The sequence below is a fragment of the Battus philenor genome, unplaced genomic scaffold, assembly GCF_028537555.1.
Source record: "Battus philenor isolate CCGP_79_NKW_IND1 unplaced genomic scaffold, ilBatPhil1.0.hap1 SCAF_12, whole genome shotgun sequence".
NCBI lineage: Eukaryota > Metazoa > Arthropoda > Insecta > Lepidoptera > Papilionidae > Battus > Battus philenor.
Window position 1 is genome coordinate 2,918,612 of NW_027181674.1, and position 144,179 is coordinate 3,062,790.

A 144,179-nucleotide genomic window follows, 5' to 3' on the forward strand; every position below is an offset into this window, starting at 1 on the left:
GGTAAAAGGGTAAAGACACGCAAGAAAGAGAAGAAAAATAGCAATAGAGAAATCATAACTGTCAAAATAGAGAAAAAAAGAAAGAATAAAAAAAAAACTGTAAATCCATTTTTCTATTTTTAAACACTACCAACATTCAAATTTCTGGAACAATTCCTAACCTACGTATTATCTTAAATATGAAATAATATTATCATTAACATCTTAATATATATACCGACATAACTTTTTATTCATTTAATTCTAAAATATGTTTTAGAACAGTTACCTTTCAAAATTACGGGTAAGGTAAATGATATAGAAGTTTCCTTGCAAGGATCCACATAGCAATAAGCTCATTACAAACTTTACATATTTATGACAATTTTTATAGCAAAGAATTTAAAAAAATATCCTACATATCTGAGATGTTTTTATTGGGATATAATAAAAGGAAATATTATAAAATGTTATAAAATTGTAATTTTATATAAATTACAAATAAAGCGGAACAGCATAGACTTTAACAGATTAATAAGTCCACAGATAATAAAACGCGATAGAATATCTCAGTTGAAGTATTTAACGAAACGATTGTCTTTGCTCAAGTGATTGCTTCGAAAAAAAACTCATTAACAAATAATTATTCAGATGTGATTACTTCTGTGTTAAATGTAATGATATGCTAAATGCAAGAAGTAACAGATATATAAAAAAATTAACTGGCTAAATAAATCTGTTTATTAACTTTTAAGAAGTTTCTCTGGACGTCAAAATTTGAATAAAATATACTGTACTAACATTTTAAATGTAAAAACTTTCTTGGATTTTTATGTTTTTTTTTTAAATAAAACCATATACGTGCAAATGTTTAAACACATTAAAATTAAACTTAATAATTTTTTACTTACGTGTCGCGCCGAAAAACTTCTTAAATAGTTATGAAATATCAATTTGAATGAAATCGTGCTAATTCAAGGGCAAAAATTGATATTGAATAAAACATACGGTTCAGATAAATTGTAAGACGATATTTCGCCTTACATGAACACTTGAACAAATACAATTGTGTACGTATGTCAGTTTATTGTAATAAAGTTACCTAATCTTCCCTCCCCCTACTTAAACTGAATCTGCGGTGGAATTTAAAAGGTTTCTTCTTTTCTTGTTTTTCTTCTTGAGGTTTACCATCTAGTAAATTGTCGGCACTCTTAGCAACTTGCACACTTTTCCTTCTATTCTTCATCGATTTTACCAATTTGTAGAACTTTCCTTTCTTCTTCGTCGGATCTAGTGCTTGGTCATCTTCTTCTACTTCGACGCTGAACTCTGATGACAAGTCTCCTAGATCTTCAACACTGTGGCTTTCAGTTTCTTTGGGTTTTGGTAAGTCGAGTTTTACTTTTGATGTGTTCGGTTTTGGTTCTGGTGGTGGTGGAGGTGCGTCAGGATCTATGCACTGCAAACAGCGTTATTTCAATTTATGCACTTTTATAAAATATAAGCATTGCATTAATCAAGCACTTTGGATTCTTAAGTGATAATAAAGCTTGGGAATGAATTGCACTTCAACTGTAGTAAGAACATAGTAAAAATGACTACAAAAAAACTCGTAAGACTTTGTTTTGAGGTCTTTTAAGATAAAGGCTGGTTTGGAACCTTCGTAGCTTAATGTTGAAAGATGTCTCTTTCAGAGAGTTCAATATGATTCCAGTTTTCTTCGAATTGGATTGGCCTAGACTGTATTCTATTTCTTGGACCATTATGCATAATGATATGAATAAACAAATCAATTTAAAATTTGTTTATCTTTACGAAATACGCGGCGTCCACTTACAAGATGCTCTGATAATATTGTAATTTTAAAGCTTGTCGGAAATCGCTGGATGCTGATCGCTTTCAGTCGATTTTGTTGGTAATTTATGTGGGAGGTCTATATCGAACAGTAGACTTCCTTCTTAATATTTACAAGAACTGTAGCCAAAATGACATTTCAGTTTAATCAATAAAATTAATATTTAAAATAGTAACAGTTTGAGTGTTTTTATTGTATTTTAAATATTTACAATCAATCTAAAATCATTATTACCCAAGATCTATGTAGAAATTCTAAATTTGACAATAATTTCTTCTTGTTCTTTTACAATACAGTGTGATTATAAACAGGTGTAAAGACTTAAAATAGATGAATGTATAGCTCAAGTGTCAATTAATGCATTATCGTCGGTGGAGACCATAGACCTGGATCGATAAGAAACGGGCAGTCAACTGGACGCTGGCAGCGCAAGACTGTTCATCAACGCGATCTTCAGAGGAGGGGTATGCCTTGTGCATCTATCAGTTGATATGATAAGAGCTCTTACATCTTCTAAGGAGATCCTGTAAGGAGGAACTTGCTCAGGATGCCTCCAGGGCTTGTGGTGCGGTGAATCTGTCAGGGCCTTCCAACCAGGGTACCGGCGCGCTGCTGCGTGCAGCTGATGAACCAGTCGTGGTGCCAGTTGTGCAGTCACCCTGGAAGAATTAAATTTTTTATTTTATTTATTTAAATGCTCACCAATAAAATTAAATCAAACATACATTGGATCCTTAAACTTGTTATCATCATCACCGTCATTTGTCCATAGACCTTCATTGCAAGGCATGGCTTCTCCCTCCACCCCGTGAATAAAACTATTGTTTACTTTTATTAATTTATTTTAAACAGACACGCCTACAGCAATACATAATTTTTACATTCGATTTATATGACTTAGTACAAAATTAAAAAAAAAATGTTTGCCCATTGTAGGCGTACACAATCCTCGTCTTAATTATGCCAGCGAGTATTTAAGCATAAAAAAATGGATAAGAAAAATAATTTCTATTAAATTATTTATACACATATGATTTTTTATTTTCGCTACAGTAATATTATATAAAAATAAACAGAGTCCATATTTTTTATTTTAATCTCGTGTAATATAAATATTTTTTTACCTCAATCGTTTACCTCATAAATAAAAAGAAAACATAAAAATAATTCTAAGAATAGAAGCTCAGTAAATAATAAAAATAATATTTCATAGCGAGTTCTTTTTGAATAAACAACGTGATCCGGTCATGAAAAATATCAAAGTCAAGCAATCTGTGCCAACTGTTCTGTATAAATCCGACACTTAAGTACTTTAAAGAATGATAACATACTCTCGCTTTCATTCTAGCCTTTGGCCCTCATTGCAAGCTCACAATCGCTCAACGAGCTATGAAGATGCCCGGGTTTTTTACGAGATCCGTAGAAGAACGACAGTTACCGACATAGCCTTGCAATTCGCAAGTGGCAGTCAACAGGCCACTTAGCCCGCAGAACAGGTTGCCCCTGGAGCTTTAAGGTTCCGGAGTGGAGACCAAGCGCAGCGTAGGATGTCACATGGAGAAGAATTTACCTTGGACTCGTCATCGGAAAACGCTGGATGCGGACCGCTCTACACCGGTTTTATTATAAATCTATAAAGGAGTAGTTTCCAAAAGCGATCCTTCTACTGCTAAAATTATTACGAAATTTTTGTAGTTCAATATACGATATAAAAAATGTGTACGTAAAAAATAAATTTAATACTTACAGTTATCTTTTTATATCAACTACATTGAAATTAAAAATATCTTTTATTCATTGCATTTAAAAAGAGAGTAAGGAAATAATTTAAAAAGGAAGATCTATAAGAGTCGACCAGAAACTTTACAGTTGCTCTTGTTAAATGAAATTTTAGTATGTTTGATATATACATTATAATATAAACCTAGTACCAACAAATAAAGTTCCATACATTTATAACCTAAAAACTTGACTGCTATAATAAGATTTATCTTATTAAATACTATTAATATTGACTAAATTTGAAACTGAAAGAAGGAGGTTTTATTTATCTTTCAATTTTCGAATTATGTTATAAGTAATACGATATAGTTTTACCTGTTTACCAGCCAAGCGGGCAATGCACCGCGAGGGTCGGAGCGGGACACGTATCCAAGCCAGCTGCCTTTACCTCCACGGGTCCTCACCACAAAGCCAGTTAACAAGGAAATCGCCCTGTATATAAAATATACACATATGTTAAGCGTTCACAATAGAAGGTTCTTTATGACTGGCCACCACAGCTTCAATACTTTTTAGTTTTAAATTATTCTTGCGCGTTCCAATTCGAATGCCAATTTGAATTTGGAAGCCATGAATGATGTAACAGAGGCGTTTGCTTTGTTTGAACTCCATTTACTCGCAGGAATAAATACGCTTATGATTGTTATCTCATCTACTTCTGTTTAAAAGCGTATAGTATATATATATTTACCGGAACAAATGATTGTTATATTTACACTGAATGTCAATACAAATGGACACTATATTAGTAAATAACATTTTAATTTAAATTAATACTTTGCCATAAATGGCCTTTCGAAAATTCAAATGCTAGTGTCAGAAGTTTACCATAGATGGCGTTGTAAACTCTCTTTTATAATGGTCTGCAGCACACACTTATTAGTTTAACTGTTTTATTTTGTTTTCTTTACTTTTGGAATTTTCCTGTTGTTACGTTTTTATATTAAGTCAACACTATCAATTTTAAAATACGGAGGTGGTCGTTACCATTACACAGAATTCTTATATCTAAATTAAAAGGAATATCTAAGTCTATTTCGCTGAAGAATTTTGTATTGTTTTTTATTATTATTTTGTGTTATTTTGAATTAAAATGTATGTGTGTACATATATAAATAACAGTTATAACATAATAGCATTAATGATTCAAGTAATGCTTAAGGGATTTCAAAATATTCAGCCATTTGAAATTTCGAATAGTTTTTTTTGATTGAGTGTTTCTTAAGACATTTTTAAACTAATGATACATTCAAACAGTGCATGCTTAGTTATAAAGTTATAATGATCATCGAATCACCTTAACGCCAAGACAAGTTAAGACAGAAGTTTAAGTGATCACTTACTGAAATGAAATGTCGTCTATCACTCTAGAATCATTTAAATTCAAATTCACTTCCATTTGCCCATGGAGATATCTATGCTAAGGTTTTCTCTACTAGTTCAAATATGAAATGAGGAAATGCGTAGAAGAACAAAAGAGACCGATATAACCCAGCGTGAGGATTCTAATATTCTGGAATGAAAACCAGTAAGCGTATCAGAGAATCTTGTTAAGTTCGTCAGAAGATACTGGATAATGGTCGATCCTATTGAAAATATATGGAAAAGGCGAAGCAAATTTTCTACGGCTGAAATGAGTTTGATTGATTATGATGAAAAGGTAGCGAGTTGCAATCCCGTTCTGATATTTTTTTTAGATACGTAACATCGCCACTGTCCACAACTGCTGTAGAAAATCATTGAAACATTCGAAAAAAGTAATTTTAAATTTATTTACATATGAAATTACTCAATTTCTAATCGTTTCGGCTAGTGGTTTACGACCTTTATTCGACTTAATTTCAAATCACTATGTGTTCAGTGATCCCTTTGAGATTCCACCCGAACGCGACAAAATAATAACTTCTGACTTTTTAACTTCATTTAAAATGTATAAATTCTATAATAAAGCAAAAAAAAATAAAAATAAACCAAATAAAGAAAATGTAATTCGTTGAGTGAAGGCGACGTAAGTGAAGCGAGGTATGAAATGAATAACAAAGAATGAAATGGAGAACAAGAGAGACGAACAAAAGAGCAATGAATAGATGAGATTAAGATGAGAGAAGATTATAGAAATAAGAAAATTTAGGGAATAATTTTTTATTGTAACCCTTATCCATGTGTACCCAGGACAGGAGTAACACGAGAGCTCTTTCAAATAAATGACTTTTGGCATAACAAAGTCTGCAGGAACAAGCTGTAAACGTTTATTAATTTCAATAGGAAGTTATCAGTACATTTTTTGTTATTTCTGAAACTCGTAATTTTTACATGCTCTTTACCGTTTGACGGCAAACAAGCATTTACCCCTTTTTTGCTTTTTAACCTATAACCAAACACCGTGTATAAAAATCTTTATAGTAAAACTAGCTGATCCCGCAAACGTTGTTTTGCAAAAAAATTAAAGTTTTTAATTAACAAATTAAAGATAAGGATTGATCGTAGAGGGGTGAAAATTTAGGGTTGTGTGTATTTTTATATGCTGTATCATAATAAAATAAAAACCAAAAAATTTGTATAAAAAATAAAAAAAATTAGAGGTGGACCACCCTCATCACTTAGGGGTATGGAAAATAGATAGTAGCCGATTCTCAGACCTACTGAATACGGATATAAAATTTGGTAAAAATCGGTCAAGCCGTTTCAGAGGAGTTCAAGTTTGAACACCGTGACATGAGAATTTTATATATTAGATGTATAGAACAAAAACCTTTATAGAACATGATGCTGGAATATGGCCATTAGTCGATATGTACATCGATACATCATAAATCCGTCCAGTCACCGTTCAACCCTAATTTTGGTGTTGGTAATAAATCAGCTCGCGATGTTCCACGGCCTTCGCGGTCGCTCGGTCGTCACGGGTTGACGCACAAGTCTTATCTAATCGTTGGAGTGGCAGTAAATTTGTAGATAGGGCTGCCACGCACCGCTTATCGATTTAACAATAGGGTTGACGTACGATATCGATATTGTACAATGTTTAGTGTTAATCACAAGCATAACTAACACACTGTTATTTTACCCTATGTGATTAATAAGTGCTAGCAATTTCAATTACTGGTTGCTATATTTACTTTTAACTATTCATTTAAATTTCACTTCGGTCTATATTGAAAAGAGGGCTATACTCTGGATGTCTGTTTTTCTTCTTCTAAGATACCCTCGTGTAACCTGTTCAATTCATCCAGTTCCAACAGTTTCTCGTCAGACCGCAACGTCCTCACGTTATATATTTAATGGAATCAGGCGTTACCTTGCGGAAGTCCATCCTAAGTAAGAAAAGGACCAATATTTAGCCACTTTTGCATATGCAGTTGTAGTCGTGCAACAAAGTGCACCGCCCGCCAGCTCGTTGATAAATGCATATGCGTAATCGCCAGTGGTTGTCATGTTGGTTGGGTCTATGCGGGGGATTTTTAACACGCCTTGCTCTGCTTTTAGCCTTGTCGTTATTGTAGGCACAAACAGGCCCTTTAAAGATTAGGAGATGATTTTTTGTTCATCATCGATATGTCATGTGATGGCAGTTTGAGGTTATCATATGCAGAAGAAGCTGCTACCTATCCTATGGAGAAATTATTCCTCTGCTACTTACTACGACACCCCCGGAAAAAAATGGCGTGGGCCTATGGTGGCGACAAATGAACTATACATTCACACCTCATCTATTTATAAACACCGTGTTCTTGTTACACAATCACTGTACATACATAAATTTTATATCACCCTGTAAAGCTGATACGAACCAATGATAACACGTGTAGGAGCGCAGAGTAATAATTAACTAATGTCACACTTATAATACCAAAAAAGGTCTAGCTAAAGTCCAATAAAAGTCTTCCTAAAGAGTAATTGTGTAATTTTTTTTAAATAATAATTATCTTACCTGTTGTTAAGGACTAGAAATTTCCACACCCTGGCTATGTCTTGGTGATTCTTAATTTCGGTATACCTTTTCCAATTAGCATCATTTTTAGCTATATACGATAATAATTGTAAACCTAATTGCAACAAATTGCGATGAATATGGAATAATGTTTTGTTAGCTTTACCTGACAAATCCTTTTCTCGGCGGGTAGTCTTTGTGGTAAACCGAGTGATTCAGGATCATCTTCTCGTCTCCGGTGTCAAGCCAGGAGCGTTGTAAAACGAAGTCACGGTTCTTGAGAGGCGCTGGACATGACACTGAAATAATAATAATGACAGTAATAATACTAATAATCATTACAATAATTTAAAATAATGATCGTAGTTCTCTTCTCCTTTCTCTCTTCTAGAAATAAATGAAGATGGCGACCAATGAGAAGTGATATTTATGGCAGTTTAGATGTGCAAGTAAGAGATTGCTTTTCTGGCGTTATTAATGTGGTGATTATATATAAAAGAATTGTAATTAAATTGAAATTACTAAAAAAAAGTTTAATTTTAACGGTATTACACTATTGTTGCTCGCCCATGATATAATTTATTTATGTCGAGTGTTTGTTGATTCTTATTAGTTAATCCCGGCACTATATATAGTTATATTTGATTGGTTATGGGCGCTGCTAGCCTTTCTGGCTTTTACAGCTTAGTCGGAGTCACGGTTCGAGTTAAAGTAAAAAAAAACAACGTCAAATGTGATACCTGGCATAATGTTTTAACTAATTTATAATTAATGAAATCAGGCGTTACCTTGCGTAAGTCCATCCTAAGTAAGAAAAGGACCAATATTTAGCCACTTCCGCACATGCAGTGGTAATCGTGCAACAAAATGCAGCGCCCGCCAGCCCGCTGATAAATGCGTATGCGGCAAACAATGCGTATTACACAACTGCCACCGTTAAATCACTCAACACGTGTTTCATCGCTCCACAGGGCATCTTTAGGAGTTAAGTTTCTTACTTAACTGAACTTAAGCTGTGACCCCGATACTATTTGATATGTTTATTTGGCTGCCAACCTCATTAGGCTCTGTGCAGTTACATCGAAATTCACGAAAACACAGGTCCATAAGCTAAATTCCGACACAACTAAACGATATATATATATATATATATATATTAATAATTGATAAAAATTAATTTGATTATGACATCTAACTTGTGTAAGGCAGAAGTACATCGTCGATTATAGTAAGCAAAATAGTATAATATTTAAAATTAATACCAAAGACAAATTTAAACTTGAAGATTGAGAAAAATTGCCTTTCGTAAATATTCTAAAACATTTTTTTATTAACAATAATTAAATGTTAATTAAATATATTTAATAATGTGTTACCGTAAATGAAATTTCACTATTCTTAAACATACATTTTTAATATTAAACCATGCTTAATAGTCGCCACCCTACTTCCAGTTTTGCATAATTTTAATAACAGTCGAATGGGGAATAGGGAATATTGTGGGGTTTCCCCGATTAGTAATTTTAAACTTTGTTCGACTTATACCGGGGTTTTACAAAGTTATCGACCGTTGCTTTTGTCCAGTCATTAAATATTTAAAACTACTTTGAAAGTTATACGCGATTAGCGTGTAGAAGTAATTTACCACCGGAACACGTTTGAAAGAAAGATGATGGCCAAGAATGATCGAAAAGTGTGTATTCACATATGTACAAAGAATATTTACAATTTACATGATCTTAACACAACGGCAGCGACCACATTACTGATGGCATCCGAATTCAAATCGACGTTCTAATTCGAACGAGTCGACGTTTAAATTTGAATTCTAATGCGCAAAATGATTTAATATAAAAATATTGTGGCTGCAATGGCCAGTGATACGGTGTCTGAACGCTACAAAGTTAAATTTCAGGAAAATAATTTTGGTTTTACCTTTTATATATACAATACATAAACAGTTATCGCCTTATGTAATTTAGGTACCATTTCAGTTTAATTTTTGAATGCTTTGAACTTAATAAATAATTGGTATATATTCATTACATTATTGGTATATATTCGTGAAAGTGGTGCCAATAAAACAGTCCAAACTTTTTGTTGGGTTCCTCTCAAATAAAACCTCTTTAGGAACTCACGTGGCTTACAGTTAAGAAGTAATTGCAGGGGAGTGTAATTGAATTCTAATGAATCTAAACAAGTGATCGCTTTAAGTGATGGCAAGTGGATAATGCTATTGTATAAATAACATAGCCAAAATTAAAGAAAACCATCATAAGGTAGCTCAATGTGATTCTAATTTCTATTAAATTGCTCTCTTCTAGCACTCTTCTTCAGATCAGTATGACTGATTGTAATTGAATATTTCTTAATATAATTTAATAAATTTTATAGAAAAGAAATAAAAATAAATACATTGACTGTAAATAGATTAATTTGTTTTATATTAAAATGGTATTGTATATGAGGCAGTTCCGGAAAATACATATGGAAACACTAATATGAAGAAATTCATCAAGATGGCGACCAATGGCAAGGAGTATACAAGACTGTCGAGGGGGGTGGTGTGACATATCTCTCCCAACGCGACGCACGCTATAAAGTTTATTAGGTTAAAAAGATCTCATTGTATGATGAAGGTAAAATAAGATAAAGTACGTTTATTCAACTTTTAACAGAACTTATATTTATTGATGGTTAACTTATTATCCATTTTTGATTCTTATATATATTGTTACAGTTGTTGACAAGGAGCAGAAAGAAACTGAACAACAACACACACAACACAAATATATATGTATGTATGTATATATATGTGTATACGCGGAAATGCCAAATAATAAAGGCGGCGATCCTGAACCAAAATGTTTATAATATTCTTAGCAGTTAACAATCGTTTCACTCTATATTTCTCAGTACATTTATAAAGTCATAAGTAATATGTATGTATTTATATAAATATATATATATATTTATATATACGTAATCATTATTAATAAGAATATTAATAAAAGCATTCCTCGCCCGTTAACCCACACATTACGGCTACGGGCATCAATTTGACTGAACAGCCTATTTATATCCTTCTATGTACTGTTGTAAATATGTTCAATGTTCTCTTCTACGTTCGATATAAAATATAACACATTAAGCATGCCGTATTCACCTTATATAATAAGTGAAACGATTTATATACGACTAGAATAATTAACGATGAACATGTAATATAGTCAGTTCAGAAATATATAAAGTTCTCGTTCAGAAACATGTAATCAAAATTTAACATACATTTAAAAAGTATCAAATACCATAATGTTTTTCATAAATAATCACATATAATAATGTACATCTTATAATGTAGTCAACACAAAAATATAATAAGCGTAGAACGATAAACATGACAACGTAACATATAGAAATATACATGGACAGGGCATATATTAAAACATATTGAACAAAGCTGGCGAATTGGCAAATTGAAGTGGCAGTGACCTGACCACATAGAAAGTAGAACTGCTGTAGCCTTTTTTTTGGCCCCGCTATTCGGGACCTCTCGTTCCACTCCCTATTTGGTTGGGAACAGAGATTTACTTTCTTTATTAAATTATTCAATTCCTTTTTATTATTTTCATACTTTCCTTCAATTCTTCACAATCTCTATGGTTCTGTTCTTCATTCCATAATTCAGTTTATTTTTCCCTTACGCTCTAATATCCTTTCATTCATCCACAATTACTGCAGTTTAATTTATTTAAACATTTTATGTATAACAGATATTTTAGTTAATTTTACTACTTTTACCTATATATCACAGTTCCTTTATTTTTAATATTAGTACTGCTGTATCTTTAAGGTGTGGGAGCGTAGACCATGGTCTATTAAACCCAGCGTAGGATGCTCAGACAAGAACAGACGACCATGTTAAGGTCATCGAAAGAAGTCGGATTAAGGCTGCTTTAAATCGGCCTTATTTTAAACCTATGGAAGAGGTCTATGTCTATTAGGGGTCGTATCATCAGTTGAAACTAATAATGATGATATAATATTAAAATTATAAAAATGCCATCAACGAAACGACAAAAAAACGTAATAACAAAACCTAATGACTCTGTGTTTGGCACTAATCGGTGTAACATAACTCCTGAAAATGCCCCGTGGAGGGGTGAAACACGGGTTGAGTGATTTAGCGGTTGTAGTTATGTAATTCGCATTGTTTGCCGCAAACGCATTTATTTATAAGCGAGCTGGCGGGCGGTGCACTTTGTTGCACGACTACGACTGCATGTGCGGAAGTAGCTATATGTTGGTCCTTTTCTTACTTAAAACGTAATGTACCTGGCCAGATAGAAATATAATAGCTGATGTAAATATGACCGCTGTGCACTAATTAGTTGATTGTCTAACATAATTAATTCAATTACCGTATTTCCAATAATATGCGGTCGAAATTGTTTTAATTAGGAATCATTGTTTGATGTTAAATCAATAACATAAATAATGTATAAGATAGGTTGACTAAAATGTTTACCAATAAGAAATTAAAATTAGACCAGGAGAATATAAAATGTAAATTAATATAGAAGAGCTTTCAAGCCGGTCAGTTACGAAAATAAGAAATAGAATAAATAAAAATGTAAATAAAGCAAACTGAAAATTGTTTTACATATAAAAAGCCTTTGATATTTGACAGTAGAGGTAAAAAAGTGTCAAAAAAATAATAACATGTTTAGATGCCTTTAATGATATTATTTTACTTCAAAAATATTTAAGACTTTGGTAATTCAACTTAGAAGTCTTGGACTGTATATCTGTCTTTGAAAATAGTCTTCACCATAAATTTTCTTTCTTTCACTCTTTTTACTCTAAAATCATATATTTGAGCCATTGTTCGTCAACATTCCTATGGTTTGTATTCCCCTCCACAAATTTCCCAGAATACCCGTAATGTAGGTACATCCAGGGTAGATGACCAGTGCCCTTGCCAGTTCATGGTCTCCAATCCAGATCCTCCTGAAGAAATGAGAAATGAATTCTCTGAGCTATGTTCGATCTGCAAACCTTCCTATTCCGGGTTTGTAAATAAATCCCGAATATAGCCATGTTTTTTTATCGTTTATCATGAGCATTTTAATTTTGCCCAAAGTGACCATTTTCAGATTCAAGTGTAATTCAATTGATAATATAAGTAAATTAACAAATAAACAGCGACTTTTACATCTGCCATCAAACAGTGGTGAATAAATTGTGTTCTCATTTGTAGAGATCATTATTTATAAAATCTCATGTAACATGGCTTTATGATGGCATAGATAATTTAGTATAATATGACTTCTCACTGCAGCGAACAAGCAAATTTACAACCAGCCGATTCGCTTAGTAAAATTATTTTTAATTAAATCACGAAAATAAATCACTCCGTAATTAAAAGTCAACGTCCTGAAAATGGAACTTTGAATGGAAATATGAATTTCAAAAGCTGAAAAATATAGCGTGAAAGCTTCTACCGTGTCAAGTATAAATAACCGGAAGTGAAACGAAACAGCTGACGCAATCGTTCAATGCTACGGTTGTTTTTTAACGTTGCATTGTACAGTGTTGTCAGGCGCATGATTTTGTGGTCAGTGTTATCAATTTGAAGATAAAAAAAATTGTGAAACACATATAATTTTTTGGTGACGAAATCATATCATCCTCGTTATATCAGCTTGTAGATGCCTCCTGTCCGCGTTCAGCGACCTCCCGCGACGTTAACCAAGTCGTTGATCCGTCCACTAGCACCTTCTCTCGAAAACCTTTCAGCTCCATTAGCACTTGCATGACCAATGTACCCTACTATCACTTTTAGACGAGGAATTCTACCAATGAATTGTAGTATGCGGCATATATACCGATACCTCACTTTGCGTCGTGGTTACGTTCCAAAAAACACGACGCAAATTGAAACGCCGCAAAGTGCATTAAGATTTTCAATAGCAAACCATGTAAAGATCGAAGATAGGTTCCAGGGTTACGAAAATACTACTTTTTAAAAAGAAAATTGAACAAATTAAACATTTAAAAAACAAAAATAATATGACTCTGCCAATAAATAAATTGGAAAAACATTTACCTTTTTTGTAACCAGAAACAACTCGTAAAAAATTATATAAATTTATTATTCTCTTTTAAAAAAACACAACACACTACATTACAACACACTACATAATTGAAACTGAACTCTAAAATTTGCAAAACAAAATGAAAATAAAACTGTATTCAAATTGCGTTGTTTTGAGTTAGAAAGGGAATCCTCGAGTGTTGATGGCATGCCGCAATTAGAAACAAAAGTGTTGTCATCTTTTAGAAAAAAAAAGAAAATTTCAACAAAAAAAGTCGAATACAAAACAACGCAACCTCGAAAATCTAACGACGCACAGTGAAAATTAGTACTAATTAAGCAACGAAACAACTTCAAAAAAAAACGCGAAACGAAACGACGCTAAGCGAGGTATTGGTGTATAAAGAGTTCGTGCTTCCAAAATTTGTTGGCCAGTTACAATCCACTATAAACAATATATAAATATAGCATATTTGAAAGTGACCATTTTATCTATTGACTTAAGAGTTTTATATCAAAAAAGGTTACATACAAAAATAAATTTACTATATCCAGAAGTACAAACATTTTTTGGCTTCATGTTACTTCATTTTATCTATGATACTTCCTGGGGCAACAGGTAATGTTTTTGTGGATATACAATATACACCAATACCTTACTTTTTATCGTTGTTACGTTCCAATAAAACACGTCGCAAAGTCAATTAAGATTTTCTGTAGCAAACCATGTAAAGATTCGAACCCAAAACAACGCAACTTCGAAAAAACATAACGAGGTTTCGGTGTATTTTCAAACACTTATATAGAGACGCATTAGTCAAAATATTTTTATTTTTCTTTCATAGAAACTTTCATTATTATTTATTATATTATCATCACCATGGCAGCCGATAGATGCCCACTGCAAGGCCAAAGGCCTTTCGTAAAGTTCACCACGATGGTCGATCTTACACTGACTGCAAAGATCTTTTACAACTGGAATTATAAATAGTATGTACGGCTATTTTCTACAAGATGTTTAATATGTTTATTACAATAGTATTACCCCTTAGTACAACCAAAAAACGGAGATTATTAATGGTAAAATATTCTGTAGTTTTATTTTATATTCAGTATTTACTTAATTAAAGTTTAAACCCAAAGTAAGTTCACATGAAAGTAATCAAGTAACATTCGAGCGAATTCTCGGAACTTGTAATTTAAGATTATTTCTGACGGTTGAACTTTGTAGAAGCCGAATGTTAATAGGCTTAAAATGAACCGAGTAATATTCACTTTGACTTATCTAACTTGCCTCCGCAAAATTAGTTGGAATTAATGATCGAATCAGAGAAGTGGTAGCCAAGTGGTTGAAGTCCGAGACTTGGGAACGTAGGTCGCGAGTTCAATTGTCGGGATACGATATTGTATAACTCACACTCTGCGCATTAATTATATAGGATTTTCACTGATCACAAACAAGTTTCCAGAGGATGGGCATCAGTGTCATCTGCACACCATAATGCTACACTGCGATAACCAACCCGACAAACGTAACGATTATGATATATTCCATATATAACTTTGGGAGAAGCTTATTCATTGCAGTGGAGGTCTATGAGCTGAAAAGACGACAGCGAAATATTTGGTGTGGTTCAATTTTTTTCGCCAAAAAGAAAAAAGAATCTACTAAACCCTCTAGTGGGTTGAACTTGGTATTAAAAATATCTGGTATGCGAAAAAATAATGTCCCCCATGGCTTAGAGTAAACCTACATAAGGTTTGACTCTAAGTTTTCTTATATCTACATTCCTCGCATGCTTGGACACATTGCAGTTGCTTACTAAACATATCCCAGTAGAGAAGTAGAATCTTATTTCATTTCATCAATTTTCGAGTCATTTATTTATTGATAGTAGGTCACTGTTCCTTATTCCACGGATTGCCTTGATTGGCATGGCGCTGAAAGCTTTTTACTAATCATAAAGACTGACTTGAGAACATAAGTTCGAGCCGTTACTCAATATTAATTTCGGCTCTTTTTTTGTACCCGCAGCAGACGTACGCGCGGGGTAATTGACTGCCAACGCCATCTATTGGCGCCGTCTACCATTACCGTGTCCTATATAAATATAAACCGATTTGAATTACGCTAAAAGTTTGATTAAGTTTTGGTAAAGATTAGCTTATTCAAAACTAAATTATTAAGTTTAATTTGAAACAAAATTATTATGTATCCTTGTAGAGAAATGCTTGTGATCTATTTATGAATTCTTATTTATAATGACTATAGAATTATGAAAATAATGATGTAATTAATACAATATAATTTTGTTACGCCCATGATGATTCCTTCGTCTTAGTTAACATTTGCCCACTAGTCCCCTCTACTCTCGCTTTCAGTGGCTGAGTTGCAAAATGTGCCGATTGATAGTAAGTGACAATTGCTGGTTGGTCGATTGGGAATGGCCTTGACACTGCAATTTGCCTGGGGCTTAGCAGATGCCTCAAACTCCACAGGTTCTCGGCCGTCATTATCATCATGTCAGCCGTTGCCCACTGTAAGGCAAAGTCCTCCTAAGAACGCTACAATGATCGGTCTTGCGTTGACCGCATCCGACAACTTCTCATGACCATGATAATGCCGTTGGTCTACCTAGTGAGCGGTCTACCCATGCCATGTCTACCGATTCGTGATCGCTACATAAACATTTCTCTATTGTTATAATAAATAATTATTATAATGTGAGAATAGTTTAATAATAGGCTATGGCTACGAGTATATTGTTTTTCATTAATTATTATAACATAAGAGAAGAATATATAACATGTGTATAAACTGTGATAATCTGTATTCACATATTATAAATAGTGCAATAAAAGGTGCAGACGGATTAGGACTCTTAAGTACCTTAGTAATGATAACTTAGGCCTCTAGTATAAGTTCCAAAATAACTTTTGAAACAGATGTAATATCATGTTGAATCGAAATCAAATTTTAAATAAAAAGTTAAAAGGAAATTCACATCAAAATTGTGCAACTCTGTATGATACCTAAAGAAAGAAAATAAGAAACAGTGCGAACGACGTCACCCGACCTATATCTGCTGATTGGTTGGCAATGAAGAGATGCCAGGATATTGGGTCTTAAACAATGAACCCTAATTGAATGTAGCGCCGAGGGAATCCAATTAATTGGCAGATCAAAACCAGAGCGCTCCGACCTCCACCGAGCATCGTTGAATAAAGACCACTTTCTTTCATCTTCGTTATTTTCAATTGCGGCATATATTGTGTTATATGTGTAATATAACTTTATTATCTCGTATATTGACTGAATAATTTGTAGGAGCAACGTTACATCGACGTCATCACAGAAATAAAATGATTTAATAAAAAGAATAAATATGTATGAATATATAAAACAATAGATATAATAATGATACGCCGCTGATTGATGATTTGATCTAATAGGAATTATTCGACTTTTTATTTTAAACAAATGTCACTTAACTTCAATTCTCCAGCCAGTATCATAGAAGAAATTTCTTAGAGAAATTAAAAAGTTTGCAAAATATAAAAAAGTTTTAAGTTTTTAAAAACGAAACGATTTAATAGTTTCCAGATATTGGCTTATTTATTTTAATATCTAGCAGTTCTTTAATTTTCTCATTTAGTCTTATTTCAATTATCTCGACGGTTTCTTTAAAATATATTAGACAGCTCAGACAGACAGTTTTGAATCCGTAAAAAGATGATTAAATATCGACACGCTTGCTATGTAGTCTCAATTTACGTTGTGCGAAAAATGAATATAAAGTTTGACCTTTTTATTTCAATAGAAAATTCTCTTACTCTATTATCTATTATAAGAAGGCACTGTTAGCTTTATAGGGTTGTTACAGCTTCGTCGGTCATGAGGCTTGCGGATTGTAGGTCCTTGAGCTAAAATTTAAATTTCTTCCGCTATTGCTTCTGTCCATTCTAGTGCGCTACTTGGATGTTATGTGGCGCGTCTGTGTTACTCGGGTACATTGTTTTCTCCCTCCGGGTGGGGTTATGGTGGGTATTCCTCGTTCCTTAGCTCTTGCAGTCTTTCTGGCTGCTTCTATATACCTGGGTGTTGAAGATTTAGTTTTCTGTTCACAACTCCATCGCATGGGCATGTCTACTTCATGTGGTGACTCATGTTGATGGCCTTCCGGCTTTTGGTAGACGGCGCTAGATGCCTTTCGATGTCGGTGCTTCAGGTGGAGGCAAAGCGAGGAATAGCAAGCTCATTATTTTAGGATTGATAGCCTCTAGTGTGTAATTGGCCGCTACAACAACTAGTTTATTAGTGTGGTGTTCAGAATCACAGTCAATTTTTTTGATTTATCAAATAATTCTCCCAAAATTTAAACATTTTCATTTCAAGAACTACCTGTTCCGATAAATTTCTCATGTCAAAGAGCCGTAATCCCAAAGAAAGAAATTATAGATAAAACTTATTTCACAGTGACCACTACTTTTTGATTTCATATATAACTTAAATAAAGTATACTTTTAAACACAGTTACACGATATTTAATGTTTGATTACATCCTAAAATACCATTGTTGGTTTATGGATAGACATTTATCGTTTCACAGATAGAGGCAGAATTGTTTTAATTTACTCTGTGGTTAATATGGGAAAAGTTATGGTTGAAGTTTAAAAAAAAATCTTCAGTTCATAAACGGGTTGAGGCAGAAAACAAATTCTGGCACAGATTGCGAGTGTCATGAATTATGAATAAGTCGAGTCAGTCACGTTTTACAGCGCGTCGTGACAGAACGTCCGCGCCATAGATTAAATATTACATTTTTATGTACGCCATTTCTTATTTTATCTTTTAATTTTACATAATCGTGCAATTGAAACAAATAAAAAGACAAATATCCTTTAGATCGATATATTTAAGCCGAATTCGAAATAGCTTTATTATATGAGATCATTACAATCATTTATAATAGTCATCTTAAATTAAGTATACGATAGTTCGTCACACGCCACTTTCTGAGAAGAACTAACAAAAGAACTATTGAATTTCTCAGTGGGGTTGATATTTATTTTAATTCTTGATGTATTAACAATTTTTTTCCTATAAAATTAAAACAATGAATTTCCAAACATCTTTATCGTGAACATACTCTGAACAGAGTTATATACCAAAAAGCCAAAAGGCAGAAGCCGTCTCATGAATTTCTTTAATTTACCTTGGTAAGTTATTGGACATCATGACTTTAAGTTCGATTCTATTATATATAAATATATATACATTTTATAGTTATTATGGATTGTATTGAAATGTTTTCCGCTGACTGGTCGACATCTTTTCATCTATAATTTAAAAATACAAAAACAGCTAGTTTAAACTGCGAGCAAACAGTAACACGATTAAAATTTTTACAGAAAACTGCTTAACAGGCGGCACCACAACGAAAGCCTCATAAACCCTGCGACTTTATGAAACCTTATCGATTTTATTCCCACAGGTGTATAAATAGTAATGTAACTTTGACAATATAACCTCCGATTCGATTCCGGAGGCTACCTCCAGCCCACGCCACGAGCAGCGTGGGCGAACTGAGGTAGAATCCGAATCCTTCCTTATATCACCGAGTACTCCACGTAGCCATCTGAAGCAACACACACACGTCACACTATACACTTACACGTGTACAGCGTCTATCCAGCTAAATACTCTGTAGGTACACAGGACTCTTTCACACCATGAATTCAACATTGACAATATGATAGCTTTTCGAGTTAACAGCGATAATATCATCAGAAATATTAGTACAATACAAACATTTCGTAATAGCGTTCCGTACAGACGAAACATACGGCTTACTTCTCACAACAGTATTTTATTTCATTTAGGGTAGAGAACACTTTTTTACTCCTAAACCTATTTAATCTAATATATAAAATTCTCGTGTCACGGTGTTCGAACTTGAACTCCTCTGAAACGGCTTGACTGATTTTTACCAAATTTAATATGCGTATTCAGTAGGTCTGAGAATCGGCTACTATCTATTTTCTATACCCCTAAGTGATAAAGGTTGTTCACACTTAAAATTTTTTTTAATTTTTTTAACAAAAGTTTTTGTTTTTATTTTTTTATGATACAGCATACAAGAATAAATACAACCATAAATTTTCACCCCTCTACGACCAACTCTTATTTTTTATGTGTAAATTAAAATATCAATTTTTTTTTGCAAAACAACGTTTGCGGGATCAGCTAGTACTTATATAAAAAGGTGAAATATTATTATTATAATTATGCCAATATTATTACAACCTGAGATAAACATTGTGAAAGAATCAACATTTGTTTGTTAACAAAGCACCATAGTTTACGTTTTTAAATTGTTGAACTTAAAAAGTAATTATCATATGTTATTAACAAAATTATCAAAAATACATACTTCCAGTAACGTTTGGTGTATCATTTTAAAAGTCCTTTTTTAAAAGGCTTTAGTTTGCATAGCTTTTTAAAAGTTATCTCGTTATAAAACGTCACGCGGTGGAGTCTAACGACTCGGGTCGCCATATTGCAAGTTTTTATTAAATTTCAATCTGAGCACGCTTTTAAAAACTTCGCTAAAATTAATTAGTTTCACGTTTAAAAATATTTAATTCTTTATACTATTTCATTAAAAACTTTTAATAACTGTTTATTTTCTAAATTTATTTTTTCTTCTGTCGATTTTATTATTTGTGTTCAAATAACCTATTGGTTATTTTTATTTATTTAATTAATAACCTAGTGAACTTCGTTACGCTAATCAGACGATGAATAAATAGATTTCGGAATTTTAAATTAAAACAAAATTAACAAAAATATTTTTCTACACGGCTAGACTGATATTTTTACAGGTGCTATTAATATTTTTTTTATTAATCATTAAAAAAAAACATTTTCTTTTTAATGCTTCTTCAATCTCATGTCGGTCGAAAGACGCCCAATGCTAGCCCAATTCAACGGTGACAATAACGTGAAATATATTTATAAATTACATTTTAATTATTTTAAGCATCATTAGTAAAACATCATTAAGTTAAGTTAATGTTGAATAAGTTAGTTTAAATGACCTATGCTCTTAACCACAAGCGATATCGAACGTACATAAAAATACATTATATTTAAAAAAGACTGGATTAATTCTGTATAAACAGCCAACCACAACATTTGTCAAATTAAAAAATAACAAATACCGAAAGCAATTTTCAATAATTGTTCGATTTTTGAAAATTAGATTTCGTCAGTACATCGCCGCTTTCAATTGCCATACTGACTAGGCCCCGCAAACATTAACCCTTTCGTTTCCAGCGCCGGAGTAAGTCTGCTTCTATTGGACGCCCCGCGTGTACCTCGCATTTAAGTGGCATCCATTTGCCATTCCTTATTGTTGTTGAATTGATTCCTCTAAGAGTACAATCTTGTTATTGAACGCGCCTTTACTCAAAAACAATTCTTCAAAGGTTAATTATGTATTGGGAAACTAAAATTTAAAACATAAAAAATTATCACCGCAATAATAATCTAGTAAGCCAATAATATTTTACATTCAATTTATAAAACAGTAGGAATAAATCATAGTAGAAGGTGTGTTGTTTGCAGTGAAATTGGCAAAAGACGAAAATATAAATATGAACATAAAAATTAAAATGTGGGCTTATGGGTATATCCCTGTTTTAAGATTCATCACAGCCAAATAAATTACTAAGAATTATCCTAACTTCCATTTTTAATTAATATACCAGTAAAATCTATAAATATGTAAGACTTAAATGAGAAAATTCGAACATCAGCCTACCGCCATGCAATGAGCACACTTCGCGGTTCAGTAGCGTCACTTCGGCGGAACGTACTGCGGTAAGGAAAGGTTTAATAAATTTTAACTGCCACGCATCACATTGCTTATTTATAAAAGCCCAGTTAGCCGTTTGCCCAATGTACACTTTTACTTAAAATTTTCGACCTGAATCTTTTATTAATAATTTGAAAATCACACATCTGCGGTCTTGGAGTTTTTCACCTCTGATGTAGTGTATAAAGCATGGTTGCACAGACTTATTAAGACTAGGGGCCACTTGGGCAAATCATCAACTGATGGCGGGCCTGCCGCCAGAAGTATAGGTAATAAAATTATTTTGGTTTTATTCTGGAATAGAATTCAATATTTTTCGAATGTACGAAAGTATTATTTTTGCTGTCGGCGGGCCACCAGTATTTGACGGGCTGCGGTCTGTGCATACATGGTATAAAGAGATGAGAGTACCGTATAGAATTGAAGGCATTGGGTAAATCCTATGACTAATAGTATGAGTAAACAAATATATATATCTAATATATAAAATTCTCGTGTCACGGTGTTCGAACTTGAACTCCTCTGAAACGGCTTGACTGATTTTTACCAAATTTTATATGCGTATTCAGTAGGTCTGAGAATCGGCTACTATCTATTTTATATACCCCTAAGTGATAAAGGTTGATCACACTTAAAAAAAAAATATTTTTTAACGATTTTTTTTGTTTTTATTTTTTTATGATACAGCATACAAGAATACATACAACCATAAATTTTCACCCCTCTACGATCAACCCTTATTTTTTATTTGTAAATTAAAATATCATATTTTTTTTTTGCAAAACAACGTTTGCGGGATCAGCTAGTAAATATATAAAATAGTATGAGTGTACACTGATAACGATGAAGTACTTACTTGCGTAATATCCGACGTCATTATTGACGTTGATATGGCCCGCGTCCTCGGCCGCCAGCATGTGGGTATCCCACACAGAGCGGTACTCAGGGTCATGGAGCACGTCGTACAGCGCCTCCGGTTCCACATCTTCGAACTCCGCCACCACCTGCGAATAAAGTCAAATCAGAATACAAAAAGAATCATAGTGACGGAAATAGAATACAGTGAGAATCGTATTACAATACATGAGGTTCATAAATAGTACAATTGATTACTTTTTTATTGTAAATTATATAGTATACTGTGTATGTATAATTGATGTATATCTTACGTACTCCTATTTAAGTATTGTAGTCTTAATTAATTATTAAATTAACTTAGTAAATATATGAACAAGGCAACAATGTTAAAATATTAATAAAACTATTTCACACCAAAAAAAAAAACAAATTATTATGTAATAAATATAAATTAAGGTAAAGAAACGTGATATAACACGAATTTGAAATATTTGAGGAGCGAGTCGAAGGAAGTGAGTATGAAAAATAATGAGAGAAAATTGTAGAATGAAAGAAGAGGAAAGATAGATCATAAGAATGATAAAAGAGTACAAAAATAAAAGAAAATTAATTTGAAAAAATCATTAAAATATATCAAACCCTGTTCTATAACAAAAAAGGTCACAAATAGGTGTGTTAGTACGAGAGGTCACAAATAACGGTGGTCATAAAAGAAAATTTTCTGTGACGAGTGGTAGTTAAAATAATGTAATATTCACGGGACGCCAGGCCAAATCGGACTGGCATTTGAGTGCAGCCAATTACAGGGCTGCCTTTCATAACGCCCATAGCGGCACCGACATCTGTTCTTTTAACAACAGACTCCTACATCTGTTAAATTTAAAAGTATCACTCATTCTGCAGTATGTATTTATTAGTTTATAGCAAACATTTATTTATTTTAATATGTAATGATTCGAATTTTAAAACAATTTTCCTTACTATATTATAATTACGTTAATTATAATTTCTAAAACTATCGTTTTTTGATAGACTCTCGTCGTCGACATTTCAGGCCATAGATATCTAATACAAGACACAGATCTGCTCCAAAGATAGATAGGTGGACATACTATAATCGCAAAGCTTGGCGAGTGATGCTGCACATCCCCTGATAACTTGTTTGTGATAAGTAGCAATCCTACACAATTAAAGCACAAAGTGTGACTTCTCTTTCTTATATAACTAGCTGATCCCGCAAACGTTGTTTTGCAAAAAAAATTAAAGTTTTTAATTAACAAATGTAAGATAAGGGTTGATCGTAGAGGAGTGAAAATTTAGGTTTGTATGTATTTTTGGATGCTGTATCATAATAAAATAAAAACTAAAAAAATTGTCTAAAATATTAAAAATAAAATTTAGGGGTGGACCACCCTTATCACTTAGGGATATGGAAAATAGATAGTAGCCGATTCTCAGACATACTGAATACGCATGTAAAATTTGGTAAAAATCGGTCAAGCCGTTTCGGAGGAGTTCAAGTTCGAACACCGTGACACGAGAATTTTATATATTAGATAATGTTTATTACATAAATTATATCCCAGGAATCTCCCCCGCGACCTACGACAGCAAGTTTCAGTCGCCTGCCGCTCGGATATGGTGTACCTTACATTAATTGACATGAAATAAGATATATATTCACCTATTTACAGATTTTACACCTATGACCAATCATTTATTGGTATTACGTTTTATATTATTTTTCTATTACATTTAAACATCTGCCTTTTTGTTATCTCTGCACCAACAGGAGGTAGAAAATGCCTATAACGCATTAAGTCCGCCATTATATACATATATATATATATAAATATATATATACATATATGTATATGTATATCGTTTTGACAAGATTGTAAAAGTATGGTGAATATATGTTAAATGTAATTGCATTTTAATTTAACTAATGATGTCTATAAATAACAAAGACATTCATTTAGGGAATTAAAAATACAAAGTAATTTTTCTCAAAGGTATTTAAACGATAATGGAGATACTGACGTCAATTATTCATTTCGAGTCCCTCCATTTGATAGCGACTAAGGTTCGAATTTTAAATTTATGAACGTCCATTATTCTCACGAGTCAAGTTTTTAAGCATTTAAATTGTACATCAAACAATCGTAAATTGTCGATTTTATCAGTTTTAATATACTTTGGTTTTAATTATATTGCCATAAGGAATAAATTAAATAACAAAATTAAATTGTCAAATTTTCGAATGACATAGATCGAATATATATTTTTACTAGCCGAAAGTTAAATTAAAAATTCGATTAATTGCAAAAAAAAAGAAAACAAAATCATAATTTTTGAATTTAACAATGATTACTACGAAATTTTATAAAAATTTAAAATATTAAAAATGACAATACATAATATTGACAATAAATACAAGAAAATGTGTCAGTCACCACATAACCAAAAAAAAAGTAACAGGGGTTATATGTCACTTTGACAATTAAGAAATATTTAGTAACTTCAATTTTTTTTATCGACTATAGACAAAGCATCAGACCTCTATCTCGTCTTAAATGACGACAAGGTCTATGATGCTACATGCTTGCCTGGAAGAAACCTATTCCCTCTTATCTTGAAGACCACCTAAGTTATAATTAAGAGTAGAAAGAAGTACAAATTGTGAGACTATGGAATAAAGAACTAAACAAAAATATTAGGAAAAATGTAAAATAAAAACTGCAATGCTAAAATAAATAAAAGTAAATTTATAACTAAACCAAAAAAATGAAAAACGCGATAAGATATTCATATAAAATCATATCGTAAGCAAGTATTAAAATTATTCCTATTAACGACCGCTTAGTATAGACATTCATTGTAACGTATCCGATTAGCTTAATAGCGCATAGCGTTCACACGAGGTGCTAAATCTCGCCAAAATAAGCTATTAGTTATAAGTTACTTTACGACTATATTTAGGTTATTATCTACATATATCGCATATACCAAAAGAGTTGTTGTTTAGCTGCCACAAATGTTTTTAAATATACTGAATTAGCCGGATAGATCTAGATCCATAAAATACAAGACTCATTTCGTTGATTAGTATATATAAATATATATATATATAGGCGACGTACATACGATTAGCAATAAAGATGAAGAAAGTTTGTTTGGCCTTTTTCTAGAATTCATTATATTAATAACTAACTGTTTACGTAACTGTTTACAGTATACAATACTCTTTTTTTGTAGTCTCTGAACTATCATGTAATTTAAAAACTTTATTAAATATAAACTTGTAAAAATAGCCCTGTTACAATTTGGAATATTTTTAAGTGTTTACCAATGCTGTAAATAGCTCTACTATTGAATTAACAATATTTTTACTGTTACAATTTCTATTTTTGTCGTGGACAATTTTCAGATAAGAATGCTTTTGGAACCCATTAACAGCCATTATAGGGGAGCTTAATCTGATTACAGTTTTTAACAAGTTAGACCCCACTGTCATTCCTCTAGCGCCTACATAGGTGATCAAAATAAATGATAGGTGGACTATAATATGAATAAATTTATTAAGGATGTGTTTACATGGCAAAAAAGTCTTTATTTATTTATTTCTACGACTACGATAACAACATCGGGAAACTTAACAAAGAGAATTTAAAATAAACAACAATACTACAGACATTTATTATTGAAGATACAATGTAATAATTATACAAAATCAAATACAAATTTGTAAGGCAGAATATTAAGTCTAAGATGGATTCCAAATTTAAATTATTATTATTCCGTTATTTCAACAAATATTTGTGAGTTTATTGTAGATAAATAAGTTAATGTACAAGGTTTACTTAATTAAATTATATTTATTCATATTATACACTGCAACAAATTGACCGGTAGCCCAGTGGTGGAGGATTGTGGCTTGCGATCCAAGGTCACGGGTTCAAATCTCAGGATACAGTCTTATATAATTCACACTGCATTCATTATGTACGATTATAAATGCTAATAAACTAGTTTTCGAAAGATGGACTGCAGGATCCTCTGCGTACCATAAGACTGTGATCGCCAACCCGCCTGCTAAGTGTGGCGATTATGGTAAATCCTCCCATAGATATCTTTGAGGGCGGCTTATGTCTTGCAGTGGGCGTGTATGGGCTGAAACGACGACTAAAAGAATTTGCTAATAATGCGCTTATAACATTGAGAAACGATAAATCATAAATAAGTTCTAAATTAAATATAAAACTAAATGAAATAAAATGTAAGTGTAGAATCAAAGTATTAAACAAAAATATCAAAAAATGTGGAGAAAGAAGAGAGGCGATGTGTATAAGGATTTTAAATGAAAGTAAAGAGAATGAAAGATAATGTGAAAACCGATAGAGGATATAGCGGTATTGATAAAAGAAGAGAATACGAATTAAAAAGCTTTAAGATAGGGGAACAAGAAACCCAAAAAAGGGCCATAAAAAATTTCTGGTGATAATCTAATATATAAAATTCTCGTGTCACGGTGTTCGAACTTGAACTCCTCTGAAACGGCTTGACCGATTTTTACCAAATTTTATATGCGTATTTAGTAGGTCTGAGAATCGGCTACTATCTATTTTTCTTACCCCTAAGTGATAAGGGTTGTTCACCCTTAAATATTTTTTTTTATTATTTTGACGAAATTTTTTGTTTTTATTTTTTTATGATACAACATACAAAAATACATACAACCCTAAATTTTCACCCCTCTACGATCAACCCTTATTTTTAAATTGAAAATTAAAAATATTTTTTTGCAAAACAACGTTTGCGGGGTCAGCTAGTGTTATATAAAACACAAAAAGGTAACAAAAATCAAAAAACTTTCGTGCATAAAATTTGAATTTAAAGGATTATAAAACGTCTTACAGAATATTCAAGAAACCAGTTGAACACTACAATCCGTATTTAATACTTTTGAGCGTTTCAAATTGAGCGCCGGCTGTATTTGACTGAGCTGTCGTAGAACTTTCTAGAGCACTTATGGGAACTGACACCACCTGGTCTGTTAAAATGAATTCGTTAAATCTTAACACCTTGCAGCACACTAAAAGCGAAGCTATCACACGTTTAGCTATGACTTTAGATTTTTAATTTATTGTCATAAAACATTAATGTAATTGAATTGTCTACCTGTATATACATGCATAGCAATAGAAAAATATATGTTTTATATCTCTCTCTAGGCGTCATAAAATTACCAGTTAAAAATTTTTTGGGAAAACTGTGTAAGATATAATAATAAAACCCCGTGTTATAAGTCGAAATTAACTTGTAAAAAAAATATTAAATTCATTAAATAAAAATATATCAAAAAATTCTATTATTTAGTTAATGATTTATTAAGTAAAAATAAAACTTGAAAATGAAAATTACTTTATTAATAATATTGTAAAAGTGACCTAAAAAACATCCATCTCGATTTTTTAGGATATTCTTAGCTTTAACAGTGAAATATAGGAGAGTTCAAACTGATTTTAGTTTATATAAAAATAGATTTTTCTAGCATTATTTTCATAACATATACAATTGGTCTCTGTAAATAATTTAAGTGAATAACAATATAAATAAACTAATTTAATATATGTGAGGCCAGGGCTCTCTCCCGAACACCTCGAGTTACAAGCATATTCGCACACACAATAATAGTAACATAGCTTTGCTAACGAGGTTTTTTCTATTACTTCACCAGCTACGTAGGCAATACAGAGCGCAGAACAGATGGCCGCAGGGGCCTAAAGGCTTTAAAGTAAAGACCACAGACCAACAAGAAGCGAAGTACGGCCACCTACAAGGTGGAGAAACGAAATGTCAAGGTTGCAAGAAGATGCTACAACTGCTCCTATAGAAAATGTTTGGGAAATCTATGGCTGATAGACGATATTGATGATGTAGGTATGGCGGTGTATGTGTATATTGGTGATGTATTCAAATACATGAACAATTTAATCACCTTTACTTTATAAATATCGAATTAGGAATCACATGATCTGGGAGGAGCCGCTGAATGAAGATGCGGCAAGTGCGGAGCAGACCCTCCAGCCACAAGATCGACACTACCTTGTTAAGTTCGACGGAAGAGACTTACTTGAAGTAATTATTAACTTGAAAAAGATTATGAAAATAGGCACACAAGCATAAAAATAAAAAGTAAACTATACGACATTGTGTTCCTTCCCTGCTTGATGGCCACCAAACGTGATCTATACGTAAGAAAGATGTAAATAAATTGTCAGTACACCAAAGAAAAACAGAGAAACGCATGCTTGACGTAAAATAATCTGACAAAATAAAAAACAAAATAATTACTAAAATAACTTACATACCGAAACTGGAAATCTTAAATGGAAATGAGTGGGTCATGTATGTGCAATGCCATGTGGTAGACACTAGGAAACGCATGGAGTGGATACAACTAGATGGAAAAAGAAAGAAAGGTAGACCAAAAAGAAGAAGGAAAGATACTTTACAGGAAAGAGAGAAGCAGGTAATAAAGACGGATGTAGAAAACTGGAGGAGGTCTATGCCGCAGAGGCGATTTCCACAATCCAATAACAGATAAAGAAATTTCAATTACAAATAAAGTTAATTATTATAATAAATAGATACATACACTAATAATAAATTTAATAAAATAAACCTTCAAAATACATGATTTAAGGAATAATAATATTCATAGATGTTTGCAATGCACGTTTTTTTTTATTTTATTTTGAATACCTATTAAAGTTATATGAATAAAAGTTTTCTGTTAAAACCTTGCCTAAATAGAAATCTTTTTACGCTACAGGGATTCTGATTCGCTAACTTTTTAAAAGCATAATTTAAAATTTATCTACGCAGCCACTCTAGGCGAAAGTCTGAAATTAGCGAACGCGGCACGAAGCGCACATTGCCTCCCCCATTCCAAAGCAACATGCAAATGGAGTTCCCTGGAAATTCCCATTTTAAAGTTGCTTAAATAACAGCATTTTCATAACAAATGTAGAAGCGAAATAACGCTTGTTAAAAAATAGACGCGAAATAGTTCTTTCAGGTCTATATGTATCTGAAATATTGAAATAATGTTAATAGGTTGACATTAATAAAAGTTGTTCGAAACATTCTAGTCTTTAGAAAGCTGACAATAACAATTATTTGTGATTGGCCTCGGTATTGGACCACACGTTTACAAACTTAAAGTATTGAATAAGCTGCTTGTTCCACTTACTTTAAGTTAAATATTTAACAATTTACCTTTGACAAGCGCTTCACAAACATTTATATAAAATTTAGAGGTTCTCACAAAGAACACCTAAATCACGATTTATAAACTTTTTAATAATTTTTTAACTGTATTTACATTAAAGATATTTAAAAGAATAATACTGCAACACGTTTATATACTGTAATTTTAGTTTAGTAAAACGGAATCTAGCAAATAATTAAAAAAAGTTAAATACACTAATGAATAAGTAATTAAAATAATAAAATTATGTCGACTAATAATTAGCTTGAATATATAAATTTAAATTATCATATGAAACGCTATTATGATGTAAGTAACTTCAAAAGAAGAGTTAAATGCGTGTCTATAATATGTAAAATAAGACACCAATACCTCGCTTTGCGTCGTTTCGTTTTGGGTTTTTTTCGAAGTTCCGTCGCTGCTTAATTAGTACTAATTTTCATTGTGCGTCGTTAGATTTTCGAGGTTGCGTTATTTTAGGTCTAATTTTTTTTAAATTTTCTAAAAGATGACAACACTTTTGTTTCTAATTGCGCCATGCCGTCAAAACTCGGTGATTCCCTTTCTAACTAAAAATCAACGCAATTTGAATTAGTTTTATTTTCACTTTGTTTTGCTAATTTTAGAATTCAGCTTCATTTACATACATGTGTTGTGCTTTTTTTTTAAAGAGAATAATAAATTTATATAAATATTTACGTGTTGTTTCTGGTTACAAAAAAGGTAAATATTTTTTCAATTTATTTATTTGCAGAGTTATATTATATTTGTTTCTTAAATATTTACTTTGTTCAGTTTTCTTTTTAAAAAGTAGTATTTTCGTAACCCTGAACCCTATCTCCGATCTTTACATGATTTGCTACAAAAAATCTTAATTCTAATCTACAGACGGTGGAGGTATTTAAGTAGATGACAATAAATAACAAGTAATTTAGCAGAAACGAACCCGAGCTCCTACTGAATATCCATTGAGAGGGAACAAAGCTAACCATGTAGAAAAAAAATTAAATTCACATTGCGTAGACGAGATTTCGAATCATTTCGTCATACTGTCATGTTAAACATGATATATAACCAACAATACAACGCCCCTCGAGAACTAATTAAACTTGGTGTTAAAGAAGCAAATAGAGATAAAGGCCGTTTATACAGCGTGTTTTATTATGCGCTAACGACATATATACACACGGCTTTTGTCTTGATTCGTTAAAAGCTATCTTCACTGAGATATAATTTGAAATCTCATATTATTTTTAACACTTAGAAATAACGAAGATGCTATTTATAACTGTTATAATATAGCTAATGTTAAATAACAATAATATAAAGTATATGGTATTATCTGTCGATAGATTCAGAAACAATAAATTCAATAGCCTTCAAAATTTGGTAAATTTTTTGAAAAATAGATTTTAATTTTTTTTTTATCAGTTTATGTTTAAGTTATCAAAACTACATTTTAATTGTACGTATAACACATCAACAACACATGAACAAGTATACCTTCTATCTTTTCTTATCTGCTATCTAATTATCTATAAATGTCAATAGTGTGTGAGTTGATATTTTCGTCGGAAGACGCTAGGAGCTTCCAAACAGTCCTGTTAGAAGTATGTGGGGGTTTATGTCAAGCATCGGAAATATACGACTGAAACGAAGATGTGCACATAATAAGATACAAGTGAATAAAACTGTATGCATATTACAAGACCATGAAGGTAAACGACAAAGAACAAGAAGATTGACAATATTGGTAGCTGTTCTTATTATAAACTTTAGCGTCATTAAACTGCGAAATAAGTCAATGATACATTCGAACATACAACAGAAGAAAATATTTAAATCCGTATAAAAAATTGTGTTACCATATATGCAAATAATATTTAATTATGTGTGAAAAAATCACTTTTATTCCTTGATACAAACCACAGATTATAGAACAAGGAGTATAGATAGAGAGATAAAACAGCTTTCCCTAGCTGCCAAATATTAAATATCAAACCGACAAAAAAGTCAGGTTAGTTTTTCATGAAACAAAAATCATCAAATTAAATATTCCAATGAAAATATAATCATATATTACCTTAGTTAAATCATGCAGCTTACGAAATAAAAAAACTTGATATTAACTTAAAGTAATCAATCTTTATTATTAAAACATTAAATTAAAAAAGTATGGTTAATTTATAAAATGTTTTACTTGTTTATTTTTTACAATTAGAGCGCCAATATCTTTTGATAATACGATATTTAAAATGAAGTTACCGCCATATGTCGTTAAAATATTAAACAAGCGAAGTGTGACTAATTTGCTGTGGTTTTTGTTTGGTGTTTACTTAAGTGAAAAAATATTGTAATAGATAGATCACAACTCTTTTTTTAGGGAAGTCACGCACGTGTGAATAATTATAATATAATGGGTTTATTATTAAAAGTCTACAATACACAGATATTACACGACGTGTACATAATGTGAGTAAAGAGGTATCAGGAAAAATCTGTGAAATGAGCAGTGGTAGCCCGACGTAGGTGAACCGAGAATTGCGGTCGTAGATTGCAAGTTAGATATAATGGTTAGAGACTCATAGCCCAAATGTTACACACATCTGGCGTTAAAATCAGGAAGGAGTCAATAGCCTCCCTGATAGGCGGAAAGGATACTAGGGAAGAATTCCTCTCATACTGCAAGGAAATAATTAAAAAAGTGATACAAAAAAATAAAAATTAAAGAAAATAAGAATAATTTTAAATAGACGGTAAGAAAAAATGTGATTAAATGTAACTCGAAATGTGATATAAAATGTGAACAAAAAGAAATAGAGATAAAATGTAACATGTAATGAGGGAGGAATGAAAGGTCACAGAGTAAAAGGGATAGCAGAAATGTGGCATGAAAGAATGGATTGAAAGAATATGTATGTATAAAGATAGGGGTACGAGAGGCCCCCAATAGCGGGGGCCATATATAAAAAAAATGTTACACACATGTGCGCTATTGCGTGCGCTCCCTTTTGTGAGTGCGTGCGCAACACACACGTTTATATAGCGCACCTTTATATCCGAAGCAAATACTAAATGTTTTATTTCATTTGTTATATTGAAAATTCTGTTTAATTTGGTCTTACAACGTAACTTCGCTGCAATGATTTCCTAAGAGAGAGCGAGTTGTATTGATTATTTGAAAGTGTAGGTTTACATAGAACAAATCACGATCGAAACTGTTGTAGAGGGACACATAGTTTCCTCTTAAATTGATATTTCTTTAAAAACCTTGTATTTCAGATTTTGCCTGTGATTAGGGCTTACAATACCGGGATTCCGGAATCCCAGACGATTTTTGTCCGTTATTAAAAACCGGTATTCGTGTAAAAATATCGGTACTTTGGTATTACATCAGTAAATAAAAATGAATTTATGCACAGTATAAATCTAATTTAATTTGTACATAAATTCGGTCCACGCTTGATGATAAAACGATTGATTGTTTATGTTTTTTTAAGAGCATACGTTAATAAACAAAACGCAAGATACTAATATTATTTCATAAATATTCTGAATTTAATTATATTTTTTGCTTCTTCAATTATGTAATGAGCATGTTACATGTAAAATGTAACATGCAATTTAATGTGTATTTATTTTTTGCTTCCACGTTTTTTGTACCTATCTACTCCTACTATGTAATAGAATAAATAAATATAATAATAATTAAGATATATATAATAAAAATAATAAATTCCATATAGTATTTGTTAACAAATCAATATAACAACTGAGATAAATAAAAACATAACTAGTAATTCTTTTATTAATAATACCGGTTTTAATACCGGTATCCCGATATTTCAAATTTCAAATATCAAACACTGGTATTCAGATTTTAGTTCGATATTGTAAGCCCTATCTGTGATATAATAAGCTATTACACAATTTATGTCTATTATTCCGTTATAGTTTTTGAGTTATAGAAGTTACCCTTTTATACCATTTCATTACGTGATTTGACTGGAAAATTATTATATATTATAAGTATATATATATGATAATATGCCTAATAAAGCAGTTATTTTAATAAATAAATAATTTGCTTGAAACATGATTCAATTAATGAATTAATGAATAAAATATTAATGAGGTATTTGAACGTTAATGATTGTCTTTCTCTGATTAGTTATTGGTATAAAAGCTCCTATGGAGTGAATGTCATCATCACTATGTACCATCCACTGCAAGATATAGAAGTGCATGCTATGTTGCCGGTCCACCTAGGGGAACCCCGTGGACGCCACTTAAGAATCTTTCGGCCCCAACGGTCATCTGCTGCACGAGCAATATGCCTGCTGCCAATTCAGATGAGCAATTCTTTAAGCTACGTTAGTTACCTTAGATATTTTACGAATCTTCCTATTTCTGATTCGATCTCTCAGCGAAACTGTGAAACCTTGAGTGAATTTATAGCAAACTTTTAAAATAGATTGTTTTTGAAAAAAATGGCAAAATTAGTTTTGATTGAATACGTTAATTATTTTATCATTAAAAGAAATTGACAATATTATTATTTACATTGTCAATTTTTAAAATTCACATCTTTATTTATTGAGCCATGCGATTGTTTTATTCGTAATAAGTTTGAAAAAAAAAACGACTATCTTATAAATATGTATTTTTGATTCTATATTAAAAAATAAAGGCTTAAGATTTTAAATTATTATAAAACCGAAATCGCAATTATTATACATCAAATCTTTACAATTTTCCTTCTATTCGATAAAAGAAAAGTCAATATAGCCGACTCCATTACCGACATAAGAAAAAAGAAATTCGATTTAGCAAAAAAAAAATCCCTTCGAATAAATAATAATTTCGCTGATTTTAAAAGATTCGACATTTCACGTCGCGTAAGTCGAAAGTAAAAAAGATTATTTGTAAAGGAAAGGATAACCTTTTTTAGGTAAAAGGTTCCCACTTTCATGAAATTGTTTTAAGACTAATATAAATTTTGGCCTTTCAATAATCGTAATGTATGTTTCTTTTCTATCGTCTATATTTATACCAAATGTATTCATGTTTCTTATACTAAGAGTCATCTGATATGTCAGCTGATCGTCCCACTACAACACAGGGCGCCAATGATCGTCACGTCTCATCATCATCACTGGTCTTCCAGTGACTTCTGACCTCGAACATAGGTCCACCTAATGACTGCCAAGCTTTTCCTGACCTCAACGCGCCTATAAGGACACGACCGCCACTCGAGAAACTTTTAGGCCTTTCGGAGAGACATGCCCCTTCTAATGCTACTGCGAAGTGTAGACATGGAATACACTATGTTTTTATACAGAACTACAAAAATTATTAGTTCATAGACTTAGTCACAACTTACGGAAAAATGAGCTTAGTATGTTATTATAAATATTCAAATTCAAATTTAGAATTAATTAAAAACAAAAAACTAATTAATAAAACCAGTAGCACAAATTATAAAATTTTTGTGTTGTCTATGGATGTAAATATCTTTTGTTTCCTCCTGTTGTTAAAATTGCGAAAGTTGTTTTTTAAACGCTAGCTTCGGACGAAAAGCTTTTAAAATACGCTTCGGGCGTTACCCGTCGACTCGCGTTGAGAAAACGGAATAGAAACGAAACTACTCAAATGTTTCCGACTTTAAAGTTTGAGAAGACTTTTGTTATTTTAAATTCTTGTAAAATTTACGCTCTAGGTATTTTGCAAACAATTTTAATCTGATATAACGGAATTGAAATATGGCCTTTCACTCTTAGCCACATTATCAAGCCCGAGATTTCTTTACAAGATTGTATTAGATATAAAGAGTTCCATAGAAGAACGAATGTAACTGACATCGCCCAGCGAATATGCAAGTTGTGGTGGTAGTGGACAAAGACAACTCGCACTATCTTCCACGTATAAGCAAGGAATTAACAATAAATTTTTCATAAAATATTGTTATTTACATTTTCTTTTGTTCTTCCTAGCACCTCTCATTCATTCCTCTGTTTTCTTTCCCATTCTCTTTTAATCATTGTTACCTTTCATCTATCGCCTCTTCCTTCGCCTTCCCTCCAGAATACTATAACGATTCTAAATATTAATTTTTGATCTTTATTTTACAATTTATTTAAGTTTTGTTTCACAGAGATTTTTTTTTGTTATTTATTACTAACTTTTTTTTTTCTCTTCTATTCATAAGTTGTCCAACTTGTTGGACAGATGTTCTTGTTACAATCATCGGAAGACGCAGGATGCAGGCCACTTCCAGCTTATTCATAAAAAAATCTCCGCTGGGGATTTACCTATTAGATCGAATAATAAATGAGGGGATCCATAGACGAATGAAAGTAAATGACATTAGCCCAACGGATTGGCAAATTGAAGTTGTAGTGGCCACCAAACGCGTTGAACTGTAAGCCGCTGGGACCTTAAAGTCCTGCGTAGGACCTCCACTTATAAGGTCAATGGACTATCTTATTAAGGTCACTGGTAGACGGTAATTTTTTTCAAACTAGTCCACATTGAACATACATAAAGTACTGTATAATATTCATAACTGTATTGTCAAATTGTAAAAATCTAAAAGTAGTATTAATATAAACATTTCGTTTTACATTATCTTCACGATTTTCATAATGTAGCTAATAAAAAGTAAAAATCGCAATAAAAACCAGTACTAAGATCAACTGCTATATAGCAGCATTATAAAAATCTTCATAGATCCGCTCACCGGATAATCATAAAGAGAAGTTATTACGCGATAAAGAAACCATTGAAGCAACTGTTATAGGCAATAACTTACAGTTTAACAGCACACCATAAAAAGGTGTTTAGGCCTCTATAAAGATAAATTATGAAACTCTTACTATTATTCACGGTACGTGACATTTTTGCGAAGATTTCGTACATTATTTACTTGTGGTACAGATACTATTTACAGTATTACATGTATTGGTTATAGTAGTATATATACTGGTGAGGTACATTCTTTTCACTGGTAGTTCAAGATCTGGATTTCGAGGGTAGCGTTAACGATAGATATCATGGGTCGGGTTATTTAAAATATAACAGCGCTAGACTATGGAGAGCTTAGAACGGAATTATCAGGGACTTTCACCAGCGTGCACGACGACTGGCTATGGTAATACATATAATGGTTATGATAGTATATATACAGTAGTACATATACTTGTGATAGTATACGTTGGTTAATATAGTAAACATAATAGTGACAGTAATACATATATTTGTAATATCGAAAGTACAAGTGACCATAAATTTCTCATTACAAAAATAAAGCGTTAAAAATCCACCTGCTACAATGGAATTACTGTGAATTATATTATATTTATAATGTATTAATAACTGCCTTAATTTACTATAAATTAGATGTTTTAATGCCTGCCATCGTGATACTCGTATGACGACGTATTTCACTAAATTTTATCTATTACATCTATTTGTATTTATGATGTGTAATGATATACACATTTTAATAATAAAAGTAAATAAAAATTATAAAGCAGAAATATTAAAATATATCGATAAATAAAATAACAGTATAAAAATTGTTAAAAAAGCAGTCCTAGAGGAAATGGTGAAAGAAAATAGGTCATACATCATCTATATACATCACCTAATGGTAATGGAATGAAAAGGAATTCAAGATTATGTCAGAGAAAAAACAGGAAAAATTGTAATAAATTCAGAAGCATGAGAGAAGACTGGTGAAATAAAATTAGACAGTGAATAAATTATTTTAAAAATCGTTTCTGCGTACCAAAGACAGCGGAATGTACAAGAGACCCCAATAACACGGGTTTTTGAAATAGACATCCACATTTTTAACAATTGATTGTAAAACATTTAAAATACAATATAAAAATTAAATAATTAAAGTGTACAATTTAGCAAAAATTAAAAATGTACTATATTATCAAATTATTCATGAATAATAGATATAAGTCTTTCGATAAGTATCCCACTGAACTTAAACATTGTTCCGATAAAATGAATTTAAACGTTCCAATTTTAAAAACTAACAACTTAATTCATTACTTTAGTAATTTATAACTTTATCAAATGGCAATATTATAAAAGATAGTAGCGATAAGTAATAAAATAGGGGACCGTACATTGACCATTATTCTAATTAAACCCTTTAGGTTTAATTAAAAACTATAATTAGTGAAATTACTTTTCATATTATTTACGACACAGCTGCAATGAAACACTCGCAGACTATACATTATTAGGTATCGAATTTTAAAATTCTAATTCTCTTATTCATATTATCATTCACTTAAAATCACTTACAATCACTAATGAAAATTATGTGAATCGAAGATAGATCAATTTCATTGAATTTAGAATCAGATTAAGGCTTATATTTAGCTGTAAAGGTCTTACAGCTGAGCATACGCCTTTATTTAATGAGAGTATCCTTCGACTTAAAGCAACAAAGGTTTCAATAGCTTCCTGAAAAAAGCCTACAGTAAACACTGATGATATTTAAAATGATCACTTTCATATATCCTTACTACAGTAATAGAGCGATTAATTCTCTTTATTTTTGCTTGAATAACTGTCTAAATTTAATGTATGTAATTGAATAAAATTACATGATAATTGAAAGACATCAGCGTGCATCATATCTTCCACATTTGCCCACAAAAAAGAACAGAAGAGAAAAGAAAAAGAAGAAAAGTCTTACAAATTTTAGTAAGCTTAGAGAAAAACATAAAAACTTATTTTTATTTCTAGAACTTACCTTATATGTGTCACTATTTTTCGTGTTTCTTTAGTGTTGTTATGCACATAAAGTAGATTTTCATATAGATATCAACAATTTACTAATTATGTTATACATTTTAGTCCACGATTTTTTTTTTCTAAAAGTTTCTTTAGATCTTAATCATTTTATATAACAGTGTAGTTGGTTATAGATATAAAAGCCTTAAAAAGCGAATATAAACCTTATTTGATGTCAATCAATATATGGTACACTTATTTAAAACTCAAAAGATATTGATTTTATGATAAGAAAAAACGTTTTCAGAATTCTGATACATATTAAAATTAATTATGTCTTACTTTCTGTTATTTTCCTGTTGCATTCCGATGTAAAGAATCAATTAATGTAACTTATTTCACAGTGATCACTATATACAGTATAATTGTAAAAATATTTAAAAGCAAAAACCTTTAGAATGTACATTCACCTATTTAAGGCTTTCACATCTATAACCAATCACCAGTAAATTTAATTTTGTAGAGTAACATCACATTATGATGATCAAAACGTTTCATGTTCAGTTATGAAAGTGAAAGAAAAACTATTTGCCGGTCATTCGTATTAATTAAATCTCATTTGAATTGTGTTAGTTCGTAGCAGTCGTAGAGTACAAGCGTAGCATAGTTGTAGACTTGGCGTAGAGCTTCAAAGCTCGCATTTGATGTTCGTGCTTTTGTCGAAGTGGAGTTATATTTGTTTTGTTAACACTAAAGTAATTGAGTTCTAAATTTACATAATTTAGTGTTTATTAACAAAACAAAATAATTTTATTATTTATTAGCTCGTGAATCGAAAACTTGTTCAAAAAAATATAATAAGTATTATCGATGTCTTTTGACGACATTATTGTCACCTAAGCGGTATACTGGCTGCTGAATAAAATTCTTCTGAAAGATTTCCAACAGAAGCACTAGGAAGTGGATTAGATCCAGGAACTTCCGACGTTCCGTATGGCTCGATTTCCAACGCCGTGCTTGCCAAGCCATGGTCTTTATTCCAGAACCAAAACGCAAAATTAGGTGTTTGTTCTGTGCACTATATGGCATGGAACTAACACTTGTACTTACCAATTCGCTTGACTACGTCCATCACTTATCATTACTGATTTGATCACTTATAGAAATCTCAACAAAACTTCGTCTTTAGAAACTGAATGATGTTAATTTTCATTAAATTATAATAAACAAACACCCTTTTATTACTTAGAACAGCACTGTATTTTAAAAGTATTCGTTTATTAAATAAATCTAATTGTTATTATTTAATTGTGATAATTTTTTAAATAATAATGGAAACTACATCACTGCCTATAAACTCATTATCATAATTTCAGCCGTAGTACATTAACTGATGGTCAAAAGCCTTTTCTATAGATTTGCAATAGCACCTCTTGAAAGCGGCCTGTATCCAACATATTCCGAGAATCTTTACATGTTCCTTTGTCCACTTTCAGTGAAAGCGCTATCGTCATATTAAAAACATAAAATTAAAAAAAATATATTCTACTATTGAAACTTTTTTCAGAACTCTTATCGATCTTCAACTTATTAGTTTTATTTTTCACTCTACTCTACTTCACAATATGTCACAGTTGTGAAGATGAAGCATTATAAGAGAGACTAATGTGACATCAACACTTATTTAAACTTGATTCACATAAAAGCTCTATTCATTAAGTATATCTATTACTCTGTTGTAACTACGTCATAGCAACTTGAAATAACCAACTGGAAACGAGCTTTTAAATAGTTAGGCAAAGTAATCATATTTCGAATTCGTAGCGGCGAGGAAATGTCTTAATGAAACTTGAGTTATTTCCAGATGACATCATTTAAATAAACTCCTACTTAATAGACTTTATTTATCTTCCCATGTTCTATTTGTATGATAAATCTTATGTAAAACATTGTGACAGACATATAAATACAATAAATAAAAAAAACTCATAACGCTTAAATTTCTTCTCCATAAAGCTAAGAAATCCTTTACGGGTTTAAGTGTAGGCATATATAATAAAGTTACACAAGATATCTTAGTACTTCTTTTTTTTACTTTTAAATCTAAAACTTATTTATTACACAAAACTTATTTCAAGAGGTTTTAGTTGTTTGAAATGTATCTAACTCGGATTGTTGGCCAATTAACAAAGTTCATATTATATTTATACATTAAAAAAATTTTAATTTCTTTTAAAAATAGCAACTGTTTAGTTTCAGGCCGGCTATTCTTAGCAGATCAATAATCCGACCCAGTGGTAGCTTACTAATTATAATGTTAAAATAATCGATGATTCAAAATTTCATGTAAATATAATTAAAGTATGTTTATTTTTGAAAAAAATATATTTGTTGGGGCTGCATGTATGATAGTTTAATCATTACAAGTTGAATTAAATTCACAAATAAATATATTTACAACTAAGAGTTTTATTCGTTTATTTTATAGTCACACAGATCAAAGTTACGACTTTAACGAAAGCAATAATAAAACCAATGCTCATCTGTTGAGCTCAGATATCAGGAAATCAATGCACCGGAAGCAATATACGCGGCACGTGTGGACTTCAAATGTGTGTCCTCATATATAACTTCCTTTTCCCTTACTTGCGATAGAACGAAGTGGCCATAAATATGACAGGAAAACTTATTACCTTGCTTAAATGATAAGGTAGATTTTATTAAGGTAAAGAACGGAAGAAAGGTTTGCACGTTTTATTATACCAAGTTCTCAGTATAGAACATAAAATAATTAATTATTTAGGTTTTAATTTGTAATTTATTCGGTAAAATATTGTATAATTCTGGCAACATAGAAATTAGCAGCAAAACTGACAACTGTCACTTTTTTCTTTCTCTAATTTTGCTTAGTAACGCAATGCGTATCTTATTTTAATAAACCTATTTTTTTTTCAATGTAACACATTTTTTATAGTAAATAGCTTTTTGTACTTTACAATAGTAAAACAAAAATGGTCGTCACATTGTGAGATGTTTTCCCAGACATGGTCTTTGTATTTTTTTTAATTTGGTAATCAATAACGAATGTTATATGCCAATATGGTTTTTAAGAAAACATTTAAGACATTTAACACACACGCTTGCTAGCCCACAAACACACATTCGCTATAGCTATATGCCAAATAATTATTAATGTTAATAAAAAGCTAATTGTTATAATTACTACAATTATTATCGTCAATTACCGCTTAATAATATATTTGCTATTGTACAAGCCGAAATGTAAGTTTCATATACTTTTACTTTCATTTTCACCTACGTAACAATTTAAAATGTAATACAGTGACATGTTTTATTATTTAGCGATGAAAATTTATTTAATAATTTTATTCGTATTAATATAGGCTATACGACAACGGCAGAGGATTCAGGCTTGCGATGGGAGATCGTGGGTTCGATTCCCGGGAAACAATCTTATATAAGTCACATTTTGTGCGTTAATTATATAAGTTTGTCACTGCTCACTAACAAGTTTTCAGAAGATGAACAGCAGCGCTATCTGCGTACCATAATACCACACTGCGATCACCAACGCTCTTGCCAAATGTAGTGATTATTGTACATTGGCCCTGTAGTACCCACTAGGAACTTTGTATTATGTTCGTAGTGATAAAAATACTAGAAGGGGCAGATTTTATAGAAACTATAATTAAAATAAACCCTTCCGTCATGGCATCGTTCAACTGAAAATAGACGGTTACGTGTGTTCCAAACGCCAATCAATAAGTAATTCCAAATTTAAAAATTTTTCTAAAAATTTCGTTATAATTATCCTTCAATGACGTCACAGCAAAGAGGTTACATCAGAAGTTTCCAGATTTTTTTTTATATATATATAACTTCTGAAGGATCCCCTGCAGCTAAATTTCTACCATCTTCCTAAAACTCGACAAAACATGTAAAGATTCAAGTCTTGTAACTTTGTACTGACAATAGAAAGTATCACAAACAGATAAATTTTCGTGGACCCCAGCCTGCGAATTGTGAAACCTCTTTTTGGCATGCCATTGTAAACCCTTGTCGAGTTCCCTGTGGACCCTTGGTGGTCTTTTAATTGTTACTAAGTTAGATCATTTTCATTCAGAAGATCGTTATAAATCACACCGCACATATGTGTACACGTACAAACACTCGCACACTCGCATACGAATTATTCATAATCACTGTCATTCCAAATTTAAAAATATTTCCTGTCAAATTCGTTTTAAAAGTTTTTCAATGACGACACACGAAAGAGGTTAGATCATTTTCTTAAAGGAGATCGTTACGTGTTTAAATAAACATATTAAAAAGGACTTATCTGAAAAAATATTACTATATACTTGGCTCGTATTGTGGGCATGAAACGGGGCAGACTCCTAAACAGGACATGCGGTTACCACAATAGCGCAGCCAATAATCGATCGCGAGACCGGACCAAACAGCGGTTTTGCATTACCACAATAACTCGCTTGTAACAGCTTACGCACGACCCATTTCTGGCCAAAGGCCTCGATTCTAAAGAGGTTACGATGGTATATTTTTTTTAATTTATGCCTGTCTAGTTATATAAATGAACGTAAATAATATCTCTACGAATATGACGTACTGATAATATATTAAAAGCGTTTCCAAAATTCGGATTACTACATATTAAAACTAATTATTGTTTACTATCTCTCTCCACATATTTTGTTCCGTCAAGAACTGGCCAGTTATATTCTAAAACAAAAATATATTAATGTAACATATTTCACAGGTGTTTATGTATAAGTGTAAAACTATCAAAGCATTTAGTTGACTTGACTTTTATCTTACTTTTACTAAATTTAAATTTATTACTGAAATTTATTTATATAGACTTTATTGTATCCTATACTACCACAGATAATAACTAAAAGAACAGATAATAACAGAAACAATTTAAATAGAGATATAAGAGTTGGTATTATCGGTTGAAATATGCATTAATTGACAGGAAATGAATACACTAACTTACTATAAGGCTTTTGCACCTATATCTAAACACAATACATTATTGTTTATAATACAAGTTAATTGTTACTACTGGCGACTTACTGGATCATTTAAAAATTCTTTACATTTTTATTTATTTTTTATACTACTTATATTGAAATTTGTATCGCGATACAGTTTTGCTTGTTCGTTTATTATATCAGTCTATTGTTACGTATTACTTTATTGTTATCTAATTTTGTAAAAATATATTTAAGTTACTACCATAATTTGCATTTATTTAATGTTCATATAGTCTACACGCTCACCAACAGTGATGATAATTACTAGTGCCTTTCACCAACGATGGCTTTATCATCACGTAATATCTGAGGAGATAGCTTTTGCGACGTGGTCACTTACGATAGGCCTGCTAGAATGCTCTGAATTTCATTATGGGATTGAATCTGAAATTAGGATCCGTAGAAGAACCAAAGAACAAACTAATCCCTGCACGTTTTTCTTCGATGTTAAGGTAACTGAAAGCTTGATATAATCTATGTATTGTGTATTATATGTACATATATATACATAGACTATTTACTGATACTATTTACCGCTGGGATACCACTGCTCAGTGATAGAGGTCTAAGAATTGCGATTGTAGGTCGCGGGTTCTTCTTCCCGTCCTTCTTCTTATAAAATTCACACTTTGTGCGTTAATTATATACGATTGCCACTACTCACAAATAAATTTTCAGAAGATGGGCAGCAGCGTCCTGTGTATTATATTGGCGATCTTAGTGTAGTATTATAATACTACACTAAGATCGCCAATCCGACTACCAACTGTGGCGATTATGGTATATCCCTCCATAAATATATTGGGGGGAGGCATACGCCTTCCAGAGGGCATTTAAGAGTTAAGCGAAAATTATTCAGAAGACCGATGAAAATGAAAATAAAAATTGTTTATAAAATTTAAACTTTAAAATTTTTCTGGTGTAAAAATCAGGGAGGAAACCATAGCCTCCCTGATATGCGACGAAAAACAAAGACTAAAAAAGTAAAAAAATTGTAAACAAATAACACAAAGATAAAATAAAAGCAAAATAAAGTAATGTGATATAGAATAATAATAGAATATAAGTAAAAAATGTGATATAGAATATATGAAAATGTAAAAGTAATGAGAAATGAATGAAAGGCGATACAGAGAGAAAGGGAAAGATAGTGGAATAGTGGAAAGAAAGAAATGAACGACAGATAATATGAAGTATGAAAGAAGAGAAAGTAAATAAAAAAATGTATGTGAAAAAATAAAATAAATGTAAACAAAAAGTCCCTGACCCACACCAGATAGGGGGTACGAGAGGCTCCCAATAACGGGAGCCATAAAAAAAAACTTTAAAATTAAACTTAACTAACTGTAACTGAATGTATATTATCTGTTTTTATTTAATCTGTTGCGTAAAATTCTATAAAAGCTCCTACACCCGAACCAATAAGGACCCAAATGGCTATAAAAGCCCAATACAACCTAAGTCAACTGTTTAAATGCCCGACTTGGTGCCGCAAATATTTACAAACCGTATCCCGTAACCCTTACTTCGGCTTTCATGTGAATTTTATAGTAACACAAAAAATGTTGATCGTTTACTATGTAAATGTCATGTTGATATGGTTTTTCTACAAGAGCTTTGTTTTTTACATATGAATATAAAATATAGAGATATACAAAAATCGTTTTTATAGTATTATTACTAGCTGATACCGCAAACGTTGTTTTGCCATGTACATTATTAACAAATTAAAAATATGGATTGATTGTAGAGGAGTGAAAATTTAGGGTTGTAGGTATTTTTGTATGCTGTACCTTAAAAAAATGTATAAAAATAAAAAAAATTAGGGGTGGACCACCCTGAACATTTAGGGGGATGAAAAATAGATGTTGTCCGATTCTCCACCCTGGCGGATATGTACGCTAAGATTCACGAAAATCGGTCAAGCCGTTTCGGTGGAATAAGTCAGGTAGAGGAGCACCGTGACACGAGAATTTTATATATTAGATAAAGATTAAGGTTTGGCAATTATTAAAAAAAACTATGACTAACTAAATATATAATTATGGCGACTAAATAATATTGAAGAAAAACGTCAAGAGGACGGAGGGAATAAATTTTACAGATATCACTAACATCATCATCATTTTAACCGAAGAATATTTACTGATGGTCATAGGCCACCCCCATAGATTACCCAAAGGACCGGTGGAACTCCAGCAGCCAGCCTTCTGGCATTTCAACTTACCAATCCATTGAACTATGTACATAAACATAACTTTTATTTGTCTGTGAATCTTCTCATACATTCTTCTCCATGGCTTCTTCGGCTACTTTGAGTTTGCTAATAAGACAATGGTAAATATATATATATGACGCATCTATGTCAGAGAATAACAGCGTCTCGAAAAAAAAACGTAAAAGTGTGGTGAATGTAGTAAAACAACAAAAAATAGTTAATACTAGCAAGGTTTTATGAGAGATCTTAAGGAGAAATCAACGAATGTACTTACCTTTTGCCATAACCCTTCATTTGCTTAACTGTACGAAACAATTTATTAACATTTACTGTACCATTCCTTTTGTACATCCATGAACTTTTTACGATTTCGATCAGTTAATTCTATGTGTAGGGTAACCATAATTAAACATTTATTTTCGGTAATATTTACAAACGCAAACTTTATTTATTTTATACCACGCTTTAATAAAAGCATTTTATTTTAACAAAGCACTTAGCAAGTTGAATTAACAATGATCAGGGAACAAAGCGCAAAGAACACATGGTCGCCAGAACGTTCTGGTGTGGTGACCATGCACCGGCAAGCAAAAGGTGGGACATCTATCCATAAAGTGAACAGACACCGTAGTTAAGTTCGTTGGAAGACGCTCAATGCAGAGCGCTTCCAACTGCTTCCATTGGAAATCTGTGGAGGAATCTTTTGTCCAGCACTGGACGTATTAATGCTGAAATAATTATGCTATCTTACATACCTCTGCACATACACATACATGCACATCTTAACACATCCTTACGAATACGCGCATACGTCATTCCAAATTTAAAATTAGTTTCTAACAATGCAGTATATATAACTTTGAATGACGCCACACGAAAGATGTTAGATCATTTTCTTCAAGGAGGTTGTTACGAATATGAAATAAACATATTTCACAGGAATGTTATTAACACAGTGAAGGATGTACTTAAAAAGAATTGTGTGGAAAAAATTGCCATACATTTGGCACGTATTGTGTGGTAACTAACACTAAATATAGCGTCGTCGTTTCAGTCCACAGACGCTTACTTGCAGTAAACTTCTATGGACTCCACCGTCATCTATGGGCATCACCCTCCACCACAAATTTCTATGAGGTGAATAAAGGTAAGATAGATGAACTCGTTAAGATAGTCGGAAGACGCTGTGTGCTGACAGCTTCCAACCGGTTCTATTGGAACCTCTCAAGCGAAAAAAAAAATAAAACTTTTTCATGTAATAAATATGTCGTAAAAATAGAAGAACCTTTCGTTTAAAAAAAAAATTTAATTAATCATAAATAAAAATACATTTATAAACATTTTTAAATATTTTTCATTTTAATTTGTATAACAACGAAATTGGATCACGGCTTTATTATTTCAAGAATTTCATCATCATTAACATTTCAACCGAAAGATGTCCACTGATGGACATAGGCATACCCTAAAGGTCTAAAGATTTTTTTTCTTTTGTTTTGTTGGGTTCAGAAGAACAGTTCTGCTAGACCATTTATTCACATTTTTTTCTCACTCTTACTCTTTAATATGTCTTACTCAAAAATCTTTTATCCGTCACGTTATTTTCCATTCCTATCCATTTCTTTACCTATCATACCTTGCCTTTTATCATTTTATTTTCTACCTTCTGGCAGTAATCCAAAAAGGTCTTTTTTCCTCTTTACTTATCAATAAGGCGGTGTTCCTTTCTTCTATTCTTTCCTGCAACCGAAACTGGCATCCAATCCGTAACGCGCCATTATTATATCTTCACAGCCCTAGGTCCACGGACATCCTGATTGATACCAGAGATGGCCCAAAAGCCTATTTGGTAACTGCTAGTCTATTGACAGAGTTGCAAGCGTTCTATTTTTTTTTTTAATATTTTTATTACCAGTAACTGCTTTGCAAAATACCATCTAACTTTAATCTCTACTGCAAATATGTTTAAGCATTGCTCTGTTCGTACATATACACGATTTGGAACTATAATAATATTAATTATTAACAAAAAATCTGAATAGCTTTGTTTGACTGTAGGCATATGATGCCACGTATCTTTAGGTGCCTTGTAACCTGCCGTGATATTCTGCCGACGAATCAAAGTTATACACGCTATTATTTTTTTTAAAATAGCAACCCACAGCAACGTTAAAGGTACATATACAAACCTTTATTATTTATAACAAACATGCACGCTTTGTGTTTATCTTCAAAGCGTGTCTCTGTATATAATACAAACGCATAATATCTTTATTCAATTTGGCATTATACACAATTCCTTATCTAGCACCGGCTCGAAAAGTTGATCTATTGAGACGAGTCGGCCACAGAGTCAACAATTGCTCATTTTAAATTAAATTTTGCAATGTTTGATGTATACTTTGTAATATCAACTATGTAATCGTCTCTACAAACCAAGTGCGTCACGTTTCGATCAACTAAAAACTCTTGAATTATATTTAAACATTTCTTTAATTATATACTTATTTGTGTATTAGTTACTACAAAAAATTACAGTAATAAAAACCGAAAAATGTTTAAAATGTTATGTAAAGATTGATTGATTGATCATATCTCACTGTACCTGTAAAATTTATAACTAAAATTTAAAAGCATTGTTAAATTTAATAGTATTGGTAACGTAGATGTGGAATATTTAAATATAATAGTGCATGGTTCAGAAAGTAATAATTATTACAGCACAAGTTAATCATATAACAAATGATCTATGGAAGGTTTAACAAAAATATGCATACAATTTTAAAATATATATACCGTTACAAACTTTTTAATTTATTAATAAAATATATACAGATTGAGCACAGATAAAAAATAATGAATCTTTCTTTATAATAATTCTATACACGTACTTACTGGCGGGTTAACGAGTGCGGAAAATAAAACTTACCTTAACGGTGCGCAAGGCGCCGTGGGCCGCGTCTTCTGCCCAAACTTTGACGCCGTCGCGTTCGTACTCCAGGTTCCATCCATCCTCGGAGGCGAGGAGTTGCTTCAGCGTTTCGAAATCGGAGTCGTCAGCCACACGAGCTTCGCCTCGCACCCAGCCCGCGCCTCCCATTCGACCGCGGACATCACAAGCGACTGCAGGGAGCTCGCCTCGTTGTCGATTGTTACGCATGCGCCAAAACTCCCCCGCCATCGTTTTCGGGTTACGCGGCATGGAATTGACAAACGGTAAATATTAAACGTATCTATAAACATTGACAAAGAATCGCTTTTTATTTATTTTTCTCACTTTTACATAGATAATCCTTTATTTCCGAACACATTTTTAGTTACACTATTATCAAAAAAAAATTTTTTATCTTCAAAAAATTTAATTCAAATTAATATTCTAAAATTCTTTTTTCAACATACGAAAGATTACACTTGTTGACGTCTAATTGAGTATGCCGCCCTTTGGTTGTAATACCTAAAACCTGAGAATAACAAGCGAAAAGAACTCAACAAATCTTTCATGTTCAACAATTCTGTGTGTACGCATATATAGTAAACTCCTTCAAGATATCTTAGACAATCGTTTTCTTAATTTAAATTAAAAATTCAGAGCATATCGTTATATAAATATTATACTTATATAATATACAACATTCAAGAGTTTTTAGTTGTGGAACATGGTTGATAATATATGTATAGATCAAACTTTGTTAATTACATTAAAAAAGAGCAAATTTTGAGGAGCCCGGCTCTTATCAACAGGTCTTATCAGAAGATTAAATTAATTGACGGTTCAAGTGTTTATAAATATCTACTTGAATTAATATACTTTGAATTCTAACTGCCATAGAGTCAAAAGTATTTAAAAAATCAATTACGCCCATTTTTATTTTCGAATTACGAGGCATCTAAGTTCTTAGACTAGTTAGGTGGACGCTATATGAAAAGAGTTGACGGATAGTCCTTCGAAAATGTACCACAGCTTTTTATTTATTTTATTCTCTTTAATTGTAATTCTGCATTCTTTATTACAACCTACCAAAGGAAGCCGTATCTCAGCTCAATTACTGTTGCCAGATTATCTTAATTAAGGTTCTAAAAAGCAGACCACGTACAGCGTAAATGTATAAGCGTGTTGTAAGACGTTCAACTTCAACGTAGAAGACGCGGTGTGCAGTCCGCTTCTAACCCCTTCTATTGAAAATCTAATAATCAACAGGTATAGGGTAGACCCAGTAGTGGATATCATATGGCTGAAACTATGGTATTTTGTATAATATGCTCAGCGGTTTTCAATCCCTACCTAAGATACTTAATACCCCAGCGGCTATTCGCTTGCGTTATGTTGTCAATTCCATTGCCTATTCAAATTGCCAATTCACTGATCTATGCCGATTAATTTAGTTCATCGGATTTGAATTACGAATCCCCTCATTCCATATTCCATCTCCATTCCTTTAGTGATTTGTTATCATAATAATAACAATGCTCCACTGTCTGGAACGAAAATCAAAAACAATATATATTTTATTGCAATTTATATACATTTTATTTTAAATTAACACTGATTTCAGTGTGCCTTTTAACAAACTCTTGATGTTTTTTTTATTAATACTTACCTTTCGTCCTTATTGTGTAATAAAGTTAATTAATTTAATTTTCGAACTACTTATTCATTTACCCTCATTTTCATAACTGTATTTATTGACTACAAAAATATTCCAATTAAAATAATTCTTCTCCTTAGTCGCGTTCTAATTTTGAAACGACTTGACCGTTTTCATTTTTCGAATACTTTTTTAAATGTATTAATGAATTAAAAAGCTTTAATAGTAATAGCTTTAATAATCCTTATGAAAATCTAAAAATATAATGAGTATTGACACTAAGCATTTGACAGTTCACTGTGAACATCGCGCGTTTGGCATTTTGAGGTTAAAATTATTTTGTTTTATACAAAACAAGATAACTACCATCATGCCAGCTAGTAATTAATAAAATAACTTAATGAATAGTAATAAATCATTATAATATACATAAATTTATACGTAATAATTAATTTAAAATTGTTAATAAAATATTTTTAATATATTGTACGGAACCAATGATATTATATAGTTCGCGCTTGGCTCATCTCCGTCGAAAAACACAAAGCGTGCCTGGAGTATGTTTAAGTTTCTCTACAGCCTACTCTCTCAAAGCGCAGGTGTGGTTGGAGTGCGTCTCATAAAGGCAACGAATATATCTCTAGGATTCTTTAATATTAAACGCTTGGAAGTACTGCTAAGTTTATCATCAATTATAATTTACTCAGTTTAGTTAGATAATTTGTTAGGTTAGGTTCTTGATTCTTGTCGCATGTTTTTTTGGTACTGTTTTCCACGCAATTAATTTATTTTTCTACGAGATTGTCTATCATAACCTAACAAAAATTAAAAAAAAAAATATTCGCCTAATTGGCCGAGCATTTACAAATTATACTCTCAGCGACGCATTTACTAATTCATCTTTAATTCACTAAAATATTTATAATGACAATTATCAACAACTACATTTCACTGAAAGAGAAAAAAAATTGTTTACCTAAAATTAGCTATATCCCTCGCAGTATCAAGCTGACTGCGGTTTTAAACATTCAAAATTCTGCGTAACCCTAACTTAGTCCTTTTACTAGCTGGTTACTAACTTCAATTCGCCAAATTCAGTTTTGGCGGTGAAGATATGTAAAAATATATAGAAGGATTTTTTTAAGAACTTTTTTATCTACACCCCATAAAATCCTTCGAGGTTGACCTCGATATTTAATAGATGCCTTAAAATCTCCTTCCAAACCGATGACCTTTATATAAAAGAAAATTTCATATTTAATACTCTTCGACACGGAGAATACGAAATATCTTTCTAGATTTAATAGAAATATGACGCCATGATATGAAATTGTCTCAGAAATAAAATTTAATCACACGACACTACTTTAATATAAGAGAATATGACTGGAATATTAAACCATATAACGCTATATACGCTTTCGTGCAAATTTATAATACTACAGGATGATTCATTATAGCCGTAAATGCTTCGAGGTGAATTTTAACTCATTATCTGTCAATTATTGTAAGGTACACTCGATACAAAAATTAAACAATGAACATTGTGAAAAAAACGTTTTCAAAATAAGAAATACTACAAATTATAATTAATTATTGTTGACTATCTGTCATTGAAAACTGTACTGCCAGCAGTCATTGGCTTGTGTCAATTCAATTAAAAACAATTATTGTAACATATTTCAGAGTGATCATTTTATGATGCAAATAGGAATAAAAGCTTTCGAAGCTTTTGCTTCCAAATGAGTTACAAATGAACACCTTAAAGCTTAAGTAATAAAAAGACCAATATTTAGCCACTTCCGCACATGCAGCGGTAGTCGTGCAACAAAGTGCACCACCCGCCAGCCCGCTGATAAATGCGTATGCGGCAAACGATGCGAATTACATAACCGCCACCGTCAAATCACTCAACACGTGTTTCACCCCTCCACGGGGCATCTTCAGGAGTTATGTTACTCCGATTAGTGCCAAAGACAGAGCTTAATCGGTGTGCACTTTGTTGCACGACTACCGCTGCATGTGCGGAAGTGGCTAAATATTGGTCTTTTTCTTACTTAGGATAAACTTCCACAAGGTAACGCTTGATTCCATTAAACATTAAAGCTTTTTGCTTCCAAATGAGCTCTACAAATACCCCAAAGCTTTTATATCGTATTTAATAAAGAATATTTTATCATGATAGTAACCGAAATAGCAAAGGTTCAACCCTCTCTTGCACTCTTAAAAATAAAATAGTCTGTTTTACTTATTTTCACACGTTATGCTCTACGGGTTATTTTTATGACGTAATGCATACAGAATAGCGTTGTTCTTGCAATTTATACAAGAGAACAATAGAATGTCTTAGAGAAAAGTTTCGTGAAGTCGCTAAGAGAGCAGTTAAGTGCATAAGAATATAACATAAGAAAAACGTCGATGTAATACTGTGATCAAAAAGTAAGGTTAATTTATTTAAGAAATTTATAATTTTCCAAATCAATTTCATCCCCTTCGAAGCAATTCCTGTCCGATAAAACGCATTCTTGCCAACGCTTTTACCAGACCTCAGTCAGTCGGGATAGTCTTTTTTCCAGCCAATCAACGTCTTCAGCGCTTCGCCATCTATGGTGCAACTATCAATGCCAAGAAAGAAACAGTGAAATCAATTACATAAAAAAAGATTAAAAATATTTTGGAACTATCCTTACTGAGAAGAAAGGGAGTCCTTCCTCAGATTCAGCAGGGTTGCGGCGGAAAATGCAATAAATAGAAACAAGGTGTATACAGGCAAAGAAATGTAAATAAAAATTAAAAGAAATAAAAATATTATGAATAAATTAAAATGTAATTAAACTAACTGTGATATATTAAAATACTGTGTGTATATGTGATAAGGGAATTCATAAACAAAAATCTGTGATAAACTGTAATATGTGAAGATGAATGGAAAGATAGATAATGTGACGCATGGAAGAAGAGTATGGTAATAAAAAATGAAATGTGGAGGAATATATAAAAGAAAAATAAAATCCCTGTTCCCACACAAATAGGGGTGAAAGGAGAGATCCCAAATAGCGGGGGCCCAGAAAAAAGCTATCCTTACTGACTTTGTACTACCAGAAGGTACTGTCGCATTCAAAAATAATTTCATTGATTTTGTTTCGATCGATATAAAGCAAACGTTAAGGACGCAATATTCATGGCGAACTGTCAAAAGTAGAAATTAATGGCGGATCGGCATAATGTGCATTTTCAATAGTCATTAAATTTTAAAAATATGATAGCCAAGTGATCGATGAAGCTGAATTCACATAGGTACAAAGAGTATTTTAAATTTATAAGACCCTAACGCAACGGATGCAAACACATCACTGATGGCGGCAGAATTCAAATCGGCATTCGAATTTGAAATTGGAACGCCCAAGAATGATTTAGCATAAAGGTATTGTTGTAATACGGAGAGTAAACGTTACATTTATATATGAATCTATAATTTTATAAGACATTTTATTGTAATATATTTTCGCTTACACTGCGTATCGTTATAGAATTTCTTAAGTATAAATATTTCTTTTATACGGGGTGAGCGGACAAAAGTGTAAATGGTTAAATTAGGTGAATTCATGAAATGCATTTACATCTACTTCTAATCACCCATATAATGATCACTCTGAAGTATGTTACATTGATTATTTTTTTCTATTAGAACAAGACAAACCAATAACATCTGGCAGCGTAAATTTCTAATAGTAAAACAATAATTATTTTTAAGACAGAGTATTCCAAATTTTGAAAACGCTTTTTCTCACATTGTTATCATTACGCTCTGTATATTACTAAAATCATTGATTTTGGGTAGGGTTTACCATACATTCATTGACAGCAAACATGGTATAAATTTAAATTTTTAAAGATTTTATATCTATCATCCTATATACGTTACAATTTGTTAATAAAAATTACACAAACATCTAAAGTATTAATTAAATCATTAAACTATGTTTGTAATATTATAATTAAACTAATACAAGTTAAAAAAAATTAACATGTAACAGACGATTTTAAAAAGGAAAAAACGAAGTGAAGATTCATTGCTATAAACGACATGGACATTAAATCGTGTGATCGTATGTGGGTACTCTAATAATCTAATAAATCCAGCCCACTCAGAAAAGATCACCGCTGGGACCTGAAGGTTCTGCAGAAGAGACCACAGCCTGGCAAGTATAACATGGGACGTCCATCCATAATGTGGACAGACGCCCTTTTTAATATCAGAATAACTCCAATTCACAACACAATAAATTCTTTTATTCTACTTTAAATACTCTTATAGGCCAACTAGCATAGTTTCACTAGACAACTTATCACTTCGATGGTTATCGAACGAGTGACCGAGCTCCCGACTCAATAATCAAAACGCTATCAACCCCACCACTCTCAAACTTTTTACCGGAAGTTGTCACAAAAGAGTGACGAGGTCGAGTAGTGTTGCTATTAAAGAAAAATAAAACTACCTTTTATAAAATTATTACACGGAGTACACTGAATACTGGCCGCTGCCAGCCGGACTATTGTAAGTAAGAAAAGGACCAATATTTAGCCACTTCCGCATGCAGTGGTAGTCGTGCAACAAAGTGCACCGCCCGCCAGCCCGCTGATAAAGGCGTATGCGGCAAACAATGCGAATCACACAACCGCTACCGCCAAATTACTCAACACGTGTTTTATCCCTCCACGGGGCATCCTCAGGAGTTATGTTACACCAAATAGTGCCAAACACAGTGTTTGCACGACTACCACTGCATGTGCGGAAGTGGCTAAATATTGGTCCTTTTCTTACTTAGGATGGACTTCCGCAAGGTAACGCCTGATTCCATTAAATATATGGACTATTGTATAATCTATAAAGAAATAACAGATACGACTATAAATAGTAGATAATAAATAAATTTTAATTTTTTCTCTATGTTAAAGAGAAAAAGCTTATAGCAACAAAACTTCTTACTTAATTAAATACACGATCTCTCGAAGCGCGTGTTGGCGGATAAATGAGTTGAAGAAAAATAGGTTACGTTGACATTTTAATAACGCCATTGACACCGTCCAGACGTTATCTCACATTAGACGTTGAAGAAATGGGTTTTCTCATACTTTAATTTCCTGTAATATTTCTGCAGAAAAACTTTGTCATATACTATATTGGCATTCTTACTTCAAGATAAGATGGTAAGAAGCGCAGAGAAGTAGATAGGTTTACGTTTGTTCAATAAAATTCCACAATCAAGATCAGATATGTCACTGGAGATATTTAAAACCAATATTAAAATAACCTTATTCAAAAAGTACATTATTTCATCCAAAAATACTACACTGATGTTAATGTATGGAATAAATTTTTGTTAATCCTCACTCCGGAAACTAATTATTGTCCTGGTTCTTTATAAAACTATATTTGTAAAGAGCAACTGCTGACTTTATCATCGATTCCTCTCAGTATAATTGCCTTTTGAACCGATGGTACCTTTCGTTAATGATAACAATGCCGACATTTTATGTTGACGATTCGAATGTTAGAGCCTATTCGAAAAAGAATGTTTTGATTTTGAATTTGTAATTAGCCAGTAATTTCATTTAATATCTTGCTTCTATTCTCTTTCATATCTTCTTTCACACATCGCCTTCCTTCCCGATCTCATTCCTAAATCAGACTAATACGGCATAACAGTTTATTTGGCTCGTATTTAGTTTTTATTTACATTTTATTTTAATTTTATCACTAATAATAATTTTCTTTACAGTAAAACTCTTATATTTAATCTTATTGGCTTTATTAATGTACCTGTTTTTGCTTGGCACAACTTACCGTGGGTCTTATCCCTTCTTCTTCAGAAGCTTATCTTTATTAAGAGTATGTACATTGCAATTATTCTTATATATATCAATACAAAAACATTTAATTAAACTTCATTCACGATTTATCAGGGAATTTTAAAGGTGACCTATGACATAATAGATAAGCATTCACATAAACATATTAAAGCAATCTTACAGTCATTAGCTAATTTGCAAACAACAGTGTAATATCTGTGAATCCCCTTTTATATCACATTCTGAAGATATAATAAACCGTACATAAATCCGTTTGTGTCATATTTAATTTTAGTGTATCAAGAAGTTGTTATATATCATTTTTAAATTATAAATTATATTTTAAACCAGAATGAAGTGTCTTGTGCTATTGTTGACATTCATCGTGTTCCATTGCGAGGCTTATCAGATGAGTAGGTGTGAATTGGTCCAGAACTTACGTAACCATGGATTCCCTGAAAAGAAACTTCGAGATTGTTAGTATATATTACGTCAATACATACCATAATTTGTAATCAAAAATTAAGGTGAAATTCTCATTTAAAACCGACGAAGGCCAAAGATTTGGTGCTTGAAAATCGTCGTCTGACAAAAACATCGCTGATAGGGTTGGAATATCATTTGTTTCAGCCCAAACCATTTTGAAGGATGTTTTGTGTTTGAAACGCGTCAATTCTTGATTGGTTGATGTCGCACTGCATTGCTTCTGCATTGGTTTTGTACATTCATTAAATCAATTATTAAAGTAATAAATATAATTCATATAACTTTATAATTATAATATATAAACAATACCTTTCCGTACCTCGCACCGTCATGAATACATCCCGTCAATTACCAGCACTCCCTGCTGCTGCCGCCGGACCATACCTGAGAAATCCTCCGGCTGCTTACCATCATCGCAGGAGTACCGAACTGCGGTATAAAATCAGACCAGGCCTTCTGCTCATTACCCATTTAATTTAAGATATATTTTTTTTCTTTAACCATCTTTAAACTTAAATGTACAGTAAGTTTTTGTTAGGATCGAAGAAAGACGTTAGGGGCATGTCGCTTATCATCTGTTAGCTGATACCGAACATGTACTTCGCACAGAGATTTCGGTAAGGACCAGTTGGTATACTTGCATCTAGAATCTTTTGACGTCAGTAACAAGGTCGTCTCTCCAGCTTGGTGGACATCTCACGCTGCTTGCTAATCTGTGATCTCCACTCAAGGCCTGGTTAAGATTCAAGCGAGCATAAATGTGGTCACTGTAAGTGATCCTAGTTTAATAATAATATAAATAAATAAATGATCTGGGTCATGATAGTGTTATAGTATTAAACTTCTGCTATAATCAATGGATTTGTAACAGGGGTGTGCCTGGTGGAGGCACAGAGCTCTAGTTGTACTCACCTCGTGAGCAAGTTGAACAAGAGCGGCCACCGAGAATACGGCTTGTTCCAGCTCAGCGATAAATACTGGTGCAGCAACACTGGCAAGCCAGGGAATGACTGCAACGTCACCTGCTCAGGTATGCTATTTGAGTATCAAAACTTACCACCTTGATACCGTACACACTGTCATATATATTAGCAGTATTTCAGAGTGAACAAGTTATTACTTATAAAAGTCAAGTAATAATTCTGTCGAGGTTATACAACCTTGTTTTGTTACTACATACAAACTCTGTGTTTGGCACTAATCGGTGTAACATAACTCCTGAAGATACCTCGTGGAGGGATGAATCACGTGTTGAGTGATTTAACGGTGGCAGTTGTGTAATTCGCATTATTTGCCGCAAGCGCATTTATCAGCGGACTGGTGGGCGGTGCACTTTTTTACACGATTACCACTGCATGTGCGGAAGTGGCTAATATTGGTCCTTTTCTTACTTATACAACCTTGTTAAGGTCATAAACAAAACTGGATACAGGCTGTTTTAAACCAGTCCTGTATGAAGGCCTAAATCCAGCGGTGGATAATGAAATGGTGATGATGAAGTTTTATATTTCATATACTGATATAATTATAATGTTCAATTACATTTTCAATGTAATGCTTTACACTAAAAGGTTTGCCACTGCTCACAAACAATTTTCCAGGGGATGGGCGGCGTCCTGTGTATACCATAATACCATCCTGCGATCACCAAACCGCCTACCAAGCCTGGTGATTATGGTATATAATCCTATAGATTTATTTTAGGGAAATCTATGTGCTAAAAAGATGAACAGAAAAAGATATTAATGTAAGATCATTCTATTTATACAGACTTCAATGTATGGAGTTTGAATCCATTATTATTATTTTACATTCAGGTTCTTATTAATCCAATCTATATGGAAACAGTTATTAACCATTTATATATACTTCAAAACATGTCAATGCACAAATAATATTTGGTGTATTGGTTAGTTCACTAAATCTAGTAGCGCCATCTAGTATTCAATAAAGGAACTGTGTGCATCTTTAGTTGACATCTTACATTGTCATTTTATTTTCAGATCTTCTCTCTGATGACATTACCAAAGCAGCCAGGTGCGCTAAGCTGGTCTACAAACGGCACGGTTTCAATGCTTGGAACGGATGGAAAAACAAATGCCAGAACTCCTTACCTGATATCAGTTTCTGCTGAAGAGAATACGTCATTTGATCCAATAAGAATTTATTTTAATAAAATTACAAGTACGAATAAATAATAACTCTCTTTTAATTACATTTTTACTCCATCTTTAAATTGTTTATTACGTATATACGCAATCAGAGAGTGATAGAAAATTACCACCCGTACCAGTATTTGTACCTCAACGTTGGAAAGAAAGGTGATAGCGAAGTGTGATTAAAAAGGTGTATTCACATATATACAAAGGTTATTTACATTTACACGACTAAACGCTACGGCGGCGACCACATCACTGATGGCGTCCGAATTCTAATCGTAGTTCAAATTTCAATTCAAACGCCCAAGAATGATTTTACATTTAGTATTCTGACCATGTGTCTGCCAATGTGAGCCCGTCATCAACCTCCAAAGTTGTGGAGAAACTCCAAAAAAAAACAGAAACACAAAGATGATAAAAACATTAAACATGACAACAAAAAATAAACAATGTTCGGTTTAAAATAATATTACAACAATGAATACAGTAATTACAAATAAAATTGTCGATGTTCAATTGTTATATGTTATATACATTGTCAGTTGGTCGTAGCGAACGCCGATCGTGTCACAAGATGGCGCCAAATGAAGGACGCCTTAAGTATTTTGACAGATGGATGAATGATACCGCTAATATGACGCCATTAATATAACATTATTTACATTATACAATTTTTAACTGTTAACATACGAATTATTTATTTACACTAAATGGGAGTTGCGACATAATTCCGTTGTGGCTCGGCGAAGCTAGATGTCCTAGCAGTCGAATGGTGGAACTGTTGCACAAAGATAAAGTAGACGAAACCTGCGTAGTTAATTGTGACAACCTGGTCAGATATGGGGTTATTCTGCACATTTACGATGAATCTACTAATCTACGCCGTCGTTGGTTGCGTGTTGTTCGAAATAAAGATGGGCAAAACATATCCCTGACAAGATAAGAGTAATTTATTTATTTTCGATCTTGGGATAAATATCACTCTTTAATATATTTAACTCATTTAGTTCAGTACGGCTCAGAGAGAGAATAAGGCAGCTAACACTAAAAATATATACTTTATATGATTGGTTCGTTTAACTTGGACTTAGAACTCAGTAAGGCGGAATAAAACGTGTGAAATATTCCTACTAAATATTTTATGTCTTTGTCATAAAGTACAAAAAAAGCTAAACGCACGCGCGTGTAATGTCATTCTGAAAATCCGTAGTTTATATTTTTAATACAAGCTTGAAATAGCTATCCTTCTCTCTTTTTCACGTGTAAATTGGTCTCTCTAACTCTGAACGAGCCGTAGGTCATTATAAGTAAGATGTAAAAATTCAATAGAAACACACGCGAGCTGGCGAGTTACTATCTTTTGCAAAGATACATATCATATCTTTAGCTCGTGAGCCATCTCTAGTTCGAAACGTGTCGATAATCTCAAATCACGACGGAGTTATACGAGATCGTATTTGATACTGATGATGATTTTATATAAAAGTATTATGACCGTCATAGCCAAATACAAGCTGCACTTATATATCTACTAAAATATGACAAAATATATTATCATTTTTTCTGTATACGTATTCCAAGAGCATACTGTTAGCAATATACCACATTCATTTTCTAATCTTTGCTTACATATATACGAGTACAATATTTATATATTCATATTGGAATCCAAAATGTCATACACTCTCTTATAACGACATTCTTTATATTAAAGTTACAAGCGTTTCGAACGCGTTTTAAAATGAGAACCCACAAAAAATTCAAACATTTCTTTTCTCATCACTTCCACAATATATTCTATATTTCTTTTTAGCTGATGGACTCCTGCAAGGCATAGGTCTTGCACTGCCTGCGTGCATGGACTTCCCCGGACCTTAACAATGTCGTCAGTTTACCCAGAAGGGGGCTTCCCACGCTGAGTCTACCAGCTTGTTGTCAAAGGAAAAATCAGGCGTTAACTTGCGGAAATCCACCCTAAGTAAGAAAAAGGCCAATATTTAGCCACTTCCGCACATGCAGTGGTAGTGCCAAACACAGAGCACTAATCCGTGTAACATAACTCCTGAAGATGCTCCGTGGAGGTGTGAAACACGTGTTGAGTGATTCGACAATGGCAGTTGTGTAGTTCGCATTGTTTGCCGCATGCGCATTTGTCAGCGGGCTGGCGGGCGGTGCACTTTACTGCACGACTACAACTGCATGTGCGGAAGTGGCTAAATATTGGTCCTTTTCTTACTTAGAGATACTTTCGACCCCAACCACCCTCGGTTACACGAGCGATGTGCAACTGATGACCCTATTACGGTTTTAGATGTACTAAGACATGTATACAATTTTAATTATGTGTACTACATATCAAAAAATCTAATAACAATGGTAGCCATGTTTTTTGGAATTAATGTCACGTCGTGTTTCAATGGTTCAACACCGAATGATGCAAATATCGAACGGTATAAGAAAACATATTAATAAAACTAGCACACGAGTACTTTGTAACCATATATATGGAATTGTATATAAAAATATCGCTATTCTCTATGAAATTGCAGCCAGTTTAGACAAATTCGTGACTGAGCAATTCTTCGTATAAAACTGAAACAAAATTACTGTCACATTTGTATATATATAAAAAAGTTATACAACTTATACAAATAGTAACATGAATATATAAATTATCTTTGAACGATATATTTGATGGGTAATACGGGTAAAGAAATAAAGAAATTCATTATGAAAAAATCATTTTTATTGTTTTAATCAACACGACTAATGTATATAGTTCACGATATATTTTATGTGAAATATCATTACATGTGTAGTTTATTATTAATTTTATTTCTATGACTATAAAAGCGAATGTTAGTTTATAGATAAATGTCAATGAATTCTAGGAGTTTAATGTATCTATGTCAGGAATAACATCGAAAAACTTCTATTCAAAAATTGCCTTAAAATCTTTGTATTAACTCTTTTCAATTGACTACACAATATCTATGATAAAAGCCTACGAAGCTAGTACAAATATCAATAGTAAATTATATTTTCAACAATCTAAATTATTTGTATCAAGATATGAGTCGACAACTAGATTATGATAATAATTGTAGATATTTAATAATATTTAATGAATTCAGGCGTTACGGAAGTCAATCCTATCTAAGAAAAGGACTAATATATAGTTACATCCGTCAATTCAAACAACAAGTGAACTCGGTGTTTGGCATTAATCGGTGTAATATTACCCCTGAGAATGCTCCGTGGAGGGGTGAGACACATGTTGAGTGATTTAACGGTGGTAGTTGTGTAATTCGCATTGTTTGCCGCATGCTCATTTATCAGCGGGCTGGCGGACGGTGCACTTTATTGCACGACTACTGCTACGTGGCGAAAGTAGCTATATATCAGTCCTTTTCTTATTTAATGATTTTTTGAAGTAAATAATAATGTTAAATAGTTGATCATCATTATTTCATCCGTAAGACACCCACTGCATGACATAGGCCTCCGCTGAAGAACACCTCGATGAGCAGTCCTATGCCCGTATCCCGCGACTTCTTTGTGTAGTCGGCCAAAACCGCAAGGCCTGAAGACAAAAATCTTTGACTAATACGTATTGCAGGAGATGGTTGATGGCTCCGTGTTATGGTCGTTTACCTTTATCCTGATAAGAAGGCTCAGGTCAAAGAGCAATGGAGCAGGATATACTTGGAGTGTCGCTGCATTATCTAATTAGAAATAGGAAGATCCGTAATAGAACCAAGGTCACCGGCGTAGTTTAAAGGAAGTAGCAGTAGATGGGGCATGTCGCTAGTGCCACCGACGGCTTTTGGTTGTCAAGTAGCAATCACAAGCCGGTAAACGCGACGTGCGTAGATTTTCATTAGGAGAACCGCCGAATCAAGGTCAAATAAATAAATAAAAATAATTTCTTCTTTAGTTTTTTTGCGTTAAAAATGCAGCGTCATCTCATTATCTTTAATAAAGTGGTCAAAGAATTAGAATTTGACATTTTAGTGCCATTTCATATGCATTAAAGCGCAAGTACTTGAACGATTACTTTGGTTCTCGAATTTTAAATAACAACTTTTTTATTTAATTATATATTGTATGTGTATATGTATTCGCATATGAGTCTATGTTTATATGTATCTTGTAAGACTTTGTTGCACATCCTGTATGTGCTGTAAAGTTTATTAAGTAACTTTCTTATATATAGGATTATGATCCTTTTTCACATCCTCACAATCTAAATAATACGCGGAAACTTGTAATGATCGCTTGTTGTATAATTCGCTTGTTATAGTGTAACTAGTTTTTGAGTTTCCTGAACAAGTAAAAATTAAAATAAAAATGACAAAATAACATCAGCGTTATTGTTTCAGTCGAAGCACATTTACTGTAGATATAGGTCACCCTGTACATTTCTAATAAGACCGCTTGGAAAAGGCCTGTGTACACTGTCTTGTAACGTTTCAACTAGGTCGTCTGTACAGCTTTTACTAAGTCTGTGCTTACCAATCTGTGGTCTCTTTATGATCTGCCCACTGACATTTCAATCTACCAACCTTCTGGACTATATAACCTTCTTTCATCTAAAGATCTCATTCCTGATTCAACGCTGGTTGTGCGACTCATACATACCAACCATGTTCTAATGCTGTATCTTCTTTGTTAATTATATTAGAAAAATACTTTCATAATTAAAGGTATTATAATCACTCTTACGTTCTAACACTTGTTAATATTTCTAAGTGAAATAATGGCTTGAAGGCTTAAATAAAAACTTATGCTTAAAGAAGAGAATGAAAAACATTTATTATTTAAGTATAATTTATTTACAACAATACAGAACTTTCAAAAATACATATATCTTTGTTTAACATTTGAATTTCGAATGTACTTATAAAAATATTTGTTTCTTTCTCATTTCTTGCAAGAGCTTATGTCAGGCAGGGGCTTGCCTTTGCAGTGATCCTTCCAGGCGGACCAAGCGTCGAAGCCTTCACGATGATGGATCTTCTTAGCACATCTCGCCGCTTTCATTACGTTGGCACTGCTGATTTCTAAAAAATATATATTTTTTAATTAATATTGAATATTAAGTGATTGGAAATGGGGAAATGGGAAATGCTTTGGTGATTAGTGATACATGATTTATAATACAGAATCTGTACGTGATACAGAAAAAATATTTTTAATAAAACAATTGTTGATTCTAATATCTTTAAGAATACGGCTACACCCAAATTACAAGCCACCACTATATCAGTAATTTAATAAACTTTGCAAATGCTACAATAAGAATTTCAACAATATTGATATATTTCACTATAAAATCAACGCGTTTGTTTTTAAGTGTAAAATATTTATATATACAGAGTGAATGGTTATAGACGCAAAAGTTTTAAACTTATGCTTACAAATAATGTATTGCATATCTACGGAATACATTATTTGTAAGCAAAAGTTTTTACACCTGTTTATATCACCCTGTTTAAAGTTATTACGTACACGTTACATTATTCTTTCGTTTTTTTTTTTAAATATTAGATAGGCCAATAATTTCGGGCAGTAGTTTGCAGAAACAGATAATAAACAACATTTTTTTTAATTACGGGAAGTCGCTAGATACTGGCATCGCAAGAACAGTCATTGTGGCAATAATTGAGGGAGACCTTTGCGTTAAAGTGGGCGTCTATCGGCTGCAAAAATAAAGAATAATTAGTTTTAATATTTAGTAATCGGAATTTTTTAATATGATTTCTTTTAATATATCATCATTACGTAATTTGTTATTTCTGAAAACATAAATTTTTCGATTAAAAATACATCCTGTATTAAACAATAATTGACAGAAAATTAGCTATAAATTCACCCCTTTAAAGATTTTTATACTAAGAACCAACCAAAAAATACCAACGCTGATTCAATGTGACGACAAAGCTCAATTGGCTACCATAAGGCTTCGCCGGAATGCTCACATACTTTATCTCACATACTCTATAATATTCTTTTCAATCCACTCACTCCCTCTTATCTCAAATCAAGGTTTCAATTTTTTTCAGGATACACATGAGAGGTCTTTTTTCCTATTCCTCCTTCTCCTTCTATTCTTCCTCTTTTATGGACAAATCTTTCATCACGCAGGCTGTTCGATTGTGGAATGATTCACCGCTGAACGTGCTAACTCACTACCTATTTTCAAGAAAATGGTTGAAAACCATTTACTACACCGATAATTATCTATCTGTTAATTCATTTCTTCTTTTTCTTCTGTTTCTTTCTGAGGCAAGGGCGATCGTACCAATACTGATCGAAGTCAGTTAGTTGTTTTTATTTATTATTGTATTATATTTATGATATGTATTAAACCTTAGTTATTATAAGTATATATGTTATATACATATGTTTAAGTATGTATGTTTATGTTCGTTTGTTTGTAAATATGTATTTTTTGTACACGTAAAGTACCCATTTTTAGTACTTTTACCATTTCCATACTATGGTTGTCTGTAAGAGATTGCCTTGTGTGATAAGACCGGCCATTGTAATTTTTTGTATATTATTGTTAAACTTATTATACATATATATATATATATATATATATATATATATATATATATTTAATTTATCTTAACGTGTACAATAAAGAATATTAAATAAAAAAATAAGTAACTCAAGCAATGAAATATGAACTGTTCAACAATGAATTGTCAAACGACTGACACTTGATACGTCTTGTCCTTATTTGTACAATAATAGTATGATTAATAGAAACTAACGTTTGCAGGTGACGTTACACTCCTTGCCGGGCTTGGTGGAGTTGCTGCACCAATGCTCGTCGCTGATCTGAAACAATCCGAATCTCCGGGAGCCGTCGCTGTGTTTCTTACTGACCGCTCCAGTCTGACGCCTGCTCGACTTCTCCACGAGGCACACCCCTTTAAATTGCAACATTATTATATATTTTATACATGTCGTGGGTTGTCCATAGCTGGTCATATGCCTAACCCTTATATTTCCAATACGACTGGTGAAAAGCAACCTGCATCTAAGGTCTTCCAACGATTTTAACAAGGCCATCTGACCTCCATGTACCGTCACAAGATGCACTGGCCGACCATGGTCTCAACTCCAGAACCTTAAGGCTTCGACGTCGTTCGTTCTGTAAGGCGTACTCCTAGCTAAATGCCACACTAGGTTACCAACCTACTCGACTAGTCGAAAGTCATCCACTGCCGGATAAAGGCTTCTACCATGGTGCTGGTAAAAGCGGCTTGTGTCCAGCGACTTTCGTGAATTTTAACTGCGTCATCTGCCCACATTGCTGGTGGATGTTCTGCGCTGCAGGCCCATGATCTCCACTTGAATCTTCATGGTCATCAATTTACTCGATGTAATTCACCATCACTATCATTTCGGCCGTAAGACATCCGCCCACAGCTGGACATAAGTCTTTCCCAGAGACTACCAAAAAAAACCGGTTAAAAGTGGCCTGTATCCAATGTATAATGACGACATTAATAAAGTCTCCTATCCACCGTGTGAATCCATGGTTTTCACTCTAGAACATTTAAGCACCAGTGTTCATGTATTTACTATTTAAATAATAGTATTTTACTACTAAGTATTTTAAGGTGAAAAGGTATATTGTTAAGGACTTATAAGGACGTATAAGGCTTTATGTAAGGCTTTAATCTTAATGGAAATATATGAGGGAGGTCTATATCAAGCATAAATGATGATAAAGATGATTTTACTGACGAGAAGTTATTTATTCACTTATTTGTTTTTATTATGATCCATATTGGAACACCAATAGTGAACACTTGCATGTGTGAAATCAAATTGAACTCTATAATGTCATTTTAGACTGGTGTCGTTGATTTTAAACGCGCTCTAACCTAAGAACGCGTAATACTTAGTCAAGGTTTTCTTAATCAATTTCACAAATATCTTAAATACAGGACTTTGTATCGTTCAGAAAACTTTCACAAATTTTATGAGATATTCTAACAATTTTTTTTGTTTAATAAACTCTTTCAATTTATTATTCAAATATACCCTATATTTGTATAACACACAGTTTCACAAAAGAGAATCGCTACTTTTATGAATCCTAGGGAAATGTATTGCAAACATATTTTTATATCCATTTTTTCGAGTCTTTATGTATATGATTTGTTTATATTATACACATATTAAACCTCTTCATAAGTGTGTATATATATATATATATATATATATATATATATATATATATATTGGAATTCGACAATAGACACGAGTTTAACTCATGTTACACAGTGGGACATAAGAATTTGTGTAGTAGTGAGGTGAAGTTTAGGTGAAACATGGCACAAAAAAGGTTGGTAAACACTGCTTTAGAGAGATATTAATACAAACAATTTATTCACAATTGAATACTTTCTAGAATATACCAGAATTAATAATAGACTGACGAACTAAATTAATAGTTATTCTTTATACTTACAATCCCTTATTCTACTTTCATGAAAATTGTTTTTCCTCAGCTCTCGCACCAGGCCGCACCTTGAAAGTTTCCTACATTCGCAATGATAGAACAGTGCTAACATAAAAACGATTACAAACACCTTCATTTCTACAAAGACGATATAACCTTTATATAAAAAGATCTGTTCTATACCAGAAGTCGCGAAAGAATGTTATCGAAGAAATAAAAATATGTCTTTAAATAACACTATTAAATTATCTATGTGTACATATACGTTAAATGCGTTAGTGTGTCTGTGAATCAGCTGATATTGCAACCAAATGCACGGTAAATATTGCAACACTGATGATATCTATAATACATTAGTTATGTCGACAGATTTTGTACTAGGAGTTATTGCTTTGTCCTTATTGCAAGAGAAAAAAAATGTGATGTATTTGAGAATTTTCCTTCTTTTCAGCCGATGGACGCTGCAAGGGATAGGCCTCCCCCAAAAGCGACTTCCGCGACCTGAACTATGTCGTTTGTCCACCTAGTGGGACGTGCCCACGCCGTATCTACCGGTTCCTATGTGTTTAAGATTTATCATTGCTATATTATAGTTGTAGAGCTGTGGTAGTCCAGAGGTAAAGATTTGAAACTTGCGATTGCAGGACGCGCGTTCAATCTTCGTGCAGCTATTTTTATAAGCGATATTAAATTCGAAAAGACTAGTTCAGAAGTATCTGCGTAATTATAATCTTTACTATTAAAACCTTCTAGAAAATAATATAAAAATCATAAGAATATTGAAGAAAATATATTAACAAAGGAAACACGGAATTAATTTTTATATACATAGCGACTGATTGATTCGTTGTCGTTTCAGCCCGTGGATGCCCACTGCAAAATATAAACCTTACCTAAAGATATGTATATACACGATACATATGGTATTTATAAGATATGTATGTATACGATACGATTTGCAGGAAAGTTGACAATCGCAGTATGGTATTATGGTATGCAGAAGACGCTGCTATCCACCTTCCGGAAACTTGTATATGTTGTATATGAGCACTTGTATAAACTTGTATATGAACAGTAGCAATCCTATACAAATAATACATAAGCGTGAATTATGTAAGATTTTATCCTAGAACCCGCGACCTGCGATCCCATGTCTACCACCGCTCGATTGGTTATATACGTAAAAGCTGAAAGAGAATGTATAACTCTTTGGTTAACAAAAAGATTTAAAGCCTTTTCATATATTTCCAATCGACACTTCAAAAAGCGTTCACCACGAAATAGGTTATATTAGTTCTTTTATTGGCATGTAACAGCCACTTGTGCCAGTAACTTCTGACAGTTTACAAGGATTGACAGAAGACAATAAGTATTAATTGATTTTAATACGTGGTAATCCAAATTTTGAAAAGTCTTTTTCTTACTACATTTTCATAACGTTATTTGATTTTTGAATTATTGATTTTTATATAAGACTTATCGTGTATTAATTGACAGAAAATGTGCTACACACAGCCTTTTAAGGTTTTAACGTCTATTATTTATTATAAGTCGTCATAAGTATATTATAATAATAATTACCATGTATACATAGTGAAACTAACAAAGATAAATTACAAAATATGTAACCAGAAATAAGTAAAATTATTTTTTAATATTATAAAAGTATATAAACATTAAACAATCGTAAAATAGCCGCACGCGTGTTTGGCCGATCAGCTGATTTCACAGCGCGATCAGATGTTACATCAGCTGAGTCTCTGATACAAAAAGCAATAAATTTAACAGAGAATTAAAAAAAAAGTTTTCAAAATTAAAGGTTTATTAAGTTATAATTATCGAGGCTTATAACTTTTATGTTAAGAAAAAAATTGTGACATTATTAAGTGTATGTTTGAAAGTAATTATTTATGTAATTATTTTAAACATAGTATGTATTTAAAACCATATTTTTATATTACCAATTAACTTTCTTATAACGTTTGGTCACCTGCCCACTAATTGTTTTTGCACCACCTAAGGTTAACTGGCAAATAATTCCTAAAAGTATTAAATCCACCCTTATATAAATTTTTAAGAAGGGTAAACAAATAAATAATTATTACCATAATGTCAGCCGATAAATACCTACTGCAAATAATAGTTGTCTCCAAAAAACGCTACAATTTCTGGTATCAGCCCTCATCCAGCGAACCTGACTATGTCGTCGGCCTGCCAGATTTTTGTATGAAATATTTATTAATTTGAGTCTATTTACAATTCCACAAATTTATTGTGAACCACACTCACGGGTTCGGTATATGTTGTACAGCCATTTATAAAGAAACAAAAAATGAACGCAAACAAAATATAAAAAAATTATGTTAAAAATGGACAACAAGTTGTAGTCATGGGTTCAATCTCTCATGATCAGAATCTAAAAAGAACACTTTACTAATTATTGTAAATGTTTGAATGATGAAAGGTTTGTTTGGGGGCAGTCGCAGAAACTACAACAGATAATATCACAGAGAAGATTTTTCTAGAAAAGCCGTTTCGTGGATTATTACATAAACTACTTTTATCCGAGTACCATGCCCTTTGGATGCATGGAGTGTGGTGGGATTCCTACTAAATTGGAAGGGACCCAGGGATCCCCCAAGCCTTCGTTAGTGGTCGTCTTCAGTACTTTAGAAGAGATCCGGGATCTTCTTCGAACACGACGATGGCACTCGATAATTCCGATGATTCTGTATTAAAATAACTTCTTACTCATATAGTTATTAAGGGGCATAAAGAAATTCAAACAACGAGCTATAATTACTACAAATTTATTATTTTATAATCAATCTCCATCATTTATAATATTACAAATGAACAATCGTCATTGTTAAAAAACCTATAAATAGTTCGTTCGCGTTAAGAATGCTGTAAATCATTGTTTGTTCACCTAGAAACCAATCGTATCGTTCCTATTTAGAAAGTCAATCTCACAATCACAGAAACGATTTAGTTGGTTACTTTGCATGGTTAAGTCAGCGGACAATTATTGTTTTCTTAACGCGACCGATCAATAATCAAAAATATTAATGTTAAAAATTTTAGCAGAAATGCGAAAATGGCAACGACTTGCCCTGACAATTAAGTACCCAGGTGTTCCAGGCGATAAACCCATGACGCTGGTAGACCTTCTTGGCGCAAGCTGCTGCCCTCGTTATGTCATCGCTCAATAGTTCTAAAAACAAATTTAAAAAAACGTCACCACCGATTTTTTTTAAATATAACATAAGAATAATCTCAAAACATATAAGCAAATGTCAAAAACACTTTTTTTATCTAAGTTTTTATTGCACGATTAAATTGATTATATATATCCGAAAAAAGATAATTCCGACTCGCCAAATCGAATGCCGAGTACAATACCAATTTTTTTTCTTTTAGACGCTTCCATTGCTGCTCTCAAAGCAATGAATAGTAAATCGCTGCAATATATAAAATAGCAAACGCCAGCTTGTACACTTTAAAATATATAATTTTTTTTTCGCTTATTAATTATTCCAACCACAGCTTTATACATCCTTTTTCGTCCTCGGTCCAAGGTATTTTAGAAGAAGACCTTAGGGGTAGATGTAGCTTTTCTATTCTAAGTAAAACAAAAGACTGTGATGTGAAGGTAACCGCATGAGTGTTCCATATGGAACGCTATTACGGAATGCTTATGCTGACAAAGACACATGACAAAGTTACATAGCTATTTATCACCGTTTCAGTCTATAGACGCCCACTGTAAAGTATAGGTAAAGGTCGTCCATAGATATTTATAGGGTTTAGTGATCACTGTGTACTGTGTAATATGGTACGCAAAGAACACAGCTGCTCATCCTCTGGAAACATTTTTATGAGTAGTAGCAATCATAAATAATTATTGCACAAAATGTAAATTATTTATGATTGTATCTATCTTCGACCTAAGTCTCAATCTTCAACCGCTGGTTTAGCCAGAATGATTCCATAAAGGTCCCCTTAGACCATGGATGCACAGACCGCGGCCCGCCGGTCGAACCTTGGTGACCCGCCGACAGCCAAAATAATACTCTCGTACATTTGAAAAATATTGAATTCTAATCCAGAATAAAACCAAAAATTACCTATACTTCTGGCGGCCGGCCCGCTATCAGTTCATGATTTGCCCGAGTGGTTCTTAGTCTTAATAAGTCTGTGCAACCATGCCTTACACCCTGTTGGACTTTAGCCGTTACTCGAAGTCTGTCGTCTATCAACAAGACAGCGGCTTAGCATTCAGGCGATAAAATATGAAGTTTCAAGTTTGTTAGCAAGTATATATATAATTAAAAGAAAACAGCTTACGTCTGCAAGTGACGTTACACTCTTTACCAGGACTGCTAGTGTTACTGCACCAATGCCTGTCGTTGACCTGGAACAAGCCGTAGGTTTTCGAGCCATCTTGGCGAGGTGGGCTGACGTGATGGGTGCGCCGGTCACTTGCGTGCTCCACTAAGCACACCCCTTGAATAAATATCATTCAATTCAAAACAAAAATCAAAAATTGTATATTCACGTTTAATATATTACATATAGATGTATCTACCTCCTGTTCGAATATTAAATACTTCAGACCTTGGAAGAACAGGCGAAAGAAAGTCAGTGGAACCACATATATTATTAATCAGCTTATTAACATTGTAATGCCATAAAGGTCGCATCAATTACAAGGTATGCTTTCTTCTATGAAGTCATTAACACAGTTAAGGTGTTTTAAACACTATGACCTCATTGATTAGAAACAGCTGACTGTTAAACGAAGTAAAGGTTAAAAAAATAAAAGTTACTACACTTAATGATATTCTTAAAAAAATATTTAATAACACCAATAAGGGGTATCTGAAGAATATAACATGTTGAACAGGACACATAGCGTAAAAAACAGAAGACTGGTGGATCTTTGCAGTGTTTTTATGGCCACCGTTATTGCAGAACTCTCTTACACACCTATCTAGGAAGGAACAGGGTATATTTATTGTATTAAATAATTATTTTAGTCTTATTTTACTTCTTACTTTTATTTATCTTTCTATCTGTATATTATTAACAATATCTTTCATTTGTTATCTATTTTTCGTAGGGTCCTTGAGGTTAAAGGAAGCTAAGAACTGGCAATTGCAGCGTGCAGACTCACCAAGTGAAATGACATCCTTGTAAGGTCGTCAGAAGGCGCTGGATCAAGGCTGCTTTTAACAGGATTTATAAGAAAACTATTGGGTATTCCTATGTTCAATAATAGACAAGCGTACGACTAAAATCACGATGTTGATAACACCGGATTAGTTCAGTAACGACTGATAAAGAAGAAAGAATATCTACTCACAATCGCTCATCAGTTGCTCCGGGAATCCGTGTCTTCTTAATTCATAAACCAGCTCGCATCTCGAAAGCTGTCTGCAATCACTTTTCGTAAATAATAACATAATAACAACAGCCCCTGCCAATGATATTATTCTATACATAATGTTATCTGTTGTATGTCCCTCAAAATTCCCAATGAAAATAATAATTCCTTTGTCCAATGACTGATTCACAAAAGCATTGACAAATACCTAGCGGTTAGCAAAATGGCGACTGAACTACTCCGGCAGTTCGTTCAAAACTTGTAGGGTAGTGAAACTTACAAATCAATGGCATATAGTTTCCAATTTTTGTAGCAACCCTCGTATTTATTTTTAATAATTACGATAATACAAGCGAGTCATTTAACGTCCTTGTGGCTTACAACCAGTCCTATTGATAAGGGGACGTATGATGCAGCCACAGATCTGCAAGGATACTGCAAAGAGGTCATAAAGAAAGTCATAATAATGAACGAAAACTAATAGTAATAAGAAATCAAATTTTAACAGATGGAATAAATAAATGTCATAATAAAAATAAAAAATAAAATAAAAATGTAAAGTAAGATACGTTGCGACGGATAAAAGATATAAGTGAAAGATACCGTAAAAGAAGGAAGAATTCGACATTATGTGAAGAATGTAAAAAGAAAAATAAAGAATAAAATACTGAAAAAAAATATTTCGTTAGCCAAGTCCCTGTCATAGTTTAAAATAGGGGAAAGAGAAGCCCCCAATAAAAGTTGGCAATTATAAAAGGAGCAATCCGTTAAAAAATCTATAGGAGATTCCTGTGTCCAGTTGTCGGCGTTATGCGATTGAAATAATAATGATGATGAATTGCTATCTATGACGACAAATAAATTTAGTATATATTATAATAGCCTATCTCTAATCCGTATCCATTTATTTTAAATTTGAATAAATTTTATTAAGGTTTAATTGAAGGTTATACCACAAGAATTGTTATTAATAACATACTGTTATAATAAAGATAACAACTCTTGTGGTAGACCGAATTGGTTTCTATAAATAAATAAAATTAAATGACAAACATATGACAAAAATTCCAATTTTTATATCAAAAACAACTTTGATAAGTTGCTTCTGGCGGGCGAAGTAGATGACACATAGTGGCTGATTAGCTACCTAATCACCATCATCATTTCAGTAGTAGAACGTCCACAGATGGGCTTGAACCTTCCCCAATTAATTTCAAATAGCATCGGTTGGTAGCGGCCTGTGAACGCTTTGGGCATTGCAAGCATTCACTCTAACACAGTATCCAACGTTCCCTACAACGTGATGAACTTAGCACCACGATTACTCCATGAAATGTTAAGAGATAACGTATCAAGTGCCTGTCCAGTCTACTCTAGTCAGAGCTGTAGGAAGATGAAAACAAACTTAAATAAAAGAGTAGAAATAATGTGTATTATTTATATTAAATACGTGTACATAACAAGACATTATATATGGTTATACTCGTTCAAGTTTACAAGAACGTATTTATTTTTTGCAAAGGCTGATATCAGGGAGGGGTTTCCCTCGGCAGCCATTCTTCCAGCCGTACCACGCGTCGAAACCATGTCGCTGGAATATCTTCTTGGCACACGCAGACGCCTTTGTTATATCATCGGTCACCAGTTCTGGAATACCAACGTGATTTTCTTATTAAAAATTAATTTAGTTAATTCTAACGAAAAAGAAACAAACACCAGATTATAAGTGATAATGTACTAAAAGCACTTTACCGTAACTTATTGTTACCAATCCGAAGAACTTGATGGGAGGCTCGAATTGACGCTAGAATAGAATGCTGTCCAGCTCTTGGGATGTTAAATAGCGTTTCTATAGTTTCTCTTCAGTTTCTTTCTCTTCATCATCATTTCAACAGTTGGACGGTTACTACTAGACAACCTCCCCCCTTCACATATTTCCAATTGGATGGGTTGAAAGCAACCTGCACCCAGCGTCTTCGAACATTAACAAGTTCGTCTATACACCTTGTGACCAAACCGCACTCTATGCCTGCTGTACCGTGGTCTCCACTTCAGAGCTTTAAGGTCCTTGCGGCTACCTGATCAGCGCTAAGTGTCCTTCTTTACGCCACATTAAGTTACAAATCCAGCCCTCGCTGTTCACGCCAGAACCACCAATACTATGACGTTAATGAGCATTGCCTTTTACCTCATTGTATTACTTTGTATATCTTTATAAATATAATGAACATATATACATAAATGGTCATCCGACTCGCGGTAACCAACTCAGAACCAGAAACCTGACCAAAACAAAAAGAATGACAATTAGTTGAAGTGTTAAAGTGAAATTAAGAGATACTAACGCATGCAGGTGACGTTGCAATCTTTGCCGGGTTTGTTTGTGGTGCTACACCAGTATCTGTCGTTGATCTGGAACAGACCATAGTCCCGGGAGCCGTTGGCGTTTGGTTTGCTTATTACGTCCGTACGTCTAGAACTTTCTTTCTCTACTAGACAAACCCCTGAAAATATAATACATTATATAAAATTTTCGAAATCGTAAGACCAGAGTAATGAAAACATTTAATTGCTATTAGATGTTGCGATTTCATCAATTTCCTTTTAACTACTACTCTGTATAAGCTTTCTTTCAATATCTTCTTCTTCTTCAACGTTTCAGCCAGTACACACCCACTGAAAAGCATAAGCCTCTCTCAAAGATCGCCACGATGACTAATCCAGTAATTTCCAGCGACCATTTATGTCATCGGTCTACCTGGTTGCCACCTTTCGAAACGACAATCTGCCCCTGAAGACTTTACATTACCAGTCGTTGACTTATCGCATTGCAATAGATAAAATAAATAAATGTTACACATGATTTAACGGTAGCAGTTGTATAATTCGCATAGTTTGCCACATACGCATTTATCAGCGGGCTGGCGGGCGGTGCACTTTGTTGCACGACTACCACTGCATGTGCGAAAGTGGCTAAATATTGATCCTTTTCTTACTTAAAATGTAACATATTTTATAATGATTAGCTTAAAAGCTTTTTTCTAATCAATGAGCTTATACATTTAACCTTTTAAAGCTTCTACAACTACAACCAATTACAGTTTAGATGTTTAATTGAATAGAAACGGAAACGACAAATTAATATAAAGCTTGAAGATACTGATGCAATATATCAATGGTAACTAATCCAACAGATTTAATGGTCGTCTAATATACTGAAGTATCAATCGTAAAACTCATACTTACAATCTCTCATCTTGTTCTCCGGGAAGCCTTGTTTCCTCAACTCACGTACCAGCTCGCACCTTGACAGTTGCTTCGCTTCACACAAGCATAATAAAGCCAACGCCGAGAGAAATACAACCAACTTCATTGTTGACCACAGTTATTTTCCGGACAATGTTGAGAATTAAACTCTTTGATATTCTATCAACGAATGATCTAAGTGAATTAAGTATCCACTTAAATAGCAGGGGATGATTCAATATTTGCGAAGGTGATTGGACGTTCCGATTTCAAAATTCATTTATGATTCAATCTGATATGAAATGATTAACAAAAGATTAAAAATAAATGAAAGACACATATCAATGTTACAAAAGGTATAGATAAAATTGTAAACTATAACAAACACTAGACAAAGGAACAGTCGTCGTATCAGCCCATAAATGCCCGCTGAAAGGCATTGGTTTCCTCCAAAGATATCTATGGGGGAATCCCATAATCGCCATCGAAATGTGGTATTATGATACCTCCGGAAATTTGTTTGTGACCAGTGATAATCCTATATATTTAATGCACAAAGAGTAAATTATAAATGTAAAATGTAATTAAATGATCATTAATTTTTCAGGAATTGTAATTAATATTTATTTTATATATACCAGTAGACAAATACGTAGGCAAAAACTAGCGAAACACTAGAATTTTAATATTGTTGAACGAAATACATTTTATAGCAGTGTTGTCTTTAACAATAAAAAAGAGACTTCATAGCGTTATAATTTTTATAACGCTATGAAGTCTCTTTTTTATAACGAATTCAAAATTAAGAAGTAAGTTTCATGACTTAAATTTGCAACATTGTGTGGACTGCCGATCTACTTAAAACTATCTAGTGTAATGTTTTACAATATTGTTGATAGTAGTAATGTTTAATGTATATTTCGTCACCTATAGACGCTCGCTGTAAAGCATAGTCCTAATCCAAAAATATCTATGAAAGGATGTACCATAATCGTCGGTATAGTACGCGAAGGATATTGCTGCCTATCCTTTGGAATCTTGTTTGAAAGTAAAGTACATAAAATTGCATTTCGGGAATGAAAACTGTGACCTACGATCCCAAGTCTCAATCCTCTGCCGCTAGGATTCTACTATACGGCTATAATGTTTATTTAATCCCTAATAATTAGATAGACATTGCAGACGCCTAGAAAATAAGTTTTTCATGAAAATACATACCTCTGGTATGTCATAATGCACCTAGACTTTGAAACTGACACCGCTCCCATTCTTAAAATTCTACTAGAGGCCGTAAATCACGTTTGGAACGAGCAATTATTATTAAAGAATAAATTATTGATTTTTAAAAACAAATACTGAAATCTAACCTATCCTATGATTCTTGATTCTCTTTATTTATATAATTACGTAGTCAGTTTTTTATTCGTGTTTTAAAGCTTTAAAATATATACTATAATATATAATAATAAATGCTATAAAATACATAAAGTAATAATTGTTATTATTTATTATTTTTATTTCATGAGCAGTGGTAGCCCAGAGGACTGAGGCTTGCGATCGCGAGTTCGATTCACGGGATTCAATCTCATATTATTCACACTTTGTTCATTAATAATACAGGACTTTCATTGCTCACAAAAACATGTTTCCAAAGGATGGGCAGCATCGACCTCTGCGTACCGTAGTACCACATTACGACTGCCAATCCACCTGCCAAGCTTGGCAATTATATTATATTCCGCTATAGATATCTTTCGAACTTGCAGTGCGCGTCTATCTGCTGAAAAAGAGATTGCTATTTCATGTTTAGGTTTTTATGTCAGATTCGTGTTATTATAATGGCGTTTAATTCACGTCTATGATTGTTGATTAGTTCTTTAACATATATTTATTAAGTCAGAAATACAATTCATATCGTGAACTGTATTTCTTTTCTATATTAACTGTACAAATTGGTTTTACTTTTAAAATTGCAGTATAACCTTAATAATATTGAATGTATAATTACTCTAAATCATGTGTAAATAGCTACATATTGTTTCCTTTAATAACAAATCATTTCAAATCGGCTTGTCCGCCACAATAAAGGAATATGCGTTGTTAACGTTTCCCCGCGGTAAATACACTCGGTGACAATTTAGTATTTAAACACAGTCACTCGTCATTATCGGCATACACTTGCGGTCCGTGAAACGGTGAAGTATTAAGTGATTAATATGAAGTGGTTGTTAGTTATTTTCGTTGCGGCGATAGTGCTTCATAGTGAAGCTAAAAATTTTACCAGATGTGGATTAGTCCAGGAGCTTAGAAGGCAAGGTTTCCCGAAGGATAAAATGAGAGATTGTTAGTTCCTTTGATATATTATTTAATGAATTGCATTCTTTATAAAAAAAAACTTATTAAATACGAACCAACATAGCACAACGATTTGGTAAGTAGAAGAGGCTGTGGGCAAGATAAATAGCTGGGACCTTAAGATGGAGTGGAGACCTCAGTCCGGCAAGCCCAGCGTTGTTCATCCACCAACAATGTGATTGCGTTGTTAAAACCGTCAGAATCCACTGGATGCAGGTTTCCAACCGGTCCTATAGGAAATCTATGGGGGAAGCTCATGTTCAGCAATGAACGTCTTATGGCATCATTGCAATAGTTCGAGTAATTTCATCAAGAGTAATTAATATTTCCATACCTTTCCCCTTAACTATACTGACTTCTACTAATAGCATCATAGACATAGTCCTCACAAAGATTACATTTCCCGGTTTTAAGTTGCGACCGTTCACCGTTTTCCGTAGCAAGTTAGTCTTCACCTTATTGGTAGACGTGCTACGCTACACTTGCCCTGGATGATATCAAAAAAGCATTAAACAAGCCGCTCAGTATTGGCAATTTATCAAACTTTAAGTAATTTATCACGGCGTAGTGGGGCAGGTCACAAACCGCTAGAGTCTTAAGGCTCTGGAGAAGAGACCATGTACTAGCAAGAGCAGCGGAGCACATCCACCTCGAGTTGACGAAAGATCTGGTCAAAGTGGTGTTTAAATGCTGTATGCAGGCAGTTTTCAAACGGTCTTTTTGAAATCTGAGGTCAGGACCAGCTGTGGAGGTGCTATTACTGAAATGATGATGATATTAAAATTGTTTTATCCACCAGGGGTGTGTCTCGTGGAGAACGAGAGCTCCCGGCGCACGGACGCCGTGGGCAAGCCGAACCGCGACGGCTCCCGGGACTACGGACTATTCCAGATCAACGACAGATACTGGTGTAGCAACACCAACACACCCGGCAAGGATTGCAACGTCACTTGCAAACATATGTATTTTTATATTTACAATTATTATTATAAACATTGCTTTCCTACTTTACACTTATGGGTGTTTACGTAACCCATATTTGAGGATATATACATGGTGACTCTTTATAAACGTAAAAGCTTTGTCAACAAAAAGCTATTTCCAATTAACCTTTATACAGTGATTATTTAAAATATGATACATTAATTATATTTTCTGTTGGAATGCGACTGGACAATAACTTCTGGCAGTACAAAATCAGCAGAGACAAATATAATAAACAATTATTAATATTATTTTAAGTAACACGAACTTTGAAATACTTACCATGATAACGTTGTTTATTATTTCCGAAACCATTGATATTTTTAATGGCGTACCATACATTAGCAAATGAGCTATACATTCAGTTCTTTTTTTTTTTTTGTATTTTTCACCTATAACCAATCATCTTGTACATAACAGTCGCTCACTTAGAGCTTCATTGACATGTCACAAGTTGCAGAACGAGTATGGAGACGGCTTTATGTATCTGAAAGTCACAGTCCACAAACACATTCTATATAATTTCGTTTCTCACTGTTTACTATTTTTCAGAATTACTATCTGATAACATCACAAAGGCAGCTACGTGCGCCAAGAAAATCTACCAGAGACACGGCTTCTCCGCCTGGTACGGCTGGCAGAACCATTGCAGAGGAAAGCCTCTTCCAGACATTAGCTCTTGCTGAAACCAAAACTAAAGAATAACGATTATACGCAACTTTGTTAACTCTACACGTTATATCATTATTAAATATAAACGAACAAATATTTTATTGCTTTTTATTTCTTTCAAATAATCAATGTCAACATCATCATTGTTGAAATCAAGGAGTAGGATGTCCTACTAGGACATTGATCTAGATTTCCAATAAGATAATGATAATCCATAATCTACCTAATGGTGACCACAGATGGTGTTATTAAGGTAATCGGAGGACGCTGCATATAGGCAAGTTCCAACGGGGTAATCAAAAAATAAAAAGGTTCTCTTTTAATGCTTTCTATTTAAATGGCAAAGGCCAATGACTTCTGGCAATAAGTCTAAGGAAAAACTGGTCTCATCTTCTTTAGTCGGCATGGGCGCCCACTGCCAAGCATAGGTCTCCTCCAAAAAGTCGCCACGATGACCGGTCCTGCGCTGACCGTATCCAGTGACTTCCTGCAACCTGAACTATGTCACCAGTCCACCTAGTGGAAGGTCTGCCCACGCTGCACCTACCGACTCATGGTCGCTACTCGAATCTTTCAGCTTCAGTTCAGGCTTTCGGTTCTCGGTTGAACGAACGACGTGCCTTGCCTACTTCAGAGGAGCATTTCTTCGAGCTATATCGGTAATCTTGGTTCTTCTGTGGTGGTGTGCTGGTGTCTCCTCATATCTAATAGATTCAGGCGTTACTTTGCGGAAGTCCATCCTAAGTAAGAACAAAGAAGGCAATAAAGTTATTGCATGACTACTCCTGAATTTTTTTTTGGCCCCCGCTATTGGGGGCTTCTCGTACTCCTAAATTTTTGGGATCAGGGACTTTGTTCAATAATTTTTTTTCAGTCTTTTATTTATTTATCACTCTCTTTACTTTTGTCCTTCACAATGTCTTTCGTTTTGCTCTTTTATACCTTCTTTCTTTCCTCGCCTTTCTTCCATCATCTTCTTACTCTAAGGTGGCTAGGTACATTTTATTTATTTTTATTTAATTTTATTTTACATGTAATTTATCTTACTACAGCTGCATTGGCGGAAGTCGCTATATATTGGTCCTTTTCTTACTTAGGTGTCCCCTCATAATTTGACTCGCAGCAAAACTCCTCAAAGCCTTCTCCATTGATCTCTTGATAACCTTGAGTCTTCATATGACGCCCGTTGTAAATGACCACATCCTGTATCAGAGATGCGATTAAAACGTAACATTTATGGATACGTATTTTATATTGTACTCTGTGATTATCTCAAATGAATAAATTAAATTAATTTTATGTAAATGCAGTCTTAAGTCTTTCTCCAAGTTTATATTATAAATTATTTAAGCACAATTAAATTTGTACGTAAATATAATCAATCATTGTATATGCCAATACTTTTTGCGTGATAAACAAATAGATATGAATAATTTGTTATATATAGAACATTATCAGTAGATACATTTGGTTGGCTTGTCGTGACCACAGTTTGTGTTATTAAAGATTTCGCTTTATAATTTCATCACGCTGCCAACTACAGTTTACATAATAATGGAATGTATCTTTTGTCGCGAATCATTATCGACGACAAGTATTCACAAGAATAATAACTATTTACAACTTAATTGTCTGTCATAATCTATGGTTTGCGTTATAGAAATTCTCTATGTATATATTTACATTTATTTACTATCAAAAATATAATACGCTTAACACACACAGACGAACTTTACACATACATACAAATTAATTTATAAATTAATATTAATAGCGTGTGTGGTAATACAATTAAACTTGAGTCTGAATTTTCTGTAATAAAGTTTATAATTGGTATATCTGCCAAAGGCACATTAAAATTTGAAATAAATTGAAAATAAAACGCCAAGTGAACATCTCGTAAAGACGTGATACGAAAATTATTGAAACTGCTGGGATTCCCCGCTGGTACCTATTTCAGGTCATTTAAAATCAGTAACTCTTTTGTCAGCAGTTGTAACTGCTAAACTGGTAAAAAAACTTAAAAGATATTTAACGGTGATCAAAAAAGCCAATAATGTCAACTCTTGCACCCTTCTACCTTTATCCCTCCCGATAAACATTTGTCTCCAATATACAAATATATATACATATATATACATATATATACGTATGTATGCATATATATGTATGTATGTATGGTATGTGTGCATACTTTGTATTTCATTAAGGGAAAAAATGTATTTAAATGAACTAATACAAATATACATTAAAAAAGTTTAAATTATTTTCGTCGCAGTTTTTCCACTTCTTTCTACATACAACAGTCTGCATCCAGCGTCTTCCGACGACCATGACGAGGTCATTCCGCTTGCTAATCTATAATCTTCACTCCAGAACCTTGAAGTACCAATGGCGTGGAGAGTGGCACCATCGCCTCCCTTGGAGACAAAGAGTTTCGGAACATCTTTCTCAGGTTGTATCGAAAAATCATAAAGTAAAATAAGTAATAATGCATCGTAGGTCGGGTCAGAAAAAAGACAAAATTACATATTGTTAATTTGCATAAATAAAGTATAGAAATAATGTAACATAATTCCTGAAATTAAACAAAATTGTAAAAACTCAAAAAATCAAAATTGAAACTTTACTGTCATATACCAAGACGGTGTAGTGAAGGAAGAGTAGAGAGGTGTAAAAGGAACCTATATAAATGGTAAGAGAATTAAATAAAATGTGAATAACGGAAGGAGAAGAGTAAAAAAGAATGTAATGGAAGAGAAGAGTGATAAAAAAATATGAATTGAAAAAATTTTAGTAAGTTAAAAAAATGATACCCAATTCCTATATTCGCAGCTAAAAATTTCTTTGTAAAAAGTTTAGGTTTCCTCCTTTGTAAATACCGTCAAATAGACTAATAAAAAAAGTTATATTAAATTCACAGCCCATTGAAAAAGAGGCTTCAAGAAGCACTGGAAACGCGTCATTTATTTTGAAAAATCGAAGTGAAGGTTTAATAACGGTAAATGAGTTTTGCGATTTCTTTACGAACATTGATCCGTCTTGGAACGAGTCTTATTTTTAAGAGGCAAATTGCTAATGTGACTGCTACGTGTCAGTATGAATTGAAGGAACTTTTAAAAACTTTGGCAGTTTTTAGGCGAGAGAAAATTACAAAGTATTGAATTACTTTGTTCATTGTTTAAGTCTAAAGAAATTTAAATAAAATGTTCAAAAACTTCAATTAAATTGACTTTTTATATGTTTTTTTTATTGTGTCACCTATACACGTCACGTTTCCTATATAGTCCTATATAAATTACCATTCTGTGTTTGCGGCATATTTATGTGACATGGCACGCGAATAAAAGGTTTTTACTATGTATATTTTCGTTTTTCTACGAATCTCCGAAATCATAGACGAAAGGAAGCATAGTCTTGTTTGTAGCTCGTTGGGTAAATGTAAGCTTACCACTGAGGAATATTGAAAATTAAACTTATGTATGTAAAGTCCGGGATCATCGGCTTAGGTGTAGCAAAATTTATTATCGCAAGAATTTCTGTATTAATCATAATTGCATTACAATAAAATTGTTGTCATAGATAAAAAAGTACTTTACCAATTAATCGTCGATTACAAGATTTTTTATCAAGACAAGGGCAACGTACAGTACGCCAGTGTTTCCCAACATGAGGCCCATGCTCCACAGGGGGGCAATGATTGTCATGGAGGGAAACGAAAAAACGAAAGTGGATTCGACATGAATTTAACCATTTCGCTTTAATATAAATTATAGTTACATAGTGGGGCGTAGCACATAGAAGGTTGAAAAATATTGGTGTACACTGTCATTCTATGGTTCATATACAACATATGTACGCAAATGGGTAATTTCGAATTTTTACTCATTATAGCTAATGACTCAGATAAGTTTCTTTAAGTTAATAGTTTAATAGGTTATATATAAATATAATTTCCAACACCTCGATTTGTTCAGTGAATAGACATTATTGTTGGATAACTAAAAGAAGAAGTATAGAATCTCTCAATTGTTGTTATGTGTTCTAGAATATTTGATTATGTTATTAAAATCAAAAAGACAGCGAATATTTTTTTATATTTACAGCGTAATTGATTATAAATGTAAAATCTTTAAAAAGCTGAATGTGTAGCGCATTCGCTATCAATTATTGTATGGTAAACACTATTTAAAAATCAAAAATTTCAGAATATACATAGATAATAGTATATATTATATATAATAGTATATAGTATATATATATAGTATATATATATATATAATAGTAAGAAAAAGCATTTTCAAAATTCGAATTTCTATATATTAAAATTAATTATCTGTCTTTGAAGACTGTACTGCTAGAATTTATTTTTTTTACGTTTCAGATGGATGCTGCCAATAGATAATAGCATTCCAATAAAAAATTGTATTTCAAAGTGATCACTTTATACACATTTAAATAATGTATAAAATATTTAATGGTTTGCTGGCAAATGAGCTACACTGAGCCATTTAAAGCTAATACATCTGTTACCAATCAGTCTGTATTTGGCGACAAAATAAATATTGCATATACTTTTATATAGATATATAGATCCACAATAAAAATATGTATATATATTTAAGAAGACTTATAGGTCACGACGGTTAAGCATTGCATTAAAACACTTTAAATCACTTCGTCTACAATATGAATACTAAATTTCTAAAACTATTTGGACCATTTTTGTAATTATAATTGTAACGTAATTAAAATATTTCGTATTTCTTTCCTCATATTAGATAACAAGTCAAAGGAATTCCCGCATGTTAACTGTAGGTATAATGCGATATATGTCTCACATATATAAACGATAACTCAATTGTTTAGCATTTATAGACATTCAAAGCGTTAACCGCACATTGTAAACAATTGTTCTTAAATTTTTGTCATCATGAAGCTATTAGTTTTCCTCTTTGTGATTACTTTGTTCTATCAGTTGGAAGCCAAGCAGCTGTCAAGATGTGAACTTGTGCGCGAGTTAAGAAGACACGGCTTTCCAGAGAACAAGATGAGAGATTGTAAGTGATAAAAAAGAATCTTTTTTGACAGAAGTTCCCGCCAAAAAATTAAATATTTTTTATCTTTTTGTGGTTGATAATTAAAAAAATATTTTTTCGTTACAATGTATCTTGTTTGAAATTCAATATTGATTTACGATTGACCATTTGTCAAAATTTAGTCGAAAAAAAAAACGTGTTATTTTTTAATTTACTTTAATACTTAAATTAAGAAAAATTATTTTAACGACATTTCGTTTTTAATTCTAACTCTGATATTTCAATTAAATTATCAATTCACAATTAAATAAAATTCCTTTTTTGGCGCCATATTTTTATAAAAGGGCGAACCATAAATCAAACGTCAAACCAAAATCGGATGATAAAACAAATCGAGACTAACACAGAAAAAGATTTAAAGAATCTACGTCACATATTTTTTAGAATGATTCCGTAAAAAAGTAAATGAATAATATGCGTACATTCTTTATATTACTAAAATTACAAATCTCCACTTTCTTTTTTTTACATTGTTACTGTGAGTAACTGTCCTATAAAAAAAACATAAAATTATGCTTCGATTGACTTATTTTGAAAAAAGAACATTCGATCTCACAGCGAATCTCCTAGCATAGACCACATTGCTTTCTGGGGGATCTTGAGTCTTCTTATAACGCCCGTCGTAAAAAACCAAGTCTCTATCCATAGGTTATAACCTGCAACACATACTGATCAAAGACTCGTCTTCAGACATTGCGGCATTTTGGACGAGAAGATATATTGGAACTTTCAGAACGCTATCTATTCGAGTTTGAACTTTATAATGAATCGATTTTGTATAACTGACAGCCGTTGTGTAAGGAAGGTTATCAAGTACGTGGCGAGCCCCGTGGGTGGGATCTCCACTAAGTGGAACGACGTAATAGTTTAGGCCAAGAAAAGTCGCCGGATACGTCCAGTGCAAGGCGTCGTGGAGATCTTTGGAGGTAATGATGATGAATGTATGTATTTAACAGTAAACACTTTTTTGTTAAGGGGTGTGCCTCGTGGAGAAAGAAAGTGGGCGTCGGACGCATATCGTTAGTAAACCAAATAGAAACGGATCGAGGGACTACGGTCTGTTCCAGATCAACGACATGTACTGGTGTAGCAAGACCAATAAGCCTGGAAAGGATTGCAACGTCACTTGTAAACGTAAGCACTTTTTTTTCTTCTGTATAATTTAGCTAACGAATCCAACATCGAAACGGCTACTTTCCTTCACGACAATGTTATTTATAAAATACCAAATAAACAGCAATTGAAGTTTGCCGATAATTGTAATTACAAGATTTTTTAAATGTATTAAGTAAACATAAAATACATAATTCCTTAGTAACTCATAAATACACAGAATGTAAAAATATAAATAAAATTATAGCATTCTCTATTGTTGCTGTCAGCTCTGTTATATATAACAAGTTATTAACAATATTATTAGCTATGCTATATTTATTATTGACATTGATTCACCACAACCTCTTTAAAATATGACATTTCCACTTTATGTAAAAAAAAAGTTAGTAATGACATTTGATAGAATACGATGAAATTGCGTCGCAGGTTAGTGCGGTTTATGTATTATATTCATATGAAGTTAAAAGTTTCACGCAAACATGATATTTCCACGTTTAACCCTTAAATGCATGACTTTTATTTATACTGTTAAAATAAAAATTCATCTTGCAGATAAGTACACTAAAATTCAGTTCATTCTTACTTTTTTAAAAACCTTATGTTGCATATATACAACACTATGGATTTACTCTCTCATTTTACGTTTAAGTGGTATGTTGCAGTTTTACATCATTACGCATTTAAGGATTAAAAATATTTAAGCTACATATTATACGTCCAATGCAAGGTATAGGCCTCCGCAAAGATCGCGACAATGGCCCGTACTGTGCTACCTGTATCCAGCGAATTCCCGCCATCTTAATTATGTCCATCGACCTAGTGGGGGCCTGCACACGCCGCGTCTCTACTCGAAAACCTTCCCGCCTCAAAAGCTATTGCTTGCACGAGGAACTTGCCTTGCTCACTGCCACTTGGGACGTGCCTTCCAACTACGTGGGAGACTTTGATTCTTCTGCGAATCTCTTCATTTCTGACGCAATGTCAAAGCGAAACTCCGAGCATTGTTCGTTCCATAGCTCTTCTAGCATTATTCTCATGGCTAAGGGAGTGAATGAGATCGAGCTTCAACTTAAAGCTAAGTTTGATGTTTGAATATTTCAGAGATCACTACAAATAATATATCAAGAGCTGCAGCGTGCGCTAAGAAGATATACCAACGACACGGGTTCAACGCCTGGTACGGCTGGAAGAATCACTGCAGAGGCAAAGCACTACCCAATATCAGCGCCTGCAGAAAATAAACATATTCTTAATAATAAAATTATTTTATAACTTAACGTTTTCATTATTAAAAGTATCAATGTCAATTATAAAGTCTAAGGACACATCAATTTTTGACTTTAAAAAGTTTATAACACATATTATTTACATATATTCAGGCAACTTGGATATAAATAATCAAAGCCTTTAACACGTTCACTGCGGCTTGAGGCCGATTCAGCCTCATGGTAGACTTTGCACTGGTGCGGCGCGTAAAACTCGTGTTTTCTCTCTAGTGCGGCGGCTGTTTTCACTCAACCGTATGAGATATGGCAAAGACAAATATAGCTTTCTTTATGTCTGCGAAGCATTGACTCAATATTGTAAAAAAAATGATTGAAACAGAAAAGGCCTCAACCGCACTACTAGGAAGTTCAGCTTGAGGCTGATTCGACCTCAGCCGCACCAGCTGAAAGTTCTTCAAAATTGGGCCCGCAGTGAACGTGTTAAGGAGTGAATGTACAGTTCGTTTAACTTTAAGCTTTAACACCGATTTCGTATCATCCTGTTTATTTTTTTACCCATAAACAAGTTAGTTCTTTTTATATAACCTTTCATCTGTTTTATCAGGAAGCATAATTCATTAAGTACAGGGTGCAAAGCTTCCATAAATATATAAACTAGTTGTACATTGAAAAAAAATACTTTTATAAATAATCGACAATACATGGTGCTAGTTAATATTATTTTATTTGTAAGTAATATATGAAAAGTTACTTTAAGAGTCGACGTTAAGCTTGATTAAAATTTAAATAGATTTAATTTTTGTTTCATTACAATTAATGCGTGGTACAACTTGCGCCTTTGGCCATAAAAATAATAAACATTTATCATAGTTTAATTTGTATATACATTAAATGTATAATCACCGATTTTATACAATTTATCATATATATAAACATATCATATATATGAGTTTATGCATCTATTGCTTATGACATTGTCTTGTTAATAATTCTATAATTATTAACTAAAATATCTATCGCATATTAATAAAACAAAAAATATTTATAATTTTTCATAGCGATCACTTTATTTCTTGAAATAAAAGAAGAAATAAATTAATTATTCCACATTTTATCATTTTATGCCCTATTTCATTTTATTATTTATATATACTAACCGATACATCTATTCGTAAATAAAAATTAAAAACGAACTGTCCTTTTTCTCCATAAGAACATCCTGCAAAGAATTAGATAGCAGAGGTTAACGGATAACACTGGATGCAGGCGGCTCTCAACTGGTCATCGAAATTTATGGTATCCAGCGGCATCCTACCGCTGTAATGATGATGGTTTGAACTCCATAGACTAAATTATTCATATATGCTATATACCTATCCCCCGATTTACACGGTACTTGTTTACACGGTCTTGTAAAAAAGATCACAACTGTTAAATAGCAAAATTATGCATTTTCTGCAAGCTTTTCGATTTACATGGTTTTGACTTGAAATTTTTTTATTTTTGATTTACAAGGTTTTCTCAGGAACGTATCTACCGTATAAATCGGATGATAGGTGTATTTAAATACACATGTGGCAAATTATAATGACGCAAAAATCACTAATAGACTCACAATAAATAACAGATAATTATAAGAATTAAACAAATTATTAAACTATTCAACGTGCCGTTATTTACAAGTATTTACTAATATCACTGCAGTGTAAAAAAATAATAAAATTTATCGTTAAAAAAAAACATAAATACTTCTCTTATCTCTGCATGTACACGAATACTTCGAACGATCACCGAACCATAATAAATCATAATAATAATTTTTTTTTTTCACTATATGGCGTTCACTTAAGAACGCGCCGTACTGGGTACTACAGCCACAATTATTATTTTTAAAAGTTAAATAATTCTTACGCGTTCGATTTCAAATTCGAACACCGATTTAAGAACGCCATCAGTGATATGGTCGCAACCATTGTGTTTGTATTAACGTTGTAAATAGTGTCTGTATGTATATAATACACAACCTCCAACAAAGCCAGGAGGCTTTCTTTTTCCTAGCCATCTAGAAGGAACAATTAATACACGCACGGGCGGTCACTCAACGTCAAAAAGACGACAATGACCGACTAGAAGGCCTCAAAAACAAAAAAAAATAATGGTTGTCAAAAATAATCGAATTTTATTGTAAAAACACTAATTTTGATAACTTTTTTTACTAAAATTATCTTAAATACCAAAAAAAATATATAGAATATGTTAAACATCACGTCGCTAATTAACAAGCAATATGAATGCGCTCTTAAAATATGATGATATGATAATTTTAAAATATATTTTTTTATTCATTAACATTATGTTTAAAATTCGTATTCTAATATAAATATTAATTTCAATATAAGTAGCAATATATCTGTTAATTTCGTGTTTTCAAATTATTGCATTACGTAAATTCAAATAACGTTTTGCGATATACTATGATGGCAAAAAGCCAAGAACCTACATGTTCATTAAAAAAATCAAATAATTTCTTCTGCCCCGCATCGTCATCCTTATTTCGGAAGGTCGTGACACCTGCACATAAAGTTATCTGCGACTTATACTACAACACGTGTTTTTATCTTTGTTGAAGCGCGGCATGAAGATTGGAAGGTTGGAGTCCTCTAGGAGGTTTACCCTCGACTCATTAACCATCAGTTGTTGAAGGTTATATCCGTTCTTCTCGGCTTTGTGATAAAAAATTCTCAATAAACAATGAAAAACAATCACTATAATTTATCATTTAATATAGTACATTATATTTTCTTATCAATTTATAAATGAAGAGATTACAATGACAAGTCTTCTGTTCTCTTTTCTTATTCTTAATTAATAAATACATTAGCAGGAACTGATATCTGGCAGGGAACCTTGGCAGTGATTTTTCCATCCGTACCAGGCGTTGAAACCGTGTCGTTTAAAAACTTTCTTAGCGCACTTGGCCGCTTTGGTGATGTCGTCAGTCAATAGATCTGTAAAATATATTAAGTATTTAGAAAAAGACTTTTAAAAACATTTATAGCGTAGGATTTGCATCCACACACAAGAAGGGCAGACGGAATTGTGTACAGACCGTTTTAAACCGTTCCTATTGAAAATCTAAAGGCCTAAGTTCAGCAGTGAGGTACTTATAGCTGAAGAATATCCTTAATACACCAGTAGATAAATTAAATCCACACCTTTTTAAACGGTTTTATTTAGTTCGACCCGTACGGAATTTATTTGTTTATTTATTTGGGTCAAAATTAGAAATTGAAATTTAAGCACCTTCCCGTTGTCAGATTGTACTGAAATTTGGTACACACATTTAATTTAGATGACAATACAATATAATAAAATCAATATCATTATAAATCTAAGATGGCCGCCGGTACAAAATGGCGTATTACATATTTTTCCTTAACCCCCTAAATATGGGTATAAAATGAAAGGGCTACACTAGTAAAACACGATGATTATGTCAAAATTTAAAATTCAAGATGGACGCCGTTCCAATATGGCGGACTAGGTACATATTTTTCCACAACCACCTAAATATGGGTAGCAAAAAACTGTTTAACTTAAAAGTTTCTTAAATGTATTTATTTATTAACTAATATTATGCACACACAGAAAAAATACTTTCAATCGCAGTAAAGCATAGATCTCCCTCAAATCAAGTGACTTATTGCGACCGCTATTATGTCATACCACCTAATTGAGGGTATCCTAAGTCGCGACGCGGGTTCGTCGCTACTCGAGATCCTATTTGACACAACAGCGGTCGCTTGCATGTGCTCACTGCCACTTAAGACTTGCAATTATTCGAGCTACGTCTGTACTTTATTGCTATATAGGTGTTATGGAATTTTCTTATGACTTTAATCGTAAACTACCACGCTGTAAATCTACAGATCATCACTGGAAACACACACGGTAGAAAGTTTTCAGACGTGGTATTTTAGACGAGATATTTCAGAGCTTCGTCGGCGACGTTAGTTCTTCTACCAATCCGATAGGATCTTGAAATGAAGCCAAGCCTAATTATCTTCATTGCTCTCTGCTTTTAACCATATAAGTGTAACTTATAAGTTATTAAATGACCAAAAAATAAACCCACCAGCGCAGGTGACGTTGCAGTCTTTTCCAGCAGTACTGGTGTTGCTGCACCAATATTTGTCATTGATCTGGAAGAGTCCGTAGTCCCGGGAGCCGTTCTTGTTCACCTTCCCAACTCGATGCGTGCGCCGAGAGCTTTCATTCTCCACCAAACACACCCCTGTATTCGTAACAAATTGTTATAATTGTATAGTATATATTAAAAAGTTTTTTATTCCTTAATTTAAGGGTACTTAATAACAATTTCCAAAAAAACTTTACACAAATTGTTATTAAGTACCCTTAAATTATTATTAACATATTATTTTATGTATGTATCTATCTATTTAGTGGTTGAAACATAAGTCTCTATTTGGGTATAGGCCTCTGTAACAGTTACGAAGGAGTTTAATTGTAATCTTAATAAAAAATATATTTTTATGTATAAAATTTTGAAACAGCCGCTTGTTATAAATTCCCTATTCCATTTTCAAACTTACGAATGGTATCATTTTTTTATTATATTTTGTAATTTTAGTAATAAACATAGTTTATGCCTCTCAATAATATACAGGATGATTGAAAATAAATAAGCAGTTTATATTTCTGTTATATACATATTAAAATAATTTTAAAGTAAAATAATGATTTATGGAAGACTTTAAAATATAAAATACTTCGTACGTTCAAACATGTGACGTTTCACTCCAAGCAAGAAATTCTGTCATGAGTAATAAAAAAAAATAAGTCTCTATGGTTATGATGTTGCGGATTTTATCAAAAACGTTGACTAACCCTGCCCTATTAATAGAGCGAGGCGATTATTTTTTGCAATAAAGAAATACAGACAACTTAACAAGCTGGTTTTGCTTTGATAAGGCCTGCCAACAAAGGTCAATGAACTACACCGATGCAGTGGACCGCTTGGCCGCTAAAACAAATATAGAATTTAAATATCGAACTCGATGTTTTTTTTTGTAAACATAAATTTCTTTTCGAAGTATAAGTAGTTAAGTGATGTTTGAATTTCAAAAAAACAACACTTTTATATAACCGAAGCGTTCTAGAACCTAAAATTATAAAAAAAAACATTCATCTAAAATACACTGGACGAATTATGGTGTGTATACTGGCGTAACTTTTTCTGCCAGGATTTTCGTCTTCTACCAATACTACGCTATTTCTTTTTAATTCTGGTATTTAATTTTTGTATATAACATATTTCGTTAAAAAATTGATAATATTTTTTGTGAACACAGATTAACATTCACAGAGTAAAATTTTAATACACATATTGAGAACCAATATTCGATATTTAAATTTATCTAAATATTTCTCATATAGTCACTGTACGTCCCAAATTATAAATAGAATAAATATCTGTTATCTGCAGATTATATACATTGAAAGTTGTGATTCAGAAAGATCGTATTAATTTAAATATTCTTCTTTAAACTTATTACTGTAATAAATAATATAATTTTATACCTTTCATTTATTTATTGAGATTATTTTTCAGTGTAAATTATTAATTTATCCCCTGTGGTCATGAAAATATGCAAGAATTGTCATACAATAAACGACAATCAAATTCAACTCCGCTACAATGACATCCCTCAATTTAAAATAACCTTAACATGTTAGATTTTTTGTGTTCATTATCACACTTACATTGGCAATTTTTAATGGTAATATATTTTATTATTAATAATATCATGATTTTGTAATACACTTGTTTGTTATGTCCAAAACTTTTACCACACAGGCCGTTCTATTGTGGAATAATTTATAGCTGAATATAAGACATGCTAAGTCACTACCTTTTTTAAGAAAATAGTTAAGAAATATGTACTAGACTATTAATTATTTATCCTTTAATTTTCATTCTCTTTTTTTCTTTTTCTTTTTGAGGCAAGTGCGATCCGAATTGTTGTTTTTATTTGTTATTGTGTTTATAAAAATTATACCGTATTTGCTACATACATGTGTATGTATGTTTATATTTGTACGTTTGTATACATATATGTTATGTACACTTTTACTACCCGTTATTTATACTTATATTGTTTTCATACTATGGTTGTCCAGAAGAAACTACCACCAACGATAAGACCACCCATTTATATTTTTTATTAATATGAAACTATGTATGTTTTCTAGCGTGTAAAATAAAGTATGTTAAATTTTATAATTATGAATACTTTTTGTATTTTTCACTTGTTTAATTCCTCAGATATCAATAGACTAAGCGTCGTTAATGTAACTGGGATACGATCGTACACAGTTAATTTTTAGCTCACCGACCTCTGCTTTCGTGATATCAATTTATATGAAGCTACATGAAGCCAAATCACATCGAATGCAATAGACTAGAACTCCCGATAAAACGTCGCCGAAAATTGTATACAGATTATTCGATTAAATTTAAAATATATATCTATTTAAATCTTGGAGTTGTTGTTTCAGCCTATATATACCCTCTGTAAGGCATAGGCCTTCTCAAAAGATATCTATGAGGAATATACCCTAATCGCCATGCTTGGCAGGCCCGTTGGCAGTGATCGCAGTGCAGTATTTACATACGCAGGGGTTGCTCGTGGCCTTGTTTGTGAGCAGTGGCAACACTATATAATTAATGCACCAAGTTTGAATCATATAAGATGATGAAGATACGTATCCTAGAAATCGAACTCGCGACCTTCGATCTCAAGTCTACTAGTCCTCTACCGCTAAAATTCCACTGCGCAAGCGTAGAATAAAGACTTTTTATAATCAACGTTCCAAGTTTGAATCTATTGAAATTCCGAAGTATCATCTAATGAGAAATGATTAATATTTTTATTAATGATTTGAAAATGGAATAAAAAAATTAAAAATATTTACTTACAATCTCTCATCTTGTCTTCGGGAAAACCGTGTCTTCTCAACTCTTGCACCAGTTCGCATCTGCTCAGCTGTTTAGCTTCGCATTGGAGGAAAATCGCAAGAGCGAATACAAGAACCAAGCACTTCATGATGACGGAATAAACAACTGTTCACACAAACGTACCAAGTTACTGTGACAGTAAGAACCAAATGTCTGAACTTAAATACGGCCAGGCCACGTATGTGTGCAATTAAAGACGGGAATGCGTCGACCGTATGTAAAAGGGGATTCCACGCTATCGTATCGTAAGGTTATAAAAACTAACCTTTGCATTCTTGTTATGTTTTCATAATCTAAATTTAAATTAAAATCTAACTGTTGATATGAGTAACATAAAAATTATTATAATTATATTAAATTAACTTCTATAATTATTAATCATTTATTAATCACAGAATTCATTTGAAATAAATGTAATTAGATTTAATAAAATTTCGCAAAACATTATTAGACTATCATTCATAAAATTCAAAATTCATATTAAAAGTAAATTGACATATAACACTTATTATTCAATAATGTTTAAGAGTAAAGAGAAAAAGGGAGAAAAAGAAGAAGAGTAACAAGAATATGTAAATGACAATAATCCTTAACAATTGTGTGTTTTGATTGTTTTGATTTCGTTTAGGCTATATCTGATAAAATGTATGTGTAAAAATTAAATACTTTAAACATAACCGTAAATTTTATAAAAAGATGTGTTATTGTGGAATTTCTTCCTGCTACTTCTCCACAGATAAAGAAAGTAAAAAAAATAATAAGTTGACGATCAATAAACGTCCTTTTAAAAGTTCAGAAGTTGAATAAACGAATTTTATCTTTAATGAATTAAAGTATAATTTAAAATTATTTAATATGTATTAAATGCAATATATTGCAATGACTTGATACTTTGTTTTCGAACGGCACCATGACCCGGTAGACGCAGCATGAGTAAGCCAAACATTAGGTTGACAGACGACATAGGTAAAGTCGCCGGAAGTCGCTGACCGCGGGAGACCGAGGGGCGCTTGTCACCTGCGACGTCCATCCACATGACGAACAGACGACCTTGTTAAGGTTGGAAACGCTGAATGCAAGCCTAGGACCAGTCCTATTGGAAATCTTTGAGGAGGCCTATTTCCAGCAGCGATAAGACGTTACCGCCACTCAGTCCCTCAAGAAGCGATTCTATGATTAATACATGTCACTAGTGAATATTTACGGAACACAAACGTGGTCTCTCAGTTAAGGCTTTAAGCTGTCAGTCGCTCAACAAACCATGAGAGGCTTACTTTCGGTATTTCTACACGAGTTCATATCAGGAATGTAAGACTTGGTTAAGATCGCCGGAAGACGTAGTATGCAGTTCGCTTTTAACCGATCCTTTTAAATCAGGCCTATGTCTAACTGTTTGCTCCCTACGGCCGAAATGATGATTATGATTGACTTAATTATATTGTTATTTAAATAAATAAAAAATTAACTGTGGTTAAAAAAGATTTAAAACTGCGGAAACCAATCAATGTTCTTTCGTTAGAGCATAAAAACTAAATGATATTATGCTAAATATATGGTTTTTTGCAAGAATAAGTCAAAATCACATCGATCACTTCAGATAATTTGTATTTTTTTATCAACGCCAATTTGTGAAAACTTGCTGTAGTTTAGTTTGTTTAACCTATTACAATAGACATATTTTCTTTGAAAAGGAGACCACTGCAGTGTGAATTTTGTCTATCGTTAGTATGCTACTGATGGTAATATGAATATGAAAAGAGAGAATTAATAATAGTGAAAAGTGTCGATTTTTAAAAATAAGCCACAAATTTCTTTGTTTTATTTTCTGTTGTTTACTTTTGATTAATAAAACACTCCCGTATAAAACGATTGTAATAGAAAAATTTAAAAATCATTTAAATATCTCTATTACAATTATAAATAAAAAGACATTAAAATAGACTATATTCAAATTTAACTATCTATTTTAAATAGATTAAATATTATTTAATATTTTGGCGCGAATATCTGTCAAAGTCAAGTAATAATACCAAATTTAGCAGACGTAGACAAATGATCAAACATTCTGTCAATAATTGCGGTCGACCGTGGAAATTTAACAGGATAATAGAGATCTATAAAAATTCATTCCGAAATAGGAAGAACGCTGCGGTGGATCCCCTGCGGTTATCCTCATCGACGCAATGTAAACATGATACAATTACATTGAATGAGTCATCTTTTACTAATGGATGCTATAACGAAAGATACCCATGTGAGCGTCAAATAGCTAATGTAATCTTTACAAATAAATAAGAAGTTAAAATTAAATAAAAAATAAGTATAATATTGATTATTTCTATTTTATTGTATGTTTACAATAACATAATAGATTTTTCCAGAAAGTGTAATATACAATGTATATACCAGAAGCATGAACAAATCTTGTGTATTTCAGATTCGACCTAGTTGAGTTAGATTCTAAGGGCAATGTATACACTTTTTCAAATCTCCCGTGAAATATGAGGATTTAAAAAATGGTTAACCTTTGCGTACGGCTACAACAGATAAATGACTTCATAGACGATATTATTTATATGTTTGCGTGAGGTTATTTCTATTCTATCTAATTTTAATTAAATATATCATTTCAAATTTTTTAAAACAAAATTGTACCGAGGTCTAAGAGGAGACTCTGACAAAAATAAGTAATATAATTCATTGTATGTTAAATAAAGAATTTTTGAATTTTAATTAGTTTTACACTGCGATTGATAGTAGTTGTCTTAAAGGGAAAAAAATTCTTATATCATCATTCCGTTATTATTTCTAAATAAGAAAGAAAAAGCTAAACACCGAGAGCACTAATCGGTGTAATAACTCCTGAAGATGCCCCGTGGAGGGGTGAAACACGTGTTGAGTGAATTTACGGTGGCGGTTGTGTAGTTGGCATTGTCTGTCGCATGCGCATTTACGAGCGGGCTGGCGGGCGGTGCACTTTCATGCACGACAACCACTGCATGTGCGGAAGTGGCTAGATATTGGTCCTTTCTTATTTAGGATGGACTTCCGCAATGTAACGCCTGGTTCCATTAAATATTATTTCTAAAACCAGTGATTTTTGTATAGGGTGTACCATACAATAATTGTCACTAATACATTCAACTCTATATATAGAGATAGATAGATAATAATTTTATAATTAATAATAACTAAGCCTTTATTTCTTAACTTACAGCCCATAATTTACAGTTTTAATATAAGTTATTAGTAATACTGTGATCGAAAAGTAAGGTGAATTGGTTTATAAAATGTAAATTCTTTATTATTCTTCCAAATCAATTTTATCCCCTCCAAAGTAATATCCGTCTGATAAAACGTACGTATATATATCATAGTCTTTTACCGGTATAGTCTTCAAAACTCTTTTCAAATCGGTTTTTATCTCTTCGACCGTGTCAAAACGGCGTTTACTCATTGGCCTTTTGACTTTGCTAAATACCCTTAAGTCGGAAGGAACTAAATCAAGCGATGGTTACAGAACGGTGTGAAACCAGTTTATGACGATTTATTTTAAAAAAAATTGAATGATTTATGCATGAATTACGATTTGACGCGTTGGAGACACAAAATGGTTTGGGCTGAACTAAATTTTTTACTTTTGACTAACAGATGCTTGGCAAATATTATAGACAGTTCTACCAACCTAAGAATAAAAGAATTATCTGCCTTCCTAATGCCCGGGAGTTTTAAATGACAATATCACCTTGCTTTTTAATCACAGTAGTATATATTAATTATTATACACTAGAGATGTGGATAATTAATTTAGTTCTATCCTTAGCCAATTTTATCCATCCTTTTCTTCTTAATTTGGTCACATCAGCCCACCGTAAGGAATACCAACTTTTATTTTCTATCCGACCCTATCCATTCTATGCATTTTAAGTTGCATATTTCATTAAGGAAACGAGCGACTGACCTGAGATTAGACAGATAGTTGTTTTTCGTTTATTTCTTTCATAACAAAAACATAGTCCATCTTTGGCTGGATATTGCATCCAATACCCGAGGCCTAACCAAATAACCTGCTACGTGCTTTAAATATGGATACAACCATATTAGTAAAGCATTTTATTTTTACTACATATACCCTTTCACACGTTTCTGTGTAATGCATCTAATGTTTTTTTTTATGCTTGATACCTCAAACATAAAAATTGAAAAAAAAACCTTACCGAGGATTTTTTTATTATTTCACGGCAATTGGATGTACAATTTTTGAATCTATCGAGTACAGACATACAGACACACTAATTTATGATTCATTGTATATATCACATATAAAAAATAACAAAAACCAGTATATATAAAAGTAAACACAAATGTATAGAGTGTACGTATAAACTTCTAATAAAATCTCTTTGGATGTACTATTTGTATAGGGCTGATTTGATGACAATGAGGTTACATGGGAAAAAAAACAATTTGTAATATTTTTTCGACTGAAATCAATACGTTTTTCTTGCAAATTTAGTGAATTAAAAAAAATATATTTACTGTCAACAGTTGTTGAGAATAAAACAAGGAGTTGGAATAAAACGGACGGTTAAATAAAAAGAGGGGTGTGGTCTTTCATCATGAAAGCGCTACAAAACCATACTAACAATACAAAACTATACTCAGCAAGTTCGGTTGGGAGGTGATCCACCTATAGCTCCAGCAGGTTACCGCAGCTTGAGTGGTTACCTGCTCAGCAAGAGGAATATGCCTTTAGACTACATCCCGTGACAATTCCGGTACAATATCTAAATATCGGAGCCAGCTTATCTAGTTCAAAGTAAGGATAGTCTCTTTAATGCATTCTTTGTGGCGTACGGGAAATGAGCGAGCCTTACAGTTTTATTACCTGCTTGAAGGTTTTTTTTTTATGACCCTCGCTATTGGGGGCCTCTCGTACCCCTATCTTGTGGTGGGACAGGGTCTTTTTTGGGCAATTAATTTTTTTCACTAAGTTTTTTTTTTTAATTTCCGTTCTCTGCTTCCATTCTTCACATGATCTTTCATTCCATTCTTTTATACCACATTTCTTCTTTCTGACCCTTTTGCTCTGTTCGTTTATCATTCTTCCCTTTTGCTTTTTACATTTTTTTAATTTATATTTTTATTTTACATTTTTTTTACACATTATTACTTATTATATAATTATTTCTATCACAGTTTTGTTTCTATTTACGTTTTTAATCTATTTATATTTTAATACTCTGTTTGTTTTATTTCTTTCTATCGCCCTTTTGGCGATCTCTTTACAAAGGGATATGAACGCCTGTTTGTCATCGCCGCCTATCAGGGAGGCTATTGTCTCCTCCCTGATTTCAACGCTAGGCCGGCACTCGAAGTCGAACCGGAGTCCCCCGAATGCGGGACACCGGGCCACAAGGTGGATCACGGTCTGGTCCACGCCCGGTTCACAGAAACACGAGGGGTCCTCCTTGAGCTTGAACCTGTGGAGGTACTCAGAGAACCCCCCGTGCCCCGTGAAGAGCTGGGCCGAGACCGCGTCCACCTCGATACTGCGGAGCACGCGGTAGGCTGAAGGTTAAGACGGTGGAGGTAAAACCTAACTTAAATAGATCCTAGCCCTCTGGTACGTATACTGTCCCCATTGATATAACCTATCGGACCAATTTTGGGGTCAGTATAATCAATAAAACAGCACAGGAAAAGAGGGTCTGTGTCGCTCTCTTCAGAAGTCTTTAGGTAGTGTCAGATTAACCCTTTCCACTCCAAGGCGGTTATGTAGCATCGATAAAATTTAATTGAATTATAGTATCTTGCGATTCTAGAATATGTTTCATTCATTCGTGATTCAAACATTAGCAACAAAAATCTTTCCTGTTTTAAAATTTTCCGCAAAAATAAGTATTACACCATGTCGAGTATCACTCGACAGTGGAGCTTGTGGAACAAAATCAGTGTCGAGTGACACTCGACATTGGAGTGGAAAGGGTTAACATCAAGAGAGGACTGCATAAACGACTTCTTGCCCGTTTTTGATTAGAAATTCAAAAATATCTATCAGCAATGGTTTGTCACTTCTTACAAGACGGAAAAAAATCATCAAACAATTTAAAAAAAAACCCTCAAAAACAATGTTAATTGTAATATAAATAATGTTCAATTCTAACACGGAAACACGACAAGCAACTGACATAAAAAACATGGGTTTTCAATATTAAAGCCACAAACACTTAACAAATGGCCTTGTGATTTAATTATCGACATTGCAAACGTAAGCCGCACTTAAATTTTTATTCCATGAGAGCCTTCAAGTAAAACATGAGAAAACTTATGATGATGAGTGAAAACGGTAAAGCCGTTTTTAAGTTATGGCATGACTATAACATACGCACTGGGGTATTCATATTTATATACATAGATAAATCGAATTTGCTGGAAAAAAAATTACAATTTTTTTGTTTTTTTTTCTGAAATTGTATCATTATGATGTATAAAAACAGAGGAAAAACATTAATAAACATTTATAATTCTTAAAATCTTATATTTTAAAATAGAAATAATTGCAAGCAGAATGATAAAACTTATGCAAAAATGTGCACAATCGCGACTAACAACCGCGTTTACACAGCTTATCTTCTAGAACTTTCTTAACTTCTAGAGCTTTCTTCGACAACGCGTCTTCTATCTTCTCCAACTGAAACAAAAATTAACATTAGCTGACATAAATATACAGGATAGGTTAAATAGATTCATTTACATGTGGGAATGTTTTATATACATGGTAGTTAAACAATTTCATGCTCTGGTGAAGCCATTAATAAATTATCTTTGAAGGACAACAGTAACATAATACTTAGCAAAATTTTATCATAATGTCTGGTAATAAATACCCCTGCATGGCATAGTCCTCCCCCAAACATCACCTAGGTGACCAGTTTTGACTACATCCAGCGACTTTACTGTATTGTCGATATACAGTGGAAAGCTCGTGAAGGCCACTCGAGAACCTTTCGGCCCCAACAGCCACCATTGCACGAGCAATAAACCCCGACCCCTGCCACTTCAAATGAGCAATTCTTCAAGCTACATCTTTAACCTTGAATTTATTTGTTTCGTTGTCACAGCGAAATTGCTCTTTGAATAATCATAGATATATAATCCTCCATAAGCGATCATATCTCAAATCAGTATGTTACTGGCAACATACACTGGTCAATGACCTTCGTCTTCAGGCATTGAGGTATTTTGAACGAGAAGATATTTCATTTTTATTATAGCTAGAGCTTATGTAATAAATTAAAAAAAACCCACGACAGATATGACACCTTTAGCAAAATCGATGTCACCGTTGGAAGAGGAACATTTTGTCATGAATTTTCACGTTCAGCCAACGTGGTATATTACTGTATATTATAGTTAAATAAACTTTTAACTGGTTTTATATGTATATAAACACGATATGCTCATTAAAAAGAACATTAGTCGATACCCACGTTATTAGTGAATGTCTCCTTAATTGTTTCAAGCTCTTCCATTCCCTCTGCTTTCTCTGCTTTATATTTCTCTGTTAATTCTTTTATCTCCTGCATCCGTAGCGTCATCTTTTCAGTGCGATCGCGAAGAATTTTCTCCTCGTCTTCCGCATTTTTGAGATTACTGAAAACAAATGTAAAATTAAATAATAAATTATTAATTATTGAGAGATATATCTTTAATTTTTTCATTTCTTAATTATAAATAATGATTACATATATAGAAGTTTTTGAGTATTTTTTGTTTGGTTACATCTTAACACACTTATTTGGTTTTGATTGACATCAAATGTTTGACACATACATGTAATTAATATTAGAAGAGGTATTTCAGTTTTACTATTATCTGTGCCACTCTTTGAGGTTGGCAATACTTGACATTTCATTCTTCTTTATTATTAGCGTTAATAGCCTCATAGGTTATGAAGTGTTAAAGAACTAAAAGTGCTTAAGCTGTCTAGGTTAGTCCTCCACCTCTCCTTAACCTCCAGATTTTGAAACCAGTAAACTTTTACGCTAGATAGGCAAACAAACTCCTTAAAGCCTTTCAAACATAAATACTGTATTTCGTGTAATACAAAGCTTGCATTTACACTACATGAAATAATGCTACATACATACAAAAGCTTTGAAAGGGTGAATGTACATCTCATTTTCAAAATACATATTAAAATTAATTATTGTTTACTATCTGTCATATTTATATATATATATATATATATATATATATATATATATATATATATATATAAAAATATGGCCTTGTGCAGTGTAAGTCTTGTTCCGCACGCCCCTTAGAGGTTCCATTCCATTTCAACCCTGTATTGAAATCTCCAGGGGACACCATGTCCAGTAGAGGATGTTCTACAGATGAAATATTTAACATATTTAACATGTTTTGGCAAACATGGATCCTAACCACACAATTGAATCTAAAAATAATACACAATATGATCTACTTTTTATAATTTTATATGATCTGTTTTTTTACAATATTTTAAAAACTAACTCTTTACAGGTACATAAACCTCAGTGAAGGGCTTTCTCTCAAATGATCAATGGATTCTTGTTAAAGTTGTTGGAACATATAACAAACAACTACATGTTCCTTTCAAATCGCCCTATTGGAAATCTAAAGGTGGCCTATGTCCAATAGTGGACATCCTATGGCCAAAATGATGACTATGATGACTAAAAAACATTTTTACATGATCATCTCTTCTCCTTATGATGCTTCTTACCAGCATGATTAATAGAGCAATCACCCCATAATCAGATATACTAGCAATAAAATTACTCCCACACACTTACTTTGCCATAATTATTCTCCTTTGTTGTCTCCATGCTTGTCCTTCCTGTCTGTTCTTTGCTGCAATCGCTCTTGCAGTTTTCAGTTCCTCCTGTTTCGCCAGGAGATCACTCAATTCAGTGTCCGAAACTTTTAACCATCCTTCTAAATGGTCTGATTCAAAGTCGTCATAATCTCTGAAAATATAAATATTGCAAATAATTAATTTTACATATATGCTATTTCACATTAAAAGCATAAAGACGATAATATATAGCTCATTTGTTGTCAATTAATGTATGATTTACCCTATCCAAAAATCATTAATTTAGTAAGAAATATGTTAAACTTAATTATTATTTACTATCTGTCCCTTCATGGAAAAAAAACGCCTCCATAAACTTAGAACTTGTCAATAGTCCATTGAAAGAACACCTGAATGCTCAAAGCGAGAAAAGAGCACAGGACTTGAGAAAACTCACAAATATAGAATGTTATGTCAATAAGTAGAAAGCTTGACTGGTCAATAGTTAACTCATGTTTTAAGGCTAAATGTTGCTGACCGGCCATTAGTAAACTAGTGATGGTTTTTTATTCATCGCTGTTGTTATTTCTTTTAGCAACCACACAGTGCAATTGTTGGTCAGTATATTATATATTTTTCATGATGATTTCATGATATATGTTCAATCTTTTCAAGACAATTTTTGGAGATTAAAAAAATTAAACCTCTGTTCGACATATTCTGCAATCTGTGGGAGTCGTATATACACTGATGTGATGTCTGAATGAATAATAGGTGTAAGATTATGTGGGCGAGCATAGCCGACGGGCGAACTTAGTGTGCCGAATTAGTGCAGCGAGCACATGCATGCACCGGTGACGCGGGCGCAGACCTTTTGTTACTTTTATTTCTTTTGTTTCTTTTATTTCTTTTGCGCCTTTGTTCTATTGCCCGCTTTCACTCGGTCGCAGAGCACATTGCGCCCCAGAGTCCTACGACGAATGCACGTCCTTTTTGCTCGCACTCAAGCGCTAATAAAAATTTGTTCGTGTGTTAAATAAATTGATAAAGTGTTACAAACGTCTTTTAATAAGACACGCAAAACTCTTTAAATCCTTCCACGATTTCAGTTGAAAATGCGCCGGAGTCAATGCAGTTAGAAATTATCGACATTCAAAACGACTAAAATTTACGCAACAAATTCAACGAAGGAGACTTGCTGAACTTTTACCGCTGCATTGATAAAAATATGTACGAATAGTTGCGCATAAACGCTCTGAAATGTGCCAGCTTATTTGGTTCTACCTATATATGTGAACAAACTTTTACAATACTGATTAATAATAAAACAAAAAATCGAAACTGCTTTGCAAATGAAAGTTTTGATGCAGTTTTACATTGCTGCAAGTAAATTTGAGCCAAATTTAAAAAAGATTGTAAAATTTCAATTTTAGTAAATTATTATCAATTCTTTATTGTCTTTAATTACCTATACTTCTGGCGGTGGGCCCGCCATCAGATCATGATTTGCCCGAGTGGCCCCTAGTCTTAAGAAGTCTGTGCAACCATGCAGTAGAGTAAGGGCGTTATTTTTTGATAATGGTGTATATGATTTAGTCGTTATGGAAACCAAGTTATACAATGCCCAAATGAATGCAAAAACGGTACCCAACAATGTACCGGTCAATAATGTGTAATTATACGCCTGTTGCATTCCAATGAAAAAATTAATTAATCCAAAATATTTTAATGTAGGGAATTTATATAGGGAGCTTAGAAATAAGTGTAAAAGCTTTGAAGATTTTGGTTGACAGAATGCCCAATTAATCAACGTCAAACCAAAATTACAACCTATATTTATAAAAAATATTAAAATGTCTTACCTCAAACTTTCAGAAACATTTGTGATTACATCTAATAAATTATTCGCAGTTGTTAAATTAGGTTTGATCGCCTGCAAATGCTTCAACTTATTCTCTTTCTCCATTAACATATTTTGGAATGAATTCACCTTCTCTTCTATCTCTTGGATATCCTGCACCGCCTGTTGACTTGAAGCTTTAATATCTTCTGCATCATATACTCTATCTGTTTTCAACATCTTCACTTCTACAATTATACCATCTCTAACTGCTTCCATCTTCTCTAGTTGTAATTTCTTATCAGTGTTATTGTTAAGCATCATATCTAACTCTTCTTGTTCCTTATGATGACCTTCTTTTTCATGCTTTATTTCTTCTTCGAGTTGCTTTTGGATAGAAGTCTCCTGTTGATTAAATAAATAAATTTTTATTCATAATCATGAATGTTCACATTCATATTAATCAGCTAAAGTTGAAGCTGGCTTACTGTGGGAAAGATATTTTTTGTCAAAAGAACATCCTAGTTGCGAATGAATACAATGTTAATCTGCGAGGTATATCTATACCTGCTTGTATGAGTGAGATGGCAATGTACACTTGCTGCTAGCCATATTGTATTCAAGTTATTGTAACCATATTCTAGTTTATTTTATTTCACTGATGTTTTAAACCAAAACATAATACTCCATGTTCTCAAGAAAGAATAAGCTTAATCTGCGATTGGACTAATGATAAACAAGTTTGAAGGTACTTGTGACTGTAAACTGCGACTGGATATGTCAATAACCAACAACTGAATCCCAACCATGAGGTCCCCACCAACGCCCCTGTGGTGCAGTAGAAACACTGGGAATGTCAAAATAATTTGGGATATAATCCAATATCCTTTAAAATTACTCAAGTAGTATTAATAAGTATTTACTAATAATTTTTCAAGTGTATTTATTTAAAAATCTAGTAAGACATTACAGTAATACCATACAAACTCTCTCTTATGATAATTTAGGAGATTTCAATCAATGCATTGAGTCATCACCATATCTCTAGAACTATAAAGCTTAAAAGCCTGAAATTTAGCAGGAATATTCCTTGTTTTGCATGGAGATCAGCTAAGAATTTTACAAAATTTTACTCGCGAAGAACATTAAGGGAATGATCATTAAATTTTTCGAAATTAGGTGTAGGCTCTCAAAACATTTGTTGTTTTAAACATTTTTACTAAACTGACTTACTGATTCTATCCTCATGATGCGTTTCTCATTTTCGACAACCTCTTCATTCCGCATCTCCAATAGCTTTGACTTTTTTTCCTCTAGTTTTTTAACCTGAAATTTAAAAGATGTCATTGCCACATCATCATTTCAGCTGAATCAGATAGCTGCTCTTCTGACATTGGTATTAGATCGGAGTGGCTTCGCTGGAAGCCAACCTGATCTTGACATACTCCACATAAAACATCTGCTTATAGTCACTAGACTGATTGTGGATAAGCACAAAAAAATTTCAGGTGTAGGGTGTATATATACATATATAGACATACAATAGGTGATATGTGTATATATACACCAACCATACTGTATTTAAATAAACAAATATGTACCTGATCCTGCTGAGAGAACAATACATCCTCAAAAGGCTCTAATTCTCTTAAGCGTTGCTCATGGAAAAGCATAAGGTTGAAGAGCAAGAGTAAAATTGAATGTGTGGTCACTAGCGAAGGTTGAAGGAAGCATGTGATGTAAGTTTTAGCCCCTTGTGAGTTCATAGACAGCAGATGGTTAACAATACGTGTTGTGTTGATTATAGGTATGAGGTCTCTATAATAAACCATATGTTCAAAGGCACACTCATCTGGTGGAGGCTGGAACAAAATTATATAATTAGATATATATCCACTGAAGAACCCAGGCCATACGGAAGTAGATGGTGCACATTACTTCAGCAACTGATAGTTGTTGGGACCCAAAGTTTCTTGAGCGGAAACCACAAATTGGTATCCAGTGATGTGAGTAGGCCACCCACTAGGTGAACTAACAACATAGTCAATTTCACAGATGTGTGTGTTAATCTTTCCATTAGCATTAATGCTTATAATTACAAAAAAATATATTACAAAAGGACTGACTGAGTTTTTAAAGTTTATTCTCAGATCTTAGATAACAAGCATGCAGCAGCCATAGGTACAATTGAATGCTATTATAAAGAAACTCAAATTGATGACAGTTTCTATGAAATTGCAAATAATTATACATGACCCAAAATAAATAACAATATAAACAAATTAAAATCTTCATCTACTTTTCAGCCGATGGACACCCACTGCAAGGCATAGGCCTCTCTTAAAGTTAGCTATGATAGTAAAATTGAAATTTCAGTAATTTTAACAATTTTTGTGATGAAAAATTGAAGACAGTGAAAAAATTAAAATTTTTTAAGATATTTTGTCATTTATTAAAAGGCATTGCACCTAGATTTACTATATTGTGTTGAAAATTATTGATATGAAATATGAAATGATTATAATGATGAAATATATCTTCATTTCTTATCAATGAAATAATTTAGCGTAAATATTGATCCGTATAATCAGGTAATTATTTTTAGTGTCTAACATACAAAAAAAAACTTATTTACCCTTGTAGCGGCATCTCTGTCAATATCAAGACGATCAAACAATTGAAACAACGACCCAATAACTTTGTGAGGTGTCTTTAGATCACCAGGTGTAAGTGGATAATTTTGAAAAATTGTATTCCAATTGTTTATAAAACTCTCTATGGTAAAAGCTGGAGCTAAAACAAAATTAATAACAAACTGTAGCTTTTGAACAATAAAACTTAACAAAAGCTCAAAAGATAAACAACAAATCAATATTATTGAAATTACTTACGTTGCTGCATATTTGTTAATGTTTATCTACAGTTTTAAAGGCAATTCTTAAATCTGTATTAGTATTTCATAGAATCCAATAGAAAATATGAATTACTGACAAATCATTTCAAGTATTACAAATTTAAATTGTCAAAACAGTTACAACAAATATTCAAACAAACGCAACGGACCATTCAAATGACAGAATTAAATGTTGACATATGTACTATAATTTAAAAAGTTTAAAAGGAAATAATTATTTACGTTAAGCAAGCACTAATTATAAAAATTACTCACTTGTGTTATATTAAGTTATCATTAAATTTTCGCAGGGGTAATTAATTATTTACTCATATTATTTTCATCAATCAAAATCATCACTTATGTACGTTTTAAAAAAAAAAAGAAACGGTATAGCCCAATGTGATACAATTTATAATAAAGTTACACTGCCTTAAATTGGCTTCCTACCTCATAAAGTTAATAAAGCTATCAAAATGAGTTCCAAACGCTCCCTAATCTTAAAAAAGCCTACGTCAACTACAAATGAGTTTATTTGTGATATTATTCACAAATAAAAATGAATACTAACGATTATTAAAGTTTAAGTTTTAAGTTTCCTTGTACATGTTTATTGTAAAAAATGCAAGACTTCTAAAAAAACTAATATTTATCAAATCCAAAACTACGTTTTTGTGAAATGGAGCGAAATAAGTGAACGTGTTGTTGTAAAAACTTCACAGTAACAATAGACGTCATCGAACGTGCATCGGTCACTATCCGATTCGACGTTACGTTCATTTTAACAAATTAAAGTTTAGTTTGTAATGTAATAACGGTATTCGGTACAATAATGAGAATCACAAACGTGAGACGTGGAAGAATTTTCCGCATATCGGGAATTTGCGCCATATTATTGGTTTTGATTTATGCTCTACATACTTGGTCCAATGTGAACGGCAGCGACGAATCAAACGAAATAATTCTCTCGGACAGTCAAAAAAGTTATTATAAGTTCCACAGAAATGTGTACCCAACTCTTAATACCGGTAAGTAATATAATAATTAGATTTGTGAAATGGTTTAAAGTTGTCTCGATAATAAATGGGACCACCAAGTATTGTTTAAATATAACAATGCGAGTATGGGAACCGGCTTTTACGAGAAAAATGTAAACATGAAATCAGCGGTATATGTTTATATTATTTGAACTGATAATAATTTAATTTGTCATTGTGATATTATTAACTACACCACAACATAGATCAGTTTCTAATATTAGCATGAACAAGAAATTAATACAAAAATGGTCGAAAAAAAAAAACCAGAATAGCCAATAGCAATAATTTATAGTTAATAAAAACTTTTTCTGTCTTTGTAACTATTGGATCTTTTATAGATACCATTTGTTCTGAATTAACAATTAACTAATTAATTCATCTATAGAATTAAATAATTTAATCTGTGACCTTATTTTTATTAGAAAGCATATGAAATAAATTTTAACATAATTTTGTTTGCTAACCATTTATATTTTTTTTATCCAGAGCTTGGCAATTTTGAACCTAAAGTTAGAAGATCAGTGTCAGGGCCTGGTGAAGAAGGGAAGCCATACCACATGTCACAGCATCGAGCCAATGATATTACAGAATCTGAGAGTGAATATGGAATGAACATTGCTGCTTCTGATGATATTGCTATGAACAGGTTAGTAATTAATCTAATTAATAAAATAAATTTTACCATATATACATAGTATGATTGGTTACCAGTGTAAATGCTTTAAATGGGTAAATTTATAACTCTTTTTATTAGCTGTCAATTAATGTGTGACAAATCCTATTCAATCATCAATGGTTTCAGAAATAATAAATAATACAATGATGATATGGTAAGAAAAGGCTTTTTTTTTAAATCTGCATTACTCAATATTAAAATTAACTACTTTTAGCTGTCTGTTCTAGCACACTGTACTGCTAGAAGTTATTGGCCAGTTGTATTTCAATAGAAAAAATAAATTAATGAAAAAACAAATGAGCTATACAATAATCCCTTTAAAGCTTCTGGACCTACTTCTAATCAATCTTTGCATTTGTACATGAAGCAGTACCCTGTAACTGTGAGGAATAAATCCCTTCAAAAAATCTCATCTGGAAAAATTTGGGAAACATCAGGCACTATTTTCTCAGGGAAACACATCTCGCCAAGTAGTATATGGAGGTCACAATCCACAATTAGAGTTGAAAGGAATAATGCAAGGAGGACGAGATATATATATATATATATATATATATATATATATATATATATATATATATGTGTTTTTCTCTCTTTTATCTTGTTCTATTTTGGGGATTCCTTATTTTACCTAAAGCCAAGAGTTTGATGAAATTTGAAATATATAAAAATGTACAATTGCAAACAACAAAGGAGGGGATCTCAATCCCTGTCTTTATTTTATTACTATATTCTTAGTAGCATAACAATCTTTTTACATTTATTTTTATATTTTTTGCAACACAAATAAGGAATTATTATGAATTTATTAGTATTAAGATAGTAGAAACCTAAAAATAGATTTACCTTTAATCCACATATAAATACCTAATTTTTTTGTGCCATTTAACATAGCTTTGGATTGATTTGGTTATATGTTAGATTTTATCCAAAAAGCTATTTTATACTGTTAGTGAGTTTGCTATTTATTGTAACTTTATGTTATTACAATTTTTAACACTTATCTAGTAGTTGAAGGCAGATTAATTTAAAACGATTACCTACTTTTGTAACATGTGTTTTAATTTAAAACCATTGGGTAAATGGTCCATGTTTCATATGTCTAATTATCTATATCCTTCTCAATTTAAATTATAGATGACATTATTATTTTATTGACTCATTCATTCATTCATATTATTGTCGATTTTTGGACACTAGTGTATAATAAGTTATGTCAGAAAAGCAAATTTGACTGAAATTAGTATCAAATTGAGGATATGTGAGGAAATTTCTTATTATTAGCCTGAGTTCCTAATGTGACCTGCTGAAGAAGGGCACATAACAACAAAGTATTGAAGTATTTTTTGTAATTACTTTCACTGACATGCTTAGTACATTGATTGAGTTTGTTATGAATTATAATGAAGTCATATTTTATTGCTGGCTGCTGGTACATATACGAACACCCTAAACTGCCTTCTCCTTCATGTCTCCATCGCCATCCAAAGGTATTCCGGTAGATATCGCCTCGAACGATAATGCGTGTGCCACATGAATAGTTTTTTTTAACTCTATTTACTGTATATGGCGTACAAAAATGTTAATTAATAAATAAATATTTAATGGAATCAGGCGTTACTTCGCGGAAGTCCATCCTAAGTAAGAAAAGGACCAATATTTAGCCACTTCCGCACATATTCCGCTGATAAATGCGCATGCGGCAAACAATGCGAATCACACAACCGCCACCACCAAATCACTCAACACGTGTTTCACTTCTCCACGGGGCATCTTCAGGAGTTATATTACACCGATTAGTGACTCTGTGTTTGGCATTTATCAGCGGGCTGGCGGGCGGTGCATTTCATTGCACGACTACCACTGCATGTGCGGAAGTGGCTAAATATTGGTCCTTTTCTTACTTAATAAATAAATAAATAAAAAAAGTTTCCGTTTAATTTTAGAGCTATTTATATGACGGCCGGTATAATTATTTAGCATTTAAGATGCGATATACAAATACCAGTAAAAATAAACAATATAGTCCGTTTCATAAACATGTACATCCATGAATGTAAGGTGACCAAATCTTTCGTAAGCATCGCCGGCTCACTTTGATCGATATTTATATTTTTTTATCCGCTTATCGTTGATTTGATTGTGTTTTCGTGTACACCATAATGGTTTAATTTAATATTATTAACTTTGTAATTCTATACATTGATAACATAGAATAGTACATTTCTGAGATATATATATATATATATATATATATATATATATATGTGTGTAATAATTTTTGTCACAAAAAATATTGGGACGCTTACTATATGAAGTCAGAACACGAATACGCTTTAATTTAAAATGGCGGCATAATTGTTGTAATAAGCTAATTTCGCGAAACAGGTATTCCCGGAACACAATTTTTATATAATTCACACTTTGTGCGTTGATTATATAGGACTGCGACTGCTCCCAAAGAAGTTACTAGAAGATGGGCAGCCGCGTCCCCTGCCTAACATATTACCGTGGTATATCTCCCATAAATATCTTTGGCGATTTTATTATATCCATTCGGAGTACTTTGTGTTGATTTTTAAACTAATCAATATATAAACAAGAACATAAAGGGTGGACCTCTGAATTTTGGGAATTGTATTTTGAATTTTCAATATTCCATAGGCACGTCCATATTAACATAATTATTTGTAAATCGTATCACCTATTACTTGTAATAAAAGTAACTTGTTCAAGCAATTGGTCATATTTCACATAAATTTTAAAGATTTTTTTTGTTAATAATATGTACATGTGCAGGTTGTCCTAAAAATCAAAGTCATGTCTGAATCTGGAGATATAACACGTAATACCTAACCATAGATAATTAAATAGAAAACTTCATGTCGCGTATGTTTAAATTGTTGCCATATATATAAAAATCATGCACTTTTTTGGTGTTTAAAAATTTTACTATTGTAATTTGGTTTCACGTTTTCGTTACGGGTTTTATGTTAATGACAGACAATTATACATACTCCAATTGATTTGATTTAAAAAAATATTTCGTTTTTAAAAAACATCTATTTCAAAATGACTATATCAAATCAATATAATACGTGGTCAACGGTGTGAATTATACTTTTACTTTTATTTTTTATGCCTTATATACTTATTTTATATAATTCTTAATGAGCAACTGTTTCTTTTGTCATTCAAACATTGGACGTCCACTGTTGGGCATATACATAGATATATAGATGTTTAATAGGACTGGTTAGAAACAATGGTCAATGTACATAAAGGCTCCTCCACCAAGACGCGTTATTGTAGGTCTATAATATCGCATGAGTTACTGCGATATCTGTTTACAGTACATTTTGTTTTTTTTTTAATGGCCCCCGCTATTGGGGGTCTCTCGTACCCCTATCTTTGTTGGGACAAGGACTTTACGGGCAATTTATTTTTTCACATAGTTATTTATTATTTCCATTCTCTCCTTTCGTTCTTCACATATTCTTTCAATCTATTCTTTCATGCCACATTTCTGCTATCTTTCCCTTTTACACTTTGACCATTCATACATCCATACATTTTGTATTAGGATGGTCATGTAGTTACACACTGCTGCTGTAATAACGGCGCAAGAAGTAGGACGTTGCCTTTCTCTGTCCTGCGATATTCCGATATTAGTTCTAGAATGTTTTGTAACAGGACGCAGACGACCGTACACACCTGCGATAATAACATTAGTACATATCCGACGATAAAAACGCAGCTGTGTGCAAGGAATGTAAAAGGAATCGGGACGAAAAAACACAATACCGCATGCGATATTATTGACCTGTAATAACGCGCCTGTCAATAACCTTGACAATATCCTTTGTCTACCTTTTGAACGGGCATTCTAAGTCTTGTGGATCCAGGTCTCCAATCCGGAATATTAACCCAGCGACCATGTGGCCAGTTCGTTCAACCAGCCAATTCGCGGGGCTATGTGAAATACTTTCATTCGCCTTTGAATCTTTTGATTCCTGGTGGGATCTCATGAAGAAATCCCAAACATAGCCCTGAGTGAGACACCACGTTTAAAAGACACAGCAGAGTCTTATTAAAAACTAATTAATATTAAACTTTAGATTTTATCGTTATATGAGTATAGGAAGTAATTAGAATAAATGAGTTTTTATTTGAATAATCTTTCGATGCAAATTAACTTGAAATATTTATACCAGATAAGAATAAATAACCAAGTTATAGGCGGGTGTGAGACGGATTAATTTTTTCCATTTTGTTATTTAATTTGATTTGAAATGTGTTAATGTTTCTATGACCTTTTAGCAAGCCTTTGGGTTTGAGGTGGAAGGGCAAAGGCACCTAGCCTTACAACTTATTTTAAGGTAGCAAAGCTCTAGAGGTCCCAGAGGAACCTCGAGGTCACCGAACTCTTAGATCGCTTCGGCGGACACTCAATAGAGTGACTTGGCTCAATGGTCGCAGGTTATCGAATTTAAAATATTTAGTAGCCATGCTATTGTTAAGAATACCATATGTTCGCATAATCATTACCCTAGCGTGTCTAAAAGCAATACCATACGTCAGACGCTATCTTACAGAATACAGATATCAGCGTAATGGTTTCTATAATGGTTATGCTAACATAGATATAATTAGAAAAACAATAAATGAAAGTGAAGGAAATAAATTTAAAAATTGTAAAATATCAATGTCCAGGAGGAACGGTGAAGAATAAGAAGCGATATATGAAAAGTAACAGGGTATAGAAAGTAATGAAAGAGAATGTGATGGAAAAAAGAAGAATAAGTGAAAGATAGCGTTAAACGAAGATTACCACTGACCCATCAGTTGGCCCGTGTACCGCAAAAGTCACGTATTTAAACGGACCTGCTGCAGATACAACACTGCAAGCACTAACCACACAGCACCCGCAAACACTGCACCTGCAACACTCGACACAGGACACCGCGTAATGTACAATAAAACCAAACTCTACTCACTACATCACCACAACGCCCTTTTAGGGGGACCGGTCAGCCGCTCCTAAACCACGAACAACGTCGGCGAACCGATGTTGGAGCCGAATCCCTTGTCTCGTCTGTGGTCTACACTGCCATCCCAAGCCACACACAACATCAACACTAAACAGCTCTACTTAGGTAGATTGGTTTACTACGTGGGACCGACTTCGTGCAACTGGAACGCGCCCGTCCAGTTTCATTTATTTTTAAATCACGAACCCTTCCGCTCCGAGAACCCAGCTCCGATGAAGCAATAAAAGCTCCCGGGCTAACAGCATCAACTTCAACCGAGAATAAGTTAGTTTTTAAACGGTCGCACATCACAAAATTTTGTTGTTGCAACACTATCTAGAAGGAATTCTGTAAACAATCGTCTTGCGAGGTTATATTGGACTTTGATGTTTGGTATTTTCGATAATTGACATTTGCGATACGCGGTCCGAGCGGGCCTGACGGTCAATCAAGTGCGATGTAACTTTCTGTTCTCCATATAACTGCGTTCTATATGTACTTCTTTTTGGCACGATCGTTAGAGTAATTTTTATGCGAATATCTAGTACAATAGCGTTCCACCTACACAGTTGATTTATTTGGTTATAGTAATGTTACAAAGCACGAGTTACATCTGTTATGAACATCAGAACCCTCTAATGTTTAGAATCTAAACAATAATCACTAGGCCGTGAAGACGTGTGATCTTGAAGTCATCTATAAATTTTTGTGTACGGTTCTCGGAAATTCTAACCGAGTACTATCTCGAACTTACTAGAACCTTATCCGTAGTATAAATAGGTGTACTCCTCATATCGACAGTTCAGTGTATTTTTTTGAATTATAAGATTAAGACTATTTGGTTACTAAGTTATTTATTTGGACAGTGGTTTCTTAAGCAATGTGGAAGGGTAATTTGAACTAAGCGAAAGTATACTTTGTGTTAAAGTAGGGTTATCATCTCATTTGTGAATAAAGAGCTTCTTGTGAACTAGTGGTGTTTCATTTCGAGTCAGAATCCACAGTACGTAACAGTCATAAAAATTTGTATTGATAAATATTTCATCAACAGGTCCATTCCTGATACTCGTCTCGACGAATGCAAATACTGGCATTACCCAAAAGACCTGCCAACCACGTCGGTGATCATCGTCTTCCATAACGAAGGCTTCTCTGTGCTGATGAGGACAGTGCACTCCGTAATCGACCGTTCACCCCAACATGTACTACATGAAGTTGTATTGGTAAGTATATTTCTATTAACCCATATATGATTAATTATTTAAATTTACTCTGATATATCATAAGCGAAAACATGTTGGTGAACAAGTTATAAAAAAGTAAAAAAAGAGATAAGAATATGTTCATTAATTCACTTGTAAATGTCATGATAGAAAAAAAACTTCAATCAAATTAAGCTCCTCCTATAATAACATCCTCCAACTTAACGTTGCTTTTTTGTTATTACTTTTTTATATAAGTAGGGTAATTTATTTTCAATAATTATTTTAAAAAAAACTGGTGTAAAGATTTTTTAAATCGTAATCTTTAGAAGTTTTAAAAAAAAACTTTTTAAATTTATTACTTGATATTGAGAAAAAAGTATTCTTGGGCAAAAAAAGGTATAAATTCTAGCGTAACTTTTTTTATAAACAGTGTCTCTACATAATCAAGAAATTTTCCTTTTTTACAAATATTTTTTTATGAATTAGGCAGCGGTACAGTCAGACTATTGACTGCCACAGTTCATAAACAAGTTTTCAGAAGTTGGGCAGCGATGTTCTCTGCGTACCACAATACCACACTGCGATCGCCAACCCGCTATCCCCCTATCCTCCCCCCTATCTATCCCCCCATAGATTTATTTGGAGGGGGCCTACGCCTTGCAGTGTGCGTGTATGAACTGATACGGCTACATAAGTTGTATATCATGTGTATAATTTTAAGTCCTCAAAATATTTAATGAAATATCAAACCTGAAAAATCTTATTTTTCATTCTAGGTGGACGACTTCTCCGACAAGGACGACCTGAAAGACAGTCTAGATAGCTATATTAAACGGTGGAATGGTAAAGTTCGTTTAATCAGAAATACACAGAGAGAGGGCTTGATTCGTACACGATCGCGTGGAGCTCAGGAAGCTACTGGTGACGTCATAGTGTTCCTGGATGCCCATTGTGAAGTCAACGTCAACTGGCTGCCTCCCCTATTAGCACCCATTTACAGGGACTACAGAATCATGACCGTCCCCGTTATAGATGGCATCGACCACCGTACCTTCGAATATAGACCGGTCTATCAGCACGGCACCAACTATAGAGGAATATTCGAGTGGGGCATGCTCTACAAGGAGAACGAAGTACCAGATAGAGAAGCAAGTCTTCATAAACATAAATCCGAACCTTACAAAAGCCCTACACACGCTGGAGGCTTATTTGCTATCAATAGAAGATACTTCCTTGAAATAGGAGCATACGACCCTGGTCTACTAGTCTGGGGGGGAGAGAACTTCGAGCTTAGCTTCAAGATATGGCAATGTGGAGGCAGCATAGAATGGGTCCCGTGTTCACGAGTGGGACACGTGTATAGAGCTTTCATGCCTTACTCCTTTGGAAGCCTCGCTAAGAACCGCAAAGGTTCACTTATAACAATCAACTACAAGAGAGTGATAGAGACCTGGTTCGATGAGGAACATAAGGAATATTTCTACACAAGAGAACCGATGGCAAGGTTCTTGGATATGGGGGACATAAGTGATCAGATCGCTTTGAAGGAGAGGCTCCAATGTAAGAGCTTCGGTTGGTTCATGGAGAATGTGGCGTATGACGTATATGATAAGTTTCCTAAGCTGCCGAAGAATGTTCACTGGGGTATGGTGAAGAATAAAGCAGCGAGTGTTTGCTTGGATACGATGGGTAAAGCTGCACCGGCTTATATCGGTAAGTTTACGCAAACTTAAATTTACAGTTGCTCAAGGTCTGTGACAGGAAATAAAAGGAGATGAAGCAGGTGATCAGTTCTTATAAGGCATACCAGAGGGGTACCGACTTTAATCATCATCAACATTTCAGCGGTGGGATAATTACTGGTAGATATAAGCTTTCCTTCAGCGTATGCTGACGATCTTGACAAGATTGTCTGTCCACCTTGTGGTTGGACTTTCTGTCTTTGTCGTTCCTTGATCTTCACTCCAGAATCATAAGCCAGTGACCATCTTGTAGTCTTCAACTTGCTATGTCAGTTATTGTCGTTCGTCTACGGATCTCCTCTTCGGGAGTGATAGTATGATCTCATTAAGAAATCTTTTTCATAGCCCTGGTAAAGTTCAGGTCATGTGAGCTTGCCAATGGGTCCCGGAAAACCAGTATAAGTCTAATGTATTTGTCGGCGTGACCGCTTTGTAAAATCGCATAATTGTATAAAAAAAATTGTAGGGTAGAACCATATTTTGTAAAGACTTCATGATTCGAACTACCGGTGCTTTCGAATTATTATTCTTCGGTCTAAATAGAAATCTATGGAGGTGGCTTATGTCCAGTTGGGGAAATTCTTTTGGCCGAAGTATGACGATAATTATTTTATGCAGCAAACTTAAACTTATTTATTTAAACACAGGAATAATATATGTACTCAGTATATTAATAAATGTGATCTCTTTTCAGGAACTTCCACATGCCATGGTGCTGGAAACAACCAGCTGTTCCGATTGAACGAGGCCGGACAACTGGGCGTAGGGGAGCGCTGCGTGGAGGCAGACAGTGACAGCCTCAAACAGGCCATCTGCCGTCTCGGCACCGTCGACGGACCCTGGAGGTGACCAACTTTTCTATATCGTATCCAGTTTTCACTTCTGTATGTGTAATTGTAATGTGTAATAAATGTTTGTTTCTTAAATTACAGCTATGATGAGGTACACAACCAGCTCATCCACCGTCTCCACAGCCACTGCCTGACCCTGCAGCCCCAGTCCAGGACGTTAGGCCTTGCACCCTGCGACCCAAATAACACATTCCAACAGTGGACTATAACACACAAGAAACCCAATTGGTGAGAGTGCCTTGTGCTTATGTTAAGTTTCACAATACCAGTCGTTTTAAGTATTTTGTTATAATTATATACAGGGGGTTGGATATTTTTATGCACGTTTGCCTTTAATCATGTGCTGAGAAACTATGGACGTGACTTCCATGACTCTATAGTATATACCTATTTACAGGGTGATTGGTTATAGACGTAAAAACATTAAAGTATTGCTCAATTGCTGTTAATTAATGTATGGTACACCCTATTCAAAATAAAATGGTTCACAAACTAATATACATATTGATATGAGGAAGTATAAACATATTTATATTAATTATTATTTACTATCAGTCCCTGATTTTTTTGATTGCAAGAAGTTATTGACTTATCGCATTCCAATAGAAAAAAAAGAAAGATATTTCGGAATTAACACTTAATACAGAGTGACTAGAAATAGGTGACGTTTTAAAGCTATACTAACAAATATGATATGCATTTATACCTTTAAAGATTTCACGCCTATAATAATCACCTTGTAAATAGCAGAACTTTTACAAAAGTTTTTTCCACATTTAGCCAACTCTTACTTTAATATGCATCAAATTATCCACCCTCTGGTTTTATATAAAACACATTCGAAATTATTTTAATAAATTTTCAGACAATTTTAATATACAGGCACTAAGATTTTTTATCTCAGCATTTACTATAGAAGTCTGATTTCTTAAAATCTGGTACAGTAGGCGAATAAATTGTAATTGTAAAAATGTTATAAATTCAATTCTCACTTATGAAGTGTTCAAAACGGTTTTACAACATATATATAGGAATAGACTATATTCAAAGATAACTTTTTATCATTTTAAGCTATTTTAAATTTCAACAAGCTATCATACTTTTTTAACTAAAATTTTTCATAAAAATAGATATTTGCACGTTACTTATATGACAGCTAAATGTTTTAACTATTTTAGTTCGGTCTTATATGAATTCATATAGTCTACAATTCTTAATTATATTTATCCCTCCTATAACATGGCATTTTATAAAGTGATCTATAGTCCCTCGCATAACTAGTGTATTCTGTTTTAAAACGAGTCGATTTTAGTCTTGTTAAACTCTGCTATGGGACCTATGTCCAGACCTTTTCATTAGAACCGGTTTAAAAGCAGTGTAATATTCATTTTCATGAATACAAAAAGAATATTATAGTTTAATTTATTATGATAAAGTTAAGAATGGGGAAATATTTCTTCATTATGATAGTCAATTATTTGGAATTAACAATATCATACCAGCCGTGGGATGTTCAATATTGGACAAACGCTTCCCTGTAGATTTCCAACAGAAATGTTTGGAAGTGGCTTGCTTTCACCGCTTTATCACTACCTCAATAAGTTCATCAGTTGACCATATTGGTGGACGTTCTTCGCTGGGCTTGTCGGTCTGGTTTCCAGTCTAAAACCTTAAGGCGCCAGTGGCCATGAAGCCTGACCACTACCACTTAAACTTGCCCATTCAAGGGACTATGTCAATTTATTTCATTCATCTATGAATATCCTCGTTCAACCTCGAAGAGAAATCCTCAGTATAGCTTTCTCCATGACTCATTGAACGACTTTGAGAGTGCCAATAAGGCCCTAAGTGAGAGACCGTGTTTTAATTTACTAAGTTATCACTGGTAACACATTGATCGAAGCCTTTTTTTGTCTTTAAGTACTAAAGGATTTGACAATTGTGTATATGTTATTAATTTAAATTTTAAAACCTAAATTGAATTTATATGTACATAAAACAGAATGAATGAACCATGTTATAAGGGGGATTAGGTATATGTTTGACAAGTTATGATTTTAAATTAATATTTGCTCAATTTTTTTTTTATATATAATAGGCTAAATATAATTAAATTTATCTTATGTATTGTATTCTATTGATTCGTTAATTTTAAAGCCAGAGATGGATATTCTTTAGTGTAATGATTACTGAACTAACCAAATAATTTATATTTTATTCAATTGACATTTATTTCTTTTACCTAAGCTGACTTGTCTGAACTCAATATAGTTTAAACGCCATGATACTGATAAAAAATTATAGCAAATTCAGATATGAAATTGCCATTTTTCTTTTCAATATATATCAACTTTATAATATATATTTATACTATATATAATACTTTTTCAAACAGACTAAAATAAGCAATATTTCTTTAAGACCTATGGATGACCACATATTTATTTACTTTTTAGTTATTATGAGGTTTGTATTGTCTAATGCATTTCTTTAGTTTATAAGGGAAAGAAGATGATATGTTTATTTCTTTTATATCTATGAATGTTATTCATTTACATAATTAATTGTAAATTCTATTCATATAGAACACTGTCATAAATCAAATTAAAATATTTTTTTTTAACATTTGATAGATTTCTTCGGTTATTGGCGTCAAGTTGAGTCTACCATCTGTTCATATGATAAATGCCTCAGATCTGAGAACAGACAAAAGAAACTAACCGGGACTATATATTTTAAAAATAATATTATATATTTAATAAACATTGAAATAGCCTGGATTCAAACACATAATTCTTAAAGTTTTAACTGAAGCTTTATTAACATTACCTAGGATCCTGTTGTAAAAGATCATTGCTCAAAGATCTGCAAACTCAATGAAATTATCTGTATTTGGTTATTATTATAAATGACATCAATTTCATTTTTGATTAAGTAAACAAAATTAATTTAAAACTTAATACATGATTAATATTTAAAAGACATTGATGAGATTATTTTGCATAAAAATATTTTCATGGGCTATTTTGTACTTAATATACTTTTTAAGAGCTTTGAAATTGAAGTAAAATACTTTTTATGTTTCATTTTAGAATGTAATCTATTTTTTGCCAACTTATATTGTATTCTATGAACACTTTCTCACAACAGCCACTAACATGGCAAAAAAAAAATTCGGATACATATTTATCTGCACCAATGTACTAAGAAACTATAGAGGCTGCTTCAATGAGTTGTTAACAGATAAATTTACAAATGTTACTATTACGTTATTAAATAATTTACTGTCTCACTCACACGGGCAACTATCATCTATAATCTCGTCTATTCGCATATTTTTGATACTAAAGCGTTTTCCTTTATAATCCAACCCTTAAAATTAAGATATATATGTATCCGAATATCTCTTCGATAATAACGAGTGTATAATTTTTATTTCACAAATATTTGTAACTGGCAATGTATAGCTGTTAGTTAAATTAATGCTGTAAGACTGAAGTCTTGAAATTAGGCGAAAAGTGTATAAAGCCATAATATGATTTATGATCCTGAATAATTATTTCCTTTAATAAAATAATTCAACATTTCACAATTAAATATAATATTTTAGGTGTAAATTTATACGATTTCTTTCATTGTAAAGTTTCTGTGATGTCTTTTTATATATGTAATTCGAGTGACGAATTAAATAAATGAATATTTATTGTTAAATTTGTTTTATTCTGTTATTAATTCCTTGCGTCTACCTCATTTTAGCCATAGGACATCCACGGGACAGTGGAGGACACGTCTCCCCCACAATTTTCAATAGCACATATTGACAACAGACTGTATCCAATATATGAGCCATTCAGAAGCCAATGCGGCCAAAGGTGTATGCAATGATGCTGCCCTCTGTACTTACATATTTTGCCTAATTCAACCGAATTTTTTATACACTGTGTTGTACAATATAAAATAAATATGTTGACAATAATAAGCACAAATGTGTCATACATGTATTTAATGTTTTACAAATATTTCAAATTTAATAGAAACACATTGTTTTTACATTTCAAATAAATTACAATTTCATTAATTTGTCTTTTAGTTTTTGGTGCCTCAATAAAATTGCCAAAACTATTTGATTACCATTGTTAGATTTGGTCACTTTTAAGTGTCAACTCGAAACTAATTCAGATATTCACAAACAACTGTTTCATATTAGCAATATTTCATAGCAAAAAGTATGCAGTACTTATATCTACTATGTTAATGAAGATATAGTAATTGTTTTATCTATAAGGCATTTAATTTAAATCAAAAAGCAATTTGTAACATTTTCTTTCAATATATAACAATTTTGTAGAAGAAAATCTGTCAAAATCCAATTAAAAAGTTTAGTTTCCATATGAAATCTGACTGAAATGACCATAATAGTTTTTAGACTACAGACTTGCCAAATTTAATCAAAAGCACCGGTTAGTAAGTTAAAATCAGTTTATAAAGTTTACAAGAGTGGAATTATATTACTTGTCTATGTTATTTCAATACTAATTTTATGACGGAGTCCTCAACCACCAATCAGTCCAATCATTTATTCGATCCTTCTCATCTAAGACTGACCAATTAGGTGATGGTATATCTGGAGCCAGCCAGTTAAAATCATCTAGACTATCCCAATTGTTATTATTCCTATCTAACGAAGACATATTGAAATGTTTCTCTAAGTCATCATACTGCAAATTGTATGGCGCTGTCCGTATTTCTGAACAATCCTCAACAATTCCTTTACTTGTTACATGTAGGTATATTTCACATTTTGTTGAAGTGTGCATACGGAGTTGTTGGCATGCGGCAACAATTTTGCAGTTTGTGCATTTATCTACAAACACCGAAGACGTTACTGGACCAGAGAGAACAATGCAGTTATCTAAATTTGTCAAATGCAATGTACCCATGACGCCTTTAAGACCTATTGTACAATTTTTCAAATTCCTCAATGCAACATCCCGCTGAAATAAGTCATTGTTTTCTAACAAAAGAACTTTACCATTCTTTGAATCAAAACCAAATAGCTTTTCATCCCATTTATTACTGTCCATCTTACCCACACCATCATGTTCATCCATTGAACTCTGCTTCTGACTGTCGGATTTAGGCAGTTTCTTCTTTGTGAAACCAAATTTTTTACGAGGAACATATCTATCTTCTAGTTCATAGCACTTAGTTTGTAAATTTTGAACAATACCAAGGTATTTCCTCATGTTAAACTCTTTAAGGAAAAATGATGAAGTAACCACATATTTTTGTAGCTCATTAACTTCCCTTTTGATGTTATCAAAATGTGATGGAAGTATTGAAATCTCAAGAGTGGGTACTTGCGATAACAATTGTTCTATGTATTCTGATTTAATTTTGAAAGCTCCAGAGAAGAAATCTTCATTCTCATTTGACGCATCTACTTCTTCTCTGGCTTTGTGGGCTTTTTGAAGTTTTTCTAAACGTTGTGCATCTCTCCGGCTTAGTCTTTCTAATACTGAATATCTATCACTCATTTTTTTAACAGTTCTTCTACTTTTTTGTTAATATCTGAATCTTGTTTTGTTGCTTCTTTGAGTGCTGCTATTGAGTCACGGGCCAATCTCCTAGCATCCGTATGTCTAGATTCTCGATCAAACTGGAAACAGGTAGAAAATGTAATAAAATTTATTTGAGTAAATTCCAATTTATAATAAATTTATACTCTTATGGAATGGTTAAAATACACATCTTTTTATTTTTAGGTTAAGATTCATTCAAGTAGTACAATTTTATTAGTACATTAACGTCAACAATAATTATGCATATTTAAAGACAATTGTGATCAAACTTGATGAATTTCTTTTAGGAACAACATCTAATTGTAGAACCTTTCAAATGTCTGACACTGATTAAGCAATGTTATTAAAATAAAAGGAAACAACACATAAGAAAAGCTGATAATGTAATAAAAAATAATTGATGATGTTATGAAATTGGTGGCCGGGTAATGAATAAGCTAAATTATTATATAAACTTAATAAAAATCCTTCAATCTCATATATATTGTTAGTCTCACATTCTTCTAAAAAAATGATTAATTTTGATAAAAATTTCAAAGGACTTTTTTTTGAAAAATTCCCCTTTCTGACACTACAGTAAAAACATTAACAATCCACAAAGCAGTTAAATCAGTGACCAAACAAAACCAATACAATACATTGAGGAATAATGACCTTCTTGACCAGTTCATCATCAGGTTTGACCACGTTGAATAGTCCATAACCGATGGCTCCAAATGTAAATATCCAAAAACCGGACCTAACAGCAACACTCATCTCACCAGGATTTTATATCTTGCCTTCGTTGGACCAAACTTTATAATCTAATTCACGAGTCTTGTGTCCGCCCAGATACTCTCCGAGACCGTAGTAACCTTCTAATATGAAATTGTAATTTTTGTGCATATACAAACGAAAATCTGAAATTAAGAAAAATATTGAGCATTCTCCATATAAAATTGCATTTCAGGCGTTCTTAATGGTCATAATTTAAACAGATGTCTCTTGGACCTGATAAAATTAAGTACCGTAATAGTTATATTTATGAGAGTACGTCTTTTAAAGTGAATGTTAAAATATTGCGCAAACAAATTTATATTATCTTCTTTTAAATATAATAAGCTGAATTTATAATTCACCTCGATCTGTATTCAATTTAAAATATAATCCGTATGATGCTGCAAGTGCAACTGATTCTACAACGAATATTGTTCCAATTGTATAGCCAATGAATCGTTTGTAGGCCGGTTTCGGCTTCTTCTCAAGCATTATACGTTTATAAAAATCAGAATTACCTCAAAGATAAAACTGAAAAGATTCGACCGAAACGATGAAAATGAAAGAAATTTAGAACAAGATGTCGCATGCAGTGACGTAAGACACAGATTAACAAAAGAATGGAAGATAATATACTGTATTGCCACTAAGTGTAATATGACTGTGTAATATGGCTGATTGTCGGAGTGATATAAATAACTTTTTGGAGAATCTACTTGTTTTTTGCAGAAACAGGCTTATATCAAGCAATGATCAAAATCTGGCGTTTAAATAAAGACGTCTTACACTTGGATTTTAAAATAATATCACAGTGAACGTAGAAATGGACATTCGCATTTACCCGTCTTCACTTTAAGAAAGTATATTATATGAATATATTTATATTGCTTGTGCTTCTAAATCACCGGCACTACGGCAACACTTAATAATATTACAGTATCAAATAGTTTCTATTACGTAGTAGTAAGTTTAAATTGCGGATTGTAACGTAATTAATTAATTATAATTTTTAAGTATACATTTTAATTAGCGGGGATTTAACGACGAACTTTATTTTATAAGATAAATTTGTAAAATTTTTACACGCTATGAGCCTTTGTAGTGACCATGCTAGGTTATGTTTTTAAATCCGAAATTATATACATTTATGCTGAATAAATACCTTCAGGATTTTGTAAAAAAATAAAAGAGGCACAGATCATGTTTTTAAATATTTAATTACAATACAAGTATATTATAAAAAGACTTGCACATCTTCTGGGATTTCCTTATTTATTTTATTATTGACCTGAAATTTTAAAATAAATAGGTTACATATTCGATTTCGACAAAGATTTCATAAATTTTATATGGAAAGAGCACTTATACTGAAAGATCTGTTATAGACATACCATCCACTTGTATGAAATTGCAGCACATAAATTCTGGGCTCAAGAGAAAAGAAGATCTTGCTGCAGCGTTCCTGAGTTTTTTATTTTATTTAAATGTATGATATAAATGTGACGAACACTCATTAAAAAACAGTGGAAGTCATAGCAGATAGCATCTTAGAATGAAGACCTATTAGTTTGTTGCTATTTCTTATAATAATATAGGTATAGGCCTCCCCAAAGATAGCAACGATGTTATTGTAACATTAAAATTGTGTAAATATAGTTCATGTCTACTTGTTCGATGAATATGACGCGCTCTACTTCGAGGTTAGATATTTTTGAACAAGATATTACAACACTAAATATTAACATTTCACTTGTCAACTTTTTTGAAACTGATACAAAATATTTTTTTTTTACAAATGATTACCTTCAGGTTCTTCATCACATTCGTCCTTACAGGCTCGCAGTTCATTCACCGAATATTTTTCTATACATTCTTTAGGTATACGTTTGCTTAAAGGCCCCTGAAAAGTTAAAATGTTGTACATAATAATAATTAAAATCTTAAGATTTTATAGTTATGACTGCACGATACTTTTATAACGCGATTTTCGTCCTTAACGTCTATATTTCTCACTTGATATTTATGTACTGTGAAATTTTAGTGATTTTTTACAAATTGTGCCAATAATTTTCAATCCTGCAACCTGATCAGGTATTGGTGATATCTATGGGCGAAGGCCATGTTCAACAGAGGACGCTTACAGCTGAAATGATGAAGATTCGTTTGTCTCTTTATGGTTGACGTCTTTAGGACCTTTTACCATCGATACTTTCATTGTAATTCTGTTTGAAAGCCCCACCGTAAGGTAAGCTTGTTATATCTTTCGCTAGGCTTCATTAATTAATAACTCTTTTGTGGGCCACTGTGTACGCCGTGCTGAGGAGAAATGAGGAGTGCCACTAGAACCTTCATATTTTAACGGCTGTTTGTTAATCCACGGGTCCTAACCGGCGCCAAAATAAAGCCAACACAGATGAGCAACGATTAAAGTGCTATAGAACTTACGCGGCGTGTTACTATGGGAACTTGCTGTGATGTTATTTCTGCGGGTGTATAACAGGCCCTTTAACTGACTGTAACTTGAATTTGTCTTGAACAGCTATTCGGTTTACTTTAATATCACAACCTACTACCGTCAAGTCAAGTCGTTAATAACATCATTACAATAATTTCTAATCGTCTGCTTAAAATTAAGTTTACGTTAGTTCGTAACGCGCAACCTTCTGAGAAGAACTAACTAAAAAATCAGTAGGTTTTCTTATTATTATTAGAACAATTTAATAGTCGATGGTCGATCGATAAGCATTACAAGCCCATCTGTAAACGAGCCAGCTTGAAGTGTTCAACACTGACAATAAGAAGCATCGACAACCAGCTACTAAAGGAACAAGACTTACCTTTATGAACTTGTGTCCGAAAAACAAAAACAACCTCTTTCTCTAAGTCTAAGGATCTCTACACTTAAATCTTAATTACACTTATACGTTTTCGTAAACATGTTAACAATTGACTTATATTCCTTACAAATAAATCCACCGGTTGGTTGTTCACTAAATGATGGCGAAATCTGATCTGGTAACCTTCGATCTTATTGTCTATGCATTCTCCTTCACACGACAGCCAGTTGTCCCATCCCGACATTGGACAATTTGAATCCGATTCTTCGGAACCTGTCTCTACGTTAATTCTAAAAAGGAAGCAGATTTTTTCGTTTTGGTTTTGTATATAATTACACAAATCTAGAAATAAAAACGAAATTTTATTTATTTTTCTTAGCACATCTAACCTTTTTTTTGTCATATTTTTGGTTAAAAAGGTTTGATAAGTTGAATATAGCTGATTCGTCAACAAAAAGATTTAATGCTTTAATATTTATTTCCAATCAACCTGTTTAATATGGTCACTCCGAAATATATAGTTATTTTTTTTCCAATTGAATTACGACAGGCCAATAACTTTTTTGGCTGGACAGTCTGCGGGAACAGATAATAAAGAAAAAATTATTTCTATGTATTGCTACCAGAATTTTGAAAATACTTTTTCGCGCCATATCATCATTATATTATTTATTTTTATATTTAATGAGTTGACAGTAAATGCGCATTCACGACTTTAAAGATTTTACACCTATCTGGTAAGTTCGTAAAACAGATAGAATAACGGTTTATTTTAAAAAGCGAAACCATACTCTTGTGCTTGTGTTGTTGTTGCCGATGTGGTTGGTTCTTCTTCTGTTTCTTCCACTGAAATTTAAAAAAAAAGAAGTGTATATATAAATTAAGCTTAACCCATATTTGTGCCAATATCAATTTTTAAAACTATAAAAACAATATTCGACCAATGAAAACCGTCAGTCAATCACAAGGCAAGAAGTATTGTATAGCTTTCTCTTTCGCCTGACGTAAATATAGAGCGCTCTGGCGTAGGATTCCCCTGCCGATAATGATGATGATATATCAATATATCAACCGTACCATTATATAATAATATAATGGTACGGTTGATATATTGACTGCTGCTTACCTTCACTTTCAGTCACTTCAACATTAGTTTCCGTGTTGGACGTACGTCGGTAGGTCCTTATAAGGTCAAATTGTAATCTTGCGAATGGACGAATCTCCTCTTTCGGCACCGATGGGTTAATCACAGCTGTTGAAATCGGCTGGGGTGGCATTGTCTCGTCGTTCGATGACTAAAAATGTTGATAAATGTTATATGTATATCAGTGAGATTACCCCCTGTATAGTTTTTTAAAAGTATGACATCTGCAAGTCTGATCTATCTCGATAATATTATTATATTAGTAATTAAAACATACTTCCTGTTCGGAAAATCTTTATATATTTGAGCAACAACGTATACACTTCTTCAGAGATCCGAACATACCGGCGACAAATTTTTGAAAAACAATCCGGTGCCCTCGAACTTTACTACTTTTAAAAAAGTGCTGCCGCCTTAATACGGTGGAATCTGCAAACGCCACTTGGACATTGCACAACAGCATTGAAAGTCCGGTGATAGTCATTATCGGTCTAACGGTCTAATCGGTCTAACGGTCTAATCGGTCTAACCGCTGGACAGTGAGGATCGTTCAGAACGTTATTATTGTATCGATTGATAAAACAAAATTTTGTAATAAATCAAACATGATGATCACCGTGAAGATATTATAAGCGACGTCAGCATAAATGACGTCACACATTTAAAGAATACTACGGAGTATTATCCCTCGATATATATTTTTTTAATTTAATTTGTCAATCTTACAAACTTTTTTCCGCAATTCCCTACTAACTTTATTTCATTTTTTGAATTTAGAATAGTATCTAAAATGTGACAAGCGAAATAGCGATAGGCAGTTCGCAATTTTAAAACGAAGTCAAACTGACAGAAAGTTGTAAATTGAAAACTGTCACAAAATATTATAAATATATCCGTAAGTATAGTTTGTAATCGTGGATAGACCATTATAAATATAATATTATATGCACATAATATATGATGGAATGTCTAACTTCCTGTTATTCATATAACGGTTAATTTTTTAAATTTGGAATAATACTCAAAATAAATAAAAAGCGTAATATGGGAAGACAATTTAATTAATGGGAAATACCATATCAAATTGACATAAAGTTTTAAATGGAAAAGTGTCAATGACAGACGCTTATATCTAAATTTGGTTTTAAATATATACGGTATTACTATTATAAATAATATTTTAAATATAGAATGTCAAACTTACGTCAAATTTTTTCCCGCTATCCGTGCCTGCGTCCATTGGATACAAGTTGAGTGTCAGGTTATTTGCCCATGTGCCGGTCCTGACGTCACACAGCTCCATGTTGGAGACGCCGAGGAACCAGTCGGGGGATGGTATGAGTGCAGTCACCAGCGACACCAGATGGTGATCACGGGTGACCCGGAACATCGATGTTGTTTGCGTATTCGTTTTCAAAGGTGCTACAGCCTTTATTATCGTGCGTACGTTACGACCTAGCTGGTTGAGAAATGACAAGAAAATAAAAAAAATACGTATTTCGGTACCTAATAATTTTAATTTTTTAATTATTAAGATTCATTACTATATTTAAATCATCATCATTATCATCTCACTTCGTGCTACATTAGTGATTAAGAAAAAGTAAAAAAAAAAACGCTTGACCTAGGATATTTTTCACTGACGTTTTGCGCATTTGACAGGTCGCCATGAACATCATGGTTTTGACAGTTCAATATAATTTTATTGTGGTTTAAAAATTGCATGGCTCAGTATTTATCGATCACAAAATTAATTAATTCATTTCACATTTAAACAATAAATAAAGTTATTACTCTGAAAGATATTAAATTAATTTATTGAAATGCGACAGACATGTACTTCTGGCAGTACAGTCTAACATGACAGCCAGTGATATAATAAAAAAGAAATTTGACGCACTACTTCGCACCTGTTTCATAATCTCAATTTCCAGTTGAGTAGTGTTGCCCTGTTCAGCTAATCTTTTTAGGCCCTCGCTGGCTTCCGAATTGTATTTGAATACGTTAATCTTGCTGTTATGTGAAGCTCCTACGACGTCGCTAAATCGGGCCAGGTCCTCTGAGTCAGGGTACATCTTGGGATGCGTATTGTATGACCACATACCTTCGAATGTTAACTGTAAAAGTAAGTTACACATTAATTTATGTCATGTAGTTAAGAAGTCATTTAAAGCATGCATCTCCATTATGGAAACCAGACTTTTATAAATGCATAGTCTGTAGTGAAAACGTTGGAAGGAATTATTAAATAACTTTGGTATCACCAAAAAAATTCACATGACTCAAAATACTATCTGAAATTGTGCCAAAATTTCACGATGTAATATCTCTTCAAGCTCTAACATAATCGCGCCTAAATCTAAGGAAATGGAGGGAGGGGGGGAGTATGTAGGCCGTGCAACGACTTCATGATTTGGCAAGAGGAGGTATTTTTGAACTAACTATTACTTCTATCTCAATTGCCGATATTTCTTTTCTGATGCAATCATATTTTTGGGTTTTTTATACACTGTTGTCGTGGGCTTCAAGGAAAACGCGAAAGGCGCTTAACCTGAAATTCGATTACGTAACTTAGTTTGAGGACTCCATTAGGAACCTCGGCACATCATTACCATGTATGTTCATATACAGAGATCAGTCGAACGGCTTTGTTCAAATACAGCAATAAAAAAAACTGCACCTATTTCTAGAACGTTCCAAAACTGTCAATGCGTCATTCATTTGATCGAGTGTTAACGAATTCGTACCCGCAAACAAGCAAACTAGTAAAATTAATTAATCATCATCCGCATCCAAATTTTAATTGACAGAGTGGTTATTGCAGGTTATAAATAAAATTTTGACAACAAAAATCAAATTGTGATTTTACATTTGATTCCATACATCATAGTGTGACGGTAATATTCAGACATTCATTCATTCACAATCATTTCTATCGTTTTCCAAATTAAAAAAAAATCGATAAAAAAGTGACGTATGTGAACATACCAAGTACCGCGCATCTTCAGTGGCGTTACAGTTGTCATTCTTTGTCGGTTGCATGTCGAGAACATTCCGACGATCTTCGCAGACTCTCTTAGATAGCGGACCGTCTTGCCGGTACCACACGTCTCTCTTCACTGCGACCACTGCGTTTATTGTCACGCATTTATTCTCTTTTTTAGGTGCCTTCCAATGAGCCTGGTAACGAATTAACTGTTAAATTAAACTGTTAGTTTTAACGTAAAAACAATGTTAATCTATAGCGGTTTTTAGCATTAAATATTATTTTTATTTCTCTATATATTATTTATATTTGGGGTGACCCGAAAGTAATGTCGCCTTCTCAAATGTCAAAGTAAAATCTCACTACATTTCTAACAAGTTTTTATTTCTAATTAACAATATATCCATCTTCATTATTAACAACCTTTTTTTCTAGTATACAAATTTTCAATGCCGGAGCAGTAAAAATCAACAAGTTTCTCTGTAAAAAATGTCGACTTAAACGGCATTACATTCTGATCCCCCTTATATATCTAAATAGAATAGAAAATATCGCAATAAAAATCCAAGGGCTTTTAACAGAGCTTTTTAAATACCTCAACTGAAGTTTTCGGTGTCAAATCCGTCTGCACAACTGAATTATTGCATTTCTTGTTCGGTGTGGTCTCGGAGTTCGGTGATGGGAAGACGAAGCCGGCGTCCAGGTATGCTGTCTTCTGAGGGTTCTTGTCGTGTGGCTTTATATCCCCGCGGGCCCATATGGTAAACGCGATGAATGTAGACGTTCCATCCGTCGCTGACAGTCTTACTGCACATTTATAATGCTTAAAACAAACGTATGGATCTGGGATGTGATCGTTTACGACAGACCTAAGAAGGTAATGGTCCCCGTAGGATAATGGAAAGGGCCATTATTTTAGCTACGCTGCGAGATCGAGAAATGTCGAGATCTGCAGAAGAATCAAGTTCATCGACGTTTTTCAAAGAATTGCTCGTCTAAAGTGCCTATAGGCTGGGAATATCGCTCTTGCAACCGACCACCTTTGGGGCCAAATGATTCTCCTACTAGATAGCCTCCCTACTAGATAGACTAAAGACTTAGTTAAGACCGCGGGAAGTCGCCGAACGCGGGCTGTACAAGACCGGTCGTCGTGGCGATCATTAGGTAGGCCTATGCTTGGCAGTGGGCGTCTATCAGCTATCAAGTTGTATACTGGGTTCCAATCATTGTTGGTTTGGAAACAATCAAGGTTTTATGGTAAAGACTTTAAATAATACATGCTCAGCAAAAAATGTGCACAGTTGTTCAACGAGCAACGGAAAGAGCAATGCTGGAGAATTCTCTGTGAGGTCGAATCGGGAATGAAGAGATCCATAGTCGAACGAAAGTAGCCTAGAGGACTAGTTGAAGTTGCAGTAGACAGCCCACACAGTGCAAAACAAAACGGGTGGCCGTCAGGGGCCTGAAGATTCTAGAGTGGAGACCACAGATCTACAAGCGCGACATAGGAGATCAACCCACAAGGTGTACCTTTGTCGTTGTTTATATTATTGAAAGACACTGGATGCAGACCGCCTCTGAACGGTCTTATTAGAAATCTACGGAAAATAACCTGTGCCTAGCATTGGACGTCCTATAGTTGGGATAATGAATGATGATGATAAGAATGATGAATATAAAAAAGTCAATCACTTGTGTATTGTCGTGTTGGTATATATTTATCTGTGACGCCAATGATTTCTATTTTAAATCTGCTGTCCGGCGGTAAAGGGTCCGTGGTGGTACCGAGCGGTCGTCGATCGCATAGTATGTCTTCGCACAGGCATATTTTGCAGACCATGAACAAAATTAGTGCCTCTAACAGGTGATCTGGAAAAACAAATATCTTTAATTTATTTTCATTAAGCAAAAATAACACGGTTAAAATTTATCACTTGTATTATTACGCTTCACGAAAAATAAAAAAAACGATTCCTGTTGTAAATAAATACATAGATCTGAGAATCTAATGACAGGTTGATTAGTTATGTATGTGCTTTAAAGGGTTGAACGGTTAGTTCATTAGCTGTCAATTAATGTACGGTACATGCTGTACAAAAATAAATGGTACTAAAAAGCGTTGTACTAAATGGTACTAAAAATTATACATATATCAAAATGATTACTTTATTCAAAATAATTGGAAATGAGTGTAAAATCTTTATAGCTTATTGAGGAGCAGAGGGTTGAAAAGAAAATAGAAAACAGCAGCATAGCCTCCTTGATGAAAAATGAGAAAAACCGCCTTATTTTCTTACAATACGGCGGAAAAATGAAACATAGAAAGTAAGGTCGGGTACGAGGGTACCGGATACGGAAAATCATTGTGATTAAAATTGTGATCTTGTTTTAGAAAATAGGGTTTAAGTTTCAATGTTTTAGTGAAATGTCCAAATTATCAAAAAGAATGTAAAAAAAAACAGAATATTCTTTTTTTATAAAAAAATTATAAAACATTTTTTACAATAGAAAAAGAAATAAAAATGTAAATACACAGTGTTGTATAAAATGTGTCAAAAGATGGAAAGCGTTGCATGGAAAGAATGTAAAAGCTACAGAATGTGACAAAATGAATGAAAAGGACGGAAGAACGAAAGGAATGAAAGAAATTGTGAAGAATGAAAAAGTATGGAAACGAGATTTCCCAAAAACGTCGCCACAAAAAAGCTTTTTATTTTCCCCTTTTCAAGCTTTTTAACCTATAAGCAATCAACCTGAACTTATAAAAAATAATTCCTATTTCTTTTGGTGGCGTCATAGCTTGAAGGTAACTTTACCGTTTTCATTTATCTTTTTTATGTGTCCTAATATTTTTAAATAGGTTCTTATTGGAAAAATTATAATTTACAGAATGTCTTTCAATTGCAATGACGAAATAAATAGTGCAAGGCAGTCTAAGTGTATTTGTGAAACAAAATGAATATTTTTCCTTTGTTGGAAACATTTCCACGTTATTTATTTACGCGTATAAAATTGGATTTTGTGCATCAAAAAGCATTGTTACAAAGAGTATGTTTTTGTAATAACTATTTCTTACTTAGGTTCGAATTGTACACAGCTAAAATAGGACAAGGTGTATTATAATTATTTAAACACTTTTGTAAGATTATCCCTAGATGTCAGCACTGACACATGAGATATTGCAAACTTAATTAACTACACCAACTCTGTACAAAGGTTACAATTGAGTAGACATTCAATACCTTCGAACTAAAGGTTATTTTTAATTTTTTTTTCATATGTAACTTAAAATATTTAATTTTGTTTTGGAAATTAATTCAATTTATATACACGATGTTTGTTCAATAATTTATCAGGTTACGTCGGAATCGAGGTAGACTTAACAAACCCAAATTCACTCTATATAGAAGCGTTTCTAGACTTTCATCCGCTAATTCATCTCCCAGCGCTAACGCTTTGTGATGTGTTATTAATTTTAACAAGCTAACCAAGTCGAAATAACAGATGGGAATTATTGGCGGATGACAGCACAAGCTGAGATCCCTTCCTTTAAAATTGTAGTAAATAGCAGACCGAACCGTGGCATTTATATACGCAAAGGCGTCTTAAAATTGTTGTTAATTCAAGAAAAAAGGTAATGTATACTTTTAATTCCATTTTTGTTCTTTTAATGAAAGTACAATTCGTAAATTAAATTAATTGCGTTAAAAATAATAAAAATTTTGGTGAACATAATCTGTGATATTACTTGACAGGATATCTGCTTACTTCAATTATTAATAATACAGGTTTTAAAAAGGTTGTATATTTTATACAATAATTACTATTAGTTGAAAATTTATGTTTTTTAATAAACTTTATCGCTATAATTTATCGTACGATGAATTGCCATTAAAATGTCCAGAAGTCTTTAAAAAAAAGATTTAAAATACTAGGATCAGATTTTTAAAAAATGGAATGCGAAATTTAAATAAAAAAAAATGAAACGAACTTACCCATTGCCGAGAGCAACACAACAGTTTTTTGTCTCGATGCTGGACATTCTGACAGAATAAAAATGCTGCACGACACACGAAGCGCCGTTTCAATAATTAATGTTAAATTGTTACATCAATTTAAATTGAGTACGCCCACACCTCTCCACACTTTGCAGTGAATTACGTCTTGGTAAGCGATTTTCGACCTTATTTCATTCAGAAACTATATCCTACAACTTCACGTTCATTGAAGAAACTCCGAGACCATCTGATTTTTTTTAGTTTATTAGCTCGCGGATTTCGGATCCGCAAGCCCTGAGTCCGACGAAGCTGTAAAAGCCAAAACGGCTAACAGCGTCCATCAACATTCGAATGTAGCCATCTCCTCCATGCATCGAAGTCTTCACTACTGAGATTAGTAAACCTTTTTGGAAAGTTTTTCGCGAACTATGTTACACCATCTTTGTCTGTCTTCGGCATTGGGTATTGCTTCGGCTTCTGTGATACCGTACGTTGCTCGGATCAGTGCTACCACCTCATGGTCACTGCCCATCCATTTTTACTTACATTTAAGTAATAATAAATTATCTAAGCTGTCACCGCTTTTTTTCCCTTTATCTTCGAAAAATTTAAAACTAGGCTTTGTCCATAAAGTGGAAACATGGATACTGAATACATACCATTTGCCTCCAGCGCCACATCTCAAACACCACGTCCTATATAAGTATATGAAGAAAGCCTTTGTGGTGATAGAGATCTCTGGGTAGAGATCCTTTCAAAATCGATGTATTAGATGCAGCGTAGACATGGCGTTTTGATCGTCCATCATACGAATACATGGATTGTAATATACTAGTATTAGTAAGTAAGGGGTTACATTACGTCATCGCTAGCTGGGTATCGCAAAAGGGGAATTCCACAGAAATATAATTCTTTGTATATATCGGGCGAACGAGAGCGCTCTACAATACTTCTAGGCCTGTGATTGGCTGTCGAATTTCCTTGTTTTCATATTTTTAATCGGTATAAATATGGTCTAAACTAGTTGAATATACACTCTTCTACATCACACTCGTCATATACATATACACTCTATCATATACATATACACTCTTCTACTTATAAATTATATATAAGACTTTATCCCAGAAATAGAACCTCCACCTACGATGGCAAGTCAAGTCCTCCACCGCTGAGCTACCGCTACACATTTAAAAAATATCTGTAATAATAATAAAAAATAATAATGTGAATAATAAAAATAAACAAAATTATAATAATAAAAAACATTTATTGTTCACTTTTAAAATATGCTGTTTATTTCTGCGCGCATATGCTTATCTTGATGATTAAGTGGCCTGCTACTATTTATTTATACTATAAAATAAGTAAGATTAGTATATAAACCATTTTTATTACGAAAATAAAGAATTCCAAAGTTAAAGATTATAGATATATTCCATCTATCTTACCTAAATATTTTATTAAATGGATTCTGTAATTAATAAAAAAAATATTTGTGAAGTAAACATAACAAACCAAGTATATAAAGCATAAGCAATTGTATGTATAACTGTTATTACAGATAATTTATACATTAAAAACTATATATTTAGTGTTTAAAAACGTGTCTTTTCTTCCACTGCCACGGGTAGCCAGGTGCTATTGGCTCCATCACGTGACGGTTCGCTGAAAGTCAAGAAGAAAAAATAAACTAAATTTAGCGCCATTTTTTGACATATAATTTAGAAATATACAATTACTTCAATAAACAGTATTTCAAAAAACAGGTTATTGTAAAAATCGATTGTTGATATGTGCTTCGAAAATAAAAAATAGAGGATTTAATAATTTTATTAATTTCTTTTTTTCAAATTGAAATGAAATAAAAACATAACAAAATAAAGAGGCAAAAGAAGAAGTAGAAATGGCAGTCTTATCGTAAACAGCGTTTTACCTAAATACGAAAGTCTATAACCTATGTGTGTTTTCAGTGATGATTCCCTCTGCACATCATTAGGAAACTCACAGTCGTTCAATAAGCCATAGAAAGAGATATGGTCAATATTTCTCTTAGACCAACAAAAGTTATCGATATAGTCCAGCGAATTGGCAATTTGAAATAGCAGAGGCGCACATAGCGCACAAATTGCCGCTTTTGCCTTAAGATTATAGGTTTGTGACCACGTACCGACAAAGTAGCGTATTCCGTCCACCCACAAAGTTGACAGACCACCTCTTAATGGTCGTTTAAACAGACCGCTTTCTACCAGTGCTATTGGAAGTCTAATGTAACAATGCGTTTTTTTTAAAGTTCTTTAAAACCGGATTGTAGTATTTTAGAATGGCGTGAGAAATAAATTTTCAAATCACGTAATACAGATTGAGCTGTGGTAGTTCAGCGGTAGAGGACTGAGATTTTCGATTGTAGGTCATGGTTTCGATTCCTGGAATACAATCTTATATTTTTCATATTGTGAATTATTATAGGATTGCTACTTCTCACAATCAAGTTTTCAGAGAATAGACAGCAATGTCTTCTGCGTACCACATAACGATCGCCAATCTACCAAGTGTGGCGATTATGATATATCTCCCATAGATTTCTTTTGTGGAAACATCTGCCTTGCAGTGGGCGTCTATGGACTGAAAGGACGAAGCAACAAACGCTCGTAAAACACTCGTTTTCGGTATTAATTATAGCAAGGAGTACTAAATACACTAGGTATATAAAAATATGAGATACGGATCAGTTGACATCATTTTTTAGCTTAAATTATTTATTACATGTTTATATAGGTTTACTCGAATTCGTTTTACGACATATTATATGAAGTCATTAATATATATATGTAAGTATGTATGTATTTATATATATATATACATTATTTACATTACCTGTTACTTCTTCTTCAACGAAATCATCAGAACATTTGGCAGTGCATTCCTCTCTTTCGAATGTATCGTAATGTAGCTTGCAGAATCTCGGCACTTCCTTCGTCACCTTATGTTTGGCCTAAAAAGAAATATCAACTTGTTAGACTTTATCTTTCATCACATAATCACAGACCAGCGGATTGACAAGTTGCTGTGACAATGAAGAGGTCACATAGCGCGCGAAATAGATGGTCACTGGGGCCTTTTTCTTCTGGAGTGTAGACCACAGCAATGTCAGCTTAGAATGCCCGCCTGCAAGGTGGTCAGGCAACCCTATTAACGTCGGCGAAAAACGTTGGATGCAGACCGAAACTAAGCCGTGTTAGAGACCTGGGTGAAAGGCGTTGTATAACTTCATTCAACGACCAGATCCCGCGCTGCTGATGAAGAGTTCTGTTGTTTTTTCAGCTGTATCCTAAGTCATCGAAGTATTAGGCCAGTGTTGTTGAAACTACGATAGTTTGCAGAAGTATTCGCAACTCGACAATAGTCCATAAAAGAGGATTTTGTAGTTTTAACCGGCAAGAGATCTGGCATAAACCTCATGGTGTCATCATCATCATCATCAACCGTTGATTTACAATAAGACTAGTTGAAAGAACTGCATCCGGCTTCTTCCAACGACCAGCCCCTAGTCTCCATTTCAGAACTTTAAGGCCCATTTGAATTTGTAACTTCAATTTGTCAATGCGCTGGTCTGTCCATACTTTGGTTTGTTTACAGATCTCATTCCTAATTCGATCTCGTAAAGAAATCACTAGCATAGCACTCTCCTAGAGAATGTAAAAGTATTAAATCTATTTGAAGTTAGTAATAAAGAAACACACGTGTGGGTCGTATTTCTCGACGGGGTAGCCATCGACCAAATGGTACCGCTCCTTCCACCTGTATCCTATTATCTGTCCATCAATGCATTCTCCTTCGCATTCACTCCAATCCTGCCACTGCGACATGGGACACTCCTCCGGAGACTCGGGGTCCGTTACAACTGGAGTTTCGCTGTGACAGAAAATATCACATTTATGATTACTACTAATAGATACTACTAATTTACTACAAAAAGGAATACGATATTACAACTAATAGGTAGTTACTAGTAAAAATTAAAGAGAAATATTAAATTTGTAGTCTGGCTGCCTAATTATCCGATCCCTAAACGACCCGAAATCAGGGCGGGCGGGCGGTGCACTTCTTTCATAACTACTGCTGCATAAAGGAACTAGATAATAGTTCCTTTCTTAGGATTATTGAAACATTGCGCGTTATGTATTTACTAAAAAAATTAACTAATGAATTTAGATCATTTAGGGTATATGTATACTTATTTATTATAGTAATATCTACACCTAATTTAAATACAGACTATAAATTGATAATATTTTTGTGACATAACAAAAAGACAAAGTATAAAAAGCGGATTGACCTGGTCATTAAATTTTAATTTATGTAATATTATCAAAACAGACTAGTAAATAAAAAAAATATCGTAATACATTCGAAGATCTTAAAGTGATATTATTTTAGTCAAATATAAATTGTTCCTATGACTTGTATATCTTCTTTTAGACTATCAGAAAATTATATACAATTAGGTTTTATTTTAATATGTTATATATGTTTTAATTAAACCCTCCATTAAGCTGACCGACGACATAGTGATGGTCACAGGATATCACAGGATACGGGCAGTGCAAGACCGGTCATCGCGGTGATGTATACGGGGAAGCCTGTGCTTTGCCGTGTGCATCTATCGGCTGACATTATAATAATGTCATTTATGTTTAAATTTATAATAACCTCAATTTTAAACAAAATGAAATAAGTTCCATATTACAGCGATTCGGTAGCCAAATGCGATCTTAAAATAATTAAAATTATTAAATTATGAATGCAAATGAGTTTGAAAAAAAATAAGATAAACATTTATTAGAAATAGAAAAAGAGACCAAAAACCTACACTACATCAACGTATGATAAAACAAACACATTAATAAAAATATTTCAGCATGTACAATGAACGTGTCGCATTAATATGAAATGAACCAAATCACGATTAGATTTTTATTATGATTCCATATATTTGTAAATTTACCGCAATAAATGGTAAGTTTGAAGTAAACCTTTTGGACCCGCGGTTGATGAGTGATAACTGGATGAAATTACAACTCAAGTAAGCCTCACCGGCCGTGCTCGCCGCTACCTAGCTCTGTGTTTTGGTACCTGGAGGCCTTGGGCTCCGACGGACTCTGCTCTTCTATATCTGATTCTGTTTCAGTCTCCGTTACTTCTGTTGTTGTAGAAGTTGCTTCTTCTGTATAAACGTTTTAATAATTAAATTAAAATGTTGATATGCCTCGCCACTACGACCCACTAGTACGCCTCGCGACTGTGGGAACCCTTTGTTATTATTCCCAAAGGGGGACCGGAAAGTAATGTTGTTTTCTTAAGTTAAATTCACACAACTAGGTTATTAACAAATTTCTATTTCTAATCAACAATATATTCACCTTCGTTATCAACAACCTTTTGCCATCTAGTGTATAAATTTTTCGGTTTTTCCGTAAAATATGTCGACAGGAACGAATTTATTTTCTGGTCCACCTAATATAATCGCATTGGATATGTGGTTTACTTCACATAATAGTTTCATTTCAGACGCCGCGTCTACCGTAGGCGTCTTTAGCAGAGTGGAAACAATTTTCAAACTGTCACATCAGCAAATTTTAAAAGTTAAAATTATTGCTATTGGTTTTAGTGGAAATAATATAACGCGATCTCTCACCTGTCGTTAGCGTTGTTTCAGTTTCTGTTTCTGTTGTTTTTTCCACGTCTTCACTCGACTCAGTCCTTGCGCATTCTTTATGGTAGATTCTAACTAATTTTATCCTTAATCTTCCGAACGGATGTAGATCCTTTATATCCGTTTCGTAAAACGGTGAGTTTTTATCGTAGGAGCTCATTTGCACTCGTGATATTGCACCTTGAGGAAATGTTTCAATGTTCATCGACTGCAAAAATGAATATTTATCGATAAATTTTATCGATTTATTGATATTGATTTCTCACAACTCTCTCGTCACTAAATTTAAGATGTAACACTATATCCCTAAGTGGTCCAAATGTACCCAAAGGGTTTCAAGGAAAATTCGACAAAGGTCCACATTACGTTCACGAAAATTCATCTGCCCTCAATAGTCGAATTCAAATTCGAAAATACTTTGTTCAATATATAACGGATCACATCTCTTGTTGACATCAGTTTGAGTCTACTGGACAAATTTCATATGCGCATTTTTTTAAATAATTTTAGATTACTTAAGGTAATTTAAATTCAAATACAAAACTGTTATTTTCCCGTAACATTTACTGCACTTGAATCGTCGATTATTTTAACATTATAAGTAATAAGCTTCCACCTGCTCAAAATGCTGACCTGTTGAGCAGAGCCGGCCAGTAACTCAACTGTTGCTGTATTACATGAAATTTAATAATTTTGCATGTGTACAACGTAATAAATCATGTAAATGAATCAATAAATCAAGTTACATACATTTGCACTGGAGCTTTTCATCTAAAGTTATGTTCAAAATAATTTGTTCGGTCAGTCAGTTCTAAGAACTATATGGTTGATAACTAAACTAAAATTATGGAGTTTTTATTAATTATTTTTCATTGTAATTATCGCACCTCATAAGACACACCACTGTCGGTGCCCGCATCCCAAGGGTACAAATCAAATTCCCTCTCTGTCAGCCATGTGTTGTTGTCGTTACAAACTTCAATTCTAGTGACACCTAGAAACCAGTCCGGTGATGGATGAATCCCAACTGCTACACTGATCAGGTGATTGGTTTTGTCGGTGCGGGCGAATGCATACGTCGGATTGTTCATTTTAGGATACCCATGACCTTTTCCTTTAATCATTGTTCGTACTCCATCACCTATCTGAAATATATACCATCTTTACCCTTCATCATCTTTTCAGCGATAGAACTTCCACAGCTGGACATTTATTTCCAATAGAAATGGTTATAAGTGGCTAGCATCTATCGTCCTCTCTTAGCAAGTTATGACACGGTGGACAGACTCCCTTATGGGTAGATCTTTACTATTTTATTACAAGTATAACAATTTATGGTAAACACTTAAACATGTTTGACATTAAGTTGGTATTCGAAAAAGCTACTGTCGCTTAACAAGTCATTAAATGTATTATGCTCAGGATTTCTCTACGAGTTTGAATTAGGAATAATAAGATCCATAGACGAATGAAACCTACCTATATAGCCTAGCAAAGCAAGTCGAAGCGGGCTTGGGCAGACCAAATAGCGCTCAGATCAGACCGCCGCTGGAGCCTTAAGGTTCTGGAGTAAAGGCTATAGGTCGACTAGCGCTGCGGAAAACATCCATCCACAACTTGAACAGGCCAAATTATTGTGATCGTCGGTGATGTTAGACGCAGGCAGCTTTCAACGTGTTTCATTAAAATCTATGTGAGAGACCTAAGTTCAGCTGTGGACGTCTTACAACTGAAATGATGATGATCATTGACATCATTTTAACTTTCCCCTAGGAGTCTTGTCTATGTCAGGATACTCTAATAGTAACTCTTATTCCAGAATATAGAGATATTAATGATTTTGTTTTTATATGAATAATAGGTACCTTTTCCCGTATTTCTCCATCGAACCTGCTTGTGTTAGCGTGTTCTGCGAGCTCTCTTAAGCCTTCGGAAGCGAGAGAACCGGGTGCCCACAGGAAATAGTCGACGGCATGGGACGCCCCCGCCAAGTCACTATATCTTGGCTCCCAGTCTTTTTCTGGATAAAGCCGCGGATGTGTGTTACGGGACCAGATGCCGGTAAACTTAATCTGAGAGATATTAAAACTTTTTTAACCCTTATCTGACGCTGTATTGTACCTGCCCAAGGTGTGGAAGGTGAAAAGAACAGCGAACTCGGCAACAGTGTAGTTGGCAGATGGCCTGGTCTGATTTTATACCGCAGGTCGGTACTCCCCTGATAATGGTGGTAAGCAGCTGTACGATCTCCCAGAACTGGTCAGGCGGCAGCAGGTCGAAACGAAGAGCGCCAGTAGTAGAGAGGATGTGTCCGTGCCGGTGCGAGGTACGAATAGATCCAACCTCAATGACCGTAGGTTATTTTAATCAAAAATACTCGCACCCCTGCGAGTGCGAATGTGAAGAATGTGGCGTGATTTTAAAGAAACTCCGAGAATGAAGTTGAAGAACGGAGACGAGAATTTACAACGTATTCGAATTAGCATTGGCGCATGAGACATCACAAAGCTGGTGTACGCAACCGACACAAAGAGAGTGCGTCGGTGCGTGAGACGTCACCTAGCTAGTGAACGCAACCGAGGCCAGTGTTCTTCTTCCGGGCAATAGATTTAAACTCCTGTGGCTGGCGCGC

At 33.0% G+C, this 144,179-nt stretch overlaps 13 protein-coding genes across 14 annotated transcripts in view; 4 read left to right on the forward strand and 9 right to left on the reverse strand.

Annotated features, from left to right (window-relative positions):
- Positions 1-1,081: 1,081 nt before the first annotated feature.
- Positions 1,082-48,814, reverse strand: LOC137933054 (START domain-containing protein 10-like). The gene is made up of 6 exons (XM_068776789.1): positions 48,644-48,814; positions 22,381-22,528; positions 7,714-7,846; positions 3,932-4,048; positions 2,343-2,493; positions 1,082-1,438 (listed from the first exon to the last, which is right to left on the reverse strand). The coding sequence occupies exons 1-6, from the start codon at positions 48,812-48,814 to the stop codon at positions 1,082-1,084; spliced, it is 1,077 nt and encodes a 358-aa protein (XP_068632890.1).
- A 7,554-nt stretch (positions 48,815-56,368) lies between these two features.
- Positions 56,369-58,779, forward strand: LOC137932710 (lysozyme-like). Its single transcript, XM_068776362.1, has 3 exons — positions 56,369-56,629; positions 57,511-57,669; positions 58,643-58,779. Exons 1-3 carry the CDS (start codon positions 56,506-56,508, stop codon positions 58,771-58,773), a joined length of 414 nt encoding a protein of 137 aa, XP_068632463.1. The 5' UTR covers positions 56,369-56,505; the 3' UTR covers positions 58,774-58,779.
- Positions 58,780-63,719: 4,940 nt separating this feature from the next.
- On the reverse strand, positions 63,720-67,459 carry LOC137932817 (lysozyme-like). The gene is made up of 3 exons (XM_068776493.1): positions 67,293-67,459; positions 65,581-65,739; positions 63,720-63,861 (listed from the first exon to the last, which is right to left on the reverse strand). The coding sequence occupies exons 1-3, from the start codon at positions 67,417-67,419 to the stop codon at positions 63,722-63,724; spliced, it is 426 nt and encodes a 141-aa protein (XP_068632594.1). The 5' UTR covers positions 67,420-67,459; the 3' UTR covers positions 63,720-63,721.
- Positions 67,460-69,944: 2,485 nt separating this feature from the next.
- LOC137932818 (lysozyme-like) lies at positions 69,945-72,748 on the reverse strand. The gene is made up of 4 exons (XM_068776494.1): positions 72,649-72,748; positions 71,631-71,789; positions 70,396-70,497; positions 69,945-70,012 (listed from the first exon to the last, which is right to left on the reverse strand). The coding sequence occupies exons 1-4, from the start codon at positions 72,746-72,748 to the stop codon at positions 69,945-69,947; spliced, it is 429 nt and encodes a 142-aa protein (XP_068632595.1).
- A 1,368-nt stretch (positions 72,749-74,116) lies between these two features.
- LOC137932620 (lysozyme-like) lies at positions 74,117-76,053 on the reverse strand. Its single transcript, XM_068776229.1, has 3 exons — positions 75,916-76,053; positions 75,015-75,173; positions 74,117-74,316 (listed from the first exon to the last, which is right to left on the reverse strand). Exons 1-3 carry the CDS (start codon positions 76,040-76,042, stop codon positions 74,177-74,179), a joined length of 426 nt encoding a protein of 141 aa, XP_068632330.1. The 5' UTR covers positions 76,043-76,053; the 3' UTR covers positions 74,117-74,176.
- Positions 76,054-78,114: 2,061 nt separating this feature from the next.
- Positions 78,115-79,976, forward strand: LOC137932596 (lysozyme-like). Its single transcript, XM_068776196.1, has 3 exons — positions 78,115-78,258; positions 79,070-79,224; positions 79,806-79,976. The coding sequence occupies exons 1-3, from the start codon at positions 78,132-78,134 to the stop codon at positions 79,938-79,940; spliced, it is 417 nt and encodes a 138-aa protein (XP_068632297.1). The 5' UTR covers positions 78,115-78,131; the 3' UTR covers positions 79,941-79,976.
- Positions 79,977-84,826: 4,850 nt separating this feature from the next.
- On the forward strand, positions 84,827-87,382 carry LOC137932819 (lysozyme-like). The gene is made up of 3 exons (XM_068776495.1): positions 84,827-84,986; positions 86,001-86,159; positions 87,243-87,382. Exons 1-3 carry the CDS (start codon positions 84,860-84,862, stop codon positions 87,380-87,382), a joined length of 426 nt encoding a protein of 141 aa, XP_068632596.1. The 5' UTR covers positions 84,827-84,859.
- Positions 87,383-90,136: 2,754 nt separating this feature from the next.
- Positions 90,137-94,503, reverse strand: LOC137933082 (lysozyme-like). Its single transcript, XM_068776857.1, has 3 exons — positions 94,368-94,503; positions 91,503-91,661; positions 90,137-90,375 (listed from the first exon to the last, which is right to left on the reverse strand). Exons 1-3 carry the CDS (start codon positions 94,492-94,494, stop codon positions 90,245-90,247), a joined length of 417 nt encoding a protein of 138 aa, XP_068632958.1. The 5' UTR covers positions 94,495-94,503; the 3' UTR covers positions 90,137-90,244.
- A 6,467-nt stretch (positions 94,504-100,970) lies between these two features.
- Positions 100,971-108,123, reverse strand: LOC137932965 (trichohyalin-like). The gene is made up of 8 exons (XM_068776659.1): positions 107,983-108,123; positions 107,727-107,884; positions 106,693-106,953; positions 106,325-106,417; positions 105,114-105,496; positions 103,250-103,423; positions 101,900-102,062; positions 100,971-101,100 (listed from the first exon to the last, which is right to left on the reverse strand). Exons 1-8 carry the CDS (start codon positions 107,990-107,992, stop codon positions 101,014-101,016), a joined length of 1,329 nt encoding a protein of 442 aa, XP_068632760.1. The 5' UTR covers positions 107,993-108,123; the 3' UTR covers positions 100,971-101,013.
- Positions 108,124-108,717: 594 nt separating this feature from the next.
- On the forward strand, positions 108,718-122,210 carry Pgant7 (N-acetylgalactosaminyltransferase 7). 2 transcript variants are annotated; one of them, XM_068776853.1, is made up of 7 exons: positions 108,718-109,012; positions 109,511-109,670; positions 115,782-115,953; positions 116,712-117,648; positions 118,372-118,522; positions 118,610-118,756; positions 121,162-122,210. In XM_068776853.1, coding segments are annotated over exons 1-7 (1,764 nt in total). In that variant the 5' UTR covers positions 108,718-108,816; the 3' UTR covers positions 121,163-122,210. The 2 variants fall into 2 exon arrangements, with proteins under 2 accessions (XP_068632954.1, XP_068632953.1); XM_068776852.1 differs by having other exon boundaries at positions 118,610-122,210.
- Tbcc (Tubulin-binding cofactor C) lies at positions 122,135-125,466 on the reverse strand. The gene is made up of 4 exons (XM_068776855.1): positions 125,385-125,466; positions 124,765-125,009; positions 124,094-124,187; positions 122,135-124,040 (listed from the first exon to the last, which is right to left on the reverse strand). The coding sequence occupies exons 2-4, from the start codon at positions 124,864-124,866 to the stop codon at positions 123,067-123,069; spliced, it is 1,170 nt and encodes a 389-aa protein (XP_068632956.1). The 5' UTR covers positions 124,867-125,009; positions 125,385-125,466; the 3' UTR covers positions 122,135-123,066.
- A 645-nt stretch (positions 125,467-126,111) lies between these two features.
- LOC137933080 (spondin-1-like) lies at positions 126,112-135,865 on the reverse strand. Its single transcript, XM_068776854.1, has 11 exons — positions 135,829-135,865; positions 133,526-133,702; positions 132,429-132,640; positions 131,836-132,027; positions 130,758-130,964; positions 130,052-130,306; positions 128,830-128,998; positions 128,495-128,549; positions 127,831-127,993; positions 126,670-126,766; positions 126,112-126,154 (listed from the first exon to the last, which is right to left on the reverse strand). Exons 1-11 carry the CDS (start codon positions 135,830-135,832, stop codon positions 126,147-126,149), a joined length of 1,539 nt encoding a protein of 512 aa, XP_068632955.1. The 5' UTR covers positions 135,833-135,865; the 3' UTR covers positions 126,112-126,146.
- Positions 135,866-137,422: 1,557 nt separating this feature from the next.
- Positions 137,423-144,179, reverse strand: part of LOC137933042 (spondin-1-like) — a 10,034-nt gene continuing 3,277 nt past the window's right edge. Inside the window, exons 4-10 of the mRNA XM_068776776.1 lie at positions 143,413-143,619; positions 142,435-142,692; positions 141,530-141,755; positions 140,929-141,058; positions 139,575-139,746; positions 138,709-138,826; positions 137,423-137,499 (exon numbers count right to left, since the gene is read on the reverse strand). Coding sequence (XP_068632877.1) covers positions 137,423-137,499; positions 138,709-138,826; positions 139,575-139,746; positions 140,929-141,058; positions 141,530-141,755; positions 142,435-142,692; positions 143,413-143,619 — 1,188 coding nt within the window. The remainder of the gene's footprint in view (positions 137,500-138,708; positions 138,827-139,574; positions 139,747-140,928; positions 141,059-141,529; positions 141,756-142,434; positions 142,693-143,412; positions 143,620-144,179) is intronic.

Bases quoted from the DNA above. Each gene is read 5' to 3' on its own strand.
- LOC137933054 (XM_068776789.1), bottom strand. From the start codon at position 48,814: ATGGGAGGCGCGGGCTGGGTGCGAGGCGAAGCTCGTGTGGCTGACGAC. The intron at 22,529-48,643 runs GTAAGTTTTATT...CTTTATTCGCAG, and splicing joins GCGCCTTGCGCACCGTTAAG to GTGGTGGCGGAGTTCGAAGA. The intron at 4,049-7,713 runs GTAAAGCTAACA...TTTTATATACAG, and splicing joins CCGAGAAAAGGATTTGTCAG to GGCGATTTCCTTGTTAACTG.
- LOC137932710 (XM_068776362.1), top strand. From the start codon at position 56,506: ATGAAGTGTCTTGTGCTATTGTTGACATTCATCGTGTTCCATTGCGAG. The intron at 56,630-57,510 runs GTTAGTATATAT...GATTTGTAACAG, and splicing joins TGAAAAGAAACTTCGAGATT to GGGTGTGCCTGGTGGAGGCA. The intron at 57,670-58,642 runs GTATGCTATTTG...TTTTATTTTCAG, and splicing joins CTGCAACGTCACCTGCTCAG to ATCTTCTCTCTGATGACATT.
- LOC137932817 (XM_068776493.1), bottom strand. From the start codon at position 67,419: ATGAAGGTGTTTGTAATCGTTTTTATGTTAGCACTGTTCTATCATTGC. The intron at 65,740-67,292 runs GTAAGTATAAAG...TGCAATTTAAAG, and splicing joins TGAAAGTAGAATAAGGGATT to GGGTGTGCCTCGTGGAGAAG. The intron at 63,862-65,580 runs GTTAGTTTCTAT...TATATTTTTTAG, and splicing joins GTGTAACGTCACCTGCAAAC to AAATCAGCAGTGCCAACGTA.
- LOC137932818 (XM_068776494.1), bottom strand. From the start codon at position 72,748: ATGTTATTATTTACGAAAAGTGATTGCAGACAGCTTTCGAGATGCGAG. The intron at 71,790-72,648 runs GTGAGTAGATAT...TATTTATTCAAG, and splicing joins GGAGCAACTGATGAGCGATT to GGGTGTGCTTAGTGGAGCAC. The intron at 70,013-70,395 runs GCAAGTCGTTGC...ATTTTAATACAG, and splicing joins CTGGGTACTTAATTGTCAGG to AATCATCGGAATTATCGAGT.
- LOC137932620 (XM_068776229.1), bottom strand. From the start codon at position 76,042: ATGAAGTTGGTTGTATTTCTCTCGGCGTTGGCTTTATTATGCTTGTGT. The intron at 75,174-75,915 runs GTAAGTATGAGT...TTATATTTTCAG, and splicing joins GGAGAACAAGATGAGAGATT to GGGTTTGTCTAGTAGAGAAA. The intron at 74,317-75,014 runs GTTAGTATCTCT...TTGGTATTCCAG, and splicing joins TTGCAACGTCACCTGCATGC to AACTGGTGACCGATGATATA.
- LOC137932596 (XM_068776196.1), top strand. From the start codon at position 78,132: ATGAAGTGGTTGTTAGTTATTTTCGTTGCGGCGATAGTGCTTCATAGT. The intron at 78,259-79,069 runs GTTAGTTCCTTT...TTTATCCACCAG, and splicing joins GAAGGATAAAATGAGAGATT to GGGTGTGTCTCGTGGAGAAC. The intron at 79,225-79,805 runs AAACATATGTAT...TACTATTTTTCA, and splicing joins AGGATTGCAACGTCACTTGC to GAATTACTATCTGATAACAT.
- LOC137932819 (XM_068776495.1), top strand. From the start codon at position 84,860: ATGAAGCTATTAGTTTTCCTCTTTGTGATTACTTTGTTCTATCAGTTG. The intron at 84,987-86,000 runs GTAAGTGATAAA...TTTTTTGTTAAG, and splicing joins AGAGAACAAGATGAGAGATT to GGGTGTGCCTCGTGGAGAAA. The intron at 86,160-87,242 runs GTAAGCACTTTT...TGAATATTTCAG, and splicing joins TTGCAACGTCACTTGTAAAC to AGATCACTACAAATAATATA.
- LOC137933082 (XM_068776857.1), bottom strand. From the start codon at position 94,494: ATGAAGTGCTTGGTTCTTGTATTCGCTCTTGCGATTTTCCTCCAATGC. The intron at 91,662-94,367 runs GTAAGTAAATAT...TTACGAATACAG, and splicing joins CGAAGACAAGATGAGAGATT to GGGTGTGTTTGGTGGAGAAT. The intron at 90,376-91,502 runs GTGGGTTTATTT...TATATTTTACAG, and splicing joins CTGCAACGTCACCTGCGCTG to ATCTATTGACTGACGACATC.
- LOC137932965 (XM_068776659.1), bottom strand. The intron at 103,424-105,113 runs GTAAGACATTTT...TTATATTTTCAG, and splicing joins AATGTTTCTGAAAGTTTGAG to AGATTATGACGACTTTGAAT. The intron at 102,063-103,249 runs GTAAGTGTGTGG...ATTTGTTTTCAG, and splicing joins AGGAGAATAATTATGGCAAA to TAATCTCAAAAATGCGGAAG.
- Pgant7 (XM_068776852.1), top strand. From the start codon at position 108,817: ATGAGAATCACAAACGTGAGACGTGGAAGAATTTTCCGCATATCGGGA. The intron at 109,671-115,781 runs GTTAGTAATTAA...TTTCATCAACAG, and splicing joins GATGATATTGCTATGAACAG to GTCCATTCCTGATACTCGTC. The intron at 117,649-118,371 runs GTAAGTTTACGC...ATCTCTTTTCAG, and splicing joins AGCTGCACCGGCTTATATCG to GAACTTCCACATGCCATGGT.
- Tbcc (XM_068776855.1), bottom strand. From the start codon at position 124,866: ATGAGTGTTGCTGTTAGGTCCGGTTTTTGGATATTTACATTTGGAGCC. The intron at 124,188-124,764 runs GTCATTATTCCT...ACCTGTTTCCAG, and splicing joins ATGATGAACTGGTCAAGAAG to TTTGATCGAGAATCTAGACA. The intron at 124,041-124,093 runs ACAAAAAAGTAG...ATTCAGTATTAG, and splicing joins AAAACAAGATTCAGATATTA to AAAGACTAAGCCGGAGAGAT.
- LOC137933080 (XM_068776854.1), bottom strand. The intron at 132,028-132,428 runs GTATTTAAAAAG...ATTCGTTACCAG, and splicing joins CACCGAAAACTTCAGTTGAG to GCTCATTGGAAGGCACCTAA. The intron at 130,965-131,835 runs GTATGTTCACAT...TTACTTTTACAG, and splicing joins CTGAAGATGCGCGGTACTTG to TTAACATTCGAAGGTATGTG.